The sequence below is a fragment of the Amphiprion ocellaris genome, chromosome 5 (assembly GCF_022539595.1).
Source record: "Amphiprion ocellaris isolate individual 3 ecotype Okinawa chromosome 5, ASM2253959v1, whole genome shotgun sequence".
Classification (NCBI taxonomy): Eukaryota; Metazoa; Chordata; class Actinopteri; family Pomacentridae; genus Amphiprion; species Amphiprion ocellaris.
Window position 1 is genome coordinate 33,698,383 of NC_072770.1, and position 144,179 is coordinate 33,842,561.

At 39.0% G+C, this 144,179-nt stretch overlaps 3 protein-coding genes and 1 long non-coding RNA gene across 5 annotated transcripts; 3 read left to right on the forward strand and 1 right to left on the reverse strand.

Annotated features, from left to right (window-relative positions):
* Positions 1 to 13,308: 13,308 nt before the first annotated feature.
* Positions 13,309 to 45,572, reverse strand: LOC129348866 (uncharacterized). 2 transcript variants are annotated; one of them, XR_008601596.1, is made up of 4 exons: positions 44,814 to 45,572; positions 42,246 to 42,326; positions 16,912 to 17,022; positions 13,309 to 13,671 (listed from the first exon to the last, which is right to left on the reverse strand). It is a non-coding gene; the product is annotated as an uncharacterized LOC129348866 (long non-coding RNA). The 2 variants fall into 2 exon arrangements; XR_008601595.1 differs by lacking the exons at positions 13,309 to 13,671; positions 16,912 to 17,022 and adding exons at positions 30,594 to 31,099; positions 32,024 to 32,182 and having other exon boundaries at positions 44,814 to 45,563.
* A 3,501-nt stretch (positions 45,573 to 49,073) lies between these two features.
* rpl29 (ribosomal protein L29) lies at positions 49,074 to 51,650 on the forward strand. Its single transcript, XM_023298098.3, has 4 exons — positions 49,074 to 49,109; positions 49,591 to 49,644; positions 49,836 to 49,900; positions 51,474 to 51,650. Exons 2-4 carry the CDS (start codon positions 49,608 to 49,610, stop codon positions 51,564 to 51,566), a joined length of 195 nt encoding a protein of 64 aa, XP_023153866.1. The 5' UTR covers positions 49,074 to 49,109; positions 49,591 to 49,607; the 3' UTR covers positions 51,567 to 51,650.
* Positions 51,651 to 58,427: 6,777 nt separating this feature from the next.
* Positions 58,428 to 120,731, forward strand: iars1 (isoleucyl-tRNA synthetase 1). Its single transcript, XM_055010493.1, is given in 35 exon segments — positions 58,428 to 58,507; positions 59,676 to 59,799; positions 61,160 to 61,316; positions 61,457 to 61,576; positions 61,880 to 61,962; positions 63,075 to 63,192; positions 63,320 to 63,467; positions 67,788 to 67,875; positions 70,439 to 70,499; positions 70,726 to 70,821; positions 72,986 to 73,108; positions 77,906 to 77,997; positions 79,198 to 79,296; positions 83,501 to 83,627; positions 86,375 to 86,448; positions 88,295 to 88,445; positions 88,447 to 88,490; positions 88,832 to 88,918; positions 89,520 to 89,603; positions 91,879 to 92,023; positions 93,605 to 93,725; positions 94,077 to 94,168; positions 94,576 to 94,653; positions 95,181 to 95,302; positions 97,624 to 97,726; positions 98,419 to 98,502; positions 108,883 to 109,057; positions 110,796 to 110,908; positions 113,156 to 113,251; positions 114,928 to 115,104; positions 115,395 to 115,515; positions 115,841 to 115,966; positions 117,283 to 117,429; positions 118,496 to 118,648; positions 119,563 to 120,731. Coding segments are annotated over 34 exon segments (3,807 nt in total). The 5' UTR covers positions 58,428 to 58,507; positions 59,676 to 59,680; the 3' UTR covers positions 119,646 to 120,731.
* On the forward strand, positions 73,862 to 76,320 carry LOC111578241 (vimentin-like). Its single transcript, XM_035954918.2, has one exon. It carries the CDS (start codon positions 73,954 to 73,956, stop codon positions 75,088 to 75,090), a length of 1,137 nt encoding a protein of 378 aa, XP_035810811.1. The 5' UTR covers positions 73,862 to 73,953; the 3' UTR covers positions 75,091 to 76,320.
* Positions 120,732 to 144,179: the final 23,448 nt, after the last annotated feature.

Genomic DNA, 144,179 nt, shown 5'->3' on the forward strand with positions numbered 1-144,179 from the left:
AACTTTACTTGCCTTCCTGCCTTTGAATCCACACAAACGCAACTGTGCCACATCCATCAAGGTGCTTAAAGGCTCAAAACTATCTTCAGTTAAATTACAGTAGGACAGAAGTGATCGGTTTTGGTCTTTTCAGAGCCATAACAGCTATCACCAGCCATTTAGGGCCACTGACAGCCTTCTTGCTCCATGCCAGGAATCTTGGTGTCATCTCTGATTCAACACTGAAATATGACAAACAAATTAACTGTTTTAAAGGATGCTACTTTCAGTGAAGGAGCACTGCCAAATAGAAATCCATCCTCTGTCTAAATGATTTGGACCACTGCATTCATTTCCCACATATATTTGTAACTCTCTGCACCTGGGTACTGGCCAGTCATTTCTTGTCTGCAGCTGGTGCAGAACACTGATGACTGGCAGCAAAAAATGGAAGCATTTCACCGGTACTAGCATCCCTGCTCTGGCCTCCTGTTAATACAGAGTTGCTGGTAAGGTTCTGTTGTTTGTTCATGGATGGGTTGCATGGGTTGACAACTGGGTACATTTCAGAACTTCTCTCCCTCCGTTCTGCCTCTAGGCCTCTTACATCATCCTCTGAAAAGCTGCTGTTAATTCTTCCATGATTGAGGCTAGTTAGGAAGGCAGCTTGTGCCTTTGCAGTGACAGCTCCAAAACTTTGGAATACTGTTCCTCTTTCTTCTCACAAGCTGTAAGAAGTTTTGTTTTACAGATTGATTTTGCAAGTCAAGGCTGTTGTTGCTTGTTTTGTGAGATATACAGCACTTTGGTCAACTCTGGTTGTTACTCCACCAAGGAACGTGGTGGAGTTATGTGATGATCGGCGTACGTTTGTCTGTCTGTTTATCTGTGCGCAACATTACTCAAAAACAGACTAACGGATTTGTTGTTGTTGTAACGGAAATGTTAACAAGAAAGGGAATAAGTGTTATTCCCAGAGTTTAATTGGCCTGGGCTGTCCCACTTGTCTGGGTTGAAAAGAGTTCACAACACGTACAAAGAAATAGTTCCTTGTGTAAGTGAAGCTTTAAGAAACTACTCTTTAATCCTCTCTGGCATGCAGAAGGCGAGAAGGCCCTTCTCTTCTGGCCTAAATTTTAGACTCTGTGCTCTATTCTTTATATGACGCCTTGAACTACATGGAGGTGAGGTACATAATGCTACAGGATTCCCAACAGAGTAGACTTCACACACAAGAATGTAAAAAATGCATATTAGTACAAGTTGTCCTTTTTATTCAGGTTTTACTGTTCAGTCCTCTCTTCCTGTCTGATTAAACTGAAGTGAAATCCAGGGGGTTGGGCTTCATGCCTGCTGAATAAATGCATTTCCCTAAAGCTTGGATAATGTCTTTCTTATCACAGAAAACCTTGAAATCTCTACTTTTGTGTAAAATCCCCTCTGCAAATGTGAGCCGCACTGAAATTCAGTTAACGTTAGCTTTAAATGGTGTTCAGCTAACAAACACAGTGACAGAAAGGCTGACCCCGAGATGTGTCCTTCAGTTACACTGGCTGTTTATTCATAGTGCTGTTTTAAAATAGAAGCTCTGATGAAAAGAAAGAAACATAGTATTGCATAACCACCACAGTCTCAGCTCCAGTTGCCAAAAAAGTCATACAATATTGCTGGTTGAAACACAACCAAAGATATTTTTAGAACTTACAAGCACAAACATGTAGATTTATATATATATAGTTGTCTGACGCTCCTTTAGTAAAAAGCTGTTGAGGACATAGGAGACTGAAGGATTGTTTAAATGAATATATTATATCATGTATTTTATATGGACATTTTTAACTACAAATCTGCAGAAACAATTGTATCATGTGTTTTGTGAATCAGGAGGAATTCTTGGGTATCTTAAGTTGGATTTGCTTAGCAGAAATTGCCAACAGAAAATCTACATCACTGGAGGTGAGGACGAAAAGTTGTATTATGGGAAATGAGCACCTATTTTGGGGGATTTCACGACCAATATCAATGATTAATAGTCAAGATATGTTGGCGTCTTCTAGCTCAACCTTGTCAATTCCTCTTTTTAAATCCCACATTATTAGGATTAACTAAGCATGGATTATACTCAAAGTGAATTCCCTGGACTGTATATCACGTCCCTCATATTTCATGAACCACCTGTCCTTTGTGTTGCAAAGTTACTTCGCCTGTGATTACATTTATTTTTTGGTGCTTTTTCTGTGTCATTTCACCACATGTAGTCTCAATGAATGAAAGCCTTCCCCTGAGTGTAACCCTAAATTTAACCATGTCATAATAACAGTGCAAAATGTGCCTTAAGTGATGTCCTATTTATCACAGATAGTTGTATCATGATAGTTCTTGGAATGCACGGCTGAGTCAACAGAAACAGAACCTACTGCTTCTACCACATCAGCGAATGTGATGCTTTAGTTTTGGATATTTCCCCAAAATTGCCCTGAGATTAACACAAACGAGCAACACAGTGAACCAGATCGTTTTTCAGGACTCATGGGCGTCTAAGATCCAACAACAGTTCCCACTTTACCTAGGTGGTAATATAGATAGAAATATTGCCCATATTTCTGGACGTTGCATTTTTAGGATTAATTATGGAATTGCTAAAATGCTTAATTTAAATTTTAAGCCTTTTGAGCAAATGTGTCTAGTAATGAGTGGGCATCATTTTCAATTCTGTTCCTGCCTTATCAAACCCTGCCTTAGCAAACGTGCACAGGCTGCATGTCAAGTGTTATATTACTGAGGAGTACGTGTGTTTTGGAATCAATGGGGATAAGAGCTCTCTGGTGAATTCAATATAATCATGAATGTTCTTTCTGCATTGTAATCTCATTATGTGCTCACAGAGTGTTCTTGTTTCATTCAAACGCTCCTAATTGTCTCTGTGGCTAATTCATCCCATGTCAAATTTCTTTTTTTTTTTTTTTTTTTTTAAATTTCTTTCATACAGCTAATTTATTTTTTAATTTATTTATTTTTGGATTTTTTTTCTTCGTATCTGTTGTCGCGTTTTGTCTCAATCTGACCCTTTGCTTCTGGATGTTTCACCTCACTGGCATCCATTATCTGTAGGCAAAGCTATAGATGTGAAGCTCAGAACCAGGATGTCAACAAGTCATTTTCTACAGAAGATACAGACCACTCTGTGTGTGTGCATGTGTGCGTGCGTGTGTGTATCGGGGGCTACTAATGAGCTACAAATCCCCTGGTCGTGTTGTGGCCCGAGCTCCGTGTCTGTGGTGCTTATTGGCGAACATGAGTCTGGGCTTTACAGTGCAGCAGCTGAGATGTGAATGAGCGTGAGCGTGCACACACACTCACGCACATGCACAGATTAGTTTCTATCGTCGCGCGAAGTGAAATCCCTTTAAGTAGAAGAGGGATTCCTGCAGCATCGCTCTGTAAATCACACCTGCTAAATATGGCCTGGTAGGAAAAGATAGAGATAATACGGATGTGTTTTTTTCATCAGAGCTGAACTTGAAGATGAGAAGAATCACCTGAAGCAGATACATCCAGAAAACAAGGGTTTGATACTGAAATATTGCAAGTAACAGGCACAAATATTCAGTTTTGAAGTCATGACAGCCAGCACTTTGAGCACTTCCTTGCTATATTCTGATTAAAACTATTTCGTGCCAAATGGTTTCAAATCTGGGGGCCTTTACAGAGACCAAAGATTATTCTGCTGGAATTAGAAGATAATTATAGTCATATGAGAGAAAAAAAAGGTCTCACTTTACATTTTTCTTTCCATATGATAAAAATGTTCATCTCTTCTGACCTCCAAAGAAAATCCTTTTTTGGTAGAACAGCTTCAATACCATAATCTGTGCAGTCACAGCTTGATACTGATTCACTTGTATTGGTCACAAGCACCAAAAGAAAACCACTGTTCTAATCATTATGTAAACCAGTCAACCTTAATATGCACTAAAGAAAGCTTTAAATTTGTTCAAATAATCCTACTTCTTACTGACAGACGGTATCAACCTCCTCCGTCGACTGCCAAAAGTTTTACGTTGTAAGATGCATGTTGAACAGCTCAGCTTTTGAAAAACGATTCAACTTAACACGTGAATCTGAGTTTCTGTTGTCTCTCAGCGGGTTGACGGATCCGATAGCGCATCTGTCTCTCTGTGTTAGTGGCAGCATGCGACAGGGTCAGGTCAGATCTGCCCTCTCACTCTCCCAGCTAACAAGACACACTCACTCTTTGAGCTGAAAACACATCATTATAGAGAGAGGAGAGGAGAGGATGTTTTTTGTTATTTTTAGCCTTTTAGTGCTTCGTGCTGCCATCTTACAGGTCACCTGTCGTCCATCTCTTTTGTCTTCTGTCTTGTCCATTGCCACCTTGTTTCACCCGTTCCCTTCCAATTTAAAATTTCACATTAAATTTTTGTTTATTGCAACAACTACAAGTCCACTTTGCCAAATTAGGTTGTAAAAGGATAACGGTATAATCTCTCACACTAGCTGTTCTGGAGCTCTCAATCATATTACACAATCATGCTCAGCAGATTTGTCCAGTGGTGTCATTTTCATCTCATCTGAGCATTTGAGAGAATCCATGTTGGCCAAAGGTTGAGATTAGAAGATTTAGAGTTGTTTTAGAATTTTACAGCAACATCCATTAGCAGCTGCTCTAGAGCTTTTGAATGTACCACAAAATCTTCCTCAGCAAAGGAGGTTTTAGACAAAATCTTTTAGGTAAAGTCCTTCAGATTTTTTACAGAAAAAATTAGTTTTTGAAAGTCTACAATAACATGGCAACTGATTAAGCCTGTGTGATACAAATGCTGCTGATGGATAGAAAAAGAGGAGGAAGATTTAGCTCAATTTCATTTGGTAATCTCTTGGTTTCTTCAGGCTATGACATTCACTGTGTATTGCTGCTTTTTTCCAGTCATGTTAGACTTTCAATAATGAATTCTGTTTTGCTCTAAGGGCTTATCGAATTCCTGGCATTCGATTTTAGTATTGGTAAATGACTCTGTTTTTATGCCTTGATGCCTGCCGCAGTGTATCAGGAAGTGTTGCTCTGTTCTACCTCGTGCTGTTGGCTGAACTGACAGATCTGACTGTGTCTGTCTGTCTCACTCTGACTAATTCTGACTGTGGGAAAGTCTTGGCCTGTCCTTGGCCCAGCGCGACAGATTCCACCATGTGATCGGAGGCGACAGATTCTCTACATATCAGACGACTCGGGTGTCCACGTCCACTTCCTGCCCTCGCGGGCACACACAACACGCACACACAAACACACGTACTGACACCTAAACCCCGGTGTCCAATCTGTCTTCCTGTCTCTGAGCTCAGGGCAGGCGGCCCGGGCCAGGTCTACACAGCTGCCAGCCGTCTCAGGTTGCAGCACTCGGCCTGAAAATAGATGCTATGACCATTAACATCCAACATGCTAAGCAGAGCTTCCTGTTAAAGCAGTGATGGTTGTGTAGGGTTACAGAGAGAGCAGAGGTGAGGATGCATTTGTACTCCTACTCTATGGCCAAATAGAATAGAATAGATGCCACAACCTTTTAAAAGGAAGCTGTTTGACTGCATTTTACCTAGATCTTTAGTTGTGCTTTACAGAATGGCCTGGCTGCACTTCATTATCATTCTTTTACAAGGGAACAAAATGGTCTGACTTGTTTGTATTTCTTGAAGCATCAGTGAAATGCAACTGGACTGCTCTTTTTGGTGTTTTTAAAGACATTTCATCCAAAAGGCCCCTTCTATTCTGACTAATTGAGGCCTAGAAATACATTGTCACCATTATCATCCACGTAAAATTGTGGTATGAATGTTTATGAAACTACAAGGTCAGAGATGACTCAAGCTGTTGATGGGGGCAAATCTTTCTCTCATCAGCCATCATAAGATTGTATTATAAGTAGATGAAAAGTGCTGTCATAGAGGAAACCTCTTGGATGAGAGGTACAACTTCTTTAATAACCTAAGGGAAATCCAGCTGATTTATACTGAAGCTTCTAGGATGGCTGAGAATCTACACAGATCTTTCTTCAACGAATCACAATAGGAGGAATGAAGCAAAGAATGCAGGTTCCTCTAAATAATGATGGTTGAATTGGGACATTTTCATGCATTTTCAGGCAAGGCATTAAAATTAAAATACTCTACAGCAATAAATATAACAGCAGTGCTAATTTAACTGCATGATCCAAACCTTTGGCGAAACTTGAAATTTTCAGTGTGGGAGGTTGTTGTTGTTTTTGATAGTGAAGTGCATTTTGGAAGCAGTAACACATGAATAGCGGGCCAATGAAAGGATTATACCCGCAGTCTTCATCTGGTGAGTCAGACTAGTGGTTTACAAACAAGGCCTTCTTCTTGCAACAATCATGACAGCGATTCAGCTAAAAAAATAAATAAATAAAAATTAAAAGAAAGATGCTTCCACTAATAAAAAAAACACTGAAAAAATAGAAAACACAAATGTGTTGCCTGCATTAACAGTCAGTTCAGACTGTTTGACTTGTCACAGCAGGAGAAGCACAGCTGTAAGTAATAACGCTAACAATGACTTTGTTCTGTTCAACTTTCCCAGCAGGACATGACAGACTGATTGTAAGTGAGAAAGCACAAACCCTGAAATTATAACATCTAAATGGAATTCAACCATTTATTTGCACCTGGAGCTTTATCCCAGTGTGACATTTCTAAATATTTTCCGTGAAACCTCCCACTCACCTGCATGCCTGCTTTCAATCACCTGTTCAGTCCTTCAGTGAATATACCAGCACCTTTTCCATTATTCTCCTGCAGATCATCTATTTGCAGCTCAGCCTTTATGTTCTGTCCCATCCTTCCTGTAGGGTTTCCTTCCTTCTTTCCTTTCTTGTTCTGACCTTTGTTCCTACTATTTTCTCTTAAATCCTGCTTTTATCCACTGACATAGTAAACTTTGCCTTAATTTTAACTGTTTGCTTCAGAGCTGTAGCTACGTTTAAGTCCTTTACCTGATAAATCAGTCCTAGATTTTCTTTACAAATAAAAGAAAAGCAAATTAAGGAACTTGAAAGAGGAAAAGGGAATATTAATCATTTAATCTATTACAAAATTAAGCTCAACAAACATCATGTAGAAGTGTCGTTATTCCATCCTTAAAGAGTGATCTCAATCTGTAAGACTACAATCTGAGCTAATCTAAAATAATGAAACCCTGGTGTTTTTGCAGTACAGAATAGATGTGTGACTCTATGTTTCATCTACTATTAGCTGGTTTCGCAGTTTCTCAAAATAAAAGGTACAAAGGAGGATATAAATTGCAAAAGTCAGCTCATAGTCGGGTGATTCAGGGGGAGAAAATGAGAAATTTTTGAGTCAGTGTGGTCAGAGTGATTTTCAGTCTGGGGCTCAATGGAAAAGAGGCTCCTATCTGGTGAGTAGGTGTTCATCAGGCCTATTTCTGGTTGGAGTGCCGACAGACGGGCTCAAGTGTTTCCTCTGTTTTGTCATCTGCACACTCAGACAAACACACACAGCAACTCACACAAGCAAAGACACACGCTGAGATTGGCCCAGACACACGCACACGCACACGCACACGCACACACACACACACACACACACACACACACACACACACACACAGAGACTAGTGTTGGGCCAAAGCACTGATGAAATCCTCGCAAATCAACACTCACTCAGGGTGAAGTGTGACAAAACACACACGCACAAATATACAGCTCAATATTCTGTCACCCTGTCACTATGGCAACTGGGGCCCAGCAATTACCAGTGTGCTGAAGTGTGAGTGTGTTTATGTGTAAGTTCCCAGCACTTGTTTGTGTACATAAGCATGCGCTTGTGTGTTTAGCTGTTTGTGTATGTGTGGATGTGCGATGTCGGGATTAACCTTTGTGGCTATGCTGCGACATCTCACCTCGTTTTAAGCTGCTCAAGGAGATCTCTGAAAAGGGTTTTCATTGGATGCTCTTGGAATCCTTTGAACTCGCGTGTAAAAAGATGAGACTTTGCAACATCTGCTCTTTCTCACAGTTGATGTTGTTGTTCGTGCCCCAGGCAGCCTCTTCCCAAACACAAGGACAACTCTTACCTTTAAAACAGACTTTGAGTTTTGATCAGCATGTCAAGTACTTGAGTGGCTCCAGGTTTGTGTGTTTTTTTTTTTAAAATCCAAATGAACAATGTCAAACTGAGACAGAGGTGATGCAACGAGATGAGGTGGTCTGATGAAAATGAATGGGCAAAGCAAAGTTACCAGGTTGCTTTCATCAAGTTGGCGAAATGGTAGCATAGCAGGTAGAAGACGCCCTGTTGCTATGGTTACCTTAATGCCATTCTCATCTGTGAATGTTTTGTGCTAATTAATAGTGATGGAAAGTAACAAATACACATTTAAGTGCTCTAGATAAAATTTAAAGGTCCTTTTCAGAAGTGGAATACTCTGCTTTAACTTTATTTAAGTGTCCAACAGCTTTTAGATGCCAGACACTGCTGTAAGATTGTACATAAAAACATTGTAATGTAATGCATTAAGTATTATGCATTGTTTGGCAGTAAACCAGTTTTCACCAAAAAATAGTGTCCTATTTCAGATGCGCATTTCCAGTTCAAGATTTTCAAAAATGGCTCCAGTAAGGTGACTATTTCACAGAGAAGCAAAAATAATATTTTTTCATCCGTTTTTTTTTCTTTTTTAATAATAACTAATAAAAATATGCTGCATTTCTACAAAAATATGCTGCATTTTTGACAATGCCATATGAGGGAATGAACAGCCTTGGCAGAGTACTGCACTCTCTGAATGCTTTTCCTGTTCGTCTTGTGACAGTTGACAAGTGGCTTGATTTCCTAGTTTGAAGCTACTGGACTAAACTCGCTAAATACTAAATAGTGAGAACTAGGTTCACTTTGACCATCTGCAACAGCACACAGTGACACACGAGGTACTTTTGATATACTTTAGTTACATTCAGCTACTTCCGTCCTCTCAGTAGCACATGCTTTAAATGAAGAACTTTACTTACAGTATCTTTGTTCTGCGGTTTTGGTACTTTTCCTTCAGATCAACTGTATACTTCTTCTATCACTGCTAATACCTTTGACCACTTACCTGCCAAACGTCAGTGTGTTAGCATCAGCATGTTTTCATGCTGACTTAAACATTTATTTGAAATTAGCGCTGGGTCTGCATACAGTCGCTAGTGATCGAGGGAACAATGACTAGTGGACACGTTCAAAAAGTAGACAGGGAAGTGCTTTTTGTATAATGTTAACAGGTAGATGATCTGTTGCTTTTCATTATGTATTTACACTTTCTAACATCTAATCAACTATAAAATATGTCTAATTAGGTGTAAAAAGGTCCAAAATAATACATTGCACCTTAAATAAAAGTGCGGTTTTGGCTCAGTTTGCAGAGCAGGTTGTCCTCGATCAACCCCTCATCGCATGCTAAAGGGTCAATGTAACCCACTGACCCAAAGTTGCTCTCGATGGCAGGCAGTCACCAGCAAATGTGTGAATGGGTGAATGAAAAACGCATTTGTAAAGTGCTTTGAGTTCCTGTTAGGTGGAGAAATGCTATTCCGGTGCAGAACATTTACTATTAACGATTTTCTGGTAATGGAATCTGCATTACCTCTCTGAATTTTGACTGTCTGTCTGTCTACCTGTCCATCTGTTCACCTCCAACAGTAAGGATATCTAGCAGTTCGGATGTGCCCGGCTCATTAAAATTAAAATCGGTGGGAGTGCGGGGTTACACAGGGTTCTCCCTGCTTCATTATTAGTTAATAGGAGACCAATTCACCTCTAGACTGCAGAAACACTAACAAACTTCACCCGCCTTCCTCTCCCCATTCACAGACTCTCCCTTTCTCTGTCTGTCTCACATGCCTTTGGGTGTGTGTGGTCTAACTTTTGTGTCCTCGTGTGTGTTTGTGTTTTTGATAAATGACCTCTAGACAAGATAGGATGTTTCGTCTGGAGGTCAGCTGCGTGAGGTAGAGGATGTCTCCTGTTTGTCATCTAATAGGTTTGCTTAATTTGGCATGTAGCTGGTGTTGTGTGGATTTCCTCTAATATCTTGAATTTTCTAAAAAAAAGTGGGGTCATAATGAAAAATAAAGAAAAGAAGTATAATTTTAAAATGCACAGATTGGATTCCTGAATTACTGGGAAACAAATATTGTGTATAAATTCTCTGTTTATACCCAGCAATGACCTCTCTACAGGCAGGTAGTGGTCGTGGTAATAGTAGTAGTACTCATACAGAATTAGAAGTACTGTGTCAGGAGTGTAATAATAATAATCATCATCATCGTAATCAGAATCATAGCAATTATTGTGTTGTAGCTGTAACTGTAGTTTTGTAGGGTTACAAGTAGTATGAACAGTAGTAATAGTATTTCACAAATGAATGTTGTATAATACAGCAAAATATTTGAGTTAACCACTGCTAATACTTTTCATTGTGTTGATACAAAACATACACTACCAGTCAAAAGCCTGGACACACTTTTCTCATTCAAATGATCAAGAAAAGTGTGTCCAAACATTTGACTGGTAGTGTACATCCCTGGTCTTTCTCAGTTGTATAAATAATATGTATATATGTATATTTTTTAAATTATTATTATTATCATTATTATTATTTGAGTGATGAAGGTGGTACATGTGCTATTATTATAGGGGTGAGTCTTCACCTATAAAAAGACTCAACCCTACCCGGTTAATATCGCCATTGCCTTCAAAGCAGTCACTTTGTGCAGTGATACACAACTCCAAGTGCTCCTGTCACATTTAGAACGCTCCCTGTAAGTCCCATTCTGTAAGCGCATCAAGCACCATCACCTACGTATGCTGGATCCCTTCCACCATGTCATAAATGCAGTTCTTCAACTTGATTTTCACTTTGAGAAAGAGGAAGAATTCAGAGCCAGACAAATCTGGTGAATGAAGAGATATGATTGTGTTGGTGCAGCCAATACTTTGGTCTTGGAGACTGCTAGCCCTTCTACTGTGAAGACAGCTGTTTGGTCTGTGGGGTTAGGATTAGGCTGACTATGACACTGGGGTTTACATCCAACGATATTTGGTTTCAGGCAATTAAAACATTTTGGGTGCTTGAAATTTGTGATCCGGTTAACCATTAATAAAGTAAACAAGTTATGTCTTCTGCTTAAGGTCTTTTTTGATTTTTTTAGTCTTAAACCAAACCCATATTTTTTTTCTGCTAACTTCAACTGAGTGCTAGCATAAATATACAGCAGTTTAATCACTGTTTAGTTGCTATTAACGCTTATAGACTTAGACTTAGACAGACTTTATTAATCCTCAGAGGGAAATTCTGTATAGAAAAACAAGAAGATGTAAATGACCTGAATGATGAATCAATTATAATTCTTTTTCACTTCTGATGTTGTTGTTTATCAGCTGATTTCAAACTTGCAACTGTTGTTTCCTCTGCTACCACAGATAATGAAGTTGATTACGATTAAAGAAATACAGTTGAAACTCTGAGTCAAACTTACAGGCAACCAGACTGAGCTGTAAGTGATTCAGAAACAGTAGCTTCAAAACATGGCAGTGTCTGGTGTAGTGTATGGCTCCATTTCTCCTAACGAGTTTTGCACAGCGACAGCAGCATTTGAAATCAGTTGTTGACAAACACATTGCTTAGCTTGAAGGTGCCCTGGCCTGTAACATCAGCCTGGACTGAACCAACGCAGAGGGCTGGATGAGCGGATGACATTAATGATTCATGGCTGGGGTCTGGTTGTTGTCGGTTACTGGCAGAGCGCCTGATGTCCCTCCAGACCGGCTGAACGATGATGTCATGCTTTAGTGTATCGATTAAACTCTCCCCTCTAACACATCACTCTGCCTCTCTCTTTCTCCATTGTTCCCTGTGTTTTTCTCTTCACTTCTGCCTCCCTGCTCCTCTCCCTCTACGCTGACCTCATCAAGTCCATCATCAGAAACCAGATGCGGCCACTAAAACAATAAAGCTCCCATCCACAGAGTCATAAAACACATCAAAATCAGATGGTGCGTGCCAGGATCGATAATTTCCAGTTAGACCCGGTACCCTAGAAGGCCGTTTTGGATGGTGCAGCAGGATGTAGAGGAGGCTGCGATGATTGATGGGGGCCGAGAGTTGGGTTACAGCTAAAGTGCACCAGAGAATCGATAGTTTGTGGAGGCCTTGGCACACAGTCAGAGTTATGGACTGGCCTCTCATGGGATCTGATGCACAGAGGCCAGCTCTACAAAACAGCTCTGACAAAAACAACAGATTGTGTTTCACTTTCAAAAAGCATTACACTCCCTATCAATTTGAAATACAGCAGTATTGTTCGACAAAATTCATGCACCTGCAAAAGAAAACATGTTTGGGCCACGCCTTCCTTGGATACAGTCAGTGCTGGAAGATACACAGATATTTTACTCAAGTGAAAGAAGCAACACCGCATTTTAGAAGTAACTTTAACCCTCTTGTTAGGTTTGTTTCTCAGGAATAGCAGTGATGTTCCTGAGTCATGCTTAATTATCCAAAAATGTCATGAACCCCAAAAAAAAAAATTATTTAAAAAAAAAAAAAAATTTTTTTATATATATATATATATATATATATATATATATGTATATAAAAATAAAATTTGTACAGTATGTTAGGAGCATGTAGTTTTAATGCACAAATGTAATTTGATTTGCTAGTTATTAATTAAACACTTTGAGCATGTTGTAATTGGCCTAAATGTGAACTCAGAGAACACTCACTAACAAGGAGGAGGAAGAAATGCAGCAGGGATAACTAGTGCGCTGCCATCTTGTGACCGCAGGGATAACCACGGGTTTACAGAAATAAAGACAGAAAAAAGAAGAATTTGGGAAAAAAAAAAAAAAAAGACAAATTCATCACGCTGGCTCTGTTTTCTCCCAGATGGACCATGGCCTCAGGAGAAACATGTACCTCCTTGCTGCTGCCGCCTCCCTCACGGTTTAACCTCCAAATAAACGCTCACAAACGATCCTCTGCTTTTCAAAGCTTCATCTCAGGAGTATGGACCAGAAAAGAATATAGTCTCATTTATTTTACAGCCTCATGTTGCCTTACAGACTTTGCTATTCATGAAATAGATATATTATTTAAATGTTTTCTTCAGCTCCAGGGTAAAACAAGACTTAACATCTGTTTGAGTTTCACTTCAGTCATAACAACTGAGAGCCAGTTTAGGACCAGAGTCAATATGACGATGCTCATATGGGTGTATGTGGCGTCTTTGATCAAGGAGTTATTCATGAACTTCATAGGGAATAAATTGGTTGCTCCCTATTTCCTATGTGCCGCACTACAATTACTAGATGCCAAACAAAAACATTTGCAGTTTGTCCAGAAAATGCACATTACTTTCTGTTAACAATCCCACGATGTGCTGTATTGAAATGCATTTTATTATCGATGCAAAAAATGAAGGTGATGATGACACAAAATGATCATGCTTACAGAAATTTTAAAAGCACAGTGTTTAACCACAAAAAGTCATCTGCTTTGCTTTGCACAGTCAAGCTGCAAGCAGAGTCTTCTTCCTGAAAGGGGGCGGAGACAGCAGCAGCTCAGTCCTGGTACATTTGAAAACATCTTTGTGGTATCTTGAGCTGAGAATTGAAGGACACATTCTGTGAGAATTTGAGACTTTCAATAATTTGCTGAAAAGGCCACAATATGGGACCTTTTGACTGAGTTTGAGCAACTTTTGAGAAATACAACAACCACAAGGCGTTGAGGAAAATATGGCAGTTACATTCATGACAGTCTGCTCAAAGTTGTAGGACAAACAAAACAAAAAGACAGACTGATATACAACATTATATATATATATATAGTATAATATAACAATTAGAAATCAGACAGATACTACTAACATATGTTGCTTCGAGTCATTCAGAAACAGCAACTCAGGGCTTTTCATATTTCGTTTCCACCTCCATTTTTTGCCCATTACTGCCTGGAGACAGCGACCGGCAGCAGTCCAAGCTCTCGTTCGCATTCCGAAAATTTAAAATTTGTAAAAGGCCTTTCTTCTTTTCTCTCTGCCTCTTCTCTTTCTGAATATGAGCGCAGTCGCTGCTGCAGTACAGACTGCTAGTGTGTGTTCGTCAGAGCAGAACCGGTCATGTGACTTTTCACAGATCACTGTGTTTCATTCAGGATGTTTAGACGCAGCCAGCGATTCTGCTCGACCACATTTGTGTTTTTGGGTGCACGATGGAAGCCAGACAGAAACTCACACACACACACACACACACACACACACACACACACACACACACACACACGGTGACTGCCCTGCATTTGCCTTGTTGAACGGCACCGCTGAGCTCCATTCATAGTTAATCAATGGAGAGGAAATGTAGATCCGAGATTCTAATTATCCTCTGCAGTGGCCTCTTTCTTCCTGTACCCTCCTTGTTTTCTTAATCCTGTGTCAACCTTTTCTCATCTCTCTCCGAACTCCTCATTTCTCTGCCTTTGTCATATATGTTTTTCTTCTAAATCTGTCTCACGCTGCCTCACTTCCTCCCTGTCAGCTCTGTTTTGTTTTGTTCTTTTGCCTTATTCCCTATCATTCTCCTCACCTGTCCGTCCCCTCCGCCAAGACTCGTTTTTAGTTGAATGATCAACATTCAGTCTAACAGTAGCTCGCTGCTGAATGAGAGAGATTGGCTAACACCCACTCACACACATACACACACATACACACACACACACACACACACACAACACACACACACACGCACAACACACACACACACACACACACACAACACACACAACACACACACACACGCACAACACACACACATGCACAGCCATATAGAACTGAGTAATCTGCAAGAGAGGATCAAAGGGAGTATTAATTCTACTGTAGTCAAGACTTACACACACACACACACACACACACACATGTGAGCACGCACACTCACCATGCGAAGAGCTATTCATTCATTAATGGAGTCACATGCTGCACATCTCGCTTTCACACATCACTGGCCTTTAGTCTGTGAAAGAGAGGAGCGGATAGACAGAGAGAATGAGCAGGCTTGTCTGCATGCACATGTACTCTCAATATGTTGTTTTATCCTGGTGCATGCTGCATATGACATTGTTTGTACGCAGAAGGAAACCATGTGAGTGTGTGGCTAATAATGCATGTTCGCTCTCATGCCTGGAGAGATACATTAGCGCATGCATAAATGCATGTGTAATTCTGCGTGCACATTCCCCTGCATTGTTGTCTATGCAGTTGCTCTCTGCTGCCTGCTTGCTTAGATGTGCTGTCACATGGCTGCTGCTCAGGATCACACGAGGCAGTGCAGAGGAAAATGATCACATCTCACATTGGCAGGGTTTTCTTAACTTCCCCACCTACATTCTGCAGGTGAGAAACGTTTTTCGAGGGGAGACTCGTGCTCGTTCACTCTGATGCAGATTCTCTATCGCTAGAATAAAGATTTTTTGAATCAAGTGAAAAAAAATTCAGCTGGGACCACTAGTGTTTCTTTTTTTCCCCATGTTTCACCCACTCCTGCAGGATTTCTGGTCATACCAGAATGACTGCAGATGCATCACAGCACTCTCCTCTGCATCACCCCATCTTTTCTGTTGGAAATCTGTCTGCCTCACCCTCTAAGAAAATAACACACATGCAGCCCTTATGGATTATACTTGCTGCCGTGGGACCTAAAATTGGATAAAAATGTGAAGGATCGAGTCCCTGTTTCTGTAATAGTTTGTGTTGTTTCCCCTAGCAGCAGATACAAACCAGATGCTGGAATGTCCGATTTCCGAGAAGCTGTGATAGTGTTACTGTTTGCATTTTATTCTGGTTATTATTGTTCAAAAATGACATTTATGTAACCGGATAGTGTTAGGAGAAAGAGAAAGTGAGAGAGAGAGAGATATGCATAAATTAAAGTGGAACTTTAGTGCATATAGAGTCTAGTTTGCTGGAGGTAACATGCACGGCTAAACCTGATAATAACAGATTTCCATATTTATGCTGTATATATTTAATTTCATCCCGCACTGATGCTGCAGACTGCCTGCTCCCACCCACATTAAAGCAAATATGGTATATCTGGTCTGGGGCCCTCTGCATATCTCTCATACAGTCTAGAGGAAGTTGCTGAGGGTGAGCAACAGCATTTCAGGCGAACTCACTTTGGGCTTTACCTCTGAATAAAGCGACTTTGATTATCTGGCCAGTCAGTTGTCGGCTATTTCTAACCTGACTGAGCATCTGTGTGTACAAAATTCCTTGCAAAAACTGAGTTGCAGTGTTCCCAGATCTCCCCAATTACAAAGACTCAGTGTCGTTAATAAGAGAAATCATCCTGTTCAATGTAAAGGTGCAGGAACCCTTGAAAACAATGAAATGAAGTGAGAAGGTGGCAGATTTGTGTCCTCAGAATGATGACGCACGAAGGAAAAGATGATAATAGTGTCTTCACCTACCTACCTACACTACCTGCTGCTCTTCTACTTGAGTTTCCATGATTGTGGGTATATTATAGACATTACAGGAAATGCATTTATCCTAGAAGAAATGGCAGTTGTTTTTTAGGTAATTCAAGTCAGAAATCTTATTATAGTGGAAGGATGGTTTGTAAATACCCCAAATGTGAGGGTGTTAATGTTCACAAGAGAAAAAAAACCGCTACAAACGATGTGTCTCATCAGCAGAGAAGATTTCTGAGCTGATCCGAAAACCTCTTCACCATTAAAATCCCCAGGCAGGGCTGTAGCTCTCTTTTTCTTCACTACCAACGTGTTTAATCAACACCTTCAACTCGCAGTGAACCGCATATGTGTGATTAACAAGATGAGAGACCTACTTTTTCCCCATCACACAGACAGCAGAGGGGTTCCAGCTGTAAGCACCGCTCTCCTTCTGTATCGAGTGTGTGTGCATCGGCATGTGCAGGCCAATCGCTGAAGAGCTGCCACTGTAATTACACACACACACACACACACACACACACACACACACACACACACACACACACTGACAGCAGATTCATTCCTGCTATGAAATAGAACAGAGGGAAAAGTCAGGAGAAACGCTGAAGGGATTTAGACAACACAGTCCCGCAGCAAAATGTGCAAGAGCAACATTAGTTGCAAAACTTAAGTTTCACATAAAATTGTGAGAAACTCGTGTGTTTTGGCCTGTTTTGTCACATTTTATGAATTGTGAGTTTCTTTCACTTTACACACAAAAAGCGCAACAATATTGACATAAAAGGCTAAAGAAATAGAGGACGCATTAACTGTCCTTTCACTTGGGAAACTGGGGTTTGAGTCCTGTGTGGTACCTCTGTTTTGACCTACTGTTTACTTTCATTTTTACTCACTGTTGTTCATTTGCTGTGTTCGGTCATTTTCAGTCCCCATTTGCTTTGTTTACACCACAAGGCATCAAAATCGCTTTGTTTGTTTTAGTCAGATCAGGGTTTGGAATAAAATACAGTCAAAAGTTTGGACACACCCTCTCGTTTCAGGGTTTTTCTTTATTTTCATGATTATTTACATTGTTGATTCTCACTGAAGACATCAAAACTGAATAAACACATATGGAATTATGTAGTAAATGAAAAAGTGTGAAATAAGTCAAACCATGTTTTCTATTTTAGATTCTTCAGAATAACCACCCTTATTGCTTTGCACACTCTTACCATTCTCTCCATGAGCTTCAGGAGATAGAACCTGAAATGGTTTTCCAACAGTCTTGAAGGAGTTCCCAGAGATGCTGAGCATTTGTTGGTCCTTTTGCCTTCAGTCTGTGGTCCATCTCATCTCAAACCATCTGGATTGGGTTTAGGTCAGGTGACTGTAGAGGCCAGGTCATCTGACGCAGCACTCCATCACTCTCCTTCTTGGTTAAATAGTTTTACACAGCCTGGAGGTGTGTTTGGGGTCATTGTCCTCCCCAACAGCAAAGCACCTCCACACCATCACACCTCCTCCATCATGCTTCACAGTTGGAACCATGCATGTAGAGATCCATCCATTCACCCTTTCTGTGTGGAACCAACGATCTCAAATTTGGACTCATCAGACCAAAGCACAGATTTCTGCTGGTCTAATGTCCATTCCTTGTGTTTCTTGGCCCAAATAAATCTCTTCTGTTTGTTGCTTTTCCTTATAAGTGGTTTCTTAGCAGCTATTTGACCATAAAGGCCTGATTGGTTCAGTCTCCTTTGAACAGTTGATGTAGAGATTGTCTCCTACTAGAACTCTGTCTGGCATTTATCTGGGCTATAATCTGAGATGCTGTTAACTTGCAATTTCTGAGGCTGGCGACTTGGATGAACTTATCCTCAGCAGCAGAGGAGACTCTTGGTCTTCCTCTCCAAGGGCGGTGGTCCTCATGTAAGCCAGTTTTGTTGTACCAGTCACTGTTACATTTTCTTTTGTTGGTTTGTTTATGCCACAAAAATATTTTACTAAAGCTCTAAAACTCGTTGATTACATTTAGGAAAAGATCATAGTTTGAGTGAAAATACATCCATGGAAATGCTTAACTCAAACTGCAATGGTCTTCTACGTTACAAGTCTCACATCAAAAGTTGTTCCTAAAAGTGTGAGCACGTCACAAATTTTAATAGCCTTTTTAGTCATCAATGTATTTAGTGCTGTGGATTGACGTAACTGTTACACTTTTTTGTGAGACTGGGCTGATTAAGAATGAATCAGCCAGGAAAGAGTGCTGCAGTGTTTGAAGTTACGACTGTGTTTTATAACTGATATATTTAAAATGTCAGTGTATAGTCATTATTGACACCATGTGGAACAAAGAGTAAAACCTTTTAAAAGCACCCAGTGTTTGTGATGAGCACTTTGCCACTTTGTTTGTGCAACAGACTAGAAGCACACGGATGATCTGATACACATTTCTGTCATTTGCAAAGTTTGTAATAGTAATAACAAGTGGTAGCAATGTGGCAGTAACCGAGGAGTTGATGGAAATGGAGGTGTTAAATCATTTGATAAACACTTTAAAAGAAATAGGTTTGAGGCGTGCCATTCTTTAAAAATGTTAAATGGCTGCATTTATATTAATTTAATCTCAAGTGCTCCTCAAATCGCCTGCCACTCACCTATTCACATTTGAAGTTGGTAATATTTCTGAGCTTTTTTTCCCAGTTTCCAGTCATCTGATGAATGTTAGCCCAATATTTGCTCCTCTTATCTGGTTTACAACAGCACTTGAGGAAAATACCTGGCTCTTTAGCTGCTAAATGCTCACTTGTGTTAACCAGCAATTTGTCTGTAGCTTGGTGCTGGATTCAAAACACACAGTTTTAGTGGAGCTAGAAACCAACATGGACATGACTCTGATAAGGTTAGGGTGAATCAAAACATTAATCGCAGGTGAAACACAGAGCTGAATAGATGCTTGCAGAGTCAGGTGGAAGTTCTCTGAAGGTTCAGGCAAAAAGCTTAAAAAAAAATCTTAACATCCCCTCTCCATGTGTGAATATATCTGAACAGAAACACCACTTGCCTGCCTGTGTACCATAGACTAATATACATACATGCAAGAAAAACACAATTACAACTTCCCCTGAGTACAGATGGCACCACTGCCCCAATGCTATGAAGATAATCATTATATGTTCATAATGACTATTTCATTCTTGTTTGTTTTAATGTGTTTGTCATGTGTTTTTTGTTTCATTTGCATATTCTGTATTATGCCTGTCCTTTTTGAACCTGTCACTACTGTTTTATTTTTCTTGCACCAATTTAAAAAAAACACTTTTTGCACACAAGTTCTCATTTGATCTGTTATTATTGTAAACATGCGGATTACAGCAACTTGAAGATAATGCGTTAAATATTCAAGTTTTAAGTTCATCAAAAGGTTTCTTCTTGATGTGTTTCACACGTTTTGATGAAATGGAAGCACAAGGCTAAGCAGAGATTCTGATTCTAAATCCAATTTCCAGATCTGTGGCTGGCTACATGTCCACAAATGACAAAAACAACATGCCTGTTGACACAAATTAAACATGTATTCGTATTTAAGCCAGAATATTATTTTTCTCTGTGGTAAACACCAGTGTTTTTTCCTTACAGAGGCAATGTTTTTGGGAAAAGCCTAATTTACTTGTTATGAGACAACCTGGATAGAGTAGCATTTGTATGCAGCCTAAAAGCCAAGGTAATTCTGACTAGTCGACAAAGCGGTTTGGACAAATTAATTAGAAAAATGGTTCAGTATGTAGGTCCTGGGAGAAATGGTTTGAAAACCACAAATACAGCAGAGCACAGAATGAAACTGCTGAGTGGTTTTGTCCAGCCCCAAAGAAAAGAGGCAGGGTAATAATCAGAGCAAACCCAGAGCCAAACAAGCCCATCAATAGACATGACTCAACTCTCTGAGGAGCCTGTCCTTGTTAGAGATGCTGTGTTTTTACACACACACACACACACACACACACACACACACACACACACATATATACATATATACATATATAGCAGGGTTTTTTTTATATATATATATATATATATATATATATATATATATATATATATATATATATATATATATATATATATATATATATATATATATATAAATAAATAAAAAACCCTGCTGTATGTCTTCACAGAGCTTCAACAAAGAATGCTGAAGGTCGAATACACCAAGGCAGGATCATCGTAACACTGCTTTCATCATTAGCTTTTTTAACCCAGAAAAACAGACACAGTGTTCAGAGAGAAGTGGACAGCATACGACAACAGAGTCATTGACAGAGATTCATTTTTTAAACTGACTTTACCACTAAACTGAGGCTTATCTTAGAGCAAAAACAGTCAGTTCATTTATTTTCAGTTATCTAGCCACTCAGGAGATGCGTTCTGAATAAAATATCCGTTATTACAGATTGGAGAGTGCAAGTCATCTTTGCACTTAGTGGTTATGCTGCTTTTCCTAATCTAAACTGCTCTGGATTAATTCATGAAGCTTTGCCTCGAATATAAATATGGCAGTTCAGACCAGACATGAACCACATCTTTTCTTGAAAAACATGACCGACAGGATTCGTTTACAAGAAAACATGAATGTCTATCAGCTACAGCTACTCTACTAGCACGGGTAAAAAGTGATTAAATAATTCCAGTTGAGTCAAATTTTAAATGCAAATCTATTTTCTGTCTTCTTGCCTCTTAACTAAGAACAGCAGATCTTAATGTCAGCACAAAAACATGTAGGGTTACATTTTTTATACACAAAGTGACCCTGTTCCATTGCATTTTAAAAAAAATCATCATTTATTGGTAATACACTGTATCAAATCTCAAAAGGCCATATGTAAAGTGTGAAGCTGCCACAGAGATAATAATGAAGAATGAAAAGAGGCTGTGTGTGTGCAGGGTGCAGCCAGTCACTGAGGGTTTAGCAGCTTTATTAGCCTGAAGGGTTGGAGGAGTGTCTCTGGGTGTGAAGTGGTGTTAAAGTGATTCCCTTCGCTTTATCTGACACAGTTCCTCCACCAACGATGGCTCATTCAATATGTTTATTTTTGCTTCAGCGTCATCCTGTGCCTCTGTATGTGAGCGAACAACCTCTCCCATCCAATGTTTGCATTCACACATTATTTACAGCCTGAAAATATGACTCACACATTGCTATGTTATGAATGCGTGTATTTGCTTAACTACTGTCAAGTGTCAGGAGGCCATGTTTGAAATTAATTCTCATATCAAAACCTCCGGCAGAGTTGACAGAGGCATCTGCTGCCTAACAGGTGCAGTGAATGATTGACAGAGCTGGAGCAGCAAATAGAAGAGGTCACACAATCAGGCAGGACATTAAACAATAATTATACATTCAGATTGTACATTTAGTTCAGCTACGTGCTGTGATTATACCAGTTATGAGGCACAAGCTGCTTCCTGAGTGATTATGTGGCATTTAAGTACATAAGGCAGTTTTAGCATGTCGCTGCCTAAGCAGAGTCGCTCCAGTTCAGATATTTAATGCTGCACTTTTGTCATTGTGATGACATAACTAGTGACTGGATAAAAATAAATAAATAAATTAGAGTTTTATCGTAATCGTCAAACATTGATGCAGTAGAGAACACTGGAAAAGTAAAACAAAGCTGTTGTTCATTGAATGCATGTTTTCACATTCATTTGCTGGTTGTTCATTTAAAACAAATCATTATGGAACTTTTCATACGCACAAACGGAGAAAACATACCCTCTACACAATTAATGATTTAAAACTTGGAATCATTGATGAACCTACTGTTGGAGAATCATTTGAAAGAGGAGCAGTCGGATGATGTGTTTTAGTCCGAGAAGAAATGTGTTCTGTAAGGAAAAACTTTCCAAAGTAAGCATGACTTGTTAACTAAATTTGTGGGCTAAAAGATTTTTTGTGTGAGTTCTTGGAGTGGTTGCTACTTTCACCCTGCTGCAGACACTGCCCCACACCAATGTCAGAGTACCGTTTTTCCACAGGCAGACTTCATGCCTGAAGCAACATTATAGTTTGAGGTGGGCTGGTGTGTGACACGGGGTACAAATCAACTAGTAAGACAACCAACAGACAATATATTTAATTGTAGGGCTCAGAAAATGTCTTAGAAGTTGTTTTGACTGTTCGCTGTCAGGATTTGCCACTTAAGGATGACACTAATCTTGCCTTGGTTTACACTGATTCAGGGTAAACCAGTGTTTGTAAAACAGATCTGAAATGGTATACATTTATTAAAAAACAAATTGCAGTTGTGTTCTAAAGGAAGTTAAGTTTTTCAGGGTATGGGTATCCTGACTTTTAGTCCCTTTTAGAATTGATGAAGCTGGAAAACTGTGGTCATTTCCCATATTGCATAATAATTTCCAACCTACTCACCCCCAGGTGTAACACAGGCTTTTCATTAAAAATCTGAAATCAGTCAAAACTTTCTCTTCACTTTGCATCACTGTTGCATTATAACAGCCTCTTTTATGAATATAAATCTATCTCTGATGTTCAAAGAAGTAGCCACAGTGCTGTTTTTTGCAGGATGTCGTCTAAATGTTTAATTTTGACAACCATCCCACAAACTTAAGGATACTTCAAATAGTTGTCAGCCTCACCAGAAAATGTCACAGGAGAAATATTGTTCTTGCATTATTCTTCATTTCTTTTAGCTTAAATGAACTTGGTCCACCGATGTTCAAGTTTTGCTCTCCCTTCATTGAAGAAGGTCACATCTTAAGCCTATGCTCAACATCATGTATGATTTCATCATCAATCTGAAACTGGTGGCTATGCATGTTGGATTTCAGCTTTGAAAACTGATAGAAATCTGACAGTGTGGGTCGGATGAATAAGATTCATGGGGCAACTTCAAAGTCACATTTAGCTGCTTCTGCCACATGTACTGTGTAGATCAGGGGTGTCAAACTCGTCTTAGTTCAGGGGCCACATGCAGCCCAATTTCATCCCAAGTGGGCCGGACCAGTAAAATCAAAGCATAATAACCTATAAAGAAACGACAAATCCGAATATTTTCATTTGTTTAAGTGCAAAAAAGTATATTCTTAAAATGTTCATATTTAATGAACTATCTTTTTATAAAACATCATGAACAACCTGAAATTTCTTAATAAAAATTATTTAAATTTCAACAGTATTATGCCTCAGTTTATCATTTACACATTACAACTTATAGATCACAATGTGTCTACAAAAGTCCCAAAACATTTAGTCACAGGTATCTTGAACTGAACAATACAGTATTTTACTTTATGATCAAAAGATCTTGTCCAGATCTAGAAATTATTTTAAGTTTACATTCATTTACACATCTGTGCAGTAATCCTGAGCACCACACCAAACAAAGTGGGAACTATTAAGGAAGAAGGTTAAGTTGTCCCACTGCCTTGTAAATGCACTAAATTTATACATAAAAATACATAAAAATTGTGGCAGTGCAGTGGACAAATTTAAAATAGCAGTTACTTTTATTGAAAAATTGCACTTTATGTCTTCTCTGTAATTTTTGCATTTTGCAAAGTTGTCCAGCAGGCCGGACTGGACCCTCTGGGAGGCTGGGTTTGGCCCGCGGGCCATTTCTTTGGCACTCCTGGTCAATGTTCCCTCTAATTTTTCATGAGTCTGAGCAAACACACAAACTCCCTGAGCGTCCCTTGGACCACTGTGAGCAACATCAGACGTGTGCACTGTGGTCACACCAGCATCACATCCATTCAAGTTACATGGTTCATTAAAAGAATCAAATTACAGCATTTACATTTCTGTTAAAACACTTTGTCAACAGGAGCCAGTTGAAGGCTGCAGTGATTTTAGTGACACTACAATGTATAAGAGTCAAGTTATTGAATATTTGTCTGTCTTTACTGTTGCAGTGGTTTTGCAAATTGCAGACGGACCCTGTTCACTCCATAGACACCAATGTTATTCCTGTAGCTTGAAAGACAGCTACTTTTGATAAAACTGGGCTTGTAGCACATTGTCTGCCTTGCAACAATGGGAAAGAGGCATCGTTTATGTTTTGACAACCTATATCTAATGAGTTATTGATGCTGGAAGTCTGAATCTGTGAATATCTTTCCAACTTTACTGAACTTGGGGCCACTACCACCTCAGGAGTGATATATTTAATTTTGAAAAAAAACATTTAGCCATACTTAAAGTGTTAAGTGTTTTATTAACATGGAACTAAAAATTTTGTATAGTTTTATTGTCACAGGTTCTGTCTGAAAAGAGGTGGCATCATTTTAAACAGTGAAATCAAACTAATAAAATGTAATGACCAACCAGTGAGCAATACTGGATTCTGCAAAAACATAAACAACTTTTTTAAAAATCTAAATCTTAACACAGTTAACGTATTAACTTATTTTTGTGTGTATGCATGTATTTATTGATTTATTTAGTACTGTTAACATATCAGAGTTCTGAGTGAATTTTTCCTAAGATAGGCGAAGGCCATTTATTGATTACATATAGGCTCTTAAATGTTTATTAAAAACTGAAAAGCATTAAAAAAACAACTTAGGCATTTATTGAGTCACTAAAATACTGTAGAGTACAGACCACATCAGCATGATTATAAGCATCCTCTGGTAAATGAACAACCAGATACTGATGTCTCTCACCATATGGACTTCAGGAGATGATTAGATGATGATAAACTGTGACCTACTGGTTGGGTTCTCTCTGTTCTCATGTTTCTTACATGTTTGTCCCCTGACAGCCGGGTCCTAATGTTTTTTGAGCAACACACCATACTATGACGTTTTTACAATGATGGTTCTACTATGGAACCAGTTTGACATGTTCAGGTGTTCTTTGTGTGAAAACTCAGAGATTTCAGGTATCAGAAGATGGTTTTCAACTTTCTCTGTTAACTTTCTGCTTCAACTTTAAACTAAATTTCCTTCACTAACCCCGCCCTCTGGACTTCCAGGAAGCTGTGTTCCTATTGGCTGTCCAGGTGGCTGCTTGGTGTTATCAGGAACACCTGAGCAGCTTGGTGTTATCAGGAACACCTGAGCAGCTCAGTGTCTTCCTGCTTTATTTAGCTGCAGACAAACATTTACTCTGTTTCTCTTCACCACTGAACAGGGTTTGGCTCCGTTGCTTTAGTCTGTTCTTTAGGCGTTGGCTTGCAGCTTCCAGCAGTAAAATTGTCTTTAATGTGTTTCTTGGTGTGTTTTAGGGCTCTGTACTGGATAGTTGTCTTGGTAAAGGTGGTTCTTTAGCCACAGTTAGCACATGGTGCTAATGTCTGCAGTGATTAGTGGATTTGGTGCAGCTGAGTTGTGTCTTTATCTTGGCTGTAGTGAGTCTTTAGAGGTTTTTGGTCAGACACACACACGTTGGTTGTCCAGAAGGTAAGAGTTCCTGTCCTGATTCTCGGTTCTCAGAGGTTCTCTGGTAGGCTGCAGGACACTTTAGCGTTTGGGTTGTACTAGTTTGGTTTTTGTATGGTTTCATTTGGATGACTATCTTGAGGCCCCTCCATGTGGTTTAGTGAGGTTTTCTGGAACAGTTCTACAAAGCAACCTGCAGCAGAAGAGACTTTGAGAGTTTTTAGGAAGTTCTGGAGACCAGACTTTAGAGCAGCAGAAACATTTGTCTGAAAGCACAAGAAGAATCGACTCATTAAAGGAGAAAACAGGAGATATTGTTGGTTCTTCTGTCGCTCTGCAGTTTCCTTAGACTGAATATCAAGTTTATATTTTAAATGATTTCCCATGTGAGCCCAAGAAGCCTTCAATAAACTCCCTCCATCCCCTGGACACAACATATTTTATTACCATGTTAAATCTTTTTTTTGAAATGTTTTTGAGTTTTAATCATAGTTTTAGCATAGTTTTTTCTCTTTGCTTGTTTAGTTTTGTCATCTGTGTAAAAGATGCTAAACAAATAAAGTTGAATTGATAAACTGAATAATTGACTAACTCATGATTGTGACAACAGAAGTATTTTCATTGTGATTTAAGGGTTTATTTCATTTTTAAGGTTGGGGTTAAAATCTTGACAGAAAAAGAAGGTTAAAGAAATAAACTACATAACAAAAAGCAATTAAATCAAAGGAAAAAAAATAATACAATAAAACTTTTAAAAAGTTTTATTATTAAAAAGATTTAAGAAATTTAAGATGTAATTTTCTAATTAAACATTTAATTTTTTAAATTAAATATTTTGTCTTTTTAAAGGTGTAATAATCTAATTAAATGTTTTGCATTTTTAAAAATATATATATATTGTATTTTTTAAATGTTTAATTATGGAAAATATTTTATCTGTAATTTTTAATATTTGTATTTAAAAAATTTTGTTTAATTTCATAATGACATGTATCTTGTTGAATTATCTAATTCGATATTTCTTCTGTTCAATATAATTTAATTGTATTTAATGTTTAACTCAGACAAAATATCGAATTAGATAATTCAACAAGATACATGTCATTATGAAATTAAACAAAATTTTTAAAATACAAATATTAAAAATTACAGATAAAATATTTTCCATAATTAAACATTTAAAAAATACAATTCAACAAGAATATTAAACATTTTAAAAAATGCAAAACATTTAATTAGATTATTACACCTTTAAAAAGACAAAACATTTAATTTAAAAAATTAAATGTTTAATTAGAAAATTACATCTTAAAGACAATAAAACTTCAAATAGGAATTAAAGAGAAAATACAATGAAGCATTTAAAAAGAAAATTAAACATTAAAAGGTGGTAAAACATTTAAAAAGAAAAACCTTAAAGATTTATTTGAAACATTAAATACTGGTAAAGGAAAAAAACTCAAACAAGTCGATAAAACATTTGAAAAAACAATTAAACATTAAAAAGACAAAACATTTAGAAATCAAATCAGACATTAGAAAAGAATAAAAGGTGAGAAAAGAGCAAAAGTAAACGTTTAAGAAGAATCAAACTAAAGACAAAACATTTGAAAAGACACCAGTTAGACTTTAGAAGATCAAATAAACAGAAGAGACAATAAACGATCAAAAAGAGCAAAAACAGATTAAGGTCTGAAAGCGTTTTCTAGTCTGAAACGAAAACATCAAGTTGTTTCTTCAAACATTTCCTCTTTCTATGTTCTTGGTTTGATTGTGGATAGATTTACTAAGAACTAATTTCAGAAAACTGCTTTCCAGATAAAGTCTACTAGTAGTTGAAGGCATTTATCAAACTAATGTTACCTTCTGATCTCCACAAACTTTACTGTTCAGTGAAGAGAATCAAAGTTTGTTGAGGATTTCTAAAAAACCCACAGGTGAAGGTCTGAGAAGAACTCAGATGGATGGTCTAAATGTGAAATCAAGACTCATGGTCACAAGTTTCAAGGCTTCTGTTAACCATAAAGTTCAAACTAACAGAGAAGTACTGAGAAACTTTTAGGTTTTCAGTCCTCAGACTGTCTGAAGGTTCAAACTAACAGAGAACTACTCAGGAACTTAGAAGATATCAGTCCTTGGACTGTCTGAAAGTTCAATCTAACAGAGATCTACTGTGGGACTTAGAAAATTTCAGCCCTCAGACTGTCTGAAGGCTCAGGTCCTGAGGACTCGGGAGGTGTGGAGGCTTTGAAAGTCTTGGAACTGAGGGTTCCACCCTCCAGCACAAAGGCTGAAGCCCAACCCCCTGAGAAAAACGGTCGAGTCGAGACTCGAGTTAAAAAAAAACCTCGAAAACGACAAAAAATAGATGATAAATGCGCAAAAAAAAGAAGAATTTGTATCTGAGCGAGTAGCTCAGGGGAAAAGGAGACAGACTAGTGACTGGAAGGTCGCAGGTTCAAGACCCGCCACCGGCCTTTTTCATTCTTTGTCTTTGTCAGTATTTTGAGAAAATTTAAGAAGTGTCTGGTCTTGAACCAGCGACCTGCAGCTCCATAGGCAAATCCTTAACTCACTGAGCTACAGATCAGATACAAAGAATTAATTTCGTCGTCCCTTTGGCATCGTAGTTCCTGGAGTGACCACATGGGTGGAGCCAGGGCGGAGTCTGGGTGGAGTCTGGGCGGAGAGTGGGCAGGGAGGTGGGTGGCGGCCTCCCCCCTCTACTCCCCCACCTCCCCCCACCACCCACCACACCTTCCCCCGCCCGACGAGTTCTTCGAGTCTCCACGAGTTCTTCGAGTCTCCACAGGTTTTCCCGAGTTTCTGGAGTTTCCACCAGGTCCGAGGCAGAACAAGTTGTCATGAAGAGGTGTTGAAGTCGGCCAGGATGGTTTGACTTTTTACAGCGACTAGAAGGAAGACCACTAGAAGAGCAGGTCTTTAACCACCATCCATAAAATCCATGGAGTCGCTCCAGAGAAATGAAGGGAGGTCAACTTTTATCAACCTCCATCCAGATGTTCAACTTGATATCTTTACTTTGAAATTTTTAGCACCACAAACCTTTAGTATCACACTTTATTATCATTTATTAGGACTTTAATGGAATCCACTAGCAGATTTAGTTTTTCTTGACAAACTTTATTCTTGTCGTCGTGGGACTGCAGTATTTAAAACTCTTCCTTCTATTTGACCTCATGTTTATTAGTTTTAGTGGAGAAAGTTATTTTAGTTGTCGATTAGTCTCTTAAAAACCAAATATAATATATTGGATTAGTCAAGAAAATAAACAACAGACAGAAAATAAGACTCTTTTACTTTGTCATGTTTTAAAAATATATGTATCCTGTAGTGTTGGAGTAATTCAGCCATATATGTTGGAAAACACATTTTCTTTGTCCATTAATCTGTTGATTGTTTTCTCCAGTAATTCATTTCTTGTTTAGGTTTATAAAATGTCAAACCCAAATATATTCAGTTTACTGTCATAAAAACCAAAAAGATTTACATTCATGATGCAGGAATCAGGCAGTTTTTCACTTTTTATCTCAGTTTAGCTTAGAGTCAGAAAGATAGTTGATAATGTGTGAATTGTTGCAGCTTGTGAGCCGTAGAAGGTTTTAATCTTTGGGGCCGAGTGTCAGAAAACATTTAGAAACCAACATCAAGAAAACACTCAACAAAGATTTGAACATCATTAAAGGGAAATCCAACTTTTGCATGACAATGTCTAATTAAAGGACATTTATTTACAACGTAAATGTGTGATATTCATCCTCTGGAGCTTTCTCTTCACATCGTCTTCCACCTGGACTGGTTTGGTCGGGAGCATGTGCAACAAACATTTGAAAAACTGCACTTTAACATCAATGAATCACACTGAAGATTAATCTCTACATAAATGAGACTGAGTCTGGATGTGCTCTTTCATTAACGCCTAAGTTTAGGGTAAGTTCAAACAAAAGAGGACAGTTCAGATAAGACTTGAGAATGAGCTTATTTTGAACAAACATCTCAGACTTTCTGAGCTTCAGCACCTCTAGCAAGATATTTTAACAACAAGCAACTCAAGAGGTCCAGAAGTTGGAGAGAGTTAGCTTTAGCTGAGCCAAAGAACATGTGGGACGCTAACCTAGCAAACATTTCAGACTTTTCTCTGTGAATTCTGAGAAATAATTTACTATTTAATGACAGAGCTACACATCTGAACTCAGTCTCATTAAAACAGACTCTAATTCAGTGTCATCCATCCATATTAAAGTGCAGTTACCCAAAATGTTTGTTGCATGAGCTCCAACAAGACCTGTCCAGGTAGAAGGCCACTTTGACAAACAGGAAGTGGAAGATTCCAAGCAGATTTACAGAAGGGGGAACCGGACTGTACTAAGTGTGGTCGAGTATAGAGGGGTGTTTTGTGGGTTTTTAAGGCTGATAATGATTATTAATGAGACATTTGGAGTAGATATTCATTTGCAGTAAATGAAAGTATTTAAAATCTTGGAGTTAAACTTAGAACACAAACTCTAACAGAAAACTTTGTTGATACGTTTTTGTTTTGTTTACAGATGTTAAGTTAAAGGAGTTTTATTCGTTACGTATAACCAATCAAATCACTCCAGAAGACAGAGCGACCACAGGTAGATAAAGGTTCAGAACCAAAGTAGCGCCATTTTTAAATGTATTTATTACTGTAAATCAGTAAAAAATAAAATACTGATAATCAGTAAATCAGTCAGCCCACAATTACTACAATTCTACAATGTATGTCTCTTTCCTTTGACTTGTTATTTGTACAATGTACGATGTATATGATGACGTTTTTTTCATACCAAAGGCTATACTATGATGTTTTCTAAGAGACATAATGTGCTTCTCTGTTTATTCTGGCCCTGGGCTGCTGCACTCCTCCTCTGTTGTTTTCTGGATTGTACTCAGCTGCATGCCTTCGTCCACCAGGCCTCCGTTGACTCGTCCCGCCTGCCGTCTCTGGAGCTGAAGCTGGATTGGAACAGACCAAAGTACAGTCCAATCACGATGCCAGCTGCCTCTCAAAAGGCTCCTTCATCTGGCAGGTGGCGGCACTTCTTCTGAGGGGAAGCTGAGCTGGCCCGGCAGAACTTTGGAGATGTGTTCCAGTGGTTGGTGGATGTATGGGGAGATAGAGAGAGGGACCTTTGAATTGTTCAGAAAGGAAAACAGAGAACCCATTGGTGGTTTTAGTTTAGGGTGCTACTGCAGTGTGTTTTTGGGTTTTAAGAGGTGAACAGGAAGAGTTTTTTTTCCTATTGATTATCTTTTACTTTGTTCCTGGTTGGAATGCTCATCAATGTCAACATGAAGTTCACTTTTAGTTCTGTTTATTTATTTTTATTTTACTGACACCCATTTGTTTTTAAACCCCTCACATGTTGTGTTGTTGTAAACTTCCTCTTCCAAATAAATACTCGTCTAACCCTCTGGAAACCAGCGTTTGGACTGTTTTTGTGTTGCTCCTCACCTACTGACAGCTGTGGACTAAAGGCTATACTGTGACGTGTTTAGAGCGACATGCTATACTATGATGTTTGTTGGGCGACACTCTATACTATAGGCTTTTTTAATTGACATATTACTGTGATTTTTTTTTTGTTTTTTTAGCAACATATAAGAATTCGAACAGTTTTAAAAGTTACTATACTTCTACTTGTGCAATGAAATTATTATTCTATGGCATTTTTTAGATGACATATTATACTCTGATGTTTTCTTGAATTACATACTATTTTGACAATATACTGCACTATGACATTTTTTGAACCACATATCATACATGACAATTTTAGGCAACATCCTATCATGTTGCACTTTTTGAACCACATAATAATCTATGTTTTGGTTTTTTTTCTTGCCAACATGCTATACTATGAACTACAGGCCATACTATGTTATTCTTGAGTAAAGCATAATATACTTTGACATTTTCTGAACTACATCCTATACTATGGTGTTATACACAGAGTGCTTTGGTTACATGTTGATTTATAATCTAGATTTTTTTCTGTTTTGTTTTTTGACAGGATTACCACAGACCTGACTGTGAACACTGTCGACACCCACCTGAGGGAGACGCTGCCTAAGATCTCAAGGCTGCTTGGTCGTGGTCTTTCTGGCACGTACTCTTCCAAGATGAGCCGGGAAGTTTGACACTGATGGAATGACACCAGGTCTAAGCCGACAAACTTCCAATTCCTCCTCAACCCATAGTCTCTGGGAAACCTACATGGAGTAAGAAAAGTAGACAGAGAAGTAATTCAGTTTGTACACAACATATTAAAAAGAAATCATGCTAATAAATTAAGTACAAAGAACCGAATTCGCCAATATACTGGAGACCAGAGCTTTTTAACTTGATAAGTATAACCTTGTTTAGTAACATTCCAATTATTTGAGAGCAGTGCTAAAGAATTGCCTGTAATCCCAATCATAAAATGGGTTTGGAGGAACAACATAGATGGTAATCTGGATATATATGAGTTAGACTTTATAACTACTATTGGTAGTATTGGTGGTAGTAATAGCAATGCGACTACTACTAGTAGTAGTAGTAGTACATTACTGCTGCTGATACTGGCACTGCTACTACAACTTGTAATACTATTACAAATGCTGATACTACTTCTACGACTCTAACAGCTGTTTATACTACTACTGCTGCTTGTACTTTTAGTATTACTACTACTGCTTGTACAACTATACTACAGCTACTATTAATCGTCTGGTATTTGGTTGTCAAGCTGCTAGCTCGCCTTAGCGTTTTGCTAGTGGCTAACTAGTTAGCTCTCATAGACTGGAAGCTCTCAACAAGATTTCATAATGAAAAAAGAGCCAAAAACTATTCTTACCTATGAAAAGTCATTCCAAGTTTCCTTGTCTCAATCGTACGACGCAGTGTGTAATTGCATGCAGCACAGTGAGCCGGCATACTTGTTGTTTCCGTTTTCACGCCGTCTACATCAACGGAATGCACTGAAACTTTTCCCCCACTAGCTTAGCCTCGCTGTAGCACGCAGCTCAAAGGGGCGTGTCCTATCTACTCATTCATATCTATGACAACAAAGGTGGCTGCACATAAGGACGCCTGACGTTGATTAGCTGCGTAAATACCATTATATACAGTTTATGGTAAATACGTATGTGAATCGCATCATTGGCTGCAGCAGCCAGTCACCGGTCACTCACTGACTCACATTGAAAAATAGCACAGAATGAATTGTTACGTGTTTATTTTATTGACAGTTTAGGTTGGATTTTTTTTTTGTGCGCAGCGCAGATTTTCTGTGCGCGGAGACCGTCAGCAGTGCGCAATTGCGCACACGCGCAGCTTAGAGGGAACAGTGCTCCTGGTGTAGATGGACACATTGTACTGGAGCAACAATATCTAGCTTGAAGCTTTCCTGTAACACTGGCCGTTTGCTGAGACTGCTTAAACTTTTTGGCAACGAAAAGAAGTCTCAAATTTATTATTCAGCGATAAAGCTGGGAAACAAACACCTCAATATCTGCACACACCAAAAAGATACAGAGTTTCTGATATGCTCGATATGTAATTTGGACTAAATCACTACAGGCAGCTCTGGTTGTGTTGTTCTGTTGTGATTAATTACTGCAAAGTGAGCATATAATGCGATCAATCAATCATTGTTACCTGCTGAGCAGAACCAGACAGAGCCTACACATCCTGTTTTGCTAAGTGTGTAGTTAAAGTCACCTCACTCATTACATGGTATTCACTATTCAGTACGGGTTTTCTTCATGTTGTATTTTATGGAAATGAGGCCTCTATTTCAGATAAGGCTGATAATCTTTATTGCCATATGCTTCTTACATATTTTTGCTATAGTATATCCTGGAAAAGTGAGGTTAAAATCTTAAAATTACTTAGGTTTGAAGATGCAGCATAGATAACCTGAGAAACTAGTGCCAGGAAAAAGCACTGTGTTAAGCTAATGAGTTAAGTAGTGACAGTTATACAGTATACAAGGGAACATGAATGACAGTAATAATAACTGTGATTGTGCTCCTGTGAAATACTGGCACTGCAGTGGGGTTCAAGGTCTCAGCACAGCTTGCCATAATAATTTAATTCAAAATCTCATTTTCTCTGGTTCTTCAAAACGTACATTTTCCTACCAAATGCACCACATTCTCAGAGCCTTGTGTTGTATTCATATCTGGTCAGTACAATTCAGGAGACATGCCCAGTAGCAGAGATGGAAACTTTCCATCCCTATTCTCTCACTGGAAGGACAATAGCGAGTCGTGCCTCTTTGCGAGGCCAGTTTCTTCCCACGGAGACAGAAAGCAGGTCAGAGTGAGGCTGACTGTCCCTGAGACACATATTGTATAACAGGCTACCCAACAACACTGTGTGCAAAAATACCCAGTGCTGTGCTGCAGTGTGTCCGAGTGTATGTGTGTGTGCGTAGGTGTGCTGTGAAAACACATATATATGTGTGCAGTAAATGTGTGCACGGCGTGAATAAGAACGAATGTGGCAGTGATACAAGTGAGTCATCAGAATGTGATTAATACAGTTTGTCTGCCTTAGTTTTCAGGGTTTGTTATTCAACTGGTGCATTACTTTACATTAATCTGTGCTGTCTGTCATAAGGAGGCCGCTCCTAGCAAAGGTGTTCAAGAGATGCACAAACCAGTCTTGGTCAACAAATATTCGACAGCTCAACTCTACATCACTTCTCTGTGAAAATAAAAACTTAGAAACGATGGTTAAAACTAAAGTAACACTCACAGTCTGGCAATTTAAGCTGCTGAGCTATTTACCCCGTGTAAAGTACATGTTAGCTTTGTACTAGACTACTGGACACATACAAATACCTGGGTGTTCACCTCAATAATAAACTGGACTGGACACACAATACAGAGGTCCTGTACAAGAAGGGCCAAAGTCGTCTCCACCTGCTGAGGAGACTGAGGTCCTTTGGAGTGTGCAGGACTCTGCTTAGGACATTCTACGACTCTGTGGTAGCGTCTGCTATTTTCTATGCAGTGGTCTGCTTGGGAGCAGGGAGCACTGAAAGGGACAGAAAGAGACTAAACAGACTGGTCAGGAGGGCCGGTTCTGTCCTGGACTGTTCCCTGGACTCCATAGAGGAGGTGGGTGAGAGGAGGATGTTGTCAAAGCTCACATCCATCATGGACAATCCCTCTCACCCACTGCATGACACTGTGGGGTCTTTAAGCAGCTCCTTCAGCAGCAGACTGAGACATCCACCCTGCAAGAAAGAGCGCTATCGCAGGTCCTTCATCCCATCTGCTATAAGACTTTACAACATCAGCATCACTGGCTGATGTTAACATAAACTGGACTATATCATTACCACCCCAAACCATAAAATTTGCACTGACATTCTTGCACTGCACATCTCTGCACTTTTAAACTTTATTTTTTATTTTTATTTTTTCTGTTAAAAATTTTTTTCACCCTTGTATATATTGTAAATAAAGCTGCTGTAACAATGTAAATTTCCCCTGGAGTGGGGAGAAATAAAGAACTTTATCTTATCTTATCTATCTTATCTACTACAATTCTTCAATTTCATTTAGCAGTCGCTTTTATCCAAGATGATGTACATCTGAGAGTAGATACAACGCAAGCAAGGATCTAGTCAGGAGAAAATAACCTGAAGAGCCATAAAACAAAATCTGTTCAGTTAAAACTGAACAGTGTTGCAGTTTTAACTATCATTTTGAACATCACTGAACCACAACCAGTGTTGATGTGTTCACCTGTTTGTGTATTGTGTTTTGCCCTAAAGTGCAAACAAAGGGTGATGTGTCCACTCAAGAATACAGATCAGCAGAGAGTTTAATGGCTTCCACTTATTCCTCATTTCCGCCCACAAACATCTGTTTTTCCTCACATGACCATGCTGGTGGCCACGGTTATTAAAAGCAAAAAAGAGGTGGCATTATTATAATATAAATTCAGACTTGAAAGCAGGAAATGGCTGCCTGTTTCCTGCTTCCAACCAGCACTCAACAGGCTCCTTTAAAAGCAATTGTTCGGCACCCCCATAGTTCAACTGGTTGAGTGGGAGACCCATAAACATAGGCGTCGCAACCATTTTCTGCATGTCCTTCCTTTACTCCTGACATTTCCTGTCTCTCTCTCCACTCTCTACTATTATAAAGGCTAAAAAAGACCAAAAAAAAAAAAAATCTTTAAAAAAAAAAAACAAAAAAACAAAAAAACAAAAAACAATTGTTCAGTAACCACATTTTAGTAGTGCTATTGTAACTATGACAACAAAGATCACCTGACTTTAACCCAAAACCTGGTCTTTCCAACAGTTTTGGAAAATTCTGACAAAATTTGTTGTGATGTTGATGACATCAGATCAGAACAGACTTAGTGTGTCGCTGGGGAAAACTGGGATAAAGGACATATTTTTTCATTTACATTGTAGGAATTAAAAGGCCTTTTTAATTAAATATCTTTTTCCCCCCAGTTTCTTGATCTTGTTATATTAGACTCAGCATTGTACCTATCGCTGTCATCATTTTTCATCAATAGGAAAAAAACAAAACAAGAAGTCTAAAATCTGATTGATGTTTCTTTTTAATTTCTGATATTTTTTTTAGACTCAGCAACTGATCAATTAGGTTAAAAAATGCAATTATTTTCATTATAGTAGAGCCAATGTGTTTTTTTCACATATGGCACAGTAAACAGTATATACTATTATATATAACTTCACATGCAGTATTTATCAATCATGTAATTTTACTACACTTATACCTCCTCTCTTAGAATTAGAAGGCAATGAAGGAACTCTGGGGATATTCAGGAAACTTGCTTATGGGGTTCCTGAAGAAACCAGCTCAATTTAGGAAGAGACTGCTGGCGGAACCTCTAATAGCTCTAAAGGGGCTCTTTGGAGGATTTTTTTGTAAAAGTGTATGTAGACCTAACTAACACTTTGCAACCTGTATTTACACTTCTCGTTTTTCATTTTATTTTTTAACCTTATTTTTGTATTAAATTAGGGCTTTACTTACACAATATAGGAGATGATAATACAGGCTAAATATAGTCTAATATTTCTGGGGTTTGGAAAGTATTCTGCCAGAATATTAATGAAATATTGTTCAAAGTGGAATTCCAAACCCCACAAAACAGTTCTCTAAAGAACCTGTCTATTGGGTTCCTCAGTTTCAATGCTGAGGAACCCCAAAAAGCTTCCAAAACCCCCAGAGGTTCCTCAAGGCTCTTCTACTTATGTATAGCCAAGCCACTGAACTAATCAACAAAGAATTTCTTTTTTTATTTGTGTACACGGATGAATATTTGGTCAATTCATTTCTATAATTTAAGGTAGTGAAAAGCTCCCCACGATTAGTTATCTGATCATGTAAAAATCTGTAAATTTTTAAAGTCAGTTTTAGAAAAAAATAAAAAAGCCAAACATTTGTAGGTTCCAGCTTATGAAATGTGACAATTTGCTGTTTGTCATTGTGATGTATATCTTGGTGTGTGTAGCTGTCTCATGTTTTATATTGTTAGTCGTAACATTACAGAGGTTAAACAATTAATTAAGAGGAATTAAAACAGCTGGATACCATCGTAGTATGTGGGTTTCCCCCTCACACATGAATAAACTCTCATCTCTTGCATGTGTGAATACAAGACTCGTGACAGCCAGCAGCAGCAGAAAGTAGCTGAAATAGAAGGAGAAAATATTGCTGGTAGGGCAAGAGCTCGGATAACCTTTTGGCTGCCAAAAATAAATTGGTGTTGAGTCTCAACTAAGTTTCCAATAATGAGACACTGTCTGATACCATGACATCGTCAGGAAGCTACGGTAGAAAAGGCTCTACCCCGAGCCGCCTCTTTCAAAAATAACAATGAACGCTCAACCTGTCAACGGAGCTGCTAGTAAATCAGTGGAGCATTGTGCGATGAAGCGCTGTAATGCTTTGGTCGTTAGACGCAGCTTTATAATCAATATGTGAATACACAATGAGCCAATGAACATAGACACACATACTGTACTTATTTTTACTGGCTCACATCCATGTTCTGGCTGCTGAATTTGAATTAGTTTGATTGAGAGCAGAGCAGAGCAGACAAGAACATTACAGTAATTAATACTGGAGGAAATAACAGCATGTCTCAGATTTTATAGTTAATCTAACCAGAGAAAAATAAGTATATTTCCAAGATTATTAATATTCAAATAAAATGTTTTTAAAGGTTTAAATGTCTGACATGACATTTTTGTTGTACACTGTCTTGAGTTCTTTAGCTTTTTATTTCAACTTGGTATCATTACTGCAATGCTGCTGCTTAAAGGACAAATATAACCGCGAAGATGAAGCAAAATAGGTTCTGGCTGTGTTTTTGCCAAAATTGCATACAACATTTAGGTATTTTTTCATCTTTCTTTCCACATCTTCTCACTGACTGCTTTAACACATTTCTTCAGTTGAATTTTCTGTGAGGTTTGTGTTGCTGTTCGCTGCACACAGGATTTTATGGCATGTCTTACTGTACAAACTGGCATTTGACTCTGTCTGATGTCCTGACTGACTGCTTGATGCAGACTGGTGTCTGTTGTTGTTTCCATTTGCCAGAAGCAAATGGATGCACAAAGTTAAAGATGAACGGCAAAGTCAAACAACAGTACAAATGTGCAAAGGACAAAAGCAAGTGTAAATAATATTCAAGAGTAACAAACTGTTTTCTACACATTTCATCCCAATTTTAGTACAAATGAAATCTCACAGAATAATCTAAAATAGCTTACCTCTGTATTGATGATTATTGGACCTTGATACATTTTTGGTATGGACCAAAACTATTCTGCAGCATTGAGTATCAAACACGATAGGCTGTAATTAGGCTCAGCAGTGCACAAAGCTAAATGTTTACACCATTAATATGGTCACAATGACAGTTTTAATATGTAGACGTAATGATATATAGGTAGATGGAACAAAGAGAGTGACTCATTCTTCTACCTCCTCCCTCCAGCTCTCTCCCTCCTGTCATCCCAGTGGTGCTTCATGCACTGATGCCTGCTGACATCTGGCCTTCGTTCAAATCAGCAGACTTTCATTCATTCCCTCCTGTTAGCCAATGGGAAAGCTTAATCTGTCTCTCCCAGCATGAATATGCTCCCTCTGCTTTCCCTCCTGCTATATTCTCATTCGTTCGCTTTGCCTTTCATTCTCATATCTGCGTCCTTCAACCACAATGAATGAATTCAGTGAAGCAGAGCAAACAAACAGTCCTGAGAATAAAGAGAAACATGAATAGAAAGAGTGCAAAAAGGAGAGCATACATTAAATGAATGAACATTCACTTGCTGCAGGTCAGGAGAGCTTAAATACGGTACAGTATCTGCATTTGAATGGGATTTGATGTACACACAGGACAGAACAGAGGCTCTAGAATTACAATTGTTAGTGCTGATGTTTGAAGAGGAAATCGAAAGCCTTTAAGCACCAGAGGTTTGCTGCAAACTAACGAAAAAGGAGGGCATTACTATGGAGGTTATTTTTCACTGTGACCAGACAGTACACATTCATCATGTGCATATATGTAATGTCTAAAGAGGTAGGATTTACACACACACACACACACACACCACAGCTGCAGCAGATTTGTCCACTTGGGCAGCTGATGATTCACTGAAGGAAACGACTACAGAAACTGTTCATGAACAGAGAGGCAGGTTGTTGTCACTTCTGCTATTTTAGAGAACTGCATAGTTTGAAAAGACATTTTCTATTTTTACATCCACCACATGTAGTGGCACTATAGTTAGCGACCTAGCTGTGAAAGAAGGACACCTCCGCATTCTTACATGCAATTCCACAGACAAATTTTGTTCACAGTATGTCCAACCAGAATAAATAACTGTAATGAACCTGTTTGAGCAAACTGGATCCACATATTCTGCAAATATAGGTTATGATGTCCTCGTGACCTGGTGGCTATAGACACATGTAGTCACAACGTCACCAGCTCGATCATGGCCAGAGGCTGTTGCTGCAACGATCACTGTTTCTTTCCCCTATATATCATATAAAGATCAAAAATACTAAGCAACAAACATTTTCCATATCAACATGAAACGTTTTCAGGAAAATATTTCTGATGAGTACAGTGTCATTCATCCTGTCCACTGTGCAACATCACAAGTCTTATTTATTACTGCCTACACACAGCCAGATGCTAGTTATTTTTGCAATGCCAACACATGAAACTAAGCAGTTGTGTTTTCTTGTTGAACATTTTTTTCTTTGTAAATGCGTTGATTTATTTTCTACGCTGACAGTCTGCGTACTCCACATCTCAAGTAGTCCATTAAGGTATTCTTGTCTGTTTATGTAACCAAGGTGCGTATTACAGGTGAGCCAAGGGGAGCTTGACTCCTTGAAAACATAATTTGTGAAATTTCCAAGAGTCTCTGAAGCATTCATAATATGCTGTTGCAAAATAACGTCATAATATGTGGAAAGTGAGACTATTGTTGGCGTATGATTTCCATTTTCCTCGGCAAAAATGGTAGAGACAACATTATAAAAGATGTGTTTTTCCTACTGTTTATGTGCAAAACTGAAAGCAACATATTTTTTTTCTTATCAGCTATACAGTGTACTAAAGAGCAAATATCTTACTTGTTCTCTCTCCTATCTCTCCACATTGCCATGATGCTGAAAGTCATAATTTTTCATACTGTTTTTGTTAGGAAAAACGATCATTTAAAACTAAACAAAGTGCTTTATAAACGTTATATCTGTCCTTTCTGATGATCAAAATATGAAAAATGAGCTTACCCTAAAGCCATAGTATAGTTTGCACTGGTATTGCTGTTGTCTTAAAACATTTAAAGCTGTTTTTTCTCTGCATGCAGCGATCTTAAATGCTATGTAAAACTCATAATCCATAGCTTTTGAGGATTCAACTGGACTGATTTGCTGTTGTCTTGCTCATTAGCTCTCATTTACTGTGCTTCAAGATGCAAAGAAGGCCGTACAGTAAACAATGTCATGCTATTAAATACTAAGCACTGGTTGTAAAATACTCCATCAACTTCTCATTTAAAGCCAAACAAAGAACACACTGCATATTCATAACCAGTATCTTCTCTACTTAATGTATTCATCTGCACTTATGTATGTGACACTTAATGGGTCTCCCACTCTGTTTGGATTATCCTGCCTGTAATATCTCCAAAATCCAGAGACATAATGAGCCTCTTTCCATGTGTTGAGGTGAAGTGAGTACCGGGTAGACTGACTTTGCACTGCTCAAATAAGTGATTTCCTCATACAGATGAAAAGGAAATGAAAGTGGGTGGGGAGCGTTGCAAAAGAGAGAACAGGAGAGTTAGAGACCGAGTTCAGGGGGAAAGTGTTCAAGACAGATGGGATAGAGAAAATTAAAATAAAATGGGTTGCAGAGAGTGGGGAGGTCATAAATGAGGGATTTAGGGGGATGAAACTGAGGAAGAGTGAATGGAAGATGTAAGTAAAGCAGGAGGGAAGTTATAGAAACAGAATTAGTGGGAACAATAATAACTGTGGCAGATGTTTTCAGATTTTTAGAACCAGCACGTGAGAGGACACTGTTTAAAGTCATCAAGATCATAGAACAATGAATTGGGTGAGTTTCTATCGAATGCCAAAGTTTTCATTTAAACTGTGAAATAACTCAGCATCATCAAGTTTTATTGTGGCTCCACTGTTTCATTTGTTTTTGTGGTTTTTAGTGAAATGCCCCAATAACTATTCAATAGAGCGCCATGAAATTGGGTTCACACATTCCCGCCACCATCAAGATGAATTGTAATGATTTTCATCCAAGAAGACATTTTGATTTGTCAAATACATTATAATTAAAATCCTACAAAAAATACCCATCAGTCTCAGCTGTATTTAAGTGCGCTAATTTTATAATATGGAAAAATATGATGGTTATAATGGTAAAAAAAAAAATTACAACAACAATTCCATTGTGAGCATGTAAGCATGCTGACACTAGCATGTAGCTCCAAGCAGCACCAAGCCCATAAGAACAGCTTCAAAAAGCCACTAACATGGTTGTGGAGTCGTGTTTACAACCTGACAAACCCAAATATATCCCTAATGGCCCATAAATAGCCTGCAATGGTTAACAAATATTAATTTACCATCAGAGTTACAACTGATACCATAACTTTAGTTTTCCAGAAAGTGGTACTCATCCTTTTAATGTAATGGTATCTATTTTGAACTGTAAGGAAGTGGCAAATTAAAGGAAAACCATTACCTCTTGAGTCCTACAGTGACAGGATCTGGCTTTGTTACGCTGTGAGGGTCAATCTTCTGGCATGGCTTGGGTCCAGTTGTCCTGTCAGAGGAAAGGGTCTCTTTAAATCGATATAAAGTTGTTCTAAGGTATTTCCTTTATCTTATGAAGAAACATCTTTATCCTGTGGGCATGGTCTTTTCCAGGATGACAGTGCCCTTATCCATAAGGCACGAAAGGTCACTCAGTACTGTAACGAGTATAAAAATTATATGAACACCTGGACACCAATGGCGGGTTTTGGACTGATGTGTTTGGCTGTACTCTTCACCACCATCATTTAAACACCGAATGAGGAAATATCTTTTAAGAGAGTGATGCTCATCACTCTGGTAGAGTTCCAGGGACTTGGAGAATCAATGCAAAGGCACAGTAAAAAAGTGTTCTGGCAAAATATTGGGGCTCGACATCTTACTGAAACACGTTATGCTTTTTTCCCATTAATTTGTCACCTATCTGTGCATTATGGACTGCAGGGAGATTTACTCAGCAGCAGTGCATCATTTTTTATAAGACATGTAAAATATTAATCTTCAGTGTCCCTATAAACTTCAGCTGTTGAATAAATATGGAGAAAAAGTAATGAAATTAATGATATTTGAGTCCCACCAAGGAATTCAGAGAGACAGGAGTCGTCCAGCAGCAGTGGTAGCAGCATATACGATCCTCTGCTCTCTCCCAGGGAAGTTATTAAGAGACAGAGCGGAGCTGGTTGTCCTCTATAGGTTTATTATAGGTGGGAATTAATGTATGGCTTCTCTGAATATGCTGTCTTCCTGCAAAGCCACCATTATACTATATATAGGTACTGTAACTAGGGCAAGCTAAATGATGTGCACCTGTCATTTTAGAGGCATTTAAATCTTTATAACCTGAGACAATAAACTGACCTGAAGTGAAAATGCAAAAGCAATATTTTTTTTTCCATGATATTAAATGGGCAATGCAATATCAGGGAAGCGATACAACACTGTGTTTAATAAACATAAACAATTACAGATGTGCATATGTAGTGATATTTTCCTCATATACCAAACTGGTTACAATCAGCATCTCAGTTAAGATTTAATATCTGAGATCGGGTTAGACAGCATGCAAGACCTTCATATTCTCTAACCACATTAGTGTTGGGACTGCTCAGAGTGAATATGCATTGGCGAGATAGAGAAATAGATGAGGAAAATAGCATTAATGTGCTCAAAGCCCTGCTGCTGGGTTTTCATTATTTCTAACTTAGCTGCATTGTTTTGTGACTGTAACTTTTCAGACACCATTTGGAAAATGACTCCCTTTCTTAAGACGTGAGGATCTATACCACTCTCATGTCTGTCTGGTAAGCTGCAGCCAGGAGATGGTGAGCTCAGCACAAATGATTGGATTGAGATGTGGGAAGTTTGGAGGCTGGGTTAACATGTTGGGCTCTTTGTTGTGTTCTTCAAGTCATTCCTGAGCATTTTTTGCGGGGTGGGTTCATTGTACTGCTGGGGAAGGCCGTCCATTGCTATAGGAGGGTGGGCTTGGTCTGGACTGAAAGTTTCTCTGTAGAACATTGCATGGCAATGAGATGATCAATATCTAGTCTAAGTCTTGGTCCAACTCCAGCTCCACAAGTAAATGGAACCATGCATGTAGTTCTTTGAAGCCAATATGTCATCATTTAGAAAGCTCAGGCCGTCAATGGTGTGGTGGTCGTTGTCTTTGTCTTCCTTCTTATATATCTGGAATGTTATCTCCATCTCCTCTGACCTGCTCTGTGTTGTTGGTTCCCAGTTGTGTGTTGTAGCATTACAGGCCGTTGAGAGGGGTGGCGCTGATCTCCAACATCAGCAGCTAGACAGCTTTAAAGTTGTACCGACTATCCACTCCGCCGATATCCCATAATACTATCATGTTGTCATAGGACCTTGTATATTTCACCTATTGGAGGTCTTAATTTTAAGGCTGATCTATGTTTGGTAGCTCCTGTAATGATTTCCTGCTGTTCCTTTTGGTAGCCTGTTCAGTGTATGATCACATAAGTTGTCAGGTTAGCAATGGTTTTACATATGAATAAAATGAGAATGTAGCATGTAATTAGACTGACTGTGTGGGAAGTCAGACAGAAAACCACTATCGACAGACCTCACACAAAAAACAGCAACAAAAAATGAAACTGCACGAAACACTCTTCCTGCTAGAAATACATAAATCATTTTCAAAACAATATGTCATTCGAAGGATTTAAATTAAATATTTGTCCCTTGTCACTGAGTTCAAACTTTCCCCCTTACACAAGTGTGCTACGAAGAATTTTCTAATGTATTCAGCACTGTGATCGCTTCGAGTTTCAGTGAAGCAACTGAAAGTATCTCACCTCATTAATTTACAGATTCGACAATGATAATACAGAGAAAAATATTCACAGAAGTGTGCTCATTCCGCAGCGTAACCACCGAAATTAGCATGTGTGAAAGATATCAGAGGAAATGGAAACCAGTGTGCTCGTGACCACTATCAGATCAAGGAGAAAATATGAAATAACACATGTACCCAAATCTGTAATCGACTGAGCAGAGCTGAGTACTGCAGAGACGGAGCGGAGAGACTCGTATGATCAAACAGGGCTCTAAATATAGGATGCTGCTGCATGATTTCTTCTGCTTGAGCAGGGATTCACCCAACCTGAGGAAGCGAGAGGAATGGGAAAGAAAGGGAAAGAAAGAAGTTAGGGTGCTATATGGAAAAATCCCTCGGTTCTGTTCATGTATGATGAAGTGTGTGCGTCTGTGTGTGTCTGACAGGGAGACGGAAGCTCAGTCACATGGCTCTGCATCCTTCCCCATCCATCGCTACACAGGGGAGGGCCAGCGGTGCAGTAATCTCTGTGGATCTGTCTATAAACGCTGGCTGCTTTACAATCTGTCCATCATCTCACCGTGCCGCGTGTTGTAAAACCCACAGGAATGAACTCCTCTCAGATCATCTCCACCAAACTTCATTCACATTTTTGGCAGCTGAGGACAAAGTTGCACTAATGTGGATTTGAATCACTGTCTGTTGAGGCCTTCCATTATAGCGCTGCATCTCTTTTTGCAGATAAACTGAAGAATTAAATGTACCTTCAGTGTTTGACTATAACACAAGAAATGCTACAAATGACAGGCAACTGCAGATATGACAATATTCGTGATAAATGGAGATGCTAACTTAGAATTAGAAGATGATAGGTCAAAAACTTTAGGTCCCCATCGCAATTATCAGATGTTCAGTTTAGTTCAATTGTTTGATTTTTATCTCACAATTTTGATTTCATATTTCATAATCCTAACATTTACAACAAAAAAATTACTAAATACTCAATCAGTTTGACTTAATATTTGTATACCTAATTTAGATTCATTGATATTTTCAGTTTCCCACATTTTCCATCTGTCCTTTTCCATTTTTCTCCTTTATATGGACTACCAAGTAAACTCACACAGCCAACTAGTGTATGTTTTTCTTTGCCGCATGTCATCAAGTCGTTATATTTGCTGTTACCCATACCTTACACACCACTCACATGTCAAGTATTCACAGTGAGACCCATAAACATTTTGTTTTGTTGGAGTTTTGCAAAGTAGATGCATGAGATAATTTTAAGTGTTCTGATTTGAGAAATATGTAAATTTCTCTTTTTTCTTAATTGTTCTCCAGATGGAATGTTTTTTCTTCTTCGGGTAATAAGACAAGTTTCTTTGAATAAAAAATGGAAGCACTAGAAAGATCAGTGCCATTACTGTAAGCACAGATTCAAACAAAAAAAGTGCATTTAAATCCCATCTAAGTTAAAGTGCAGTTGCATTGCACGTATGTCACAAGCAAAAATAGCATTTAAGTTTGTAAGGAATCATTTGGCCCCATGCTAGGAGAACAAAGTCTCATATAAAGATGATTTAACAATAGTTCCTAGAACAGAGACAAACAAAGTTATATAATGCAAACCACCAATGGGATAAATGACTTAACCTGACTGAAAGACTAGACTGCCTCATTAGACATTTCTTTTAGAACAAATTAAGAGGAGGGTACACATACTAAACAGGAAACAGTTGAAAAAATGGGCTGCATTTATCTATCATTGCACAATAACTCTTGATATAGCTGTGAAAGAATGGTCGGTTATGAACAGAGCAGTCTAGGGCAGTTCATTTCAAGCTATTCGCTCACAGTTGTAACTACTTTGACTGCACAGTTTAAAACCTTTCAAGATCAGGAGTAATTTAAAATGAATCAAACCAGGACATTAACTTGAGCAGAAAACACACATAATAAACAAAGTGTTACCTAGACTAATTCAGTTTGCTAGGTGACCAGTTTCTTTACACTGCTCTGCGACTTAACTGCATTTTCGGAGCATAAATCACACTTCCACCCATTTGTGCGTTTATAAAATTGTTACTCAACTACCCAGCTGCAGAACGTACTGTCTGTATGACCTTATTACTGTGCTAGCGCGGCTAGCGCTGTATTAGTGCGGCTAGCGCTGTATTAGCGCGGCTAACGCTGTGCTAGCGCTGTGCTAGCGTTGTATTAGCGCGGCTAGCGCTCTGCTAGCGTTGTATTAGCACGGCTAACGCTCTGCTAGCGCTGTATTAGCGCGGCTATCGCTGTGCTAGCGCAGCTAACGGCATACATTACAGCTTACCGACTCTCACAAAAACAAACCACATACAGGACAAAAAGGATTAATACACTCTCTGAAGCGCTGTCATTCATGCTGGTAGCCGTGGTTGACCCCGGTCTTGTGAGGTAACCGTCTGCGTCACATGACCGGAGGAGCGCCACGTGATTGGCTGGGCGTTGGTTCGAGTTTGGCCAGGATCGATTGTTTACGCCTGAGTCCCCCGAATAGGAACAGCGAATTTTTTGACAGCGAATTTTTTAACATTGAATTTTTTGATGGCGAATTTTGAACATTGAATTTTTTGATGGCGAATTTTGAACACATCGAATTTTTTTGATGGCGAATTTTGAAGACATTTAATTTTTTTGATGGCGAATTTTGAAGACATTGAATTTTTAACTGGTTTTTAGAATTTTGATGAGCTAAATTCAGGCATAAAAAAAAAATCACATCTCAGCAGCTTTTAAAATTCAGAATCTGATGAGTCTGATTTGCTTCCATACTACTCTGTATTAGATATGTTATTTGAATACATTGTTACTTGTTCAGCGCATCAAGAGCATTTTACTGTTGTAGCTGCTTGAAGTGAAGCTAATTTAACTACTTTATTTACAGTTAGATAGTTTAGTTCATGGTTTATATTGTGCAGCAAGAGTTGGAAGCCTTCATAGGTTCACAAGACAAAATACTGGACATTTTAGGCACATTTCTTTTGATCTCAGACTGTTACTTAAAGGAAATCATGTGTGAAGGTTCGAGCCTCTTAGGTACAACTGCCAACAACCCATAGGCACCAGAAATATTACAAGAGGCCCCACATCGACTTTTTGTAAGAGTTTACAAGCAAGAAAAGAAAGTTGTCAGTATGAATTTCATATAAGAAACTGTTACATAGGTCAATATATAATTGCAGGACTTTTTGTAACATAGTTGACAGGTATCATAGTTGACATTTTTGCTGTTTTCAAGCCTAAAATCAGCATGGCCTCCTATAACCAAACACCGCATGGTATTGTTAGGGGACGATTCTTCTAAATATTATATATCCAATTGAGTAAAATTGAAATGGAAAGTTATTTATAAAGATATTGTAGTAAACCTGTTGACATGCTATAAATCCACACTTGACACACACACTACTTTATATTAAATCACCAAGAAAGCCTTGGAGTCTCTCCAGTCTTTCCTTCAGGAGGAAATGACATCATGTGGAGCAGGTCATGTGATTTTAACACACTTCCTTGAGAGGTGTTTTCGTAATGGGCAATGTAGCTGAAAGGGATTTCTCGGACACAGATACAATTTGCTATTTTCCATATAAAATTTAATATATTGCCTATAAAGAAATATCTGTCATGATTATCTCAACTTAATAACAAGAACCCAATCAAAACAATCTTTGAATAAGCTCATTTTATTATTGTTTAGCTAATTAGAAGGTGGTTGTTATTAAATTTGGATGGTAATTTAGTTGACATTATAGTGATATTCAGTCATTTTTTTATTAATAAGTGATTGTTTCCATAACAAATAATTATGGAATTTGTAAAGACATGATCATAATGAACATAAAAAACTTTTTTTCTTTTTTACTTTTAATAAAAATGTGGTCAAGATATATCCCATGGACTTCAAAAGCCTCTCAGTTGTATATTGACCCATATATTATGAACTCATTATAGGCTTTTTAGACAAAATCTTAATATAATAGCCGTAAAATGGAAGTAGAGGAGGAAAAGGCTGCGTTTCCCTCTGAAGTGTTTTGAGTGGAGCCATAAAACAGCAGAAAATATACATCTATGTACGGCACTCCAGTACATGGAGCTACTTAGTTAGAGTCTAATTATAACAGAAAAGGGGGAAAAAGGAAAAAGAACAGTTTTGTGAAGCTCATAAAAAAAGATCAAATCATTGTTTTCCAGGCAGAGGAAATCATGTCTGTTCCACACTTGCATTTCCAGAACAGAAAGCAGAAGCAGACTGGTCATTTTGAGGCTGACAGTGACACCATGTGGCCTCCTGTGGACTCTTCTCTGTCATACCAGACTCCACCGACAGGAGGCGCTGTCTGTAAATCCTCCGGTCTGTTCCACTGAGCTCCTCTCTTGACTCCAGTCTTCTTCTTCTCCGCCCGGTCAAGTTTTCTTCCTCTTCCCGGTTGTCGTCTGTTCGTGTGGCAGGTAGCTGATTTTCCCACATCAGTAGTTTATTAAAATCTTCATCAATCTGCGTAAATGTAACACGTTCATATAGAACCAGCCTCCAGTTGTGATATATCTCTTTATTATCTATTTCTTTATGGCAGTATGATTAAGATGTGACCCTCATTAAAGGCTAAAAATGATAATTGAAAAGTGCTAACGTCTCCTTTTGCAAAGCTGGAGACTCACGGCAGCTACCGAGCAGACTGTACTTCAAAATGCAGCTATATAACGACTGACTGTAGCATAAGTCTCTATATTTTGGTTTTATGTGTACTTTTGCATTGTTAATTCGTATATATTTTTCTGAATGTACGCTGCTATTTGCGTAGTATGAGTTGTCCTTACCTACCGGCTAGTTAGCCAAAGCTAACGTCAGCTAACATGCTAAACGATATAAATAAGCGGCACTACACACATGTAAATGTCTAACTTCGCATTTTTATTTACCTTTCTGCAGATTAACCAGTGTCAAAAATGGCCAAGTCGAAGAACCACACCACTCACAACCAGTGTAAGTAAATGTTTACGTGGAAAACTTTAAACTTTAGCACGTTCTGGAGGTTTTAAGGAGTATGACTGGATTAGCTTGGAGCTGTGCATGCATGTCCGTTTACATATATGTAGGTTTACTTTGCAAAATGAAACGCTGCAAAGAATAGAGTTGCTGTATGGTAGTAATTGTTTCTCCTTTTGTTGTAACAGCTCGTAAAGCCCACAGGAACGGCATCAAGAAGCCCAGATCTCAGCGCTATGAGTCCCTGAAGGGGGTATGTTCTGTTACTGTCCTGTCTGTGTGTTTGCATGCTTTGAAGAAACTAGCTTTAAAAAGCAGGCTGTCAATGTCAGTACGGTAGTAACCTGCTTACTGCAGATTCAACACACACGGCAAATCATACTGATTGGACCCACCAGCTTACTCATTTTTGATATATTCAGTGTCACAAGGCTGTATTGCTGTGTATGTCTGATTATGTGCTGTCATAGTGCAGAAGGACAGACTATTTAAATGCACATCAATTGTTTCTTTAGACATGAGACTGTTAAAATGTGGAAACTGGACTTATGAGTACTATTCTTAATTTATAATATGATGAAGCGTACTATTAAATTGCCTTGTTCTTACATTTTGTTCCTCATTTGTTACAGTAATATTTTACTAGTCCTGTAGTGTTTTGTCATACGGAGAATGTCATAGAAGAAGCATAGCAGATAAATTTAGTTTCTTCCGTTCAGAGCTCAGGAGTGGCATTCTTCATAGGTATGACGTTTAAGAAATCAAACTGTTACAGAAAGACACGAGTGTTGAGTTTCTTAAAAAAATAGTGTGTCTGCATGGGCTGAGTGGGTGATAGGTCTTTGATTATGTGTGACTTTCTGATAGCTCTAAGTCTTATAAGTCTCTTATAGAGTGATGCAAGCTACATGTCCCTTAAGACTATCTGTGGCTTGAAGTGGTAATTTAAATTCCTCAAATAAATGGCAAGTTAGGAATTGGTTTTAAGATGGTCTTTCAGAATGTCAATCATTTTTACATGTATGTCACTTAGAAATGTACTCAGGCTCAAAAGTATTAGTGGGTCCTGCTTCTGGTTGCAGTTTATTGTATTGAGGAAATTTTACAAGAATTGATTAGTGTGAATTTTTAGAACTTTAAGAACTGGATGTTGTCTAAACTGTCTGAAATGCAGTTCTTCTTGGCTGCAGACTTGTTTCCACAAGTAAAAATGAAACACATTCCCTTAAAATTATTTAGTAAAAATGTTACTGTTTTGAAAGCTGATTTGACTCTAATCAACTGTATTTTCACTTAGAAACTGACTTCAAAACTTTCCTCTTTAAAAGAAAATAATAATACTGCTATGGCCAAAGTTCTTAGTGTTGAGACCACTTTTAGAATTAATCAGTTTGACCCAGACTGCTGTCTCTAGGGATAACATATTCTCACTGCCATCAGGGTTTGTGTTTTTTTGCACTGGATAACTTGCACGCTTTTTAAAATTACTGGTTCCTGCTACAGTTCAACTGTGTTAGATGCAGCACTTTGGTCTTTGTGAAGATGGTCTGCATTCTTATGTATTTCTGATTTGTATAGAACAGTAATGTAGTGGAGTACAGTTGGCGTCACAAGCTACCACAATAAAACCAGAGCCCCAAATGAGTAACTGTTTTAAAAACTAACAAGTATTTGACTGCCACTTGATTACATCTTGACCCCATCTTGATGTATTGCTTCATTGTGTTCAAATCTGGTAGAATTTTTCCTTTAAAGAAATTGTGCTCACTGCTTCCACACAAACAACTCCTCTGTTTACTCAGTATGTTTTGTTTTTGTTGATACAGGTCGACCCCAAGTTCCTTAGGAATATGCGCTTTGCTAAGAAGCACAACAAGAGGGGCATGAAGGCCGCACAGAAGGCCGCCAAGGAGAAATAAACTGCTTTCCCGTCACCTCGAGTGTCAACGTTCCACATTGTGTTACCATCATCACAATAAAGCAATGCTTTGTTAACAAACCAACACCTGATTGTACCTAGTTTGTTATATTTACTCATGTCTCTGTCTGATAGTGTGAAATAAACCACTTTATTAGCTACATAGAGCTTATTTCAACATTGCTTTATGCTTTACTCAGGCAACAAAACAAACACTACCTCATTATTTCAGCCAGGTAAAGAAAGTAGTACGCTTCAATTAGCCAGCTGTGTGGTTTAAATAAATGCAGTTTTCAATTGTGGTATGACCATGTCCAATGCAAGATTGCATGCTGGGTATTTGGGAAAACTTTGCTGTTTTCGAAGTGAGTTGCTCCCCTCCTACAGTATCAAAGGGGATCTTTTTACAGAGTTGTGTGAAAGATAATATGTAGAAAAGGGAAAGAACTGAAGCAGATAAACCCTGAACACTTTTGGAAGTGTCAGTGTCTCTAGCTTTCACTGTACCACAGGTTTACGTGACTTTTGCTAGAAATTAAAAGTACCTCTGCACAGTGGAACTCATGCTGGTCACAGCTTACCAGGGGAAATAAATCGATAAAGCTGACAATTTTTTCTTAGCACTCAAAGTACTTACAGACACATGCATTTAAACAAGAGCAAGCAGGCAAAGAGATGAGTGCTTACTACATACTGTTAAATGTGTATTTGAAATGAAACAAATGTTTAGTGCAAATTACAGATACTGATGATAGGAAAATCATAATAAATACAGGCCTATTGACAGTAAGTAGATGGACAAAAGTGCAATGAAGCAAAGAGCAATGTTGAAATTAAATATATTAACATATTTATTCATATTCAAACTGACTGTTCCACAACACATGATAAAAAGCATTCCTTATAACCAAAAAATCATGAAATTAAAGTGCAATTTGCATTGTGCAATATTTGTGTGTGTGTGTGCACACGCACACGTAAACATCTGCGAATCTTTCCATCTCCAATCAAATCGGATTTTTAAAACAAATTCTGCTTGAGCATCTCTGATTTTCCTGAAATTGTTGTAGCATAAAATCTGGATATTTATAAAAATATTTAAGAACAGTTTAGGCGTTGACATACATCCGGTTCTCCAGTTTATAAAGTGGGGCCCCAAAAAAATAAAAATTAAAAATGGCCATATGAAAACAAAAGACAAACAAAAAAACAAAAGAGAAATTGTAGTTTTATTATACGAACCATTTTTCAACTCCATAACTTTGGTCGACTTGGATCAGACTATTTACCAATATTTATGTTTTCGTGATACAACTTGCCACACCTAGCCATCAGTTTTGAAAATAATACTAAAATAACTCTTGATACAGATTTTTGTGACCAAATATTACATATTGCAAGCAATGTTCCCTGTAATTTTTCATGTCCCTTCGCGTCCCTTGGACCACTGTGAGCAACATCAGACGTGTGCACTGTGGTCACACCAGCATCACATCCATTCAAGTTACATGGTTCATTAAAAGAATCAAATTACAGCATTTACATTTCTGTTAAAACACTTTGTCAACAGGAGCCAGTTGAAGGCTGCAGTGATTTTAGTGACACTACAATGTATAAGAGTGAAGTTATTGAATATTTGTCTCTTTACTGTTGCAGCGGTTTTGCAAATTGCAGACGGACCCTGTTCACTCCATAGACACCAATGTTATTCCTGTAGCTTGAAAGACAGCTACTTTTGATAAAACTGGGCTTGTAGCACATTGTCTGCCTTGCAACAATGGGAAAGAGGCACCGTTTATGTTTTGACAACCTATATCTAATGAGTTATTGATGCTGGAAGTCTGAATCTGTGAATATCTTTCCAACTTTACTGAACTTGGGGCCACTACCACCTAAGGAGTGGTAAATTTAATTTTGAAAAAAGCATTTAGCCATACTTAAAGCTTTAAGTGCTTTATTAACATGGAACTAAAAATTTTGTATTGTTTTATTATCACAGGTTCTGTCTGAAAAGAGGTGGCATCATTTTAAACAGTGAAATCAAACTAATAAAATGTAATGACCAACCAGTGTGCAATACTGGATTCTGCAAAAACATAAACAACTTTTTAAAAATCTAAATCTTATCTAAACACAGTTAATGTATTAACTTATTTTTGTGTGTATGCATGTATTTATTGATTTATTTAGTACTGTTAACATAGAGTTCTGAGTGAATTTTTCTTAAGATAAGCAAAGGCCATTTATTGATTACATATAGGCTCTTAAATGTTTATTAAAAACTAAAAAGCATTTTAAAAAAAACAACTTAGGCATTTATTGAGTCACTAAAATACTGTAGAGTACAGACCACATCAGCATGATTATAAGCATCCTCTGGTAAATGAACAACCAGATACTGATGTCTCTCACCATATGGACTTCAGGAGATGACTGGGGGATGATAAACTGTGACCTACTGGTTGGGTTCTCTCTGTTCTCATGTTTCTTACATGTTTGTCCCCTGACAGCCGGATCCTAATGTTTTTTGAGCAACACACCATAGTATGACGTTTTTACAATGATGGTTCTACTATGGAACCAGTTTGACATGTTCAGGTGTTCTTTGTGTGAAAACTCAGAGATTTCAGGTAACAGAAGGTGGTTTTCAACTTTCTTTGTTAACTTTCTGCTTCAGCTTTAAATTTCCTTCACTAACCCAGCCCTCTGGACTTCCAGGAAGCTGTGTTCCTATTGGCTGTCCAGGTGGCTGCTTGGTGTTATCAGGAACACCTGAGCACCTCAGTGTCTTCCTGCCTTATGTGGCTGTAGACAAACATTTCCTCTGTTTCTCTTCACCAGTGAACTGGGTTTGGCTCCATTGCTTTAGTTTGTTCTTTAGGCGTTGGCTTGCAGCTTCCAGCAGTAAAATCGTCTTTAATGCGTTTCTTGGTGTGTTTTAGGGCTTTGTACTGGATAGCTGTCTTGGTAAATGTGGTTCTTTAGCCACAGTGAGCACATGGTGCTAATGTTTGCAGTGATTAGTGGATTTGGTGCAGCTCAGTTGTGTCTTTATCTTGGCTGTAGTGAGTCTTTAGAGGTTTTTGGTCAGACAACACACACGTTGGTTGTCCAGAAAGTAAGAGTTCCTGTCCTGATTCTCTGTTCTCAGAGGTTCTCTGGTAGGCTGCAGGAGACTTTAGCGTTTGGGTTGTGCTAGTTTGGTTTTTGTATGGTTTCATTTGGACGACTATCTTGAGGCCCCTCCATGTGGTTTAGTGAGGTTTTCTGGAACAGTTCTACAAAGCAACCTGCAGCAGAAGAGACTTTGAGAGTTTTTAGGAAGTTCTGGAGACCAGACTTTAGAGCATCAGAAACATTTGTCAGCAGTTTGAGCAGGAGAAGGTGAGCTTCAGAGTAGAAATGAGGAGAAGGAAACCTTCTTGACCCGTGTGGTGAGGTCCTGTACCAAGAGTTTGAGCAGGTTGTGAAGAGTCTGTAGTTCTTTGGTCTGAAAGCACAAGAAGAGTCGACTCATTAAGGGAGAAAACAGGAGATATTGTTGGTTCTTCTGTCGCTCTGCAGTTTCCTTAGACTGAATATCAAGTTTATATTTTAAATGATTTACCATTTGAGCCCAAGAAGACTTCAATAAACTCCCTCCATCCCCTGGACACAACACATTTTATTACCATGTTAAATCTTTTTTTTGAAATGTTTCTGAGTTTTAATCATAGTTTTAGCATGTTTTTTTTCGCTTTGCTTGTTTAGTTTTGTCATCTGTGTAAAAGGTGCTAAACAAATAAAGTTGAATTGATAAACTGAATAATTGACTAACTCATGATTGTGACAACAGAAGTATTTTCATTGTGATTTAAGGGTTTATTTCATTTTTAAGGTTGGGGTTAAAATCTTGACCGAAAAAGAAGATTAAAGAAATAAACTACATGACAAAAAGCAATTAAATCAAAGGGAAAAAAATTTAATACAATAAAACTTTAAAAAAAATTTCATTATTTAAAAAGTATTTTTTGAATGTTTGATTATCGAAAATATTTTATCTGTAATTTTGAATATTTGTATTTGAAAAATTCTGTTTAATTTCATAGTTACATGTATTGTACCTTGTTGAATTATCTCATTCAATATTTTGTCTGTTTAATGTAGTTAAACATTAAATACAATTAAAATACATTAAACAGACAAAATATTGAATGAGATAATTCAACAAGGTACAATACATGTAACTATGAAATTAAACAGAATTTTTCAAATACAAATATTCAAAACTACAGATAGAATATTTCCGATAATGAAACATTCAAAAAATACAATTAAACGAGAAGAATCTTCAACATTTTAAAAAAACACAAAACATTTAATTAGATTATTAAACCTTTAGAAAAACAAAACAGCATCCGTATAGCTCAACGCGTTAAGTGGGTGACCCATGTACAGAGCTGGTCCCTGATGCAGCGTCCCGGGTTAGATTCCTGCTCGCGGCCCTTTGCTGCATGTCTTCTCCCGTGTTTCCTGTGTCTCTCTCACTGTGCCTATGAAAGTAAAGCCAAAAAAGTAACTTTAAAAAAGAAAGACAAAACATTTAATTAAAAAATTAAATGTTTAATTAGAAAATTACATCTTAAAGACAATAAATCTTCAAATAGGAATTAAACTGAAAATACAATGAAGCATTTAAAAAGAAAATTAAACATTAAAAGGTGGTAAAACATTTAAAAAGAAAAACTTTCAACATTTAATCGAAAAATGTAATATTGGGAAAGAAAAAAAATTTCAAACAAGCTGATAAAACATTTGAAAAAACAAACATTAAAAAGACAAAACATTTCGAAATCAAATCAGACATTAGAAAAGAATAAAAGGTGAGAAAAAAACAAAACTAAACATTTAAGAAGAATCAAACTAAAGACAAAACATTTGAAAGGACACCAGTTAGACTTTAGAAGATCAAATTAAACAAAAGAAACAATAAAACGATCAAAAAGACCAAAAACAGATAAAGGTCTGAAAGCGTTTTCTAGTCTGAAACGAAAACATCAAGTTGTTTCTTCAAACATTTCCTCTTTCTATGTTCTTGGTTTGATTGTGGACAGATTTACTAAGAACTCATTTCAGAAAACTGCTTTCCAGATAAAATCTACTAGTAGTTGAAGGCATTTATCAAACTAATGTTACCTTCTGATCTCCACAAACTTTACTGTTCAGTGAAGAGAATCAAAGTTTGTTGAGGATTTCTAAAAAACCCACAGGTTAAGGTCTGAGAAGAACTCAGATGGATGGTCTAAATGTGAAATCAAGACTCATGGTCACAAGTTTTAAGGCTTCTATTAACCAGAAAGTTCAAACTAACAGAGAAGTACTAAGAAACTTTTAAAACTTCAGTCCTCAGACTTTGTGAAGGTTCAAACTAACAGAGAACTACTCAAGAACTTTTAAGATTTCAGCCCTCAGACTGTCTGAAGGTTCAAACTAACAGAGAACTACTCAGGAACTTAGAAGATATCAGTCCTCGGACTGTCTGAAAGTTAAATCTAACAGAGAACTACTGTGGGACTTAGAAAATTTCAGCCCTCAGACTGTGTGAAAGCTCAGGTCCTGAGGACTCGGGAGGTGTGGAGGCTTTGGAAAGTCTTGGAACTGAGGGTTCAACCCTCCAGCACAAACGCTGAAGTCCAACCTCCTGAGAAAAACGGTCGACTCAAGACTGTAATTAAAAAAAAAAACTCGAAAACGACAAAAAATAGATGATAAATGCACAAAAAAAAACTTGTTATCTGAGTGAGTAGCTCAGGGGGGATAAGAAGAGAAACTACAGAGTGGAAGGTTGCAGGTTCAAGACCCACCACTGGCCTTTTTCTTTGTTTTTGTCAGGATTTTGATAAAAATTTGAGAAGGGTCTGGTCTTGAACCAGCGACCTGCAACTCCACAAGCAAACAGCATACTTGTTTCCGTTTTCACGCCGTCTACATCAACGGAACGCACTGAAACTTTTCCCCCACTAGCTTAGCCTCGCTGTAGCACGCAGCTCAAAGGGGCGTGTCCTATCTACTCATTCATATCTATGAGAACAACAGTCGCTGCACATAAGGGCACATGTCAATGACGTTGATTAGCTGCGTAAATACCATTATATACAGTCTATGGTAAATACGTATGTGAATCGCATCATTGGCTGCAGCAGCCAGTCACGCGCAGTTTAGAGGGAACAGTGATTGCAAGCATATTTCATATATACAATTACATATGGTTCAGAAAATATCACTAGTTGACTTCCATTATAGATTTTTTTTTGTTAAAGACTGGACTGTTCATGATGGCTCTCATGATTTAAAACTATGCTGTGTGTATAATGTGTATAATGAGAAATAATAGTGAAAATTTCAGGCTTTTGTGTTTAATAGTTCCTGCGATATTGTCGTTCAAACAACCTCAAATTTCAATGCCCTATAAAATATGCCGAAAATAAGTCAATGGACAATTTAAAAAAAAAAAAAACAAAAAAAAAAACAACCTCACAGATACCATTTTAAATATTCCTAATTTTTAATGAAAATGTTTTAAGCGAATCAGAGATGGTGAGCAGGACCCCCTGGTAATTTTGAGAGTGAATAACACCATATAGTATTTATATATTTTTCAGTGTGCTGTAGCCTGGGGATAAGGTGCTATGATTTGGATTTAGATCTGAATTTATATGTGATACACAGTATATATAGTGGGTTAGTGTTAGGGAATCAGAGAGTTGTTCATGCGTGTGAATTAATGCTTATATTGCCGTCTATGAATTTTGCCACTTTTATTTTGTAGCACATACACACGTTTAACTTTGTGCGTTTTATTTTGAAGCAGTAGAACAGTTTGAGTTGAATCGTCACTTCCGCGCAGGCTCTGACTTCAGCTTGCATCATTTCTCGTCTGTGGGCAACCGGTGCAGACAGCATGTGAGTACCAGCATGCAAACTTAGTAATAATAACCACAACACACAGGTTAGAGTAGACTCACGCTTCTCTGTACACCTTTCAGAGTCTGTCAGCGTGTGAACGTCGCCTTTAACAAACTTTACAGTCCGCGTAGCTTCAGACGAACTAACAGAAGCAATGAGCGGCTAGCTTAGCGTGTTAGCTAACAACAAGGAGGCGTCATTCTTGTGAAGCAACTGTTGTGGAAAAGTGATTTGTTGGATTTAATTATTTACTTTTAGCAAAGTTTCCGTGACCAGACGTTGAACTTGGGAGTAAAACATAAGCTAAGGTTGATTTTAGAGTATTAAATGTTAAAGGTGAAGTATCTGATCTGATATGAGTTCTGATAGTTGTTGACCATAAAGTGAACCTTTAACTAACAGGAGGTAGTGAGTATTGAGGAATGTCTTTTCGGCTCCAGAAATCCTATGTTATGTTGACCTTGGAGTCCACTGTTAACCTATTGCTGATTTGTAATCCTTAGGAATGCACAGAAGGGGAGTCTTGTCTGAGGAGTTATCATTCTTTAGTGGGGATGTAAACCAGATGCTGTAATTCTATACGTTTTCAGAAGGTATAAAAACTGACCGTTGGTCTTTGTTCGAGGAGGATCATTGGGCGACATCCTTCCAGACAACTTCTGTCTGTATGATACTGTTCTTTCTTTTAATAAAGTTCTTATTAAGAAAGTCAGTGTCAATGGGCGTTTCTTCTCCACCTGCACATCACGGACATCAGAGAAACAACGACAAAGGGACAGCTTGTTCAGTTGACAAACTGTTGAGCTCTGACAGATTTTGACAGGTTGACTATTGCACTGTGGGAGACATTATCTGGATAAGACTTAGAACTTTTATTGTGTACTGGTTTTCACATGTGGGTTTCATTTAGTTACCTTACCAGAACCTTATGTAGCACGGTGACTCAATGAATGTCTTTTGAAAGTATGATGTAATTAGTCTCATGACTTTCATGGCTGTAACAGTGTACATTTTTGTGTAGGTAATGCTTTATTGATGATCTAGTCTTTAATTGGGAAAAAAAGCTTACATATGTGATCTTGGGGACTTGCACAATGTCTTCCTTTCCTTCCTGTTCCACAAGTCTGCTGAGCTGCATTTTTGCTTGCTTTCTGTGGTTCGACAGACGCCATGGTGGAGCCGGTCCCCGAGTCCATCAGCTTTCCCTCCGAGGAGGAGACAATCCTGAAGTTGTGGCAGGAAAAGGACTGCTTCCAGGAATGCCTCAAACAATCCAAGAACCGACCAAGGTAAATCTAATCATGTGTGGTTGATCCACTAAGCAAAACATATTCCCATGTTACGCTGTAAAGGCATGAGATGACCTTGTGATTTTGTAGCCTTAAATTCAAATCAGCAATTTTGCTTGAAATGATTTTTTTTGTGGCATAAAATGTAGTAAGACCTTTTACTACATTAGTATAACATTATATAACATACTCGTTAAGCTAGTCTTTACAGTAATATCCTTCTGTAGCACAATATGTGTTACAACATGCATTTAATATTAATTAAGAAGCTCTACTTGAAAAATATTTTGAAAACTTTATGAGCGGTATAGAACAGCATTTTAGATTTTAGTAATTTTTTTTTTTTTTTTTTTTAAAGGCAGGGAGTGGTTAAGGACTGTGGAAATAATCTTGCCAGCTATTAATGGCCTAAAAACACAGTTGAATTTCCAGGCAAGCCAGTTTTTCTTTGGCTCAAGTGTATACTTGAGTGATGTCAGTGAATGTAGATGCTTGCCAACATATGAAAAAACAAGAAACAATAGACCTTTAAAATCAGTCAGAGTGAATGAGCAAGATTACTGTTAAAATCAGTCACTAGAAACATTCAATGTATATTTTTATTAAGTTAACTAACCACAATGAACCACAACAAATTGAGATGAGTATAAAAGAAACAACAATTTTGTCATGAAGCTCAAGAATAATACAAGCAAATTAGAAATTTCTGCTGAAGCTTCTATATAGGCTGAAACTACAGGAACTATACATTAACATTTTCAAAACAGTTTTCTTTTTATCACTCTTTTTAGCCAAGAAAAGATAAAATGTCATGATTGTATTTGCATGGCCAACAAATAGTAGTAAAGTTGTAGTAGTGGAGCAAAACTTTGGTTACTAACAGACCCTGAATAACACTGACTGACTGACATTTAGGAACATATTTGGATAATATCACTCTCAAGTTCCCATCATGAAATGACCATATGATTGACCCAATACTTTGTCTGTGACAACACAAAAGGAATTACATGAGCTTCAAAAGGAAAACACTATCTGCTCATCATATTTAAGGGCGTGGGTGGATTTGTAGCTCCCAAATCATTGTTTCTTTTCTTTTATATGATCACAGTTTGTTTTTCAGGTATACAGAGCAGTAAAAGTGCTGCTTTTCTTTATGATGGGACTATGAATACACGTACAGTGTGTTTGTTTTCTTGCATGCTGGGCCACAAAGACAGAGCTGTCTCCAGTACCCACACATTACACTGAAATCTCGTTTCATCCTCTTCTATCCAACAAACCATGTCCATTATTTTGTTCTTTGGACAATACTGCTGCAGTATTTAACATACATTTTTGCTGCCCGTCTCCTAAACAGGTACACCTTCTATGATGGCCCTCCTTTTGCTACGGGTCTACCCCACTATGGTCACATCCTGGCTGGCACCATCAAGGACATCGTTACTCGCTTTGCCCACCAGAGTGGCTTCCATGTGGACCGACGCTTTGGCTGGGACTGTCATGGCCTGCCTGTGGTGAGAATTTTCTCTCAGCTGTCTTTGATGAGAATATTTTTAGTACCTTATAAAACTGCACATTTAGTACCTTATACAGCTGCAGAGCTATATATGTCCTTTGCTCACCTTTGTGTTTCATATACTGTGTGTTTTTATAGGAGTATGAGATTGATAAGACTTTGGGGATCAAAGGGCCAGAAGATGTGGCCAAGATGGGCATTGCGGAGTACAACAAGCAGTGCCGGAACATTGTCATGAGATACTCCAACGAGTGGGAGGTGAGCGTACAGGAAGAAAAATATTTTTATGAAGATGGCATTTGTAACAGTACTTGTTACTCCAGTTTGCTGAAGACAATGCATTGAACAAACTCTAAAGCATAGTGAAGCTTCACCATAGATAAATCTCACATGTACAATATTGGTTTGTGTACATGAACATTTTTAGTTAGTGTATTATTTTTGGTAGTTAACAATAACTGAATGTAAAACTGTAATTCATAATAAATTGCCCATCATACATTTGTCATATGATCATTATTTTCTTTTGATTGTTGTGTTTGTGTTTCGTTTTGCACCTAGACTTCAGTGATGCGAATGGGCAGGTGGATTGACTTCAAGAGTGACTACAAGACTCTTTACCCATGGTTCATGGAGACTGTTTGGTATGGATGTCAGAAAATCTCATATTTCGTATCTAGACCTAAAGCTACATAACCAGTATTCTGCTTTGTTACAAGGAATTCAGTTTCCCATTTTAGGTTCTGTTTGAGTCATCTGTTTGAGTCATTTTCTTTAGGGATTTCTTTCAAAAGTCACGCATTTCTTCACTTTATCCTTTCTTCAACTACAACTCGATTCCAATCTTGAGTGAGAATTTGCTTGTACTCATTCTTTAGACACAGTAGTCACACTTTTCACATTTCTGTTTCACTTTCAGAAATGTACAGCCCTGAAATGAATACCCTCAGAATGATGTAAAGGCAAAAATATGCAGTGAATTGCAGAGAAAAATGCATGTCTTATCTTATGATTTTTTAAAACTTATTCAATATCACAATCATCATCTCTTATGAGCGGTATCAGTTTAATATACAAGAAAACGTTTTATATTGTAACTTTCCTTTGGGGGTACTTCTATCATTTTCTCTGTTTATTCGTGCCTCTGGTATTGAGGAATAAATGAACACTCAGCAGAATGCTTTCCATACAGCATATGAGCAAACAGGCAGTAAAAGTCTCAGTCATTCAGTGCTTGTGAACTCTTGGGCCTTTTATAAAATAGGCACGAGAATTTTAGAATTTGCTTCCTATTGATGTTAAATGATGAAATCGGGGAGAAAATGTAGCAGCTACATGAGAGGGCAAGCATCCCTCAAGGTAATGTTGCTTAATAATTAAAATTTCATCATGAACCAGTTTAAAAATCCACCAGTGGTGCAACCTGTAAGAGAACAGAAAACAGCCGTTGTATGAGCTATCATAACTTTTTTTCCTGTTCCACTCTCCTTCTTCTTTGCGCAAACCACAAGGTATCCAAATGTCACTCAAGCTGCCAGCTCTTTCGATAAAGTGCACAGTCTTGTCTGATTGAAGTCTTTTGTACCCTTTCCATAAGTGACTCATGTCTGAATGAACAACACTTTAACAGATGGATAAAGCCAGCAATGTTATGCGTTCTACATCCTAAAAGGGCCACACATACACAAATTGCATTGCAGTCCATGTTGCTTTGCTGTGTAGTCTTTATTTTAAAATGTTTGTTTTAATTTCTTAGGTGGGTGTTCAAACAGTTGTATGACAAGGGTCTGGTGTACCGTGGTGTTAAAGTCATGCCCTTCTCCACTGCCTGCAACACCCCCCTCTCCAACTTCGAGTCCCATCAGAACTACAAGGTTGGCATGTAGCACTGCCATTGTCATGATTATTCTATTTCAAAAGCTGGATAACAGAATGCACATAGTTTGCTAGTTTGAGATAGAATTGACCTCACCTCCATATTTCATTTCATTTTGTCTCCAGGATGTTCAGGATCCCTCAGTGATTGTCAACTTCCCATTGGTTGAGAGTGAGGATGTTTCTTTGATTGCCTGGACAACCACGCCCTGGACTCTGCCAAGCAACCTGGCCCTCTGTGTCAACCCAGAGTTCCTGTATGTCAAGGTCAAAGGTGAGAAACAAAGCTTAGCACAGGGTTCTGTAAATCAGCGTTTAGTTGCTCATGGTGATGAAACAACCACTGTTGTGCTAAGTGTGACTGAACACTTCTCTGCAGATTATGTTCACCATAAATGTTTTGTCCAAATCCAACCAGGCCATAAGAGCCTATGGTCAGAGCTTTCTGTGTCAATAAGACAGCTTTCTTTTAACATGGCTAGATCACCTTGGTAACCTATGCACAGGTAACCTAGTCCAGAGAAGGTTATTTTCAGAGTTTCAGATTTAAATTGGCTGAAAGAAGTGCCAATCTCTTACCAGTTCGCTTCAGTTCTCTTTTAGCTATGTTGACTCTCGACTTAGGGAGCATGTTATAACTGCAAACCTGTGAGCTGTATGTTAGTAATGCCACTGAACAGAGCTAATAGGACACAGATTTGAAAACTGATTTGTCCATGCTATTTGTCACTAAAAATATTCAAACAGCATCATTAGATTTACTTTGATTTAGCCAAAAAATTATAGTTGTTTTTGTGGTGGTAAATACACTTTTGTCAATATTTAGTTTAAATGAATGAAATTTAAAGTTTGACAGCTCTAACGTGCAGCTGTCATGTCAGAAATAAACAACTGCATTAACAGTGCGTTGAGTGATAAAATCACTATCTAATGCGATTAACAGTTTTCTGTCATCATTTCTCACTTGGATCATTTGCAGTATCAGTGCTTTTTCCTGTAATATTTTTTAGTATTGGTCATAACTCTCCATTATAACAACCTGTTCCTCTTGGCTGAAGTAGGCCGCACATGTTAAGTCCATTTTGTATGGAAGAAGAGTCACCCGATGTTTTAAATGCTGTCTTTATGTCCGCATATGCAGTGTCTGAAAAAGAAGCCTGAGTTAGCAAAGAAAGTTTATAAGCCCTGTTATGATACCATCATCTCTCACTATGGTTTTAGTTATTGTTTAGCCAGCTCATACAAAGAAAGACTGACTATGCCAAACTTGCTTCATAGTACACTTCCTAATGTTCTTGTGATCAGGATACTTTCTGATTATTATCAAAAGCTCTGTTTTTTGGTACTGTTGCCTGTACTGTCTTCAAATCATTGTAGGGGAAATAAAAAAAATTGCTCACACATCCTGCTGACAAACATGTTTGTGTTGTGGATTACTTGAATTACCAGCATTGGTAATTTTATTGAATGAGGTTGTTTAAATGCTGATGCCTGAGGCAAAAATTTTCTGACTGGAAATCTGGTTTCCCTTGTGGGCTTAGTGCTTTGGACCACAGTATCAACTGATGGGTGCTTTTTATTCAGGAAGAACAAACAAGAACAAATTAGCAGAGGAGGAGTACTGCCTGGGCAAATTGCACCCAGAGGAAAGGATTTTTAGTACCATAATGTGTTGGTGGACTTACTTGCCTTTGGCTTTAAAGTGTTAGCTGAAAAAATAAGACAGCTTTTTGTTGTTGTGTGACAAGGGACTGTCTGTGACTGGAACTTTGTTTTTATCTACAACCAACCAGATGCTTGACAATCATGAGCAGAAACCTGATGCTAAGACATAATTGATGCTCATATAGAGTCTATCCTTAAGTGGATGGAGACTCACCCACAGAAAAGGTCCTGTCAGGTTTGAACAAAAGAACATTAGATTACGTTGTTTATTAACTATGCTAATGGGTTCCATATTCAGGTTGCATTAAGAAATGTTTGTTGTTTTTTTTTTTTTTTTGCGATTTTAAAAGATGACTTGTTAATGGCAACATCCCAAACTCAATCTGCCTTTAATTCACTGTAAAGCTGGACTACAACTAAATAAAATTTCGAAGAAAATTCACAATCTTGAGCAAAATATTATGAGATGTTTCTTATTACTTTAATAATGTTAAAACTATGCTTTTTTAAATCAAGGTTTAGCGCTTTCTCTATAGTTAATTTATATACACACACAGTTTTCCAGTTGTCATATATGACTAATGAAAACTGATCTAGCAGTCAAATATAACATTCTTGAAACATATATTTCTTTCATGAATGTTGCGATGGCTGTTAAGACTGTTTTACAGAAGTGTTAATTCAACTTCCCTGTTATTTTTGAGGATTTAGTCTGTGTTGGTGTTGATTTGTAATGTAGTATATATGAAAGCCATCTCTAATATGTTTGTACAATTCATGCTAAATTATTTTTTGTTTGACTGTTCTGTTTAGAGATGCAGTGATTAGTTGTTTAAGCTGATTAACTGTTTCGAGCTTCTCTGATGTCAGTATTGCTGCTTTTTTTTGCTGTGTTTTGTTCTTGTAAACTGACTTTTTGGGATGTTATGACTGTAGGTTGAGATGCCTGAAGATATAATCTAGAGTTGTGGACAATTAAATCTCAAACATATTCCACACTTTAAACAAGCAAAATGGTGAGAAAATAAATCAGAGGATTTTTTTTATTCTAAAAATAATTGTTAGGGTGCAGCCCTAGTTGCATAAGACTGCATTTGTTTTAGCAAGGTGTGTCAACTTAACTGACATCTAATGGTTGAAGTTGTTTTTCTACAGAAAGCATTTGTAGATTTGATTTCCTGATATCTGGCTTTGTAGTCTGTAACAGATAAGTAGTTGCATTCTTTGCTTACTATGTATATGTTGGGCAAATATGTATGTAGTTAACAGTCTGAAGCACTTTCTTAAACATCATTATTATCAGTTCTTTAGTTTTTAGCACGAGGTCTCTTATATAGCATAATTTGTATAAGAGACCTTGTGTTTGCAGGAAACTAATGTGTTTATAGTAATGTTAACACAATAAGCAGCTAAAAGCCAGCATTAGTTATATTGTTCATACCTGTGTTCTTCTGACTTTGACATGTCAAAATGCCTGCTTTTGCTGTGACTGACAGTTGTATGCATGTGTGTTTGACTGTGCAGTACATCAGTGTGTGGCTCAAACCTGGAAATGCGGATGAACCTTAAATGAGGCCACTTAAAAAAAAGCATTGTCCTTGTTCAAATATCTAAAAAAATATACTCTAGAGAGGTGGCTACTGTTTTTCTGTCACCCTCCTGCTGTAGTTTTTGGTTCCCTGTGAGAGAAACTGGTGGGTTTTTAAAAGGATGACCTAGATTCCTGTCAGCTTGTCTTTGTCCACCTGATACTGCAGGGGGCAATGTTGAAGCACAGTCTGCCATCCAAACTGCACCGCCTGTGCTGTGCTGCATGGGAGACTGCCTTGGAATACCAATGAATGTTTTTTTTTTTTTTTTGTATCAGCTCAGTCTCTTTTTATCTTCCTTCTTCTCTCGCTCCATCTTTATTCCTATTTTTTTTCCCTTCATTTCCTTATCGCTCTCTTTGCCTTCACATTCACCTGTTTTTGTCCTTCATTGTTCTTATTTTCTCTCAGTCTGTCTCTTTTCGTCTGTCTCTTTCCCTCACTGCCTTCGTCGCTGTTTGAGTTGAGGGGTTGTCAGCAGCGGCAGGTCTGAGCTGTGCAGTCATTTGTCACACCACTGAGGGGAAGCAACATCTTTTATTGATGCTGCCCCCTCCTCTCTCTTTTTGTGTCTCACCGTCTCAGGCCATTTGGTTTTTGCCCCCTTCACAACTGTTGTCCCTGCTGTTCTCGGTGTCCTCTTTTTTTTTTTTTTTTTTTTTTCATTCTTCCTAAAATTTTCCCTTGGCCATTTTATCAAGAAGGTTCAGTTTCCTGAAATGTCAGGCAGTTATTCTACACAGGGTGGCAAGCACTGAATCCATGCAACTCAGTTCTTGGTCAGATGGTGGTAGCTTACACCATACGGTCCATACTGGGTCTTTTTTTTTGTGGTTGACTGTATTATTATGAAGCAGGACTTGACCTTCAGGTTAAACAGGCTTGAATATAGTAGGGCTATAAGTCGCATAGAGTTGAATGTTGAAGTTGATCTTTATTGTACATGCAATCCAGGTCAATAAACATAAATCATTCTGCAGGGGTTATTAAATGGCAGTTTGAAAAATGACCAAAGCACACCCCCCTGTTTCTTACCAGCAGCCTAAATCCTAAAGATATTTCGTTTACCAGCAGCACATTTACTATATTGTAGCTGATTAATTTTCAGTTGACTGACTAGCTGATTAATTGACTAACAGCTCTACAGTGTGCTAACTGTTTGTGGCTTAAATGAGCAACGTCTTCTTGTGGACCGTCGTTTAATTGCAGTGAAAGCTTTAATTAAAGGAGTCATTTTTAATCATAGATCTAGATGTATTATCTACACAAGCCTGGCAGGAAGATGTGTAAACCAACAAATGACAAAAATCTCTCATGTTTTTTTTCTGTTTGTGTCTCAGATAACACCACAGACAAGACCTACATCATGATGGAGGCCAGACTGGGAGCTCTGTTCAAGTCGGAGAGCGAGTACACTCTCCTGGACAAGTGAGTGCAAAAGATCCTTTAAGTTGTCAAAATAACAAAAAAAAAATACAAATGACTAATGCTCTAAATGTAGACTCGTTAGCCTGTAGGCACCAAAATATATCAGCTGACCGGCTGGGGAAATAATTTCCTCCAAATCAATAGACTATACAATACAGTGGAACGTAACAATCTTACTTTGTTACTGTGAAATCATCAGCTAGAATATAGAAGCTACACAAAACGCTACTAATACTTGACCAATTCTGCACTAAAAACATAACCACAAAGGACTGTCATTTAGGTAGCAAAAAAATAACAGTGTACTGCATTATCTGCCAACTGTTATCATACATTTTGTGCTGTACTGAAATGACAAAGATGTTTTTTTTGACTGTCAGTTGTAGTGATGATCAATGGCAGCATGATCTATGTTAGTTGTCTTATGTTACTTTGACAACCAAAGCACTAATTGTCAGCTTTCTGTTATAGTCAGCAAATACTACTAAGTGACAATGAAGCTTATGTGACCCTCCCTTTGTGTTGTTTTGCATAGTTATTTAAGCGTTACACTGGTTTTCTGTTCACACTTGTTTTTTGTTTTTTTTAAATACACTACCGTTCAAAAATTTGGGATTACTTAGAAATGTCCTTAATTTTGAAAGAAAATGATTTCTTTCAATGAAGATAGCGTTAAATTAATCAGAAATACAGTCTAGACATTGTTAATGTGCTAAATGACTATTCTAGCTGGAAACAGCTGATTTTTAATGTAATATAGGGGTACAGAGGAACATTTCCAGCAACCATCACTCCTGTGTTCTAATGCTACATTGTGTTAGCTAATGGTGTTGAAAGGCTCATTGATGATTAGAAAACCCTTGTGCAGTTATGTTAGCACATGAATAAAAGTATGAGTTTTTATGGAAAACGTGAAATTGTCTGGGTGACCCCAAACTTTTGAATGGTTGTGTATGTAAGATGAAATAATAATTGGTTGCAATAAATGTTTGTATTTAAATGTAGCTGTCATTATATATATTGATAGATATTTATAATAGGTGACTGAGTTTTACCATAAAATTTTCTACTTGGAACAATGAAACTTAAAACCCAGCCACTGTCTTGTAGCCAAACTTGTGTTTTACATTTTGTGAATGGGTCACTCCTGAGTTATGTTGTCTTCCAGACTAAAGAGACACGGATAACGTTACTTACAGCAGAATTAGCAGAGTTGTACTTTACCAGCTGAGTATTGTTTTATGTAGCGGAAAGGAAATAAAATTTCCGTATTTCCCAGCTCAGTGGATGATGGTGGTGCTGAGGGAGAGCACAGTATATGGCAGGAAAACGAGGCAAAGTGAGATGAAAAAAACACCTGAGTGAATGATGGCTACAGAGTGTGCTGAAACCTGATGGAGCACATTTCTGGGCATGATTTATTCCCACTCATCCCATATATTTGACAAATTAACTGGCAATGAAGAAGCCATGTTGAAAAATACTGCACCCTGGATGGAGGCTCTTCTTCTTCCACAAGGACAAAGTCCCCATACAGCAAGGCACATACGTCTTTATTCATACGATGATTGCAGAAAGAGTGTATCATGACAGTGTATCAGATTCTGCTGACAATACAAATGCAACCCTTAACCAGATCTTTAAGAAAATCCTGAGGCAGGTTTTGTCCTTACCCAAAACATTTAGTCATAGGGATGTCTAAAGAGGAATTGTACAAAAAAAATTGTTTTCTTGTGCGCACTGAAGCCGTTTGACACATTATATAAGGGGTCCTTTAGTAGCAAAACAAATTAAAAAACAGAATGCTTTTCTCTGAGCTTTACATATTTTTTGATGATCGTTTATTTCTCAAAATAGTAGTCTTAAAAAATGTTGTGTATTTTGCTATACACTAACCCATTTTTAAAATCACATTTATTTTTTATTAATAGAGGCCCCAAACTTAATTATAAATATTGTATGTGCATTTTAACTAAAAGAAGCATTGTTCTTTACTGCCTTATCTAACATTTGATGTTTTATTGATGGCAAACTCCAACTAGCATGTTTTTGGAGAATACTGACGAAATAATAAAATATAGATTGATTTTTTTTTTTTTAAGAAATGTTTTGCCTGAGAAGTGTAACTCAAAGCGAAGGAAGGTCCTCAAATCACTCCCTGTCACTCTTAAAGCTTAAAGACTCTTTGAAAAGCTTAAAACTAAAGCTCACAGTTCTAACTGAAGGTGCCTGAGGTGACGATTCAACATGTTCAGCTCCTTTCTTGTCGCATATGGATTTTTGGCAGGTGGAAAGTCAAAGGACACTATTAAGAGAGATTTTAGAGAGAAAGCCAAACAGGCGGCTGGATTTAAAAAAAAAATAGAATGTGTCCACCCCAGTGGAAACAACATCTTTGTACCATCATATTAAAGTGACTCTTTGGTTATCATTTCCTTTTTTATTTGAAGTTTTGCCCGTATGTTGTCAGAAGTGTGCTTGTACAATTTTCCTGCAGGTTCAACTCTGCAGGGAATTACAGATACTGAAAGAAGGTTTTAAAATGTGTTTTGTGTGTTTTTAGATTTCCTGGCAAGATGCTGAAAGGGAAAAAATACAAGCCTCTTTTCACGTACTTTGCCAAGGTTTGTAGACAGTGTTTTTGTTCCTGGCTGTTCGCACTTTTACGTATTTTCTGTCACAAAATGAAGACAGACCAATTTCTTACCTTAATTACTTGTTGGACCACAAATTGGCATATCTCTAAATCTGTCTCTTACCCTCTCTCTTATTGACTGTGGCTGTACTTCTTTTGCTTTCTCACATTTTACCTGCCTTCATCTAATTCTCCTTGTCCCTGTTTGACTTCAGTGCGAGGAGAAAGGAGCCTTCCAAGTGGTGATGGATAACTACGTCAAGGAGGAAGAGGGCACAGGAGTTGTCCACCAGGCACCTTACTTTGGAGCTGTGAGTGTGATCTTTTCCAAATTTCTCTTTTCCTTTCCTCCCTTTGCTGGTTATTGATCTGACCAGAGAGAGTACTTTGCAGCTTAGCCGGATATAGTGTGCACTACTGCTACACACTGCCAAATGTACACAGCAAGACATGAAAACTGTGCTTACTGAAAAGTTCTAAGTCTTGTTGTTTTGCCAACTAAATTGTCTTCAATGCTATGATCATGCTTAAATTTGCTTTCTTCTTTTTTTTTTTTTTAATCTTTCGGTCCGTTTGATGGCAGTGGAGCAAGCTATCACCACAACACTGACATGTTTTCACCTTATAAAGATGTTAAGACAGAGATGTCAGCATAGATTACACATCCAGCAGACACGGAACAAACTACATATTAATGTGAAGTGGGGTTTTTGTTGATTTGATGAATGTAAGCCAAGATGAAGACTACGAGTATGAGAATATTTAGACATGCAGGGACACGTTGTAGAGTACTGTGGTCGTTGAGATCATGGTAGGGGAGATTGAGCTCTCATTTGTTCTGTGTGCAGCTCTGGCTATTTGTCCTGATTCCTCCCATCACTGTAATTGAGCTCCACCTGCCACCTATCAGGCTGCTCTCCTCCTGTAATTACAGCATTATATACAACACTTTTTGTGTTATTTAGTATGAGGAGAAGCTGAGAAATGTTTCCAGTGATGGAAATCTTACCTTTCCTAGAGCATGCTTGTTTTCTATAGTTCACTCAAGAGGAAAACAAGGTGACCGCTGTCCATTCAAAGTATGGATAGCTTCCAAGCTGTCCTATTGAAAAAACATGTCTTTTCATTTCACTCTAAAAACAATTCATTTCTGTTCTGTTTCTGGGAGCATGTAAATTGTAAATTGTGTTCTCTGCAGTTTTTTTAGTGCTGTCACAGTGGTTGACTGTGTTTTCTCTAGTGTAGCTCCTGCATAGTGTTGTTACATGAATGCATTGGGTTAAACCTCAATAATATTTGCTTATGACAGTGACAGTAAGGGAACTTATTTTTATTACACAACGTTTCAAATTTGGTGGATGAAAATGTGATATAAAGACCAAGTTTAGGACTCTATTCTTGACAGCAATGACCCATTTGTTAGTTTTGTTTCAGAATACAGACCTTTTTAATTTGTATCTTGTTTTTTTTTCTATATGTAGAATATTGGATCTTATGTCTGGCCAATTTAAAATACCTAAAACCTGTAATAAAACATATGCTTTGTGTATTCAATTTATTTGTCTTCTTGCTGATAAGGTTTATTATATATTTGTATTGAATGCTACAATATCACAATATACAATATGTATTCCTAACATCTAAATGACAGTGCAGCAGTGCTATCAGAGGTATTGGGTCATTGCTAATAGGTTAGATGCCCTTGTCAAGGGCAGATGGATGCCCCTGTGGCTGTGGCCAGCTGTGAATACTCAGTCTTTCTGCATGTCTAGATTTTCTCTTCAGCACTCTCTGCTTCTTTTACTGCTCTTCAGTTCCTGTGGGGCTGTGAAATACATCCTTCATGTCATCGACTTTCTTGAATTTGCATTTAAATGTTTGATATTTGGTAACAGATCTTATGTTTAATGGTCATATTCACATTGATTCGTTTATTATTAAAATCTGAAACACAAATATATATTCTCTCAAGATGTATAGAAAGAAGAAGAGCGCTGCCAAACGAAAAGTGTTATTTTGTTATGACTAGATGTGAAATGACCCTGTGAGCCATCTATCTTGGATCTTGACAGGGTGTTTGAACACAAATTACATTTACAGCTGGACAGTACTCAGATCTTTCATGCCTAGCTGTCACATACCAGCAGTGCTTGTTTCAATGCTGAAGAGAGTATCCAGCTCAACAAGGAATTTAATATGCAGTCATAGCATATCTTAAACTGGTGAAACTGGCTACTAAATAGGGGTATTTTGTTGCTATTTTTTATCTGTAGTAATACTGAATAAAAATATGAACTTGAAATTAAATGTGCCACTTTATAATGGAAAGAATTTCAAAAACATTTTGAGGGTGCTGGTCAACAGTACATGACTTTGTTACTAGGGATCTTATGGCAGTGAAAAAGGAAAACGTGTAAATTAGATATTAAAAACTCCTATCAAAACACTCCTTAAAATGCATTATTCTCTCTGCAGGATGATTACAGGGTGTGCACTGAATACAACATCATCCAGAGGGACCAGGTTCCTATCTGCCCTGTGGATGCCTCGGGCTGCTTCACTTCAGAGGTCACTGACTTTGCGGGACAGTATGTCAAAGTGAGTGACACATCATACATTTACATGTAGATTAGGTTAGCAGACATTTCAGGCGTTCTCCCCTCAGTAAGAGCCACTGGCATGATACACAGGATAAATGCCCCAACAATATTGATAGCTGGTTTAATTCAGTATTTCAGTTTCCGCCTTCTGGGTACCTACTCCCCAGCTGCTCTCCATTTCGTCTGTTTGTATCTTGAAAATGCATCTCTCTATAATGATTTTTTCCCCCCTACAGTTGTATGAAACGTGCTCTTTTTTTCTTTGTGATATGTCTGGTGTGTTTGAGAATTATGTGGTAACTGAAATAACCGATATTAATCATCTAAGGCAATTTCAAATAATTCTTTGTGCGCGTAACTTGGTGATATGGAGTTGAGGGAATCTGCATCAGAGCAGTTTAACAAATTAGAAAATTGTGCTGCCAAAGCACATTGTCTTTGTTTACGAGTGCACTGGATACCCTTTCCATTCTGTCACACCCAACATCATTAGCATCCTAAGTGGATGGAGAGTTAAAAATAGCGGCCATACATGATCTAATCACTATTTCGCATCTTGGTACAAAATCCAGGGAGTGGACTTGACCTGGCTGGCTACTAACAGTACAGCGTCAGCTAATAAAGAGCATGCGGCCACAGTCCCCCGAAAGTCTGTCATAATCCACTTTTGAAATATGTTAAAACCTAGCGTGAGTTTCAAGGCTGTCTGAGACATTCTTTATCGCTGCATAAAAACTCTGTGGTGATCTGAGGGAGTGTCAGTCGCGACGTGGGCTACGCAAGAAGCTGAAAGAGCACCTATTTCTCTGTAAACTGAAAGGCAAAACCAGTATTTTACACAACATGAGAGCTGCATCTTATACCCAGAAGAGCCTACAAGTTAGCAGCTCTGGTGGCAGAGTCAGGGTCCAGAGCCCGTCACCTTCCCGGTGCCGTGGAACTTCATATGACAGCCGTGGACGTTCAGGTTATCGTGGAACTGCCATCGAGTTGGGCACTGAGATACACCAGCACCATGCCAATGAGAAAGAGGAGATGCAGGAACTCAATGTTAAGTTTGCAGGATACATTGAGAAGGTCCAGGCACTGGAGCAGAGAAATGCCTCTCTTCAAGCTGAGCTGGATGTGCTGCAGAGCCGCTACAAGGGAAGCCCATCAGGCATCGGAGAAGAATATGAGCTCAGATTTAAAGAGGTGCGGGAGCTGATTGAGACCCTTACTAATGAGAAGGGAGCAGCTGATATTGAACGTGGCTACATCGAGGAAGAGGTTGAAGTGTGGAGACTAAAGCTGGAGGAGGAGCTGGCCCTCAAAGAAGAGGCAGAGATGATTCTGAGGGAGTTCCGACAGGATGTTGACAATGCCACACTGCAGAAGGCTGAGTTGGAAAAGCGCATAGAACAACTGGTGGCTGAGATCGAGTTTCTCAAGAAGCTGCATGATGAGGAGGTGGCTGACCTCATGAAGCAGATCGAGGACTCAAAGATTACTGCTGAGCTGGATGGTGATCGTCCTGACCTGGCTGCTTATCTGCGCAACATGCGTGCAGAGATAGAGTCAGTCGCTGCCCGTAATGTGCAAGAAGCAGAGAAGTGGTACAAGAGCAAGTTTGACACTCTAAAGGAGCATGCTGGCAAACATGAAGAACACATGAAAACCATGAAAGACGAGATCACAACCTTCCACAACCAGGTGACAGACCTGCAGAACCAGATTGACGGCCTGAGGGCCCGCAATGCCGCCCTGGAGCAGCAGCTGGAGGACATGGAGATGTCCCACATGGATAAGGTGGCGAACCTAGAGAGTATCATCGCTCAGCTGGAGGGTCAGCTCTGTGATACCAAGCTGGAGATGACCAAGTATCTTCAAGATTACCAAGAACTGTTGCACATTAAGCTCAAGTTGGATGCAGAGATCGCAACTTATAGGAAGCTCCTGGAAGGAGAAGAGCAGAGGCTTGGAATTCCCAAAGATGCCTAAATATCCAGGATGAGAGCAGCAGCAAGTCCCAACAAGCAACAAAGAAAATTAGCTCATTTTATTTCAAAATAATTGTAAATGCTTCCCTGTCTTCTCCTTACTCCTAGGGCTGGGTATAGTTTGAAATTTTTCATTACCAATGTCAATATGACACCTGTGTCTCAGCACAGATACCAAAACCAAACTTCTATTAATTTTACTCAGAATTGTTGTACTTAGAAATTAAATATTTTCTTTTAACATGTGAGACCAATTACATTCGGTGTTATTTTAGAAATATTTTGTCTCAATAAAATTGCCAAGAGTTATTTAAAAAAATCCAGAACAAAAGGAATATCCATAAATATTCAGGTGAAGTGCTCGCTTGCAATATGAATTTGTGGCTTTCCCCAAATTTTTGTTCAAATCGGTTATCTCATCAAAACATAAATCTACAAATCTGACCATAGATTTGATACTAGCTTTCTGTAGTTCTGTAGTTTTAGATTCTCTGTGGTGTAGACAGGTTGCTCTTGGTATCACAGATTTACTGAGATTTGATACCCAGCCCTCCTTAGCTCCTTCATTTGTCCTGCCACATATGACCCCATTATCCTTATACATTTCTGTGCTTCCTTGTCCTCTCCAGTCCTCCCTACAGCAGATTTTGACATCACTTTTTAAAGCAACTCTTCTTTCTTTTCATTGCCTTTCTCTAACTCCATCACCCCTCCCATTTCTGTTTTTTGGCAGCCCTCATTTCTCCTTGTTCCTTCCCTTTCCTTTACTCCTGCTCCTGCAGTACCCCTGCTAAATTTACCTTCCTCTCTTCCTGCCAAATAAGCCCCACTGTTATACTTCTGTCACTTCTCTTTGCTACAGTTGCTCACTTTTCCTCATTACTGCCTCTCTTGATCCAAGTTTTGGATCCCGCTGCCTTCACAATGAAACACTCTATGCCACAAAGCAGGACATATCGCCTTCGTGTTTTGACTGGTCTTTACAGTAACTTCGGTTTAGCCTAAATGTTTTAAAAAGACACAGCTGTTGACCATTTACACTAACGTTGACCAACTGTTACTTAATAAAGACTTAAATGAGTGCATACAAAATAAGGCTGTGCTGATTTTTATTTACTCCAGAGACTGAGCTTTTGTCTTCTTTTCTAATGTGTATATTTCACATTATGCAAACTGGGTTTGACCATCTAGTTGTCGTTGTTAAAATTAATAAATACAAGACTAAAGTGACTGTTTTGGTACCCTAACTTTGCTGATTATTTATGCCTTGTTGCAAAGAGAATCACATATGTGCGAGGAATGTACTAGCATGTCAAGTAACCCATAGTTACACTCAGTTGGCCAGGTGGTGATAGTGTCATTTTCTCCATGGGTTGCAGGCAAATTTCCAGTGCTCCTTTCACAGGTGTATTTTCATGTTTTAATGAGCCTGGGTCAGGGCATAACAAAATTTACTCCTGGCTGAAAACGTTTAAAACCGCTATCTCTACAAAGAGGTCACGACCAGCCGTCTGCCGAGCACCTTGATGAAAAGTCATATTTATGAGCTTCCTTTGAATTGCGTAGGGAGCTTTGTTAGAGGGAAGATGAAATAGTGCGTGATAAGGCACAGGGCTGATTGCATATTAGATTGTTTTCCATAAACAATGAGTTGCATGACACAACACACAAATTTTCTCTTTGGTGATATTTATCATACCTGTATGTGCAGACTGACCTTGGCTACAAATTCGCCTTGATTTTTCTTCAAGGAAGCATAAAGCCAAGGTGAGTTCAAGGTTTCAGAGGGTTCATCTGCTAGGGAAAGTTTTTACATGAGTTTAGTAGTTTATATGGGTATTCAGCTATTGCACAAGGATGACTCTTAAGCTGTAGCTATGGCAGAGGGAAAAAGACAAGAAATAACTTAAAACCAGACATATATCAGTTGCTAGGTAAACATCCTGTAATAGGTTGCTTTAGGATATGTACAGAGATACTGTGTAGAAACCATGGTTCTTTACTGAATATTATATTATATAATTTACTGTAAACTACAGTAAAGGGTTAATTTTAACTCGTCTGGTTTCCTTTTTGACATATCTTAAGATCGATATCAGCTACTCTCTGTAATTAAACACCGTTTATTTCTGTTCTGGTGTCGTATGAAATAATTTTTTGCCTGAAGTCAATACATAGTTCTGACATTTTGTGACAGAACGTGGTAACATGATTTTAATTTAATGTGAACTGTATCATGAGCAGCAGTCAAACCAAAAGAAAACACATGTTCAAAAACAAATTGCGTATTTAAGGAACGTTTTCTGCATGAAGAATCTATTAGAGTTGACAGTAAACAAGGTACATTTGACGTTCCGCATATATTCAAGTGTTTCCATTAATAGAAAGTAATGTGAAAAATATGCGGAGATGTGTTTTGACTGTGAGGCAGATTATCAGGAATACTTCATTAAAAAAGAAGCCTTAGAACCATTTTATATTCAGCTCTTTTTTTCTGTTTTAAATACTCTGGGATTTTTTTTTAATATATAGAGACACAAATAATACGCCTTACAATTGTTTAAAAAGCAGCTTGACATTAGCTGAAAACCTTTTGCTGACCTCCACTGATTTAACCTTGTAGTCGTGATGTACTCCAGGGTTTGTCTGCACATGGTCGGTCGTAGTTACAGATGCATCACAGCACATCTGACCACACCCAGCCAGTTGGAAACGTTGCACATAGAGGACAGTGAAACATGGCCTGATAGGAACTAGTGCTGCACTTTTTTATTTATTTATTTTTTTTAATCTAATGTTTTGATGTTCTCTTTTAGGATGCTGACAAGAATATCATCAAGTGGCTGAAAGAGAAAGGCCGCCTCGTCAATGCCAGCAGTTTCAAACACAGTTATCCTTTCTGCTGGAGGTGAGATGTGTACATAATTCAAACTGTAAAATTTGGGTTACCTCTGAGCCATGTAAATGTGACTCATGCAAACAAACCTTCCATGTGGGCTCTGTGAAACAACAGTTCAAGAAGGTTAAAGGCAGCAAATGTTAAGCCTGACTGAACTGAATTTTACCTTCAATGCGTGCAGCTTTATTATGTGGTAGAAGACATCACATTCAATGTTGAGCACTGCAGGTATGCTCAAGAAGAGCTTTTATGTTCTTCTGTGTTCCTATCTTATTCAAGAGCATCAGCGCAATCGATTGAGGTTTTGTGGCCTCTGCACAGAATTAATTCACAAAGCCAATGTCGCTGTGGTGACAACCTCTCTAGGCCCTGCATCACGTCATAACTATCAGGCACATGCAAACACACACAAACTTACTTTTAGGGCAGACTAAATCGCTCTCTCATTTTGAGCAGCTGCAGTCTGACCTGAGCAGGATTAATTAACCTCAGTAACAACGCAGAGACGTGCACTCTAAGCCACTAGAAGACATCGGCCTGTAGAGATGAACCTGTTATTATTAACTACTCACCGCCTATAAGGTGAATCTTCATGATGGAGGTAGCAGCATTTTAGATGAAATGGGCCAAAATATATTCCTTTAAAAAGCAGATTAGTGGTGCACATGAATAATTGAGTTAGATATAGAGGTTTTTTTTTTTTTGCAAATTCAGAATGCATCTTTCATTTCAGTATGTGTTCACTGATTTTTTTCTCCCTCATAAACTGCCCTCAGCATTTCTGTAATTCAGAAATATTTGCTTTGATATGCACATATTTTTCACCTATTATTGACTAATTTTACTTGCCCAGTTTTTAAAACAAATTAATGGTAAATATTACAGATTGGTAACAAGACAGTACATAATAAAATATATATTTTCCCTTTAAAAGCTATTGTGAAATATTACTCTGCAAGAGCTTTTGTATTTCAAGATATCAAATCACTCAAATATAAGTATATTGAGCAATGTTCAAAATGTACAGTGCACATATACGCATCAGGCTTCCAACCCAATTTACTCTATAATTGAAAATTCTTCTTAATTTCTTATTAATTGGATTAATTGCAATCTTCAGAGATTACTCAAATTATTTTTTCTTTCCTTTTTTTTTAAGTCAGTATATTGCAGGCTTATGTTTTGTTTAATATGTTCTTGTATTTCCAGGTCTGACACGCCCCTGATCTACAAAGCTGTCCCCAGCTGGTTTGTCCGCGTGGAGCACATGGTAGAGAAACTCCTGGACAACAACGCAAAATGTTACTGGTAAGCCATTTTCTGAAAGAAGTTATAACTTGCTTGGAGCTAAGTGACGGTGAAGTGGTTCCAATAAACATCTCGCCAAACAATTGGTCTTAAATTCTTCGAGCCAAGACGGACAGCAGATGGAGTCCCAGAACAATTACAGTCACAACTCTACACTACTACATCAAGTTGTTGGCCTGTCTCTGCAGGACAGCTATCGTTGGGTATAGTAATTTAAAATGGGAAGGTATTGGATTTTAACTGCAAGTTGTTGCAATGACTTAAAATTCTCATCAAGGCATTTCATTATGACGCACACTGGATTTTTTTTATTTTTTGTGTTAAACATTACCATGATGCTAATTGTAATGGCAGAACAAGAAGAAAAAGTAAGCATCAGCATGATGGCTTTGCTAAGTGGTATTACCCCTGGTGCTCCCAGTGCTCTTTTCTGAGCCACAGTAGCTGCCTCTGGTAATGGGACTGTCAAACCGAGATGAATGACTAGCCGCTAGGAAGGTGAAGACGCACAGGCACACACGCAGAGAGAGGCCGACACAAATACACACACTGTTTTAAAGGCTACGGTCCTTATCTAAGGGCTACTAGTCTTATATACACCCAGTTGCCAGTTTATTAGCGACACAAAGCCAAAGCATATGCAATCTTATACAATAGTCCTCATTTTGCCTATCTTCACTGACACTGATAGTGTGAAAAATTAACAGAAACACATCTCAGCAGTGTAATATAATTTAATCACACTGCAAACTGCAGCCTCGAAAATGGCTATACCTTTGAATAACAGCCTTGTTAAAATATGCGCAGTAATCTGAATGAAGCTCGAGTTTTTTTCAGGTACAGCCTTCAGACTGCATAAGTTCTAGCTACGTAGAAACTTAGAACTGAGTGTTAAACTCCAGACAACCATGTTTATTGATCAAGTACCTTACAATATGTATGATTAGATGAAAATGGTGCACGATAAGGCACAGGGCTGAGTATGATTTTAAGTTAAAAAAAAGGACTGAAATTAATGAGATTTTTTTTATTGCTTTTTCATTGCACTTCATTAATTTGCAGATCTAAGCAGTAAGCAATATTAATGATAAATGACAAAGAAAAGGATAGTTTTGGGGTTCCTAGAGCAAAAATTTACCCTTTTTAATTTTAATTTTCATTATTGAAGTCATTATCATAGATTAAAAACAGAGAAAACGAGTAATACTCATTTGACTAGATTTAACCTGTTTTTGTTTTGTTTTTGTTTTCTGGTTGAAAATTTTAATCAAAATTGTTTTCTGTCACTCATCAAAAAATTAGATGAAAAGTACATGGCAGAGACCATAAGATATTTGTGGACATGTTAGTATTAGTGTTATATGTCTAAAGAATCACTTTAAACTAACCCTAACCCTTTACTATATTTCTTGCAAAGATAGATTCAGCTGTCGTACTTGAGGTAGCTTGAAAAAAATTATACATGTATGCACACATCTGTTTCATTTCCGTGTTTGTGTGGCTGCACATTGTGGTTGTTGCTCTTGTGAAGCCTTTTAATTAGGCTTATCCTCCAACCCTAATTATTTGATTTTGTTAAAACAAGTTTTTCTCTTCGTTTTGATTAGACTCCACTTTCATTCTTGAGTTCTAGTCCCATGAAGATTGTCTGCCTGTCGGCGAAGGTTGCCAGCTCATCAGCTTCCTAATACAAGTAAAATCCTTGTAGAGTTCAGTACCTCTATGTGAAGTTCCTATTAGCTGATGGGAACTTAAAAAAAAAAAAAAAAAAAACCTTCAGAAAGCAAAGTGCCAGAGTGCTAGTTACCATATTCTCAAAGTGATTTGTTCATTTTATCTGTCTTTACTCAAGTGGTGCAGTGCAGACTCTGGCTAAGTATCTATGGAGAGGGTTCGTTCTGATCTCTCCAGATGCCTGTCTGTCAGAATAAATTAACGACTGAATTAATGAGTGCTAAAAGGGGAGCTGGTGTCTTTTGGGTATTAACAAAGCATTTCCCACTGCCCCTTGAAATTCTTCATTTTTAAATTTTAGACATTTAGAGTATAGCGATACAGGTAAACTTGTCATGTCTAGCCTGGGATCATGAGTAACCATCCTAGGTTTAGATGTTATCAGCTAAGACTGGTCAACATTACATCTATTAGTTGGAATCTGTCATTTTAATATTTCAACCTTGGTAGTTTTAAAATGAAAACCTTATAAAAATGTCCTAAGTGTGTATCTAACGGCTGTATACATGGTATTTTTCTAAAAGACTTAAGGCATTGCCAGTATTCTAGATATGATGAAGAAAAATGTAAGCCTGTAATTTGATATTGTGGCATCCAGTACTAGCTTCCACACAGTGGGGACATCCACACGGTGTTTAAGTTAGAATTTTTCATTGCACAAGGTACAGCCCTAGATAGTAATTTAATATGAGATGGCCTTGGCCTTGGAAGTACTCCTGAGCTGAGTTACTGCTGTAGGGTAAGCTAGTTAGCTGAACAGGCTAACATTGGCAACATTAGAGCAAATAAATATACAGCTTTTAGTCCAGTTTAATGTAAATTTAATACAGCTTTGCATTATTTTTGATTTGGAAATGATTAAAACAACCAATCATAAATCTGCTCTTATTCAAAATGCACATACATCAAATCTGGATGGACTTGTTCTGCATCGTAGCAGTTGCTAAGCTGTGATAGGACAATTGCTGGTATTAAAGCGATACAGTGAGTTGTCCAATTATATGCACGTTGTCATTTAGCACAATTTCTTTCTTTTATTTGTCTGTTTTTCCTCATCGTCCCACCCTCCTTACCTCCCCCACACCATGCACACTCCCATTTCGTCCCCTTTTTGTCCACAATTTATGTCTCTCTGTCTTAAATCCATCCTCGTCGTCTGCAACTTATAATAGAAGCCTGTACATGTTAAATAACTCTTCTGTATGTCTCGAGCACAAGACAGCACACTTTAAATTCTACATTTAGCTTCAGCTGAGAGAATGAGGGTAGGGGGGCAGAGGGTTGGTGGTGAGCAGCAGCAGCAGAAGAAAAAAAATCATTAAATTGATATATTAGGGGCCTAAATAGAAATGCCTCCTACAAATGGGAATTGATGAACTCTTTGCTTAGCGCGTGGATCCTGACGACGATTTATACTCCCCCCTACACTGTTCTCCTGAGCAACACGGCCTGGCACAGCAAGAGAGGGGGACAGAAAAAAATGATACAAAGAGGAAGAGATTGTGAGATAGTGGATTAAAGCTAGAAATTGGCTGAGGCAAAAGAGGAAGAGGAGAGAGCAGAAAAGGGGCACAAAGGAAGAAGATGCCTTGAAGGGAATCTTAACCTTTGCGGCTGAGCTTTATAAAAAGAGAATTTCTGGTTTATTTTCAGGTCTGAAAATAAGGAAGAAGAGAAAAAGAAGCCAGCGTAATGAAAGAATAATATGTTCTTCTGAAAAAATATATATTGCACATTAACATTTGCAAGTCTGAGTTTTCATTAAGAATGAATTCAGTTTTGTTGAAAGAGGCCTTAGAAGAATTTCACAAGGCTAAAATCTAATTTACAGAACTCCTAAATACCTTGCTTGCTGTAGGCCACAATGTTAGATTTGTAATAGTTCTGTATTTGAATGGTTGTCGATAGTGATTATATAACACTAAAAATGGGTTTGTTTTGACATTCTGCACCATGGGACTTGTAGGAAACACTGTAGCTATTCCTCGTTACAGTTCATTAGTTGGATATGTGTCTGTTTTAGCAAGAACTTGGATGAACTATAGTGCATTAATCATTTAAAATGTGATAATCTGTCTATTTTATGCTGCTTATCTGGGTCCATGTTAGTTTATATTATTAGAAGTTACTGGTACATACTTCTGAGAATAACAGGAGAAAAAAGCAATTCAAGCAATTCCAGGCCATATCATACCTACTGTTTTTTGATATTTTTTTGTATATCTAACAGCTTGGCCTTTATTTTCATACTTTGACTAGTCTTTCTGCAAAATGAGTAGAAAAAAAGACTCCTGATCTCCATATAAACCCAGATTAATGGTGTCTGTGAGAAGTGGAGGGTATTTGTGGCTCTAAGCATAAGTACGACAGCAGTATCCTTGTTGTTTGTCATCTAAAGCAAAATTAGACCCACCCAGAGTTGTCTGTACCAATGGCTGAAACCACTGTCATAATCTCTCTGTCTCTGCAGGGTTCCAGAGTTTGTGCGAGAGAAGCGTTTCGGGAACTGGCTGAGAGACGCACGTGACTGGGCGATTTCAAGGAATCGCTACTGGGGCACACCGATCCCTCTCTGGGTTAGCGATGACTTTGAGGAGGTCAGCAAAACAGGAAACACACACTTGCTACGCTTTAATAGAGTATTTCATGCTGCTAATGTGCCTTTGCGCAATGCAGAGACCATGTAATTTGTCTGTGGCATCACCAAGTTAGTGATTTTTCCTATGTTTGGGAGCTGATTGTAGTGTAGTGTCCAGTTCTCACAACTCAGTCTAGGCTTAAGCATGAGAGGACATAATTGAAAAGTTGAACTCTATGTAACTCTCACTTTTATTTACCATAGAAATGAGTTTGGGGGGGAAATGTCTTACGTCTTTCCAAAGGAAGATTGGCCTGCTCCAAGAGTTGAGAAATCCAGTTCTTCTCATAAATTGGCCGTGCGAAAAATTTTCTCGCTGACCTCTTTTTGACACTCACATAATTTAGCATATCTGGCCCATTTCTGTATGTGGAGGCTTGTGTAGGAGAGACTTTCTGGCATGGTGGAGTGAGGTGACCATGGTGTCAACCAGAGAGTGTAGCGTGACTCTGTACTGCAGTCAGAGCCAGCTCCCCTCAGGCAACATTATAGAGGGCCTCCATAAACTCAACACATGAATGATTCATTAATGTAAACAGCAAATAAACACGAAACCAAAATGTGTTTGGTTTCCCTTCATGCCAGTTAGGGCAACTTCAAAGGTCTTCAACACAAACAGCTATTGGGGGTTAAAAGAAAGAAGACACAGAAAATAAGGGGGGGGACAGAATAAATTAGCCAGTGAAGAAAAAGAGGAAGAGGGGGAGAAAAATGAGTGATGAAAGAGGTGGAGGAAAATCAATGAAAAAGAGGCAGACAGTGGAGAAGTGAGCCAAACTGTAAATGTTCGTTTTGTAATGGATGTTTGTTGCCAAACCCGGCTGACTATGTGAAGTAGACTGAACTGAATAGAGATGTCAGAATTGGGTTGTTTGAGCATTTGAAAAATGAAGTGTTGGTCCCCTGGCTGAAAGAGGGACAGCCAGCGACCTGCTTGCTGGAAATAGCATTGTGACTGTTTCCAGAACACTTGCACTCCCTGGTGCCTCCCTCACACACCCCTCAGCAGCAAATCACACACCCAAATCTAAAACTATAAGCGTGTGTCTGTCTGTGTGTTTCTCCGTACGTGACCGTATGATATCTGTCTCTCAGAATCCTTTTTCTTTTTTGTTCTGCCTTTCTCTGTCCCTGCTTTTCTGGGTATGTTTTACTGTGTCTTCTTTTGTATTTGACGGTGGTGTATCAAGCTGTATCTGGGCCATGTTACCTGGCGCTGTTGGAAAACTAGAGCAGAGCCTACAGGTTAACTCTCTGAGGAGACCAGATAACACACTTTACCATACTTTCTAAGGTAAAGTTACTCAGGAAGTGCGTTGAAGTAGGCCTACTTTTAAATTTTGTTCGTAATGCAACACTCCAAAAAGATTTAATTCACTATTGTAGAGGCAGACTTACTGGAGATTTCTTATTATTTTTGTAAAAAAAAAATGTTAAAAAACTAATAAATTATCCAGTTATTGATGAATGATATACTTCAGATTGACTAGTAAGACTATAGTTTGTCAGATAATTTCAGCTGTATTTTAAGCAAAACATACAGCAGACAAAAGGGGGAGGACACATTTAGTTGCCTATTGCACAAATAATTGCATTTGCCCACTACAATTTATAATTTACAATTTCGTTTAATAGATGCTTTTATCCAATACGACGTACACAGTACAGTGTGAAGCCTGCTAGTACTGCAATGTACAATGTTTCAGTTGCCTATAGCTGATCATTAAAGGTGCAAAATGTGAGATTGTCAACATAATTATAGCTTTAATACAGCAGTGAAGTAACGGTGTCCTTTGCAGAGGAATAAAGTCACGCTTCCACTGTGTGTGTGTGTGTGTGTGTGTGTGTGTGTGTGTGTGTGTGTGCGCGCGTGTGTGCGTGCGTGCGTGCGTGCGTGCGTGCGTGCGTGCGTGTGTGTGTGTTGTAATCCAAGCTTCTCTGTTCTGGCAGCCTGTAAGGTGATGTGAAGGTAACGTTACTCTGGTTGACAACAGTTACTTTATTGCCGTTAAATGTATTTTATAATGTCAGCATGAGGCTAATGTGTCGATGTTTGTCCTTTTTAGCCTTTCTGTTTCTGTTGTGGTGTAGGTTCCGACAACTTCGACCACAACATTAACTCCGAGTGCACCAAAACAATGACAAATAGTAGTTTCTGGACATTACTCTAGTTATGCCCTGCCATTATGGGTACAATTAAAATATCCTGCAAGTTCCTGTTTAACTTTTCCTTTAAACAGAAGGATCAGGGAAAATATAATACACTGTGCTTTCTGCAATACAATATCATAGCAAAAATGACATTTGTCCACTACAATGCAAAGTTCCATTAAGGTAGCTATTGTAGCTAGTCAGTGTGACGGTAATAGTGCTGCCATGTTCAGTTGTTAATTTTTGAAATTGAAAACGGACTAAAATCCTGAGCCCAAAGTGATTTATTCAAGTTACTTCTTTGTTCCAGCAAATACCCAGACACCATTTATAATTATAGAAAACACTGAAAAGCAGTTTATTGTGAAATTTAAGAAGCTGGCAGGTGCAGTTGTTACTTTGTTTTGTATGTAATGTCATGTTGACCAGCTAGTTGAGTAATTAATAAAATAGTTTAGCACTAATGGTTAATTTCAAAATATAGAAACATTTTAGCTTGAATACTGTTTTGTGCTATCGCTTAGTGAAGTTCCACTGTGTGTGTGCTCTCATCAGGTGGTGTGTGTAGGGTCAGTGGCCGAACTGGAGGAGCTGACCGGAGTCAAAGTAACTGATCTGCATCGAGAAAGGTGAGTCCCTGATCTGCCACCAAGATTAAGAGCTGTACAGTACATTGAACATATGCTGCTGTTGCTGCTGTGACAGTGGGATACCCTTAGATTCACAAAGTATACATGTAGAAAGGTCAACATGTGATTGTGATTGGATGTAGTGTCTGTGCTTGTATGTGTCAGCGCATGGATTTCATTTTACATCCGCACTGGTTCCTCTAACGTGACCTGTCTGCTGAACCAGACGGGTGTTGTGGTACACAGATCACTTTTCTCTTCCGCCCTTCATCCGCTAATTACCTTTAATCACTTCCATGGAGATGGCCATCTTTAATTGATGGGTGAGGAAGAGGTTACTTTCACCAAGCTCCTGTGTTTGGGTGTCTGTTCAGGTCGCGAAGCTTTGTAAAAGTAATCTAAATGTTTTAAGGACTCATCTAATTAAAGACCAACTAATTAGGTACATAGCAGTCTGTCAGATGTTTAAAATCATGTCTGAAAAATGTGCAGTTTTGTAATATCTGAAGATGGCAAATATAGGAAAAAGTGGGAACCTTGTGCTGTATAGTATCTTTGAAACTATAAATCACATGATTTACATAAGTGTCTGATATGCAAATGATTTAAGATGATATTACATAAAAGACACAAAGCTGGCTTGGAAGGCTCTATGCAGTAATTTGTTTAAGTTGCATAAGCAGCTGATCACGGACCCTGAGGCTTTAGATTCTCTCAGCTGATGTGATGCTTAATTATGACTTTATGTCATCGTCACAAGTATACCTTTAAAGATCATTCCAATGGTTTAATATCGTACTTTAATAAAGTTTGAATGCCTTGCACCTCAAGATCCATGTCTGTGCACCCACTTTGAACAGACATAGTCACACTATAAAGTAGCACAACAAAGCTAATATATACGTCCTTATAAAATAGGTGGTGCTATAGGCTTACTAAATCTACATTCTATCATCAGGGCTTGTAGAGGAACTGGTGGGACTGGTTGGCTGACTGCTAACTGGCACCATGTCATGTTAATATTATCAAGATGGCTTTCTCTTAAACGGCATCAATGTGTCATTATTCACAAAAGTTTAACTTGACATGAATGATTTGATTTACTTCACTCCTGAAAATAAATGACCTTTTTTTCAGCATTGCATTCCAGTTCATTTAATGCCTAAATTTTTCCTGATCTCTGGTGTGACCAGCTCATAGCACATACTTTTTGAATTGTTTCACTGAAAAACTTTTAATAAGTGCAGAAGTTGTATCACTTGGTACACTGTAATCAGTCTTCAGTATAAGATGTGAAGTGGCCAGCTACTAAAAGGAATGGCTCTGCAGGTGCTGTAGAGCATTTTAGAAAAAGCTTGCATAACTACTTGCAAAAATGACACATTAAACTACTCAGAATGTACTCAGAAAGTCACTTCTTTTTGGAAAATTCTCGCTAAAGGCTCTTCCTTCCTTCGAGTAGGAGTAGTCGTTGCTGAGCAGAAATTCAGTAAATTCAGAGTCAGTAAATGTGGTAAATCATTCCATATCCTTGTGCCTGAAATGTGTGACCCACTGGCTATAACTTAAGCTTATGCTAGTAGATGTCAGCCCAACATGACACACTCCTCTCCTCTTAAACCTCGTTCTCAGCGGTGAAAGATTATAAAATCGTTGTTCTGGACTGCAGCCCAAACCCTATAGATCTGTGAATATATACAATGTACAAATGTATAAGAAGCTCCCCCATGACACTAATAAAATCTAAAATAAAAACAGACATCAAACTATTATTGCTTCTATCTGTCTCAACAATTGCAACTCCTTCATCTCTCTCCCTGTTTCTGTCTACATTTTCTCTGGCCAGCATCGACAGTCTGACAATCCCGTCGCGCTGTGGAAAGGGCTCGCTGCGGAGGATCACCGAGGTGTTTGACTGCTGGTTTGAAAGTGGCAGCATGCCGTATGCCCAGGTTCACTACCCCTTTGAAAACAGGAAGGAGTTTGAGGACACTTTCCCCTGCAGACTTCATCGCTGAAGGCATTGACCAGACCAGAGGATGGTAAACTGATAAATAGCTGGATGGAGTTAAATGGAGGGATCGATGGAAAGAGGGTGACAGATGAGGAGTGGATATCTTCCCTGCCGATTGTATTAAAGAAACTGATGACAGAAGAGCATGAATGGATGAATATTCATATAAGCAGGAACATGTGTTCCTGAAAGCTTTGATAATTTCTACTTTTTATCTAAACGGTTTAGTATCAAGTGATGACATATGGAGGAATTAGGTTACGATTTGTGTAAATTTAAAGTCTTTGTCCTACCCCAGAGAGCAGTTGAACTATATAAATGATGGAGTTCCATTGATCTTGTCTGTATTTTTTTTAAATCCTACTGTAGGTTCTACACCCTTTTGGTGCTCTCCACAGCGCTATTTGGCAAACCGCCCTTCAAGAATGTCATTGTTAACGGACTGGTGCTTGCAAGGTCAGTTCATTCACAAAATAAACCACTTTCTTTAATATTTCTTTAATTAGCAAATACAATTAATTTTCATGAAAGAATGGTACTCTTTTTTTCAACCCTATCATCACAGAATTCTAAGAAAAGATAAAAACAACAGTGTGTTAGTCTCCTAATATTTATCAACAATTCACAATATTGCCAGCCTTGTCTTTTCAGTCCGTTTTGAATGCATTTCTGCATTTGCATTACTTCCCCCACTGCAGTTATGTTTTTTTTCTGTCTCCACTATTCAGCACTTTCCTCCTCCTCTTAACCACAGTTTTTGTTTTAGTTTTCATCACTGTTCCCCACCTGCCCATTCTTCCCCTCTTACTCTTTCTCATAATCTGTGTTATGCAGTATGTGTGCGATAACATTTAGCCCTCAGAGCTGCTCTACAACAGGGCTGCTTGTCCTCCTCGCCAGGCCCTGGGGTCTAAATGCAGCTCTGTGCTCATAGGCCTGCTGACCTGGAAGGACTTGACTAATTTGAATACCAAGTGCATGGTTTCCAACATGCACTTTTGTGGACGCATGCGCATGTATGTGCATTAATGCATTAATGCCTGTCTCATTCATGTAGCGATGGACAGAAGATGAGCAAGCGCAAGAAGAACTACCCAGATCCAGGACTGATAGTGCAGAGCTATGGAGCCGATGCCCTCAGGTCAGCTCTGTGTTTGAATGTGAGCGAGTGTGTGTTTCTGAAGCGTCATGCTAGTGTGCCGGTGGCATGATTGTGTGCTAACCTACCTTATGGTACCTATTAGCAAGCATGATCTTAAGAGGTTTGAATCTACACATAACTAGAAACTGTCCCACTCTTCTGTACAGTATACACACACTTACACATACTTTATATACACATGCATATGCACGTCCCTCTTCATACATTCTCTCCTTTGCCCTGAGCAGTAAGAGTGCTATGGCCATATGGCCTAATGAATAAACCACTATGCAGTTGCACCATATGCTCACATATACACTGATGAGGAGCGAGCTGCTGAAATACAGAGAAAGGGGTGACAATCTGTTTCTATTCAAGGCCTCCATTTTCTCTTTTCTGGCTTAAGTCCTTACTTTGAGTATAGCCATTATGCCCCAATCAGCCACATTAAAACCACCAGCAAAGTGAAGTGAATCACACTGATTATCTCGTTACAGTGGCACCTGTCAATGGGTAGGATGTATTACGTAGCGAGTGAACAATCAATTCTTGAAGCTGATGTTTGAAGCAGGAAAAGGGGCAAGTGTAAGGGTCTAAGCAACTTTGACAAGGGCTAAATTGTGGTGGCTAGATGACGGCGTCAGAGCATCTTCAAAATGACAGTGAAGTAACAACCGGTGAATGGTTGACCCGGTCATGGGCAGCCAAGGCTCACTGATGGGTGTGGGGAACAAAAGTTGGCCTATGTAGTCCTATCCCAAAAAAGACATACTAAAGCGCAAATTGCTGAAACTTTATTTCTGACTGTGATGGAAAGGTGTATCACAGTTTGTTGTAACAGTTGTCTACCACTGTAAGCACCAATAATGGGCATGTGAGTGTCAGAACTGGACAATGGAGCAATGGCAAAAGGTGGCCTGGTCTGATAAATCACATTTTCTTTTATATCTTGTGTATGGCTTTGATCATTTTAATGTTGTGACTGATCAGTTTAAGTGAGCTGCATAAATTGGCTGCAGCAAAATTTGGTAAATGGAAACTGACAGGCCAAAGTGAATTAACAACCCCATGTTTTCATCATTATTCAACATATTTGAACAATTTATAGCTATGCCTATCCTGCATTTTATTTAAAATGTGTCTGAGTTGCTGCTATTAAAATCACTCATGGCCTATTTCATAAAGTTGCATCATGTTAGCTTGCTTCCACAATCAAAAACCCTTTTCTGTCCATCTGAGTGCTAATGCCTGCCACAGACTGTTAGACTGATATGCATTATTTTGTTTATTAGTTGTCAGACGTGTTTCTATTTGGCTTTAAAAGAGGAAAGAAATTAACTTGCGTTATGTTGCTTGCTGTTGGTTAAAAAATAGGTTTTGGCTCAAAATCTGTACAGAACACATTCAATTCGGACATTTAGCCTAATTACAGCTAATCTAATTCAGTATGTCGGGCAGCTGGATGGTTTTACATTAGCAAAATACAACCTGCCACACAGCTTTTTTCAAAAATAGTTTCCTATAAGTGTCTGATAGTCTTTCCTTAGTGTCCCTCAAGAAAATAGTGTTAGCTCTTGACTAAAGTTTGGACTAAATTTTGTCTGTTCATCTGCCTTCTCTTGAGGAGCAAACCACTGAAGCTCAAATGCAGCATTCAGCTGATAAGGTTAATTAAAGACATTTGCTCACAGCACTGACTGTAATTTGTCTGCTTGTTTGTTATGAAATGACTTCAGTTTTGAGCAGAATTTAACAGCTCTTTTCTGATAGCTTGCTTCCTAACACTACAATAGGATACAGTTCTTGAAAAACTGCAGATGTTTTAGGCTTTAAATGGCAGATTCTAATATGCTGCTATAGACTGTATTGGCCTAAGTACTAATCTTGCACAGTGGCTTGAAACAGAGAAAATTATGCGTCAGCAGTTTACAGTAAATTAAACCACTGCTTTGCTTAATGTAATATATGACCAACTGCCTCCTTTACATCAGCACTGGATTGAAACTGTTGTCTCACCATGCATACTGTATGTTGGTGCATAGATCAGTATGTTGCAACAATGAATTTGCGGAGAAACGACAGTCTCTTACGTAGCATTAGTGAAGTTGCAAAGACTATCAATACAGTTAACAAACTCATTCTCACGTCACATGCACACATTTAAGCTCACGTCCTTCAGAAAAACACCTTATTTATGTGTACGCTGTATGTTCTTACTCATAATCAAGCCACACTCACATACTTACCATCTCCTTCACTGTCTCTCTGTCTGTAGGCTGTACCTCATCAACTCTCCTGTAGTAAGAGCAGAAAATCTGCGTTTCAAAGAGGAGGGTGTACGAGACGTGTTGAAGGATGTCTTCCTGCCGTGGTATAACGCCTATCGCTTCCTGGTGCAGAATGTGCAGAGGTTACAGAAGGTACATTTGTAATGAACTGAGGTCAAAGTCATTATTTTCACAATTCCTTCAGTGATTCTTCAATTATTCCTTGCTGCTTCAAAAACACAGCCCTACTCGATGATACAGCAGTTTGTTGCAACATTAATCAATTTATTATTTGGTAGTTGTTGGCACAAACAGAAACTTGTTAGTTCAATGAATTAATGTTGTAATAGCTGCAGTAGTAAAGTCTCTTGATGTTCCTGTGTCACTGCTTAAATGATGGCTGTATATTTCAGCCCAGTTAGCAAGCACTGTGCACATAAAAAAAATTATCCTGCACTTTTGAAAATTGAACTGCATTCCTTTGCATTTGTTTGATACCGTGAGATGGTTACTGAGAGTGGCTGGGTAGGGCACAGCTCCACTCAGAAAAAAAACTTTCATCAGCTGCCACTGCCTGTAGGAGTAAATCTAAAAACCCAGTGGAAATCTTGCTTTAGCAGGTCGCAAATTCTGGATGAAGGGCAGCTCTTGAGTTATTTTCCATAATCACGTTCACACCATCCAACCTTTGGAAGAGTAATGGCAGCACTTTAGACCTGCAGATGTAGACCTGGTAGTAGCCAAGTTTACAACCAAATTTTGCACAATTTCCAGAAAATAGCCAAAACAAAATGTGAATTTATGTGCATTTCTGTTCACTACTGTGATTAAGATTTGGCACACTGAGGTTAACAGTTGGTGACTCTTATTCTCCAGTTGGGTGCCATTAAATCATTGCTGAATAAGAAGGCATAATGAGATGACGTGATCAACATAACTAGTTGGGCTGTCCTTGTGGAATAGAGGTTTTAGGCAGCTAACCTGATCTGCGAAATGTCCAGTTTGAGATTTTTTGTTGCATCGCATGTTCTCTCTAACTCCGTCACCTTTTCTCCCTCCCTCCATTGTCATCGCTCCTGTCAAGTCTGTTAAAAAAACATATGATAAGATAATGGGATGGTAGTTTTTGAAAACGTAATCGATAGTACAGATACTGTTTTTGGTAAATTGCTTAAATGTATAAATGCTATAAATGTCATAGCGAGTGATCAGTTACACAGCTAATTAAGCTGAGAATGAAACAAAACAATTTACTCTAAATTTTTTTTTTTGATGCTGATTCCGTTTTAATGACATTTTAAAACCTAGTAAAATTACACACTCAAGCACCATAGCTGTGATGTCAGTTATGTCTGTGAGGGATTAGTGTTTTGGCCTTGGGTTGGAGAGATTGGGATTTGGCCTGTGTCTAAGTATGTATTTGCGAGCGCAAACTGCAGTCAGAACACCGTTTGCCTGTAGGTGCGCAAGTACCAAAACTGCAAGAGTAGTTGCTTTCTTTACCTGTAGATGTCACACATTATCTGTGTGTGCTGGTCCAAATTGCTACTTTTTTTTGCTTCTACACGGGAGAGATTTTAGCCCCAATTTCAGCTTCTTTGCATCAATGATAATGTGTGCCCTTTTTCTTCTTATCAAACCAAATTGTAAGTTGAATGAAAATACCTTATTTGTGTTTATACTTCTCTCTAATAGGAATTTTTTGTGTTGTGCGTGTTTGCATTCCTGTGTTAGGAGGATGAGATTCAGTTCCTGTACAATGAAAGCACAGCAAAGCAGAGTGACAACATCATGGACAAATGGATTCAGTCTTTCACCCAGTCCCTCATCCAGTTCTTCAAGGCTGAGATGGACGGTCGGTCAGGCACTCTTGAAACACAGCCGCACTTCCATCATTTCACTTTACACCGACGCACATTATTGCCCTGGAAACTTATCCATGAAATCGGTGACCTTAAAATAAGACTTCATACTAAAATGTAATAATTTAGATTATTGACAATTTACTTTGTGCCCAAAAGGACGCTGAACCCCTACAACATGACCGTAAAGAGATTTATGTTCCAACAGCACATGCACACTCAGCTAATCATTACTTTAGCTAAGAAGATGACTCTTTCATTGCCTAAAATACACCCTAACCTGAAACCCATTGCTGCTGTTTCTCTGTCTAGTATAATTAAACTGAGAGTTGTTCTGGTTGCAGCTTACCGCCTGTACACCGTTGTGCCTCGTCTGGTAAAGTTTGTGGACATGCTCACCAACTGGTACGTCAGGACCAACAGACGCCGCCTGAAGGTGAGATCACAGCTTTACATTTGTGCTTATTTAGTGTTAATTTTCTTGTCATGTAAAGAAGATAGAGCTGATAACCAGTGACCATTAATGTGATACTCGAGTCCCAAGAATGACTTATCACTAATAATATTCTGTATCAGATGACTTGCGAGTATTACTGTAAATATAGATTATACTACTTTTTACAGTAAGTTATCCATTTGGTAAATAAAAGTGTTGATTCAAGCTACTGTTATGTCTTTATTATATCCTCCATCTGTGAACATTTATGATCGGTTTGAGGCCCTCCTTCTGAACATTTGGTTGACTTTGACTGGGGGTACATGTGCTGGTATCTGTGAGGGCATTTTTATCTTTTTACTGTTCCAAGGGGAAAGAACCTATTGATGTGTGTGTGAACTTTGCAGGGAGAGAGTGGCACTGAGGACTGCCTGTGGGCGCTGGAAACCCTCTTCAGTGTTCTGTTCTCCATGTGCAGGCTGATGGTGAGTCATTTCGTTTGTGTGTGTGTGTGTGTTAGAGAGAGAAACTGACAGAGAGAAAAGAGATTGTATGGGGGAAATTTTGTTGTGGTGAGGTTTCGCTTTTGTGTGTGCAAGAAACAAAGACATAATGCTGGTATGGAAGGGGTGTGTTTGTGTGCTGGCATGGCTTTGAATAATGCATGAGCAGTAGGAGTCTTTATTTATAACACATTGAAGATGTTTGCATGTGAGGCGTGAGGCACGCTAAGAGGCAGTTAGCCTAACCCAGATCAATACAGATCAGCTGTGAGGTATACAAATTAATTAGCCGTGGTTGAAATGGAAGAGAATCACTTTATATGTAACCTCACAATGGCACAATTCTGTTTGAACTTAACCACTATTTGAATGGAAATATGCAGCAGAGAAAAATATGTTTTGGACTTTTAGACCTTAATGTCAGAGAATATAAATTAGCAACAGTGCAGAGAATCTAATAATCTTTCTCTCCCTCATGTCTACTTGCTTTCTTCCCTCCTTCCCCTCAGGCTCCCTTCACACCCTTCATTACAGAGATGATGTACCAAAATCTGCGCCACCTCATTGACCCTGCTTCTGTTGAAGAGAAGGACTCTGGCAGCATCCACTATCTCATGCTGCCTCAAGTCAGGTTGGAGAAATCCATTCAGTAAAGCTTTAGTGTTAGAGAAATTGATGTTTTTGTGCCACTTGATGTGCTCATCATCAATATTTTTAACAATAGATCACATGGATACAACAAACGCAGGCATTACTGATCACATTTTACTGAATGGGTTTGTTCTCATTGCTCTCATCAGTGGCTGTTTTCATTTAAAAAAAAAAAAAAAAAAAGGTCTAAAGAAACAAGTGTTTGCAGTTACATTACCCGTAGAAGGTGATGCTATCTTGGTGTTGTGGTTACAGCTTGTTTCCCTGAGCCCCAAGTACATCCAGTTACTGTAAGTTTAAATGAATAATAACAAGCATTCATTATTTATTTCTTCAGAGGATCCCCTTGCTTATGACTTCTCAGCATCAGCTACAGAAGCTCTCCTAGATCTGTTTGGATTTCTTGTTTAAGGGCTTTTCGGCAGGTTTGATTCTATCTGAAACTGTTTCTTTTAACCATGTAAATTTAACCAAGGTCATCTGGTTTAAATGCCCATTCTTGCTACACAGCCCCCTGCAGCAAACACAGCAACCCCCCTTGCATTAGCTCCTTTTCTCACAGGATATCCACTGCTTATCTAGAGCCTAATCTGGTTCAGCCGGAGTACGTGGCCTTACTTTACCCCAACTGTATCACACTCTGAATGCCTTAGAGTAGGAGCTTTCGATGCAAAAGAGTCCATAGTGGTTTCTAAGTAACTGTCAGGGTTCTCGATAGCTGTCTTAACAATTTTGTGTCTTCATTTCTGCTGTTCCTCAGCTTGATCTCCCTCTGTGTTGTGTTGAGGGTTTTTTTCTACATTAGTCCTAGTTTAGAAACCATCCATCTCATTTTTATGTAATTCATTAGATGATCTTACTTTCCATGTTAATAATTATTATTTTGTTGGATTGATTGCTTCTTTAGACATCAGTAGATTTTTACTGACTGCTCATGCTGTCAAATGTTTCCATGTGATGAAAGTAGATCACAGCTGAGGCATTCTCTACATTGGTCAGCTGCAATCATCAACCATGTTATCTATGATGGAAAAAATTACATACGTTGGCATAATCTTTTTTCCGTTTAGGGTGCAAACTTTCCTTTCTCTCTTTAGAGAATATTAGGAGAGTGTGCATTCTCTGCAACTTAGAAATACTCACACAGAATTGCATAGACTCTGTCTTGGTTGTCAGCCCTGCAGAATGAATATTGGACTCAAAATTTGATTCATTCGCTTCACTTCAGTTACTTCAATAAAATGTCTGGCCTAGTGGCTGATCAGTTTTTTAATATCTAGGAGGAATTTCCAATTGCCCAAACTTAATTTTATCATCTTTAACAATAGCAAAAGTTCTGACATGATTAAATATCTATTTGATTTCACAAAAGGAAAATAGTTTCTGTATTGGCTCATATAATCTCCCCTGTCACTTAGGCAGCCCTCAGTGCTGCTGCTTTATTAGCCGCTTGTCCTTCCTGCTGTCGAATGGGACTACTTCAACCTCCTCCCAAAGGTCAGCCTCCAATGAGGAAGTGGGGACAGCTGCTCCTCAATCACCTCATTAAATGATTGGCTGTCCCTGGTGTCTCTCCTCTCTCATTTTAGTCCAGTGTTGTGTGCACACTTGGACAAGCACACTGCACGAGTAAATGAACAGGCATTGTGTGTGTACACGCATGCAGCCTATGTGCCTGCAGACAGTTTGGGATAATATCGCTATTATGTCTGATTATCAGTGGTTGTGCAGCTCGAATTTGAATTCAAAGGTGGAAGACTCTGTACCCCTTATTAGTAGATGTTCCTGTGCTCAACTGAGCCAAACTGATGGTTCTGAACTCTCCTTATTTATATATGTGGTTTGGGCCCGGCCATGCTTTATTATTCATTTTCCTCGATTGACACTTCTTTTTAATTTCCAAATCACAATGAACTAGAAAATGAGATTTACTGGGAGTAAATTACTGTAAAAATGCACGTATCTCACCTAACTGTGCCCTGACATTGTACCAAATTTTACAAAATGCAGAATAATAATTATCCCAAAAGGATTCAGTGTTCGTATTATTAGAAGGGACCAAGGTCATATTGCACCTTTGCTATTAGCTTAAATGAGCAAAGCCCAGCCAGCTACAGTTTCAGATGAAGTTCGTAGAAGCAGAATACATCACTCTTCACCCCAGTATAAACAAAACATTTAGGAGTCATTCAAACACTGATTCACTCACTCATCATTAGTTTTGTGATGGAGTGGACATGCTAACACTAATATTAATGTGGTGATATTCAAAATTTCTTGTCTCGTGTTTCTGTTTTGCAGGGAGACTTTGATTGACAAGCGTATTGAGAGCGCTGTCTCCCAGATGCAGTCTGTGATTGAGCTGGGCAGAGTGATCCGAGACAGGAAGACCTTACCTGTCAAGGTACATCACCAACTCTACCTCACCCACTCATACTCTATACTGCAGTATAAAGGGTACAATGTATCCACTGTTTGGGAAACAAGATTGAAAATTTGACACAACAGTCTGAACTCATGGTTCACTTAATAGATTTTTCCAGCATTTCCAACATTTCACATAGTTTATGAGTGGAATCATCTGTTGTCTTCCTCTTGTGTGGTGTGATTAAAAGATCTGAAATAGAGGTTTTCAGGGGAAAATGTTCGACCCGATTGAAAAAGGAATATGTTAATTTAAAAAAAGGGGGACCCCAATCAAAGCACAGTCACACTTGCTTCATCACAGTATACAGATTTCTTGAAATATTTAAATGTATTTATGATAGGGTCAAACAAGATGGCCCAAATAAACTGAGTATACTTTCTACCAGGTCTGACTCCAGTCCTGGACTGAGGTTCAGTTTTTAAAAATCACCATAATAAGTAGACCATGAGTCAAGATGTATTTATTTATTTCGAATTTTATTTTGTCAGGCTGCTATTTCAAACTTGGAAATTAATTGTTCTGCACAAAAAACTAAATGCAGTTATTAATAATCAATTATGTAATTCATCATTTCAAATTTCACACAGCATTACCTGTGTCACGTTTTGTGTTATCATATTCTTAACTTGACATTGTGCACAGTTTTACCTTTGTGCTGTGCATTTCAGTATCCACTGAAGGAGGTGGTAGTTATTCACCAGGATGCAGAGGCTCTGAAAGACATCCAGTCCCTGCAGAAATACATCCTGGAAGTAAGTGAACTGACTGTTGTATTATTTAGTTACTTTTACAGTAAATACTGATTGTTTATATTGTTTCATAATTGTGAGTGTTGTCCTGATCAAGTGAGTAATCTGAGTTACTTTAGTTCTCTGTAGAACTTCTTTTCTCATACTCTGTAGAAGTGTGTCATGGCAGAAGATGCATTTTCTCCTTTTTCTTGCTGAAATCTATATTTGTTGGTTTGCTATGCTTTGATCAGTGCTATTAAACTTATGATTTAAAGAGGAACATGCTCTAGAACCATGTTTACTCTCCAAAGCCTCTTCTGTATGCTGACTTGATAGATGAGATGAACATCAGAGGGCGTGGATCTTCACATGCTGCTTGTATCTTCAGCTGTAATAGAAATTTCTATGTTTCATTTAAAAAAAGGAATAAAGCAGATGCCTCGGAAAATAATTTCCCATTTGATCTACCCCAGTTGCCACACTCATCAAATATAGATTGCAAAACCTAGTGTTATGTTGTTGTTTTTTTTTAAACCAGTACAGGAAACATTATATTACTGTTTATCTGTGTACTTCATAATGTGGTGACAGTAATATGCATCATTGTACTTCATCTTGTAGTGCCTGTCACAGATGCCGGCTGCAAAATTACAGAGTTTATTTTCCACAGTAAGGCTTCCACTGCAAGGCAGGTTTGTGTGATTCACGCCGCTGTTTTTCAAGCGAATTGGAAAAATGAATACTCAAACGTTCAAATGACTAATCGTCATAGCTTATAAGTGCAGGAAGCCATTAAACTGGCAGTATCCGTTTCTCACGGGGTTTGATTTTTCCAACAACAAAGCAATTCCCACTACAATCTTAAGGAAAAATGCTGTCAACGTTGGGGAAAGGTTGTAACTATCTCTCTCACTTGAAGTTCTTCTGTGTCCCTAGCTGAAAAATTACTGATGTGTCTCAAATGAAAAATTGATTTCAGCTCTAATCCCATACGATGGAGCTGAGGAACACAACTTTTATGAATTAAGGTTCACATGGTAAAAGTACTTCTGTTGCAACCTCCTCTTGGATCCTTCAAGCTTTATCTTAGCCCTAGCCACTTCTTATCTGTCATTGAGTTTCACTTCTGGTGGAGGAAACATTTAACCTTGCCAGCCTTTACCTTCCCTCCAGTAAACAAGGTTTATTTGATCAGAATTGAGAGCACTTAAGGTCTTGCAGCACAGGAAAGAAGAAACTTCAATCTCTGTGAATGTGTGATGTCATTTTAGTCAAGCCACATTAAGTCTGCCTTCACCTTTATAATAATAATAATAAATTTTATTTATAAAGCGCTTTTCCAAAAGCTCAAAGACGCTGTACATAAAATACAATAAGATAGAACAAAACAGATAATTAAAATCAGTAGATAGTAAACAAGTTCAAGATAAAATACAGAATCACTTAAGGAAAGCAGATCTAAAAAGGTGAGTCTTTAAAAGGGATTTAAATGTGGTGAGGTTGGTGCAGTCACGGAGGGCATGGGGGAGTGAGTTCCAGAGTGTGGGGGCGGCAATGGCGAAGGCTCTGTCCCCCCAATGTCGCCGGCTGGTCCTGTGCGGGATGGAAAGGAGGTTTGTGTGGGAGGAACGGAGATTCCTGGGGGGGGTGTAGGGGAGGAGCAAATCGGTAAGGTAAGAGGGGGCTAGATTATGGATGGACTTGAAGGTGAGGAGAAGCAGTTTGTACTGGATGCGGTGTGAAATGGGGAGCCAATGGAGGTTCCGCAGGACGGGTGTGATATGGTCGTGAGAACAGGTTCGGGTGAGGAGTCGGGCAGCAGAGTTTTGAATGAGTTGAAGTTTATTGAGAACTTTGGAGGTGGAGCCGAAGAGAACGCTATTGCAGTAGTCAAGGCGGGAAGTGACGAAGGCATGAATGAGGGTTTCAGCGGCTGAGAAGGAGAGGAAGGGGCGGAGACGGGCGACGTTGCGGAGATGGAAATAGGCAGTTTTGGTGATCTGATTAATGTGGGGTTCAAAAGTGAGGTTGCTGTCAAATATCACACCGAGGTTGCGGATGTGAGCAGAAGGAGATAGGGTGGTGTTATCAATGGTAATGGGGGGGTGGGGAAATGGTGTGAGTGATTTAGGTCCGATAAGGATGAGATCAGTCTTGTCACAGTTTAGCAGGAGAAAATTTTTCCTCATCCAGGATTTAATGTCGGCCAGGCAGCTGGAGAGAGAGGGGAGGGTGGTGGTGGCAGTGGTGTTGGTGGAGATGTAGAGTTGGATATCGTCGGCGTAGCAATGGAAGTGTAGGTTGTGGCGGCGGATGATGTTGCCGAGGGGGAGGAGGTACAGGATAAAGAGGAGGGGGCCAAGTACTGATCCTTGAGGGACACCATGGGACAGGGGGGCGGTGGGTGATGTGCAGTTGTTGACCTTGATGAATTGTTGTCGATTAGTGAGATATGATGTGAACCAGGTGAGGGCGGTGCCGGTGATGTTAATGGAGGATTGAAGGCGGGACAGGAGGATGGAGTGATTGATTGTGTCAAATGCTGCAGAGAGGTCGAGAAGAATGAGGATGGTGACTTGTCCAGAGTCTGAGGAGAGGAGGAGATCATTGGTGACCTTGAGGAGAGCAGTTTCAGTGCTGTGATGAGAGCGGAATCCGGATTGAAAGGTTTCATACAGGTTGTTGGAGGTGAGGTGAGTTTTCAACTGGGCAGCGACGACACGTTCTAATGTTTTGGATATGAAGGGGAGATTGGAGATGGGCCGGAAGTTGTGAGGGGAGGTTGGATCCAAACCAGGTTTTTTGAGGATGGGGGAGACAGAGGCGAGCTTGAGGGGTGAGGGGACACAGCCAGTACTGAGGGAAGTGTTGATGATGTTAGAGATGAGGGGGGCGATAACAGGGAGGCAGTTTTTGAGGAGGGCAGTGGGGATGGGGTCCAGGCAGGATGTGGAGTTTTTAGTTCCAGTGATGAATTTGGGCAGGTCCAGGGGGGAAACGGGCGAGAAGTGGGCCAGGGGGGGAAAGTTCAGAGGGTTTGGTGGAGGAGAGGGGGGATCAAGTGAAGTGGGAGAGGTGACAAGGCTGCTGTGGATGGAGATGATTTTGTTATGAAAAAAAGAGAGGAATAGGTTGCATTTGTCAGTGGTGAACGAGTTTGAGACTGTGTCCGGGGGGGCAAGGAGTTTATTGACAGTTGAGAAGAGGGATTTGGGGTTGTTGGAGCTGGTATTGATCAGGTCAGAGTAGAAAGTGGACCGTGCAGATTTCAGGGCGTCTTTGTATTGTTGGAGGAAGTCGGAGTAGGCTTGGCGGTGAACTGTCAGGTTTGTTTTCTTGACAAGACGTTCTAGCTGTCGTTTATGGGCTTTCATGAGGTGGAGTTCAGGGGTGTACCATGGAGCAGAGTGGGAGAAAGTAACTAATTTGGATTTGAGGGGAGCAAGCTGATCAAGACAGGAAGAGAGAGTATGATTGTAGTGGTTGATGAGGTCAGTGGGGTTATTGATTGACGGGGGAGGGGAGACGGACAATGCAGTGGTCAGTGAGGCGGAGAATACAGAGGGGGAGAGTGATCTGGTGTTTCTAAAAAAGATTGTCCGTTTTTCCTTGGGCAGGGGGGTGGGGAGGCTGATGTCCATAGTTATTGCTAGGTGGTCAGAGATGGAGAGATGACAGCTGGAGATATTTAGGACTGTAAGACCAGAGGAGCAAACCAGATCGAGGATGTGTCCATGGTTGTGGGTGGGGAAATTGACATGCTGGGTGAGGTTGAGTGATTGTAGGAGATCTAGGAAGTCAGAGGCAGATTTACTGTGAAGGTTGTCCATGTGAAAGTTGAAGTCACCAAGGATGAGGACTGACGGAGATGTAGCTAATAGCTGGGTGGCAAAGTGGGAAAAGTCAGGGAGAAATGAGGGGTTTGGTTTAGGTGGGCGGTAAATGATAGCAGTGACCATTGGGGTGGGACCGGGTGATTTAAAAACAAGGTGTTCAAAGGAGGGGGAGGCAGGGATGGAAAGTGGGATGGTTGTGAAGACCTGTTTGTGGATGACTGCGATGCCGCCTCCTCGACCTTCTGGGCGGGGTGAGTTGAGGTACGTGTATCCGGAGGGGGTGGCTTGGTTGAGTGGGTAGAAGTCCAGTGGTTTGTGCCATGTTTCGGTTAGACAGAGGAAGTCCAGTTTATTGTCCAGGATGAATAATTGTAGAATGGGGCCTTTGCTGGTGACGGAGCGGGTGTTGAAGAGGGCAAAGTTCAGGTGAAGTGTGGATGTGTGATTAGGGGAGGGCTTCTGGGGACAAGGCTGTGAGGTCCGTGGAAGTGGGCGAAGGTTAGCAAAATGGCAGTTTCTGAGGGAGGGCTGCCGAGGTTGTCTGAAGCTGATGATGGTGGGGATTTGGCAGCTTGTTGAATTCTGGTACTGCGGGGGTGACGGGCAAGGGGAGCCAGAGGGGGGAGGCAGTGGGTGTGCTGGAGGGGAAAATGGGGGGAGTTCCAGGTGGGGACAGAGGGGGGCGCTGTAGCTGGGAGGCGGTTCAGTGGAGCGTGAAGAAGAGATGGATGTAAACACTGGCACTAGTCAGTCTGAAGTGTGGACGGTGTATTGGATATTTGAGATTAAAAGTGATCTGCCGGACCTGTTTGGATGGATGCCATCACTGTTAAAATATTCTGGCCTGTTCCAGAAACAGTTAAAATTGTCAATAAAGTTAATTCTGCTGGCACGGCAGAACGAGCTAATCCAGGTGTTCAGGCTGAGCAGTCTGCTGAAGCGCTCAGAGTTGTTGTTTACCGTTGGTAGGGGCCCGCTAATAAAAATAGACTTTCCGCAGTCTTTCAGTAAGTCCGTCAGATTTAGAAAATCACGTTTTGTCTGCTCAGACTGGGGGCGCGCTGTGTCGTTGCAGCCGACGTGAAGGATAATGCGGTGTACAGAGGAGGGGAGTGAGCGGAGAACGGAAGGAATTTTAACAGCGATGTCTGCAGCTGTAGCACCGGGGAATGACAGTGTGATAGCGTTAAAGAACCTGATGCCTCTCATGATACTGTCGCCAATGATGAGCGTAGAGGGGGCGAAGAGTGGGGCAAGTGGTGGACGGGAGGTTGTGAACTTACGGGAGAGGTGGCGTGGAGGGCTTCCGGCTGAGGTTGCGTCGGGGCTGGTGTGCAGAGGAGCCGCCGCGGGTGCTAGCTGTCCCTGTGGCTCGGTGTCGGTAAGGGTGGAGGTGATGGTGGAGCGATGGAAACGCGGCGATGAGGAGTCTACAAACTCGGGTTGTAGACAGCTGCCATGATGGTCCAAGTCTTTGCCGACGGACCCGGCGGAGTGGCGGCGAACCGCGTCCCGCAGCAGACGTCGTCGGGAGGTTGCGGAGGATATCCGGGTTTGGGACCGCTGGATTTGTTGCTCTCCGGAGGAGGACCGAGTGCTGCCGGTCGCCCGCGGAGGGGAGACCCTGCCGGTGGAGCCAGGCTGAGCCCGGGGGCCACCGCACGTTTGCGCGGAGGTGGTCTTTGCGCCGGCGTCCAGCGGCGACCGGGAAGTAGCCGCCCCCGATGAGGAGGCCGGCCGATCCGCAGCGTTGGACGTCGGGGGGTCCAGAGCCTTTGGCGGTCCGTCGTCTGTTCGGATGGGAGCCGCAGAGGCTCCGGCAGCTGGCAGGTTGGAGGAAGAGGAGGCGTCGCCGCCGATCAGCGTCGCCGCCGGGTTGGCGGGCCGGGGCTTGGCCGGTAGGGACAGAGCCGCAAAGCTGATGAGATTTGGTCGGGCCGGGGAGACGGTGTGGTCGTTGCGGCTGCTTTTGCCACGAATGACGACCTCGGACCAGGATGGATGTCGGTTCGGGGTTGAACAGGACGAGGGCCGGGGGCTGACGGGGACCCACGGGAGGGTGTCATGGAGGGAGGACTGGACTGAAGCGAGGTAGCGGGATTGCTTGCAGGCGACGTTCATGTAAGAGGTGAGTATATCTGATTTGATTTTTAGCTCCTCAGATAGACGACGGATGTCAGCCTTCAGGCGGATGATGGTTGTGTTGGCTGCATCTAGTTCAGAGGTGTGGGGGGGGGCAGACAAGGAAGTGGTGTCCGGTGAAGAGTCCCTGGCTGTGTCCGCCATGTCCCTGGCTTCCGAAAACTAAACAGTGAACTAGGATTGTTACTGTGGTGCTATAAAGCCCTTATCTGCTGCTGTTTGCATCCAAACACTGTAACACTGTAACACACCGACGTGTTGAGCCACCGCAGCTAGTTAGCCGCTGCTGATAGCACTGTCCGTTAGCAGTTAGCTGCGGTTAGCCTCTGACCGGCGAAGTCTGAAAGTTCTTTACAAGGTGGTTTACGCTCAAAGTCTTTTCATCAGAAGGTGTAGCTTTGTATAAAAATAAAAATCTGTCAAAAGTCTGTCACGGCAGGACAAGGAGTTTGTCTCGCTGCGACTAATAATAATGTGGGAGCGGGAGCCCGACAAAACACGTCCTTCAGTCAGCCGTCATCACGTGCTTTTAATTAGATTGCCGTATTATTATGTTATCATTATTACTATTCAAGTTGGAATTTCCACTACTTAACAGTGCACCTTGAGGCACCGATGCACATTTTAACAATGGTTCAAAAAATTCTTCAACCCAGAACAACATACTCTGTTAACTTGTATATGATGACTGCAAAGCAATAAAACTAATAATTATTAATTGAAATAAAGATAATGAATTTGACTTCTACAAGATGTAATAAAGCATTTAGCATAACATAGGAACCTCAGAATGACCTGTTTTAAAATACAGAGTAGTGGATACAGTTGGAACCAGTATTAGCACAGGTATATTTTATGGGTGTGACTTTTGTGTCCGTTGCTGATGTTTCTGACTCTGAAGTCAAGATCACTGAAGTATTAACTTAAAAAAAAATAGTATTGAGGGGTTATTGCAAACCAAACAAGTTGCAGCAAATCACTATTTTCAAACAGGCAGACTGACTGGTGCTAATTCTTTTATTGTTACCAATTTTTTAAGTCAAAACAGAAATTGAATGAATTCTCCTAACATGCAGAGGGAAGAGGTTGGTCACAGAATGGCACTGGCTGTTCTGGCCTTTGAAATTTTAGCTTTGGTCAGCTTTGCTTCGCTGACAAGCCTTTTCCTGACCCCACTGTCGGCTGAGTTTATACTAAGCTCAAGATGGTCTGTCAAATATCAAATGAGTTGCTGTTTGAGCTGACAGAAGCCTTCAGTTCATTGTAATGCACCAACAGACTGTATATTGCCACATTCCAAGTAATCACAAACACTCACAGTTTCTCTATTTTTCTCTCTCATACAAACACACACAAAGCCGCATTTACCCTCAAGATAATACATGTTGTTTTTGTCGAATCAGTGCATCGATTACATCTTGTTTTAAATAACCAAGCTCATATTTTCAACCCCACACTGCCCTTAAGTTTAATACACAGGGACTACAGTAGCTTATGTGTGCTCTCTGTTAGCAAGTCAACTGTGCTCGAGTTCAATCTCAGTCACAGCCCGCACCAGTATGATCGACTGAAAGAGACTGTGAATGGCAGACCAGGGTGGGTGTCAGTGAGGCTAAATTTAGCATCTCTATTGATTTACCAGATATGACTGGATCAGAGATTTTTCTTTCCATTTAGACAGAAGAATGAAATGTTTTGTATTGAAAGGCAGAGATATTGACTAAATAGGAGGAATGGTCTATTGGAGATTTAAAGATCGACCGACTGACTGACTAGTTGATTTCATGGCTGACTTGCTCTTTGAGTGAATGAGTCTTTGTGATCAATTTTGATTTGGCCTTTATAATACATGCCTGAGGTTATTAAAGTTTTTAGCTCAACTTATCTTTAACTTTTACGTTAGTTATAATTCAATTTTCAGCTTGAGTAGTAATTTCTTTTGAAGTATGTTGTGTTTTTTCTATGAATTTTGTTAAAATTTCCTGTTTAAGTTTCACTCTGTAAATCTTTTATATACCACATATTCATGTATGTATGCCTGTATATAAAAACTACATATTTGAATTTAAAATTAAACTGCAAATAACACCATTGCTTTTAATTAGATTGCCGTATTATTATGTTATCATTATTACTATTCAAGTTGGAATTTCCACTACTTAACAGTGCACCTTGAGGCACCGATGCACATTTTAACAATGGTTCAAAAAATTCTTCAACCCAGAACAACATACTCTGTTAACTTGTATATGATGACTGCAAAGCAATAAAACTAATAATTATTAATTGAAATAAAGATAATGAATTTGACTTCTACAAGATGTAATAAAGCATTTAGCATAACATAGGAACCTCAGAATGACCTGTTTTAAAATACAGAGTAGTGGATACAGTTGGAACCAGTATTAGCACAGGTATATTTTATGGGTGTGACTTTTGTGTCCGTTGCTGATGTTTCTGACTCTGAAGTCAAGATCACTGAAGTATTAACTTAAAAAAAAATAGTATTGAGGGGTTATTGCAAACCAAACAAGTTGCAGCAAATCACTATTTTCAAACAGGCAGACTGACTGGTGCTAATTCTTTTATTGTTACCAATTTTTTAAGTCAAAACAGAAATTGAATGAATTCTCCTAACATGCAGAGGGAAGAGGTTGGTCACAGAATGGCACTGGCTGTTCTGGCCTTTGAAATTTTAGCTTTGGTCAGCTTTGCTTCGCTGACAAGCCTTTTCCTGACCCCACTGTCGGCTGAGTTTATACTAAGCTCAAGATGGTCTGTCAAATATCAAATGAGTTGCTGTTTGAGCTGACAGAAGCCTTCAGTTCATTGTAATGCACCAACAGACTGTATATTGCCACATTCCAAGTAATCACAAACACTCACAGTTTCTCTATTTTTCTCTCTCATACAAACACACACAAAGCCGCATTTACCCTCAAGATAATACATGTTGTTTTTGTCGAATCAGTGCATCGATTACATCTTGTTTTAAATAACCAAGCTCATATTTTCAACCCCACACTGCCCTTAAGTTTAATACACAGAGACTACAGTAGCTTATGTGTGCTCTCTGTTAGCAAGTCAACTGTGCTCGAGTTCAATCTCAGTCACAGCCCGCACCAGTATGATCGACTGAAAGAGACTGTGAATGGCAGACCAGGGTGGGTGTCAGTGAGGCTAAATTTAGCATCTCTATTGATTTACCAGATATGACTGGATCAGAGATTTTTCTTTCCATTTAGACAGAAGAATGAAATGTTTTGTATTGAAAGGCAGAGATATTGACTAAATAGGAGGAATGGTCTATTGGAGATTTAAAGATCGACCGACTGACTGACTAGTTGATTTCATGGCTGACTTGCTCTTTGAGTGAATGAGTCTTTGTGATCAATTTTGATTTGGCCTTTATAATACATGCCTGAGGTTATTAAAGTTTTTAGCTCAACTTATCTTTAACTTTTACGTTAGTTATAATTCAATTTTCAGCTTGAGTAGTAATTTCTTTTGAAGTATGTTGTGTTTTTTCTATGAATTTTGTTAAAATTTCCTGTTTAAGTTTCACTCTGTAAATCTTTTATATACCACATATTCATGTATGTATGCCTGTATATAAAAACTACATATTTGAATTTAAAATTAAACTGCAAATAAATGTATTTTTTAATAGTGTTGAAATGGAAATAATGAGTAAATATGCATGAAGGTGAGTCTGCTGTTTCTACTCCTGCTCCGTTATGCTGACTGATGTATTCTGCAACTAGCCGATATTAAATTACTACATGTAGTATACATAAACATGAACTAGCCGCTTCTTAGCTGTCATTGTGTTTTGCTTCTGGTGGAGGAAACATTTAACCTTGCCAGCCTTTACCTTCCCTCTAGTAAACAAGGTTTATTTGATCGGAATTGGGAGCGCTTAAGATGTTGCAGCACAGGAAAGAAGAATCTTCCAACTCTGTGAATGCTTTTATTAAATTACTGCATGTGTTATATATATACTCTCTGTACTGTACCTGAATGCATATTATATGTAGCAGGGGTGTAACGCTAATTGTATGTGTGCCAAGAATTTTCAGTATGGACTTTTCAGTTCAGCACATGTACTGTAGACACAGATGAAGCTGCTGCTCTGCTAACACGTTGCTTTCACAATGCAGGATGAGCTGTTAGTTCCATGCAATAACTTATAGGGGACCTCCTACTACTACTGAAAAGTCAGATAAAGCCATTGGCTTCAGAATGACCCATATGAAGTCTGATAAACTGCCTCCACTACCAGCATAGAACACTTGAATCTAGTTGTACATGTTAAGTGATAGCTTCTGTTCATAGTTGGGATATTAACAGTCTCTACAGGCAGCTACAAGACAGTGACTGTACTTTTTCTAAGGCACGCTGTGTCTGTTTTTTTGTCCCCCAGGAGCTTAATGTGCGACAGTTGACACTTTCAACAGACAAGGACAAGTACGGTATCCGCCTGAGAGCTGAGCCAGACCACATGGTGCTGGGCAAGAGACTAAAGGGGGCCTTCAAAGCCGTCACTGCTTCTATCAAGGAGCTCAGCAGCGAAAAGCTAGAGGCCTTCCAGAAGACAGGTATTTCTGTATGCAAAGAAAAGCACATAAATTTATGACCCAAAAGACGAAAAAATCATTTTAGCAATTTAAACATCTGCAGTTTAATTTTGTTTGTTTACATAATTTTTATGTATTCTTTTTCCAGAAACGTTTGCTCCTTACAATTACCAAATAATTAATCAGCAGAAAGTGAATAATGAATTAGTGAAGAGCAGTGAAAACAATGAATCCTTGCATTAAAGCCTGGTACACCCAGTTTACTCTCAGAATGCAAACCCTAACCCTTCTGAAACTATAATCTGAGCTCGAGGGATCAAAGCAGTGCAAGGTATCTTGTCTCTCCAATTATAGAAAGACGAGGAGAGCCCCCGGAGTCTCTGGGGAAGGAAGCAGCAGAGGTCAGCTGGGCTGTGGGAACTTAAGATTTCCAATCACTTGGATGTTTGAAGTCCAGCCAATTGGAAGGAAAAAAGGAGGATGAGTGATGGAGGAAATAAGATAGATGCGGTTGAGGATGGTGGAAAAATGTTGGAGAAGGGAAACACAGATGAAAATACGCATAGCACCACCAAGTCACAGTTCACTAAACTGAAACTAAAGGCATGATTTGATGTTTCAGTGTCTATGGCCCATTTTAAGGTGCTAAACTAAATAATGTTACACCTATTTTGTTTTTAGAGTATCAGATTGTGGAGGACAAAGTTGCATAAAAGTTATCTGATAGCTAACTGATCAGTGAATGTGAATGTGACCGTCTCTGAAGCAGACTTTGAGTGAATCTATCCATAGAAAAAGTAAAAGCTCTCATTCAGCTGTGACAACCCCCTTTTAGCCTTTTGAGCAATTTCTCACTGCTCAATATGTGACTCAAAAAACCTTGTTCCCATTGAGAGTAGAGGGGTGGCAGTTTAGCTAGAAAATGTTTTTTACCGATACCTTTGATCCCATTATTTTGATGAGGTAGAAGAGAAGAGGTTAAGAGAGAAGATTGAAAACGGCAAAGGACCAGGGAGGGACACAGGGAATCAAAGCATGGAAATCTCAAATTAGAGGGAAACAGAGTGACTGTTTCACCCAGCCTCTGGGTGTGGAGAAGTGAAGAGGACAGGGGAACACGGTCATGGTTTTTAGTTAGAACACAGACATGAGTAATTGCTGCCCCTGGCAAAATGGAGATATGAACCTGAATAGATTGAGTTGTCTGTATTGTTTTACAGCTCAAATTGAGCGTGGATGTGTCTAGAAAGACTAAAGCCGAAAGAATCTGTAAACACAAGTAAATGCAGAGCCAGAGAAATGCAATGAATGTAATTGTAGTTGAAACCTTTTGTAAAAGTTTTGTGAAGAGATTAACCTTGCCATATACAGACCGAATTCACAGAGTCAATTGGCAATTTATTCAGATTTAACTAGTAAGATAATGAGGAACTAAATTGCTTGTCACATTTTCACCAAGGTCTGCAGCCAGCATTGATTCAGTCATACTAGGTATCAGTATGCATGATGTGATACTGTTTAATTCTATTAGATTATCTGTTTTCTCGTCGGCACTGTGGTCTTTGTAAATCTGGAGGTCTTTCAGAAATGCAGTTATTTCTCTTAACCACTTACCCACACAACGGTACTTATTCTCAAATTAACACATACTCTATATTAAACATGATTAGAGACATTTTCATGACTGCTATAGAATTATGTTTACTTTCAGGTTCATGGCAGTAACAGTGTGTATTAATTTTGTCCGGTTCATTCCAAGGATCCATCACGGTGGACGGCCATGAGCTTCATGAAGAGGACCTGAGGTTGATGTACACCTTTGATCAGAGCTCTGGCTCAGCTGCTCAGTATGAAGCACACTCTGACGCACAGGTATACTCGAAATTTAAATCCAATAAATACGTTAGTAGATACAGTTAAGGTCAAAAATGTTCATGGCTGTTCTAATTTTTGATATATGATGATTTTTTAATTTGTTCTGGCTGAAAAATGACATAAAAATGTAATTCATTATTTGAAGGGGCACCGCTGCTACATCTTAGGCTAATCACCACCAAAGATGATTGTGATTGGTTTCAGAAAATACTAACAAGCCTGAGTGTTTCCCCATTAAAGGACAATAATTATGAAGTGCAACCAAGCCATTCTGTACAGTGTCACTGCGAGAGAATAGTCTAACATGTGATTAACCCCCAAAAACTTACATATGCGTATTAAAGTTAAAGATTTAGAAGTTTTTTTCCTTGAAAAAAATAATCTTTCCTGCTTAAATTGGCTTAGATGTAACTCTACAGTTTTGCATCTTCTAGAATGTGTCTAAGTACACCCCTCCTCACTCACAGCAGCTCGAGACAACCAGTTCCCATCTAGTTTTGCTCAAACACAGTAAAGGTGCTTAATGCTACAAGATGGCAAATTGTGATATTGGAGTAATTTGGCCATACATGTTCAAGCCTGAAATTGATTGTTAAGGAGAAAAATGATACAGAAAGCAATGTTTGTTGCGTACGAAAACCTGGAAGTCTGAATTCGTGCCACTGGATTCAAACATCCAGTAGTTGAACTTTGACTTTTCATAGTGTTTTCATGTTTTACTCAAAGGATTATGAATAATTTGCAAAAATGCCATTCTATTCAGCCAACCTGTCTGTAATTTTAATTATGTTAATACAAACGAAAATATATCGAGGCACATGCTTATATCCCTCTTTGCTACATCTCTCTTCCTCTCTTTCTTGCTCGATCACCTACCGTTGTGGGGGCAGATTGAGCTACAAAGTGGAGATTGTAATGTAACTGCATCTTAAAAAACATAAGTGCTACTGTGCTGCTGCAGCTGTGCTAAGCTGCCATATACTGTAACTGCATTTATGTGTCTTTACTGTGAGTGTGATGTATGAAATAATTTCACAGCTAAGTGGAAACCAGCATGTATGCGTTTCCCACAGGCCCTCTCTAATCAGTGCTCCTCCAACCGTATACACACCACACGGCTGCACCTTAATACCAGTTTACTGAGCTGGCTTTTTAATTCTCTCTCCTACTCACTCACTCGCACTGACTCTCCAGCTCCCATCTGTCTGTCTCTCTGTTCTCTTTCTCGTATTCTGCTTCTCTGTCGCTTTTGTGTACTTTCTCTGTCACTCTGTCGTCTCTTTCCCTCTGTCTTGCCATGGTAAAGAGTTCAGGCCTGGCAGCAGCTCAGACCCACACAACATGACACTCATTTTACTTTAGTGACACATGGACTACAGTATTGTCATTACTGATGCTCGGTTGGTATGTTTCTGTTTTCACATCACAAATGGCAACAGTAGAAGAGTTTTGTTGTTTAAAGGTTGCTCTTGTCGCTGACCCTTTTTGTGCTGCTGAGCTGAATGCATCTGGGTGGTTAAGCTGCTAAAGTAATCTCATGATATCAGCTCATGAATAACTTAAGGTCGTCATGTTGTGCTAAATTCTGTTTCTCTCTGCTACTATTGTGTCAGATGCACACAGTAAATGTGTATGAGTCCTAGACAGATTTCCTTTTAGGATTGGAATGCAAATAGAGTAACAGCAAAATGTTTGATTGATGCCTTAATTTCACTACTATATCTAAAAAAAAAAAAAATCAACAAGCTTTTCATAGTTGGTATGTACACTTAGAATGGGTTCATACTGGGTAGGCTTAAAATAAACTGTATTTAAGTAAAGATGTAGATGAGTAAATATTTTGTAATGAAATCAGTGTTAATGGTTAATTTCCAGGAACCTATACTTTTGATAACTACATATTCTATGTAGAGGTTAGTGGATGTCATTTAACAATCTGAATTAAAAAAAAAAATTCTTAAATCAGGTCAAGTGAGTTTTATTTATGTAGGAAAAAGTCACACATTTGCGTGAAACAGCTTTTGATGTCACAACCGACACCATCAGCTCTTAAACTCTCCTTTGAATAAGGACAATTTGAAACAACAAACCCTCTCGACCTCACTCCGTTAATGTAAAATAAGCTGGGGTTGTTTTTTCCTTACCAAAATGACCACAAAATATCCAAGCAGTTCTGTCATATTTTGGATGCTAAGTTTGATCTTACCCCGTCCTCTTCTCCCCTCTTGATCTGTTGACATTTAGGTCCTGGTGCTGCTGGATGTCACCCCAGACCAGTCCATGGTGGATGAAGGCGTTGCCAGAGAGGTCATCAACCGCATTCAAAAACTACGTAAGAAGGTGGGGCAATTATTTCAGGAGCACTACTTGCTCTGGAAACAAGAGTGACACATAACACACTACTATTGAATTTTACAATCCAGTGTTTAATAAGAAGAATCTGACGTCATTGAAACAGCCAATACATGTGGTCAGGGCTGTTTCAGGGTGAGCAAAACATGCTGCTGAGGTAGTTTGAGGACTTCTACTTGAACTTTTTGAGGAGGTTCCCCTTGTTTGGCATCTTGAAACACTGCTATTTTTGTTGACAGACTTCTTGAACCTCAAACACTCTTGCCAGTACTACACACACTGCCGATGCGAGATAGTAAACCTCACAGCCTGCTCCTTCTTTAAGAATTTTTTTTTTCCACAGATTGGTATTGCAGCCCTGCAATCTAGACCAAGCTCAGAAACCTTTATGTAACTTTTACTGTTTCTTTGTTAGATTTCTTTCCCTTTAATCACCCCCATTCTCCCCCCTTCCTCTTTATGTCCCATGCTATTGTCAGGGCAGTTTTGAAATCTTTCCACTGCAGCGTCACAGTTAGAGGTTTCTCCATCATAAGGCAGGCTTAATGGAAGCTTAATTACAGTCTGGCCCCTTTCAGATTCTAATGTTGGAGCTTTGAAGTGGTCTGAGGAGTAAAGACGGATTAGCCAACAGCCCCTTGTTTTCACAAGCAACAAACAGTTTTTTCCGTCCCCCTATAGCAGTGGTGTGCACTGGCTCCCGGCCAGGCTAAATTCCTCCAGTTATTTCAAACTGAGATCTGTTAGGAATTTTCCACCCTGTGGATGGGAATTAATTTTTAACAATTCTTGTACATGTTTGGTAGTAGTTTGTGGGTGTGCACGTGTTATCACTGTTTGCGTGGGATGCAGGGTTGAGAAACAGGGGTCAGCATTTCCTTTTTTTTAATAGACTGCTCACAAACTCGAGATCTGTATAGCTTTATCTGACACACACACACACACACACACACACACACACACACACACACACACACACACACACACACACATATATATAATGTACTTGCTCCATCAGGGTAGGGTCAGTACCTTGACTTGGAAAAGCCTATAAACCTTCGGCCATTGATTGACTGCTCTTCTGTATCTAGCTAACGTTATTCTTCTGCCCTTGAGCCACATACTGCAATTGAGGCGTGTTTGCGAGCATATGTGTGTACTACACTGTCAAAATATGTGTGTGTGGCCGTGCACATATGTGCGCAGCTGCACAGTGCAGATTAGGATGAGATCAATGTGTCTGAATGTGTCAAGGTTAGTGGAAGCTGGCAGCACACAACGCCAAAATAGATGGGCTTTCATCCAGTAAAAATGTCCCCTTGTTCCTTTCTGCCTTTATTTGTTCCTGTAGTGTCTGTTTTCTGCTTGTTTTAACCCAGAACCTCTCTTCTTTCAGGTAATTGTTTCTTCCAGGTGTCATTTACTTACAAAAAGAGATGAAAGCATTTGAAGAAAGTAACTTATTGCAAACTTATGATTCTTTGTGTCCTTGGAAATCATTTTGGTGATGTTGTTTGAAAACTGTTTCAAGCACTGCTTTTGGCATATTTAGCCACTAATGGCTAACCCAGTGATACCATAGAAACTTGATTTTTTTAAAAAATGCAGCACTTGGTGTTTCTCTACATAAAACATTCCACTTATCTCTCATTCTCTTGTCTTAGGGGCATTTGGTGCCATCAGATGAGATAACAGTGTACTACCGCTGTAAGCCAGAGGGGGAGTACTTGGACTCTGTGATCCAGGCTCACACTGACTTTATCCTGGCTACCACCAAGGCTCCACTTCTGCCCTTCCCTGTCCCAAAGACTGCCAGCGTTATCATAGAGGAAACAACTCAGGTATGACAGGATATTCCAGCAGGGTTACTGTGTGCTTTATTATGATTCAGGCTCAGTTAACAGGCAGCTTGTGGTTTACTGCAGCCTTACAACATTAATGAAACATGCTGGGAACAAAGTTTATCATCACAAATATGAGGTGGTTGAGTACCACCCAAAATGGTATTAGGATCTTCCAATGAAAAACTAAATACATTTGTCATAACTTTCATGTCATTTGATTTTTATTTCAAAGAATGCTTGAACTTGAGTATATAAAAAGTATCACACTCTTTCTTTCTTTGTTGCAGCTGAAGGGCTCAGATTTGGAGTTAACCATAGTAAAGGGATCATCAGCCCCTCGAGCTCCTCTAAATGGACCAGCTTGCACATATGTCAACCTCAGGGTGAAGGTCGACAACAAAGAACAAGGTAGCACATGGGAACAGAGTCTGTTTTTTGCAGCCAAAATGTCATAACAGTTTTTTATATATATATATATATATATATATATATATATATATATATATATATATATATCAGTTTAACTCTCAGTAGAACAAAACAAAATTCTTCCAAACTGATGGGTGAGAAAGTGATGACGTGTGCAACAAAAGTTTTTCAACACATTCATCGTAGCTTCAAACACGTTTGTTGTCTTGCTCTTACAGCATAAATTTAGTTACCATGTTTTACCCATAAGTCACTTCACAAACTGGCTACATTCGCTATTCTGTTTGACCGGATTGTTTTTCAGAGGGCGTTGTACTGTTGGAAAATCCCAAAGGGGATAACAGACTAGACTTGGACAAGCTGAAGAAAGTGTGCAGCAGCATCTTTGGAACCAACAACACCCAGCTCAGAGTCTTCAATGGTGGAACTGGTAAGAAGTTTTTTGGCTCCTCAGAAATGCGTAAATGCTGCTCTTCAGTATTTTCTGAGAACAATGAATCACAGTTACACTAGACATATTTGACATCTTATATCATGCGACTGTTGGTCATCCTGTCACCACTGTCTTGTTAATGCCTCATTTAAAGCTTCAATTACTCAACTTTTATTGCTTGCTACTTTATTAAAACCATTCAGGGAATCTATATAGCCCTAAGATTAACACATTTAGATTATCAGTTATCAAAGATGTCAAGAAAATGCTTTGAAACAGATTAAATACACATAATTATTTTTTTTTTATTTATATTTATATATATATATATATATATATATATATATATATATATATATATATATATATATATATATATATATATATATATATGTACAGAAATTGTTAAATATTGAAAAATAATATCTACAAAGAATATACATGTTTGTATATTTTAAGTATTTAGTAATAAAAAATATTCTGCATTTTTTTCCTTCATCAATAAAGGTTGTTTCCTCAATGATGTATTTTACTTTCCTATTCATTTTTGTGTCCAAGGCCAGAGGCATTTTGTTTTCGGGGTGTTCGTTCATCTGTTTTTCTGTCCATTCATCCAGTTCTCTTGAATGCAGTATGTCTTGAAAGCCTGGAGGCAGTTTCCTCAAATTTGGTATGAACATTCACTTGGACTTGAAGATGAACTAATTAGACTTGGATGGTGTATCTGCACATCCATCCCATTCTTGTGAACGCAATAAATTGGGAACACCTGGAGGGATTTTTATTACATCTGACACAAACATCCACTTGGATTTAAGGATGAACTGATTAAATTTTGGTGGTCAAAGGTCACTATGACCTCACAAAAATAGTTTTCTGGCCATAGCTCAAGAATTTGTATGCTAATTTTGACAGAATTCCTCATAAATGTCCAGTAGAATGAAAGACTGCGATGCCATTTTCTATCCAAAAGATCAAAGGTCAAATCTGCTCAGACATGGATGTAAACTCCAACTTGACTTTCTGGCAGAAGCAGACAATCACAAGGCAGTAATTCTGGTTTACTAGCATGTTTTCAACTCTTTGATTTGTGGCTCTTATTTGAAAATGAAAGGGGTCATGTAAACGGTAACCTGACCTGAAAACACACAGTGCAGGTAACTTTTGCCATAAAGCTACACCAGCTGGTGCAAGTAACATCAATCCATATCCTTGTTTTGTTTGGCTTTAGTTTGCTTTCCAAACTAGATCATCATGAAATGATGTTTCCTCTGTTGTCAGTGTACACGTATGCATTTCTATGTTTGTTACAGAGTTGACCAGCAAAACGGACCTTCAGACTCTGAGTAGTAAAACTTTGTCAGTGACTTCAAGCTCATCCTCCGCTGGCCCCGTCCAAACCACCGACACCCTCCTGTGTCCTTACGTAAACTTGTTGCTCTGCAACGCGCAGCCAGCTGGTAAGAGAACACATTCCCACACAGACCGTCCATCTCAACACTGTTAAAGAGAAGAATTAGGCTTTTAATGCCTTATTTTGTTATTATAGTCAACAAATCTGTGTGATTATTTGTTAAATGTGCTATTATAATCAGGAATATTGTCACAACTTGATTTTAATTTGCTGCAAAAGAGCTGACCTAGACACAATGTTTCTTAGTTACTGGAAATCATGGAAAATGTCCTGCATTCATATTTGAGATGGAACCCATTTGAAAAGAATAGTGTGACTTTTTTTTCTGACTAATGTCATTTGGCTACAAACCAGATTTCTTTTTGGGGACTATAAAGATTGATTGATTGACCTATCTGGCTTGATGTCTATGCAGTTATTGTGAAGGTACCTCCAAGAGCTACTTAGATTAGTTTAGCACAAAGTGGAAATGCTTAAAGAAAAAAACTCAACTATCAGAAACTCTAAAGTTCACTAATTATACTTGTTATATTACTTGTTATATTAAGTAACTATTTATTTGGGTGTTATGCTATGCTAAGCAAAGCAAACCATTGGCTGGATGTAGCTTATTTTGTATGGTGTAAACATCACATTTCTTATCTAACTCTTAGCAGGAAATGCATACATTTTTTTCTACCTATTGCTTTAACTACTTTGTCCGAGGTTGTGTGGTTGAAACCATAGTAATGCCTAATATTATATAAGCTGATCAACTAGTTGCTGTAGCTGTCAAAGAAATGTGTGTTCAGTCATTTCTCCCACTACAATCACCTACACTTACAGTGTGAATATTCCAGTGTTCCTTGTACTAAAGGAAATTAGCTATAATCCAGCTTTATCCACTCAACCCCTTTCACCTTGCTCTACTACCCCTACATTTACCAATTGATCAGCTAGGCTCAGCCAGGATCTACTTTCCATCTCTCTGCCCACCTCCCCTTTTCCATGGCTAAGCTTAGGCTTGTTCAGATTCTTTCTCAAGGCAGGGCTAGCTCTGCTAACAAGCCAATCATTCTTTACTTTGTAAAGGAAGTATTGTCTGTCTGGTTAACTACTCTTGAACACTACAGAGTGCCAGGCAGGAGAGGTGGCCACCCTTTTGCTGGACAACCCAATGGGCCAGAATGGACTCAGCTACTCGGGTCTACTGTCTGAGGCTGCCAAGGTTTTCGGCCTCCGTGGCAGACGGCTCAAACTCTACCAGGACCAGGACCTAACTCAGGGTAAAGATGAAAAGATAGCCATCATCGTTATTGAACTTAGTATCCATGCAGAAGGCCTAAACTGATTTTGAAGGCTAATAATACCTTGCAGGTATACAGTAAAGAGAAAGTCAGATACATATTTTCTAAGTAGTTTCCAGTACAGGTTTGGGATTCAAGACAGTAGGTATGTTTCAATCCCTAGCAAGAGAAAAAGAGTCATATCTTTGCCCAAGGTACTGAGTGATGGTGGCTTCACTGTCATTTCACCACATCAATAGAAGAAAGTATTTGGTTGAGTAAAAGTTTTGAAATCGCACTATAAAATAATCCATTACAAGTAAATACTATGCTTTAAGCATGTTAATTCAGTAAAAATGTGTAAATATTTTGGTCAGAAGACTCTTGAAGCATGAAAAGTTCTCACTTGAGAAAGGAGTAGATTGATTATTTCCAATTCTGCTTCAAAATAAAGTAAGTATAATAAATAGGGACCATTTCACAGTTGCTTCTCCTTCAGTACAAAAAATGTGATTGTGAACACTTTTGTTGGCATTTTCAGCTTCCCAAGAAGACTATAAAATTCTAGATGGGATATGATGAATATTGCCTTTTCTTTATCTTAGCCGGCATGTATTACAGTTCCCGCCTGCAACATGGGTTACATCTAAAATGTATGAAATGCTGGTGTTAGATGTGGTCTTATCTTCAGGTGAAGCCATTTAGTAAATGGCTTTGATGTCATTCACAGAAGAAAGAAAAAAATCAAAGCGTTTCCCTTAAAGTCACTAACTGGTTCCATGCATCCTCTTGTAATAATTCCTGGAGTTGGGGTTTTAGAAATCTGCAATCTGATTAATGATTGCTAAACTGTTATTTAGCCATTAATACAATCAAGCAGACAATGTAACTCTTTGTTTCTCTGTGTTTTCCAGAGTTGCCACCTGATTCATCTGTAAAGTCTCTCAACACCAAAACTGTGTTTGTGAGAGTTCTTCCTACCACCGCTGAAGCATAAATCCACATCTTAGGACCGTTCGTCTCAGACGCATCACTTGTCTCCTGAATGAAGTTTTTTACCACCCAGATATCCCCATTGATGTGCAGTAGATTTATGACTACATGAAGCGGTTCCATTTGTTTATTTGCTTTTTTTGGTTGGGGGGGGGGGGATCCTGATGCAAAGCAGGCTTGTCTGACAAGTTCACAACTGTTAATCCATGCAGGAGGAGTCACTATCAATCATGCCTTTTTTACTCCAGGAAACAGATTTGCATGTTTCAAGATCACTTGAGATTTTGATGCGTTTAAATGCTATCCATCATATTTAAGCACGACTTAACTTTCTTCATCCCTGTTTTCTCCCTGACCACCAAACAGCTTCTTTTCCTTGTACTTTGTTTCATCGTCAATCATACATGATAGTTCCTAAAGATGTGTTGATGGGTGATATTTATGTGGATTTGCGAGGAAACTTTCTAGTAAAGGCTTACATCCTTTACTAGAAAACCAATGCAGTTTAAAAACAGAGTAACTTTCCATACATGACAAATAAATAGACTCAATGAATAGATATGTGAATGAAAGGTGTGAAGAGGCTGTTTGTGGAAACTGGGAATTGACTGATTGGAGGACAAACAAACAGGGATCTGCTTGGAAAGAGAGACAAAGGTTCATTTACCCCAGATTAAAATATGTTTTCTAGTAACTCTTGGAAGTAAAGATTCCAAGAAACAGTCAAACTCGATTAACTGTCAATATTAAGAATGGATGATTTTCTTTATTATGATAATCATGCAAGCTCCTTCCCTTCAAGGCTTAGTTGAGGTGAGCTTAGTCCAGAGTAATTATTGCTTTGACTCATAATTGGAAAAGCAATTTTAGGCTATTGTGCTCGACACCATTTTGAATTTAGCAGATAAAGCTATTGTGTTCATTGCATTGGGAATCCTTCTGACAATGGAAAAGGCATTTAAAAGGTGAAATGGGTTTTCGGGCTGCTGTACCTTAGGGACAAAAGGGTTCTGTAATAAAAAGAGCAACAAATGGATAATGTTCTATTTTAAGTGACAAGCGGAATAAATCAAAGGTGGCTAAGAATCAACATAGTTTTTTTTCATTCTATTCACTTAAACTTCTGCATGGCAGCGAGAGACATGACATATCCGTGGGATACTGCTGCCTGACTTGACTGCAATTATAGAAAAATGTGCTTGGCTTTGTTCATATAGTCAACTGAGACATTTTGACCGACTAATTTTCCTTTCCTTACAAGAGGGGTCAGGGACCAAATACAGTAAAATGGATTATAAATGTTCACGGCAGTCATAAGGGAATTTTAAGGTATAATTTGGCTTGTTGGGAAATCCTAGGCTTTCTTGATCAGCCTTGAATTTGAAGATTGATTCCGCTCTCGCATCTGTATTTTTTATGAAGCTACAGCCAGCAGCTGGTTGTTGTATCCTAGTTTAAATTTTCAAAACAGGAGAAAACAGACAGTGTGCTTTTATCGAAAAGTAATAGAAACTGTTGTGTAAAGCTCACCTGTTAACATGTCATATCCTGTTTATCAAAATGTAAGAGAACAGTACATAGCTATGCAATCACAACCAAAGTCATAGTGCCTAATCAAGAAATAAGCTACACATCATTATTTTTAAAAGTACAAAGTCATTTTTAAGCTTTGTTCTTTGTACAAATTAATTTAAAAAATGTTAGTGGAGATGAGACAAAATTTTCTTATGTTGTGTTATGTTTTATTTATGCTAAGCTATGCTAAATGGCTGCTGGCCAGGTATCAATCTTCCTACCTAAAAGTGCATGCCCAAAATGTCCAGCTTTTCTTTTATAAAACTGTATATAGTACTCCTGAAATCTGGAGTGTAGAAAAGTACAATAGCCTGTTTTCTCTTTGCAAAAGAATAAAGAACTAAAGTTGGAAAGGAGGCTACTAAGAAATGATGAGGCCACTTGACAATGGAAAGATCCACTGTTCTATATAACGCCCTGGTTTCTAACAAAACCTCAGGTCAGCTTTATCAAAACAACATCGTGTTAACTCCTGGTTAGCAATGCTCATCACATGAAAAGCATACTATATGTTCTGTCAGTGGCAGCTAACTGTGTCACAAACTGGCACTGCGTTCCTCCTAGTTTGAGCGATGAGAATCTTGTATCTCATCTGTCCTGGCTCCAGTTGACCCAGTAACTATACATCCATGGACAGATGTATTAATCTTCCTCTGGGTCACTCTACTAGCTCTATTTGTTGTAGGGATGCATCAGCCCTAGATTTACATTCCAGCTGCCAATCTGATTTTAAATCATTTAAATCTTTTTTAAATGATGTCAACTTGTACTGAAAAAGGGTTTTGCAGACAATGATACAGAAGCAAGCAGTTGTACTTGAGACTTAAGAAAGAAAGCTAATAAGGTCAGTAGAGCTTCAGTGTTGAACATTACAGTTTTCTCTAATAATGTGAGTGACCTTGAGGTCTGGTTGGAATGCGGATTAAACGGTGTTCGGCTGACGTGGCTGTCCAGAGGTGTTTAAAGAGCACTGACATCCACAGGCCTGGTGTTAATCTGTGTCTGTGAAACCAGTTTCCCACTGATTTGCAGGCAGTATAGTGAGAAGTTGCGTGTGTTTGTGTGTGTTTTGATTAATGAACGGGCCGGGAAGGAGAACGGTTAGTGGGCAGTGGAAGTAACTCTCAGCTGGGGACGCACATGCTGCAGAACATCTTCTCCTAATCATCTTTGCAACACCACATTATGAATTTAATTTGTATCCAGATTAAACGTAAATACACTATTAATCTTCTGCTTTACTGCTAATTCTCAAACATTTGTTCACCGCAGGCTGCTACACCACCAGCACCTGCAGTGTATACTAAACTGCTTCCACTTACAACTAACCATGAATACATCAGTGCCAGCTTATCTCTGTGTTTTGTGTCATTGCCTTAATCCTGATACTTAACGTATTTGCAGTAAAATCTGCTCTGATTAAGGGTAGAGGGAGTGTCAAGTTTTGCTCAGGGTACACAATATTTATAACATTGTAATAGATTATTTTAACTGATTTATACACTACCAGTCAAAAGTTTGGACACACCTTCTCAATCACTGTTTTTAATTATTTTATACACTGTAGATTAATACTGAAGGCATCAAAACTGTAAAAGAATACATATGGAATTATGTTGTAAACAAAAAAAGTGTTAACCCCTTGACACCCATTGTCACGAATTCCCACCATACCGCTTTCATTCAGACTGCAGCTGAGATAGTGTATCCATTCCCCCAATGCCAGGTTGTGCATATTCAATACATACATCGGAACCTTTTGCAAGCACTGGTTTCTCGTAGGACTGGTCGAAGTGGGACCTAATTATTATATATCTGTTATTATTATTATATATCTATGTTCTATGTGTAATAGATAAATTAACAATCTCCACTTATTTTAGCATCAGCTGGAAAGCAAAAATACACAAAAAAGTTTTCTATTTAATTGTAAATAAATTCAGGCATCAAGAGGTTAATCTTCAGTATTAATCTACAATGTAGGAAATAATACAAATAAATAAACAGCATTGAATGAGAAGGTCTGTCCAAACTTTTGACTGGTAGTGTATATTGACTGAAGTTCCTATTTTGCTGTTTTTAATTTGTCTGCTCAGTTAAATAACTGTCAAAGGCATTTTACCAAAGACACCAAGAGATATCGAAGGGATAGCTACAGTATCGTGTAGTGGTACATGCTTTATTATTGTCTTACACTATAGCACATCTTCATTTTGCTGTTGCAAAATACTTTGTACCTCCAGTTTTTGAGATTTTCATGCTGTTAGATCAGCTACATGTTAGCAATTTTTAAAAATCAGGAGTAGAAGTATAAAGTCTTTCCAGCTGTTGGAACAAAAAATACCACCTCGAAATTGTGAGTAGGACAGCACAGTGCTTGACTCCCCTTTTCAGCATTCCTTTCCACCTGTGATTCCAGCATCCCTATAATCACTGTCACTTCACAGTGATGATTTTATCCTCCCCCTCCCTCCTGGGCGGAGCAACATGCAGCCTCACCGGTTAAATATTAAGCACACATCTCTGTCTCATCATCATCTGCTGCTCCCTTTGTGCCTCTACACCCCTCAGCCCGGGTAAGGGAGCAGGTCGGCACCCCATCTGCTGATTGGCGTTACTGAAGTACAGTGTGCAGCGTTGGTTAAAGTGAACATGACCCCCGTCGTCTAACTCTAACAACGGCCAACAAACTCATTACAGTGTGCTACAGTGACAGAAGAGAACAAAACTGTTGCCGTCATGCAGAGTAAGAACAGGTGTTTTCAGGAATATATAGGTCAATAAGGGCTGTTTCCAAGCAGTCCGTCCTGGCAGCACGTGTGCTGCGTAATGGAAAAATCTAAATCTCTGCCAGGAAATCAATTTTCAGCGCGCTGCATGTTGCCCACTTCAGAATGACAGCAGCAAATATAACCTCAAACAACTAAGCACAGTAGGTGAGACAATGAAAAAGCAGTTGTAGCTGTTGTTTTGGATGCAGGCGGTGTTTGACCTGCTCGGCCGAATGATGGGAATTCACCAAAGGATTGTAAATGACAGCTTGCTAAGTGTACTTAAATTTTATGAAGTTCAGTGAAAGAATGTAGTGAAATAATAAATGGCTCTGAGTTTATCATACCAAAGTGGCAAATTTTTAGAGTACCACACACTAAAGAGTCTTTATCAGCTGCATTCCAGTCACTAATTCATACTGAGCCACTGTCTGATGAGAGAAGAGAAAGATATTTAAATGAGAACAGATTTATTGGGAGTTTTGCTGTATTACTGTATCTGTGAGCACAGAGAGCAGGAGGTAAATGAACAGAGTTAATGACTGATACTGGTCTAGCTTAGATTGCATTGAACCACGGCAGGTAACAGAAAAAACACTGTAACCCACTTAGTCCTTGTTTAGAATAATTTCTAAAGTATCCATCTTTTCTTACTGTACCTCAGTTTTACAATTTCCTCGGAGCTCTTCCTGTTTGCATACGATTAAAGCTAACGATAAAGACTAGGAAATGTGCTACACTAAGGATATTGTTGATATTACTATCAGAGCAATAATTTGACCTCCATGTTCCTCGGATGCTGGGAGTGCATGAACACTTTTGTGTTCACTCTTGCAGCCAACATAGGCGTGCTTTATTTGTGACTAAAATATTACAAGAATTTTCTTGCCAAATTTGGGGATTTGGGGACTTTTAAGGAATTGTTGGAATTTTCTTCCTGAAGGTTTTGCAAATTTTCAGAAATTTGGGAATTTTTTTTGCTGAATTTTTGGACTTTTTTCAGACAAGGAAACAATATTTTTTGGTGCCCGTTAATAAGGACAACAGGAAGGTTAATGTTAAATATTACATGACATTTGAAACCAGTTTTTAAAAAGACTTTATTAATATTTACATAGATAGTGACTGAAAACATACACCTTGCATCAAAACGATGTTATGTGGATATAACTGCGGTTCACTTTCGCTATTGTTTGCGTCCATATAGTTACCGACGACCACCGCAACCACTGCGTTCGTTACCCGCATATCGGAGCAGCCGTGCGCCAAAAAGTAGCAGCGAGGCGCAAAGAAACTGGCTGAACGCACCGGCGCCGTGCGTCGTGACCGAACGAGGGAGCACCGGATCCCCGCCACAGCTCGGTTTCTGGTATCTCCCGATCTTCCAAATGCGGCATCTATCTTCATCCTGATGCTCTCCTCCCTCCTCCTCCCCCTCCTCCTCCTCCTCTCCCTCCTGGAACAGCAGAAACAGGTAGGACACGCTTCCGATTTGGACAATCTCACCCACGTATCCAATCTGGGGGCGGAGGTGGGAGATGGTCCTTTAGATTGCATTCCCCCCTCCCCCTCCAACCCCCACTCTCTTTTAATTTCTCTGTAGTTTGTCCGTGTCGCGGTTGTTAGGAGACAGATGAGGAGTCGGTGATAATGGTGAGATGTCCTGGCATCCGTGGTGAGATGCGTCGGCAGCAATGACACACTGTTGCTACCCGCTCAGTCTGCTGAGCTTCACCACAGAGACGCGCTTTCTGCCGCAGGTATGCGGAGGAACAGAGGGGATGGACGCAAGCAATTAGTTCCTTTTTCCTCCACATCCATCTTTGCGGATAGATGCTGCATCTCCTTGCAGTTTTGAAGACATAATACCTGCCCAGTGGTACAATAGGGAGACCTTTTTCTGGTTGTTGTTCTTTAGACTTTCAACGGAGAGCAGCAGAACTCAAAATAGCCCCGACATGTCACTGTGTGTTACCACAACTAAACATCTGAGTGTTCAACACTTACTGCTTTTATTTTCTGCCTAGATTCCTTGGAAAAATTCCAAGTGAAAGAATATCACATCATCAAAAGATTTATGAGCTTGGGCATCTTTTTCCTTGTAACTATTTCAATAAATATACCATTATATTTTCAGTAGTTTATACTGTATTCTATCATAAAAGATCATTTGCTGGCATTTTGCTTCTCATCAAACACACATCATTTCCAGCTAACTGTGTTAGAGATGCACCATGACATCTGCCCAAAGTGAACACTGATGAGTCAGAACATATCTGTAAGGTTTGAAGTTTGCAGTTTGTTAGAAAATGTTACATAAAAAAACAGATATAACAACTTATTTTGCCTAGTGACTGTGTACCTTTGATCATTTTTTGTTTGCGTGTGTCAGTGAGACATCATGACAAGAATAGGCTAAATAATTTGTTCATTCTGCTTCATGAGAGACTTGATGTTCTCTGCAATTAGGTGGAAAAAAAATATATACGTGCATATATTGGTATTGGCAATCAGCCAAAATGAGTTGGAAAACATCAGCATATTGGTTGGCAGTAAAAATCCAATATTGTTTGTCCCTGAATTGCGTTTGGATATAGAATCATTCTGAGAACGAGTTTAATCTAAACTGGTTTGAACAGTCTGTATTGATTCTGTACATTCCTTAAGAAAAGCAATGTGTTCTTAAGCAGCCTTCTGGATTTTTTACAGACAACAGATATTTGTTGTTTTTTTTAACAGGATCCATACATGTGTGACTCTAATGTTGTGATACTAAATGAGAGTCACATATTGAGGCTGGTATGTGGGACCTTAACATATAAACGAAGGCCTGTTATATATTTGAAGTCGTTGCCAAATGAGTTTACATAATGCAGATGAAGCAAATCAACGACAGGTGAATCATTTTGTATTTTGCAGGACACCAGAGCTTTAAATCCAGTGTTGGTGGTGACATTCCTGGTGCACCAATAGAGATGCATTTCACTTAGTCAGCGACAGAATAGAAAACAGATAACTAGATAGCAAGATGATGATTTACAACTGTACGCTCCGAGAGCCCAAATTATTACAAAGTACGTTCTCCTCCTCAATAAGGATGAACAGTAAACCAACTCTCACACCAAGATGGTGATGACAGTAAACCTTTCCTCTACCTCTTGATTTGTTTGGGTAGAAGAAGGACAAGAACTAAGAAATCCTGTTTTGCCCTCCAAGACTGTTATTAATTGTTTATTTCTCAAAAGAATGGATCACTAAAAGAATTCCTCCTTCCACTGATGCCAAAAATCTGCTGACCTGGACTCTCTTCACACACAAACACATGCACACCTACAACACATGCTGATTCTCTCTAGCTGTCACCCTCCCCTCTGATAATATTTAACATCCACAAGGCCATGTGAATATCCTAAAAGTACATTAGACTAAATCTGTCACATGAAAATAAATGTCTTAAATAATATGATTAATTCTTTAGATGGCATGTAACCCAACTAATAGTTTACCAGTACTTGATAAGGTTATTTGTGGAATGTAAAATCTGAATGTTTTGTTTATTTTTAGTTTATTGTAGTCATATTAAGGTTCATTAGCTTTTTTGTTACCAGCAGTGGTGAAATCATAGTGACCAGTTCATTAGTCATAGCTGCTGAGTCACGTCATTTACCAGAGTTAGAAGAAATGTTTCTCTTGCTTTGATTCTTGCGTAATTTGCAGAAGTTTACATCGTGCACCATTAGAATAAATACACTTAATCTCTTTTCATTATGAAATCAGCTGATGTCAGGGTGTAATCCAGGTTACGTTCAGTTTTCATCTATTTTGTGTTTTATTCTTGTTTATGGGTCATGGTGGTAGACAGTATTTAAATTTGTGCAAAGCCTAAAGCTCATTTTACATTCATTCCCTGCAATTAAGATGAGAAAAAAATGACCCCCGTTTTAACTATATGCTATTAAGATAAGATAAAATAAGATGAGGTTAAACTTTATTTATTCTGAAGGGAAGAGTTTAGAATTTGCAAAAATGAGAAGGACTAGTAGAAAGATGTTTCAGTATAATGCAGTGCAGTAATCCAGTACTAGTAATGGTTTTTTTCTATACATCTCATTCAAGGGATGTGTCTCTGTCAATGTCAACGAAAACTTTAAAAAATACATTAGTTGTATCGCATTGCATTACACTGTACAGGTGTTCCCAAAAGTTCCCAGAGTGGGCAGTCAAAGGTGTGTTTGAGGTTATAATACTACTACTGCTACTACAACAACAACAACTGCTACTACTACTACTACTACAGCAACACCAACACTAGTACTACTAGTACTAGTAGCACTAGTACTAGCAGTACTACTAGTGCTACTATTAGTACTACTACTATTAGTACTACTACTATTAGTACTACTACTACCGCTACCACTACTAGTTGTATATCTGTTGATGTGACCCCAGGCTCAGCTGTAAAACTGTGTTTAGTAGTGTTGTGATGTACCCACAATTCAGCACTATAACTAGCAAGTAAAATCCAATAGAACCCATTGACATGACTATTGGCCAAATATATGAACACAAGAGTTTCAAAGAATGCAATTTTCTTTTACGCACAGGTGATAATTATGAAAATCTGAGTTTGAAAGGCAGACTGTAATCCCCATTAATCTTCCTCACAAACAGTAGCTGCTTTGGTGTTGCTCCTCTGACACAGTCCATGAATAATACATACGGAATTACACTGTTTGTTTGAGTTTGCACTCTAGCAAGAACCAGCAGTTTAGCGTGTGTGTGTGTGTGTGCGCGTGCGTGCGTGTGTGCGCGTGCGTGCGTGCGTGCGTGCGCGTGCGTGCGTGCGTGCGCGTGCGTGCGTGTGTGTGTGTGTGTGTGTGTGTGTGTGTGTGTGTGTGTGTGTGTGTGTGTGTGTGTGTGCGTGTGTGTGTGTGTGTGTGTGTTTGGGTGTGTGAAATCTCCGGGGCTTGGGGAGATGTCGGACATTGCTGAGAGAGCAAACACATTCTGTCTTGTAGAGGTAGTACGGCTCCTAAATGACGTTTTAGCTGTTGATCCCGTTGTCAGAACAGTACAAACTGAGCAGCAGTCGACACTCCAACCATCTCAGCATCATAAATTAATTCAAATATGAAAAAAAAACTGTTTACACAAACACCTGCACCTACAGAAGTTGATTAGTTAATGAAATCATGAATTCTGATGAGCCATTTAGGACTGTTAATTACTGCTGCACATTGAGCTCTCCTTCTGTCTATCATTTTCATATCATGACAGTGTTAGAATTAATTTAACCATGACCAATTCCCACTGCAACAATCGGAAACACTATTGCATGCATTATAGTCTTCGTAGAATCTCGGGACAGATGGATGGAAAACAAGTCTGTAATTATTTCTTGTGTGTTTTCTCTTCCCTCCCTCAGTCTTTCTCCACTTCACTCGGCTTGGGTGAATGAATGTTGTCCATGGAGTGATCACAGCGATAAAGCGAATCATTGTTTTAGCTTCCAATTAGAAACTTGAAACCACAGCTATCTGTTTCTAAAGCTTGTTTAGTGTTTATTATATACTGGTAAGGTATGCAGTTGCCAGCTTCTTATTTAACCCTCATGTTGTCCTGCGGGTCAAAACTGACCCGTTTTAAAGTTTGAAAACGTGGAGGAAAAAATATATTTTCACAGTGAAACTTCTGATGTCCACATTTTCAACATTTTTGGGAAATTTTTCAACATTTTTTGGTGAAAAAAAGAAATGTTAAAAATGTTTCTTAAGAACATTCACAAAAAAAAATCAACCAAAACCCAGCGAAATTCACTGCATTTTGGTTGATTTTATTGTGAATGTTCTGAAAGAAAATATTAGAAGTTTTACTGATATATATGTAATCACTTTAGATATTTTTAGGATTTTTTTGGAAGATTTTTACCCTTTTTTAAAAAATATTTACAAGAATTTTCTTGCCAAATTTGAGGATTTTTTTTTTTTAAATAATACTTTTAAGGGACATTTTTGGAATTTTCTTCCTGAAGGTTTTGCAAATTTTCAGAAATTTGGGCATTTTTTTTGCTGATTTTTTTGGAATTTCTTTCAGACGAAGAAACGATACTTTTTGGTGCCCGTAAATGAGGACAACAGGAGGGTTAAAAAACATCTTAAATGCACTGCAGTTTTAGTTGTTTACACTGCAAAGCTTTCCACTGACTGATTCTTTTTTAAATGATTTCTTATGGAATAAATAGTTAGATAGCTAGAAAGAGTAATAGCCTTATGTGTAGCGTGTTTAATTATGACGGTTGTAGCAGCGATCATACCCTTGAATAAGCAGCCATGCTTCTTCATTGCCCAATGCCGCTGTTTACCTCGTTATGTAAGTTGAATGCTTTGCTGTTGTTAGCCGCACTTTGTCAACTCGCCTGATTTCTGGGTCTTAGCAAAAGTGGACTTTCAGCACTTGCAGTTAAATAATCTAGACTCCAGGGTAAACTGCACATTAGTGGGCTTACAGTGGGCTGTTTGTATTTGGAGCATTCAGGTCAAAGCTTTTGCTCAACAAAGCCCTCAGTGGGACCAAAGGGACTCGGCAGCGTTTCATTTTCAAGGAATTATGCATTCCAGCAATGTAAGTGACAAACTTGTAGAAAACTAACCTGTGCTGTATTAAAAAAAAAGGGCTTTCATTTGCTGTCTTTCATACTCTGTACCATTTGCTTCTGTGTATGTTTTATGGCCATACTTTTAGTTTGTTTTCTCTTTCATACCCTTACTTCATGGGCTTAAAATTCCTGCCACGTATGAGGCACAGCAGGTACCTCCTGAGTGGTCACCTAAGTTCCTTCCTGCTGACTCGCTGTTCTTTGTTACATTCCCTCCGTGTATGTCTGTTCGGCATTAGAAAAGAATGGGAGTTTTTTTCTTTTTTAAGACATCATGTTATTGAAAACGATTGCTTATTGCTGACAGTGACAAATGTAAAATCTCAAAATAGAGCATCATAAACAAGTTCTTCACTTTGAAAAAAAGAGAGACTGAAACCACTTCTGGAAGATGGATCATTTATACTTGCTACTGGTTGTATTCTGAAAAGTTAGGGAACAGAATTTATTTATTGATTTATTTATTTTGAGGAGGTAATTGCAGAACTGTGTGGGATGACATTTTTCTTGCTAGGATACTTGAACAGAAGAAAGCTGTGGAGGTCAATATGGAGCAGAAAGCATGCACCTTTAATTAGTACTGAGATGTTAGTATCACTGTAGAAATATTCAGTCAGTTGGTGGAACTGAAATAAAACACGTGGCATTTATTGACAACCTTCCTAGTTGTTTTACACGTACTAAAATTACTGTTTATTGTAGTCTAAAAGCATCTTAGTGTCTTCTTCAGAAATAATAAGGCTCCAGTGGTTTATATATCCACTGCAAAACCAGTTCCCAGTCTCAAAATCTCCATTCCAGTCTTACCAATCAACCTTTTGTACTGATAAACCAATTGTGTTGCATAATTTGTTCTGTTTCTGTTTGGTGTGGTATTTGTAATGTACCGCAGGCTCAAACTGGCCTTTCCAGCAAAAATGACAGCATCAGTGGTTTCAGCAAATATTTAAAAAAAAAAAAAAAAAAACAGCATATGTTTACAATCAAGAGACAATGCCCCCAAGCATCCATACACATTATTACCCATGTCTGTAGGGAGAAAAGAGGAAATGGAGTAATGTTTGAGTGCCACAGAAGGGAGGAGGGTGGGGTGGTAGGATAGGTCAGCAAAACTTTTAACATTAGAGCCCACTGTTTACTTCCCATTTCCTCCCAAAAGTTAATGTTGATTTCTTTTCACGTGGACCATAATTGTTCTCACAGACTTAGTTGTGCTAAATTTTCATGTTAACTGTTATGAAAACAGACCCCTACATAACCTAACCAAGTAGTTGTTTTAACAGAAAGCAAAGCCTTCCCCAGACCCCATTGTTTGATGCGTAAACCTAATCAAATAATAACCACATTAACTGTTTCTTGTTCAAGATTGGGTTTACTTTATAAGCCACTAACAACTGATGTTGCGCTGTATTTAGGAGGGAGTGTCATATTAGATAATGTTGATATGCACCACTCTTGAGGCGAATTAGTAAGTGTCCATTTTATTGTTTACTTTTGATAACTTGTCTCATCCCAAGTGGGCAAGGTATTCTTTGTTGTATGACTAGAAATTAAAAGTTTAAATGTATTTTTAAAAATTTAAACAATTTGAAAAAAATCTAAATAAATTATTAATAATAATAATAATAATAATAATAATAATAATAATAATAATAATAATAATAATAATAATGGTCAATGGCTGGAGCATTTTAGCACATTTACCACAGTTATCTGTGCCTTTCTTTTATCGTACTTATGAGTTGTATAAGTGTTGTCCCTGTTAACCCTCATGTTGTCCTGTGGGTTAAAATTGACCCGTCTTAAAGTTTGAAAATGTGGAAAAAAATATATTTTCACAGTGAAACTTCTGATGTCCACATTTTCAACATTTTTGGGAAATCTTTGAACATTTTTTGGTGGAAAAAAAGAAACGTTAAAAATGTTTCTTAAGATTTCCTGTATACCCCAACACTCAGACTTCTGTCCTCTTCTATGTGGACCTCACAATTCACAGATCTCTACATATGGGAAACCAAACAGCCACTTAACAAGTGTATGGCTCAACACAGAAGAGCCAGTTCCTCAGGACAGGATTCGGCAGTCTTCCTTAACCTCAAGGAAGAGGGACACTCATTTCAGGACACCAATGTTCAGATTTTGGACAGGGAGGACAGATGGTCTCAGAGAGGTGTGAAAGAAGCCATCCATGTCAAAGTGGAGAAGCCATCTCTGAACAGGGGGGGTGGTCTGCAACATCATCTTTTGCCGATTTACAATCAGGTCCTTTCAAAACTCCCCAAAAGAACTACTCAGCAGAATGACTCAGGTGAGGTGGCTCATGCCAACGACCACCATTAGCATACGAGGGCTCCGTGAAACTCGCATTTCAACGACCCCCTTTGTCACTCCCTGGCTCCCAACGACCATCATTGAGGAGCCAGGTGGGCCTTGGCAATGGTCGTCGGAATGTGAATAACACTGACCACACCTCACAGAGGTTATAAGCTGAGGCAACATCAACCACCACCAGAACTGAAGAAGCCTCTTGGATGAGAGGTGAAACGTCTTCAAGGAACCTTCTTAAAGTCCAGTTGGATTGATTTAAACAACTTTGGACAATCACCAGGTGTTATAAACACCTGACAGGATGAAAGTGCTCTATGTCGATGAAGCGGAAAGTTTCTTGAGCTGATCAGTAGCACATTGAGTAAAACGGTGGTCTTGTAATTTTATCGCTGGATTACGTGGTTTCGAATCCTCTCACCGTACTTGAAAAATACGTTTTTTTATTTCGGCCCGCACATTTCTTTTTACTGTCTGTAGATGATATTTACATGGATACAGACTTTATTAAGTAGTGATGCCGACGTTTTTCGGCGAGGTCTTCTTTATCTGGTATCTTTATTTCACGTAAATCCAGGTCTGATCGTGACGAATCTGCGGACGAAACATCTGGAGACGGAAACTATCGCCAGTTAACCTGATCGCTTCGATATCTGCTACGCGGCGAAAAGTTTCTTCATGGAGAAAAATGTACCATTAGAAAAGCTTGTTTTAGTACGACGGACGGGGCTCCTCCATGACGTGTCGCCATGCAGGCTTCATTGTACATACAGAGGTGATCCACACTTCCCAACATTCCTACATTACCACTACATCATTTACCAGCAGGCCAGCATTTGATCATGTGATGACTCCTGTCATGAAGATCATGAATGGCTCCAAAGCCAAACAACCAGGACATTGAAGGTGCTGCTGGAGGAGCTGTCAGCTGAACATGGTGAACTGTTACTACACACAGAAACCCCATGGATCAGCAGGGGAACAGTTTTACAGTTTTTTTTTTTTTTTTTTTTTTTTTTTTTTTTGTCACTGTTGGCCGAAATCAAAGAGTTCATGCAGTCCAAAGGGGAAGACATCTCGCTGCTTGAGGACACTGAGTGGATTCTTGCTCTTGCATTTCTAACAGACATCACTGGGAAACTGAACCATCTGAACTGTGAGCTGCAAGGTAAAGGTAAGACATGATAAGCTCTGCAATGCCAGGCTTCCCACTAACACACATTTACAGACAAAGAAAGAGGTAACATGTTGTCATTCAAAACACCGTGCCATTACACAAAAATGTGAAAAATAATTTGTTGAAAACATGTAATGATTTGTTGTTATGATTTGTTAAAAATGTTGCAATGCTGGTGATTAGTACTAATGTGATAAGATTCATTTCAAAATGTGAAAGAGTTGATTTTTTTTCTTACATAACTGATAATTTGTACAAACATGGGACAGAGTTCATGAACTGTTATTGTTCAAAAATGTTACAAAGGTAGTGGTTTGCACAAATGAAGCCTGATTTGATGACAGTTAATGATTTCCTAAAAATGTTAGAAGTGATAATTTGCACAGAAATGTAACTGGTGTGATTTTGAACCAAATGCTGCAAATACGCTGATTCGTACAAAACTGCCAAGAAAGATATTTACCAAAGTTTCAGAGATGGGATACCTCTGACTTTTAAATATTGGAACAGATTTCCATATGTGTGTGTGTGTGTTTCCTACCGTCATTGTTGTGGAAATTGTTGTTAATAAATATTGTAAGGAATAATTAAATGTGATCAGACAGTCTTTTTACATATTATTTTCTTTATTATTATTATTATTATTATTATTATTATTATTATTATTATCATTATTATTATTATTATTATTATTATTATTATTATTATTATTATTATTATTATTATTGTTTAAAGATGATGGCACAAGTTTGCTATTGAGGAAGTTTGTATCAAACAAGGTGCCCTTCATACTACTCAGTACCCTTGAAGTTGCTCTCAGGTTCAAAAAGGTTGGTGAACCCTGCTCTACAGTAATAATGGAGTAAATAGATCAAAAATTATAGATAGAGTTTATCTTCCTGGTACATTTTTACACTGAGTTATGCATATGCTGCTTCCAATCCTTCATCTGTCGTTAATGTAATACCTACAAAAGGCAGCTCTATGTAGCAAAGTTGCAAATTTTCAAGTATTTTTCTATGAAACAATCTTTTCCTGCCTTATAATGGCTGAGATGGAACTCTTTACTGTTGCTTCCTCTAGACTGCACGACTACGTAGCTGCAGCTCGAGCACACCAGCTCACCTACATCTCGGTTCAAACACTGTAAAACTACACGACACAATGCCAAGTTGTAATATTGGAGTAAGTGAGCCATACGTGTATAAGTCGCACACAGATTCTGAAGGATAACAATATGAAAAACCCTATCATACAAGTTGACTGAGTACTCAATGACTGCTCATGATATGCCTTCCAGGATATAATAAACACTGTATGGACATGCTAGCAAGGTAAAAAACAAACAACCTTGGTTTTCACTGGAGGGAGTTTCAAGAATTGGTTTAGATTTGGGTGGATTCAGTTTCTGCCGGTGTTTTGGCTTTGTATGGTATATTTTATCTTGAAGATGTGTTGACAGCAAGGTTGGAGGATTTACTGTCAATCATCTGGTGTGTTGTAGGTAGAGGTCGTTCTGCTTGTGCTGCTTGTGGCAGCAGCACTGGGGGCATTTATACGTCCAGTATGAACTGGGATGGCGATATGGGGCTTTATGTCACACTGACAGATATATAAAGAGGCCTTTGGTCGGTGTCCCGCTGCAGTTGCTGGGGTTATCATCTTAAAGGTTGTTTAGTGGGACTAGAGGACCTTGATCTCTCACCAAAATATCAGCTCTAGGAGTCCAGATTGAAATAACGCTGCGCCGTGTGGGTGGGGGTGTAGGTGTACGTTGATGTTCCCGGTAATGCGCAACAGTGAGGCCACGCAGGAGTCGCAATAATTTGTCATTGTGTAGAATTATTGTGACATTGAAGCTGTCCTTGTGTTGTACTCTTTGTCATTCTTTTTACAGAACAAGCTGTTCTGAATCCCACACAACGACACACATCACACTAGCACCACTCTTAATGCACTGCTACGGTTTCTTCTTGAAAATACTGCGTAGTATTAATCCGCAATAAATGCAGGCTGCTTTTGGAAACCTGTACAGCACTTGTATGTTCGTATTGTTTCTTATCTCGAGTTGCAGTGAGCCCTGCGGATGAATCAGTCCTTACTGAGTGACACAGGCTCTCTAAATACCGCTAAAGCTGTGCAATGAGATTTCCCGCAGGGTGAAAGGTATTCGGAAATCCATCTGTGCTTACAACTCTCCTCACTGATCCTGTTTCTCTTGTATCTTTGTTCTCTCTCTATCACTGTTTCTTCCACTCTGCATCAGCTAGCCATCAATGCTGCTTCTTATTAATGATGTAGCTGCAAACCCATATCAGAAGCGGGCTTGTGCATCGTCCTTGTGCTACTTGGAAAAACAAAAAATACAGGAATTTATTTATTAACATTGGTAGAAATAACTTTCACAGTAATTAATTTAGGCAGTTTAAGCATTTCTCAGACATCTCTAATGAAGGATGTCTTAATAACATGCTTGGGATTATGATAGTGCTTTATCCCTTCTGAGGACAGTCAGAAAACTTGGCACCGCTAAAAGCATCACTTTCTGGCACACACACTGTCTTATTGTCATGCTTTTTATTCATTTCTGAGCTCTGCGCTCAGTTGTGAATTTGGAAAACACAAGCCTTGTAGTTAATTTTTAGTTTTTTTCTACTCCAGCATGTTAAATTTTAAATTCAACAATGCCTGCAGTGCACACCTGTCAATTCAAGCGTCTTGTATCCAGGTTAAATCCGAATGTTATTTAATGCACATTTCGTCACACCTTTGCCACATGTAAGAATTCTCTATACCAAAATCACAAAGTTGATTTTCTTGGGCTTTGATGTTGCTCATTTCCAGAGGGTGGTGACGGCAATGCACACAAATAGGTTTTGTAACGCCACAAGAAAATTAACTCGTAAACGTTGGTAGTTTATAACAATAAGAGTTTAACTGGCCAGACAGCATATATCAGTCAACTGGTACAAGCTTATGGATATTTTGCATTTATGGAATATTAGCGAGACAATAGTTTATTCATCTTCATAGGCTCTCACTCTCTCCGACCCAGAGGAAGTTTAACTTAGCAGATAACAGCTACGGTATCTTAATATTGTACATGTTGAAATGGCTTATATTGCTTTTTTCCATGTCGGTGGATAGTTTCAATGTAACTGTAGCTGCCATTATCACATCAGACAGACCCTCCGTGTGGCTATTTCAAGACAGATTGCACGATTGTGCCCTCTGGCTGAAATGCGCCTTTCAATAGGATTTTAGTCGGTCTTGAGGATTTCTTTGATGCATTAGCTTTTTTCAGGTCGGTTAGCTATCTAATGCACAAAGTGTAAATCAGATTATTGACTATTCACTTAAAGAATTGAGGGAAACCTAATGGACATGTGCAGACATAAGCCCGCCTAAAAATAGTTGCGGCTTTGTAATTACAAGCTACTTATTCGCTTCCACTAAAGCTCACTTGAAAAGTAAAAGGCTGCAGTGGCTGCTGTAGGACCACCGGTAAATAGATGCATGATGATGGCTACCACTGCCAGCAGTTTATTGGAACGTTCATGCTCAAACTTCTTCACTGCCTTTTGGTCTCCTTTCGGCAACATGCTGTTACTTCTGCCTCGGTTTCACTGATGTTCTGACCTGATAAAGTGCTGAACTAAACACTTTGGAGTTTTGGGGGTTTTTTTGGCTGCAGGATGTGATCATATGTCAACACGTCTCAATGTCTGTGTAAATTAGTGTGTTTAGGTGAACATATTTTTCAATGGTGCCTCAACTAACAGTTAGTCCCTGCTGAAGAAACAGCATCTCAGAATACATTAATTTACTGTACTTTGCAGTAGGTTTGGCCATGGCAGTGTTATAGTGCAGTAATTTACTGTGCAATCTTTGAAGTGGTTTGCTCCTGACAAATAGTTCAATAAAAGCTTGTTTTCTATTCTGTGGTATGGCTATTAGGCCCCTCCTTGTATATCATAAACTATTACTGTGATCTGTTTGGACATTAACGGTTACAGATGTTCCAGGAGCTTGCTGGAAACTGCTTTGCATGTGGTGAAGTCCTTTGTGCTTCTGTAGTTTATGAAACCTAAGCAGGCCAGTGTGCGCAGAACTTTCATAAGTTGTACTCTGAGTTGCGCATTTCACAAATGTGCTTCATCTCACTGTGGGAGGAAGGAGTTTGAGTACGTGGTGGCAGGCCGGAGTAGGCAACTAAGTATAGTTTTATGTGAGTTTGTGTGTGTCTGTGTGTGTGTGAAGGTTTTGGGGGTACTGTCTATTTACAGCTCAGCCTGTGGGAGATGTCCAAGTCCAACAGAAAGGGCAGGGGGGGGGCATGGGAAGACCTCCACTCTGCCTCATGTGTCGTCCCCTTCTGTTAAGACTTTAAGCACTGTGTGTGTGTGTGTGTGTGTGTGTGTCTGTGTGTGCAGAGTTGTGTCTTTGTGGGCGCGTACACACTGTGTGTTGTGTCAAGGTTGTTGACAATAGTTTCAGTGCATAAGTAAAAGAATATGACACCCTTGAATGCTCAGGCACACACACACATCTTCAGGGAGAATTGTCTAACAAGACGTGAATTTTCCTTGTGGCTCTCCCTCGTTCGCAAGGCCAAATACTTTCTCTTCAGCTGATCGTGATTCATTATTTTCAGAGAGAGCGAGAGACAGAGAGACACACAGAGAGAGGAAACAGAAAACAAACTTTTATTTGACTTTATTTTGCTTGGAATTGAGGAATGTTTCAGTGCCCTGTTTACTTAATGAAAATAACTGCCTCGGGGTATTTCCACAAGAAAAGCTGACTTCTAATATTTCCGACCATGGACATTACAGTTTTTTCCGTGCATATAACTGAATATCTTGACAAAATCATTTTAACACATCGTCCAGTCACTAGCTGTGTCTTGAGCTTTCAACTGCACCTTCATCACTGCTTAAAGTTTACTCAGTTGTCATGGAGACGCTCAATATGATGACATATGTTTCACCGCACTGGAAAAGCTTGGATTTGGACATTATTCTTCTCTATGTTACAGAACAACTCAATCTAAAATGTTCACACTTTCACTCAACTGTGAATAAATAATTATGTTCCATCAGAAAACCTCAAAAATGGGAATCTATAGAGAAACCCTGTTAGACTCCCTAGCTGGTGTTCAAGTGGGCCTCCATCAGACAGTAGAATTATTAAAGTTTTACTGGAGTGTCAGAACATCTTCAGCTGCCCGGCATGATAACACTTTTCTGCCTTTGGCCGCTGTGCTTCCTTATGGCTCTAACTGTGGTTTAATGGAGGCTGAGCAGCTGGTTTCTCAGACCGTCCATCAACCACAACCACACTAAATACTCAATACCCAGAAGCCTGGTAAAATATTGGATATTTCTCAAACTAAAGTGGATGAATACACAACCTAATCTGCTTATTCAAGAGCTATTAAGCAATTTTCTTCTAATTGATTTTCTACTACTTGCATTTCTGAAAGTATCTCTTATTGTTACTCATTTCATGGTTCATTATTTTTGACTTATAATTAACCATGCAAATTGAGCAAATCTTTCTGTCTGTAAAGATGCAACCGGCTGATATTAACTTTTTTATGTGAGAATTAACACCTAAATTAATAATAATGCTCAGTTGATACTAGTAATTACTGTTAATTATATTTCTCTCAACTGAACGATCTTTTAATTGTCAACGCAAAGGAGGGCTAAAAGAACAGCTGATGAAAAAAGCATCATATGTTACACACTGACCCATTCAGAAACTGATGCAAGTTTTTCTCAGAATTACTGTCGACTGGATGGCCGTCAACAGATGGAACTGATTCCCATCATATTTTTGAATGCAAGAAACTAAACAGTTGTTATCCTGTAAGAACGGTAGTGCCTGTAACAGTATCTTCTACTACAGTGATGAAATATATAGGATGTTTAAAATTTAGAAATACTGCAGTCAAAGTCTCACAAAATGTTTGTTTAGTATAATTTTTTTTCATTGCCTGTCTTCTCATATGAACCTTGTTTCAAATTCACTATTTGATGAAACATTTGGCCATTTGTGTGATTTGTTGTGACTTTTCTAAGCATAATGACAAAATTGTGAATTTTTCTCTGCGTAAAACTACTTTTATCTCCCCCTTCTGTCAGTAAAAATAATTACACAAAAATTAGTTTTTGCTCCAATCACTCCTGCCATTACCCAAAATGCAGCCATAGCAATCAGCTCTGGCAAAACAAATGATCTCTGGTTGACATAAAACATCATTACCAGTGTGCCAGCATGGGAATATCGCCATCAAGATATCGCATCCTGCACTGAAGTTTTAATCTCATGTGTGATTGGTGGAAAATTGAAGCACTGTGTACTATTCTGAAGATATTAAGCTTGTTTAACTTGACTGACAGGTCTTTCATATGAAGACATTCTACTGTGGGGGTTTGTGTTTGCTTGCACCATTTAGCTCCACCCCAAAAATTTGGATTTTGATAGAACAAGTGTGGCCACTGATAAAGCCAAAGCATTAAGAAACCCGTGGGCAAAATGACACTCCCTGTGTTTCTCTTCAAACATCCTAATTCAGCTTCCTTTACTCTGGTTTTTGTAAGAATGGAACACATCAGAGGAGGACTGATAATAACTGACTTAATTCTCTTTTTACTTAGCAAATAATAATAATAATAATAATAATAATAATAATAATAATAATAATAATAATAATAACAATAATAATAACGATAATAATAATAATAATAATTGCCACAGGAAATGTAAATAACCAAGTATACACTCATCTTCAGGAGAGCAACAACAATCCATTTAAGTGCCACGTTGATGGCTGTCAGTTTATTGTCAGAGTGTTTTGGTGTAGTGTGTGTTGCAAGAGGTCATGCTAGCAGGTCCTATATTTACACGACACCAGCTCTCTCCCTCCCTGCCTCCCTCTCTCTCTCTCTCTCTTCCTCCATCTCTCCCTCTCTGCCTTCCTCCCTCCCTTCATTTGTTCTAGGGACAGAGCCCTAGTGTGCAGCTTCTTGTTCTTTTACTTTCCGGTGCTGTGCAGTTTTTTTTTCAGCTGTCCAGAATGAGTTCGATGATAGCAAATACACTGTCCATGCGACGTGGAAAAGCCTGGTTCGGCCTGCTGTCTGCTCCTGCTACGAGCTCTCTAGGCTATATTTAGTCTTGGACAGGCCACCCTGCTACTACAACTATCATCAGCACCAAAAGGGATATCTGGGGAAGCTGTACCTAGCACCGCCACCACATTTTTCCTTCTCCCTGCAGTTTCACTGTAAGTAAATCCTTTTAAAACAATGGCATTGCTGTTGAATTTGAGAGACTGGTTTTGCCACTGCACAGAGAGCACAAAGGGATCAGTTGGAAGCAGTTACACTACACTTGACATGTAGTGCTTTAGTTATTCTAACCTTTTAGTGTGTTGCCACTTGAAATGTCTTGCTGTGGTAAAGTTGACTGTATGTCTCAGTGTACCAAACTGCTTTCGAAACAGGTTCAATAATCAGCACTGCTCTATAGCAGTATACAATAGTGTATTAGTTTTTTATTTCTTGTGAAAAGCAATGAGCAGAGACCGGCTTTTAAGTGAGTTTGTGGAAGTGCACACAGAGCAAAGTTATTTGGACGAGGATGATGTGGTGGAGTTTGACCTTGGTAGCTTTTGTTGTAAGCACAATGTCATATTGCCAACAGGTTTAATTAAATCTTTGGTGTGAAAGAAACCCCCTAAATTCCAATGTCATTTTTAGCTTAAGTGCTGCTGCTTTTTAATCCTTTTTCTTGACAGTTTTACCCCATTCCCCCCCCCAACACATGTTATCTTTGCAACAGTGTTTAAATAGGGAAATGCTACAGTTAGGTACATATTTGTCTTCAGGGAAAACATTTCTCTTACTCATCAGTTGCACAGGGATGGGAGGAGGGGTGGGACTTGGGCAACAGTTACACCAGCATTTGAGAGAGGAAGCAGACTGCAAGACGTGGAAAGTTTAAACGTGAATTTCTCATCCCTGAAGATGGAAATTCAGAGAGTAGGCAGACATATAAAGAAGAGAGAGAGAGAGAGTGAGGATGGTGGGAACATCTGGAGAAACAAGACCAGTGCCAAACCCTGTGACAACATGAGGGGACTGGAAAGTCTCCTGAGAGAGGCTTGAACACACTCTCACACAGAGTCACACACATGTGCATACATGTCTAAGGCTGAATGAGTTGAAGGTATAAATGGTTATGCTGATGGTGGTGAGCAAAAGAAGCCCCTTTACAGTATTCAAGGTGTTAAATGAAGCACATAATTTGTGCACCAGTCCCATATTACCCTATACAGACAGATGCAATGTGATTGGCAGTGTGGGGCCTCATTCACAGGCTGCACTGTGCTGTGGCCTTCATCATGTGACTGTATATTCTGTATAAAGCCTTTATAATCCAGCAGCATACTGCGGTTTTATACTGTAATCTTGTTCTATACTGCAGGTGGGCTCCTGTGTGGCAATTTGAAAAAAGTAATTAACTGTGGAGTCAATGGTTAATGACAAAATTGTGCGGTATAAGAACTGAGGGAGCTGCAAAAGTGCAGCAGCGAATACACCTGAGGGATGGGGGTGGAGGGCAGGCGGTGAGGACGGGGAGGCGTGGGGTCGGGGTGTGAGAGAGCACTACTACCTTCTTGTGGACTGACAGGCGAGTTTTCATGACACCAATTACCTGCAGTGGAGAGAGTGTGTTTGTGTGTGCTTGTGTGTAGAATTACCCTCAGTAAGTCATCCCCTCGTCCTTTACTGCGAGTGAAAAAAGCTGCATGATGGAGCACTCCCACCTGGATTATCTGTCTCTTTTTCATCCCGTTTCTCCATTTTCACTCGCCCCAACTCCCACCTTCTCCTCTGCTCCGTCTTTTTCCTTCATCCCTGCTGTCCCCCCTGTGTAAGGGATTCAGGCATCTTACAAAATTGATGGTGATGGTGCGTAGATGCAACTTTTTAATAGCAAAAGCGGTGCACAGTTTTGGTTAAAACACTCAGTGATGTGCTGATGTACACCTCACAGGAGACTGGTTTATAACCGAGGCATTCAGGAGACACTTAAATATAAAATTGCATTTTTGCAGTTCCACTCCTGAGAACATATACTGTAATGTATGCCAGTGTGTGTGAGTGTGTGTTGTTAAAGTGCAACTGCCTGGTGTGTTCCCAATACGTACACATTCACTTCTTTGCTCCCTGCGCAGTGTATAGGAAATAATGGAAAAACACAGCATGCCGTTTTCTTGCACAAGTTTGAAGGAGTGAACGGAAAAATCCTGTTTGGTCAGTGGAAATAGCCCCTGAGAGGAAATAACTTGACCATGCTAATGCTGGGTTCAGAGACGAGTGTACCACGACCATTAAAGTGCCAGGAGAGAGATACAATCAATGAACCCACGCACTGAGTGCACCAAAGAACAGCGCAGGACCGAGCATAGCGAGGAGCTACCTAAAGGCCTACACACACACACACACAAACACACATACACACAACACATACAAGGAGTTCTTTGCCAGCTGTCATTTCTTGTGATAGGGCTGCGGGATTGGGTTGATTCCGGGCAGAATTTCACTTAGCTTAACCAGCCAAGTCTTCCTAAAATAGCCAGCCGCCCCAGTCTGCTCGTAGGGGTTACTCAGTTCAGTCATCGGTCTTAATGAAGTAGCTGCTAGTAATGACTGCAGCTACAAGGAGGAAGAGGGAGGACATAAAAAGAATGGAGGAGAAAAAGACAGGAGATTTTGATTTTCTTTGTTTTTCTCTTTAATTATTAAAAAATGCATGATTTTATATTCAAACAATAACTGCAAATATTTTTCTTGTGCATTTACATACCAGCTATAGAAGTGTTGACTGCTATAGCTCGTAGTAAACCATATATCGCTATGCTAATTACACAGTTGTCTTAATGACTGCCCTAGCAGAGTGAAATAAACAACAATTGCCAATACCTCTCATTATATAAGCTTGCGCTGCACCAGCAATTAA

What these genes read in the sequence shown, in the direction of transcription:
- rpl29 (XM_023298098.3), top strand. Translation starts at nt 49,608, where the DNA reads ATGGCCAAGTCGAAGAACCACACCACTCACAACCAGT. An exon ending in CCACACCACTCACAACCAGT is followed by an intron (nt 49,645 to 49,835) that starts GTAAGTAAATGT and finishes TTGTTGTAACAG; the next exon opens with CTCGTAAAGCCCACAGGAAC. An exon ending in GCTATGAGTCCCTGAAGGGG is followed by an intron (nt 49,901 to 51,473) that starts GTATGTTCTGTT and finishes TTGTTGATACAG; the next exon opens with GTCGACCCCAAGTTCCTTAG.
- LOC111578241 (XM_035954918.2), top strand. Translation starts at nt 73,954, where the DNA reads ATGAGAGCTGCATCTTATACCCAGAAGAGCCTACAAGTTAGCAGCTCT.